Genomic DNA, 132,994 nt, shown 5'->3' with positions numbered 1-132,994 from the left:
CAGTGAGGTTTGGGAGCCGTCGCGGAGCGTGAGGAAATCCTTGTCTGTATCTGAAGACTAAATCTGTGCACAAACCACAATGGAAATTATGAATATGATCCAAATATTTGCAAATCTGTCCACATGACTATTATTATTATTATGAATATGTTTATTAGCTGTCTCCAGCGTTCGTAACCCTCACCTGAATGACATTATTAAAATGACCAGAACAGCATTTTTGTAACACAAAAAATCAAAGATATTCACCAAGTAAAAAAAATAAAAAACCAAGAATGAAATGGAATTGATAAAAACTAAGATATGCAGATGTCATATGTGAAAAATGGCTATGACTCTAGGGCATCTTGAGTGGTGGAGTTTGACATTTTACATTGACTGTTAACTCATTCACTGCCAGACAATGTGCAAATATGTATCCACTCCAAATTGCAGGACATTGCCAGAGGTCTGAACAAATTCGGCAATGCTGCTCCGCGTCATGCTTTTCAATTCTCGAATAAATTAGAGAATGGCAGTGAATGAGCTAAAGCAGAGGGACTTAACAATTGACGTAAAATATCTAATGCTTTCCTGGCCCTCGTCTTGCACAAGCCCAAATTTGAACTTCAAATTGAATCAAATGTTCACTCCCCTTCCCTACAAAGCAAAATGTGACTGCCCTCGTGTGTTTACAGGATACACCCCCCCCCAATCAGAACACCTTAGGTGGATCTTTTATATTTTATGTAAATTAGCTTTTAAAGCAATGGTCGAGAATGAATGACTTGACATTGATTGATCCTGAAAGTCCGTGATGGATCGAGGCCGAGAGCGACATGAGCCAAAGTACACGAGTAGTGAGTGAACACTAGCGTCTTGGTTGAAGGATGTTTTTTCAAGTCTTCCTTTGATGGTGGTTACGAGTTGACTTTTTAACAAGGAAAACGACTAACGGTCAAGGAACAGTATGTTTAATCTGCACCTTTTGACACAGCATGCACTGTGCTGTTGTTAGCTCTTATATGATCGTTCAGACAACTTTGCCAAATTGGAATGTGTTGTTTTTCAACCTTCAAAACCAATCGACCAACCAGTGTTTAACCGCAGTTGGTGGTGGAAATAAAATGCTCCCACTGCGCCTGAGTCATTCGTCGAAACCTAATTCACATAAACAGTCATGAGTAAAAGACAACTACTGGCCTGACGTATTGTTCTCAAAACAGTATTTCAGACATTTTAAATTGTGAAGCACTTGACCTAAACTTGTTTCAAATGCACTTTTTCTGACACATGATGGATGAAATTAGAATTTGGCACCTTATTGTATCATGCAAAGGCTCTAAGAGTCCGTATTTGTTTTATGACAAAACCAGTATTTTACTGTTTTCTTTTCTAATTAGTCATATTGTGCATTTCCCTGAGGTGAAACCTTACCTGTTTATCCACTTTTCTAATAATATGTAAATTCTGTTGGATGTTGATATGGCTCTGTTGAATGAACTGCCACTTTCTTTTGCTTTATTGCACACTTTGAGCCACATTTTCAATATTTTTGGGGGGAGAACAATGCTTGGAAACCGTTGTGTATTGTTTCAAATCACGTGTCGCTTCACTTTTTCATGGATTTTGGAGGACATGTTTGCATCGTCTTTAGGATTTGTCTTCTGACAGCAAACGAACAGATAGTAGATGACACTATACATGTTCAATGGTGTGTGTTCGTAGCCCCTTGCTTCACAGAAATGAACAACTACCAGCTGCCATTGCCACAGCAAGGACAATCCCACCACCACCACCTCCTTACCATGTTGACTGTTGTTAACTTATACAGACATACCATACCTACATGTGCCTACCGTGGACTTGTTGCAAGAGGATCTCCCCATGTTGTCACAAAGCACTTAACGGTAGCCTTTCTCAAAACAAATGGGAATGCGTGAGCAAGATGTGCTTTCAGCCGATATTACAAATGCCCGTCTGAAGTTATACATTGTACACTGACTTTGTCCGTGACTTTGTTTAAAGTTTGGGCTTTTGATTTACTTTCTGGTATTTTGCCACTCTGTACTTGTAATCCATGTTCCATGCTAGCACCTTTTAGCTATCTTGAAAGCATTTTCAGCCTGCCGGGTTTGAAACTCACAAAGCTTAGTTCGCTGATGGCAACTGAATGAGCAGAAATCTTTGACACCATAATTGTTGTAATGTGAATAGTAAGTGCCTGGGCATGAAAAAAAATAAGATGGTGTACTTTATATACATATGTTCAGAGCGTTTATACAATTTTGTCATTACTGCATGCAATAAGTATGTTGGAACAACTGCTCATTTTGTACAGACTCGCGTTGGTTTGTTTAGGTTGATATTGTTGGCAGAGTGGTTTGCTAATCTCAATTTAAGCAAGTGGTATGATTTCAAGTCTAATTATATGTCCCAAATCATTCACAGTTTAAACAGTTGTATGTGTCCGTGAAGAACCTTTCATGACGGATCCCGTGTCCCTTTTCTCACCATGTTGTCATTACAAGCATTTTTTTGGTGAGGTGTGAGGAAGCGTTCTTTCTGTTGCGCATTCTGCTGCTTATTTTAGTCCACAGACGAGGTCTAAGCCTTCCCCAAAGTATTTTACTGGCCTGCTTGGATAGCTTTTCTATGTTTTGAATCAATGACAAGTGTCTTTACAACCAAATAGGTTTGTTTACTACGCACACAAAACCACGTTCGAAAGTCAAAGTGAAGTCAAAATCATTTTGAGCTTGGAGGGTTTTGCGTGAGTTTCTTTTGGGTACTTAGGTTGCAAGGAAGATAAAAATCATAACTCATTTGAAAAGATGAGCACTTTGCTCAAGGTAACACTTGAAAGAATAGGAGTGACACATTGTCATTTACACCTACTCCTGGTATAATAAGGCTCAAGTAAACTATATGCACAAAGAACCGTGTTTGCAACATGTATGTGTTTTTGGACCTGCGCTGTGGGTATGCTGATAAAGTGCTGTCTCTTGTCAGTGGGTTTTGATTTCATATCATGTATCATATATCCGACTTGCAGTAGAGCTAGTATTGCGAGTAGTTTAGCTGCTGTTATATTATGAAAATCCATCACTACACTCTCTTTGTCCTCTTTGTTTATACCTGTGCTTTCAATATTTTGCAAATAATTTCACCACAGCTTTTTCAATGAAATACAATTTGTCACAATAATCGGTTTCATTTTCTTTGAAGCTCTTTCTTCTTGAAAATCAAACATTTCCCTGTTTCAGGTTCAGTCACTTAAACTGAGGTGTTTCACTTTGCAGCGATGGATTAACTCACAATAGATGTACCGGTAGACGTTTCTTTCTAATTGGTGTTAGCAAAAGGAACTAGAGTCACTCCAAAACTACCAATAAATATTTTCTTTAACGTTTTTCTTGACATCACTGGCTTTCAGCGATGACTTATTGATTACTGAGTGAACAGTCAGTTATTTAAAAAAAGAAAAAAAAAAGTTCTGCCAAGAAAACTGAATGTGAATTACACTATTTACAATGAAATGAAAGGGAGGGTATTTTCAGTACAGGGATATTTATACCTGTTGTTAAATCACCCACTGTGTAGTTTGAATGGGTGTGTACAAATTCAAAATCTCTGGCCAGTGGTGTTCGTTCACCCCATGACAAAAACAGCATTTTGGGTTAGATTCATATGAAGACTCTGTCAATGTGGTTGTGAATGGTATGTGTCCCTTTTTTGTGTCCAATCGAATGGAAGGGTGTAGCCCACGATTCCCAAACTTAACGTGGAAAAGTGAGTGAAGAAGAGTGATTCCCAATCATGGGTGCCTTCTCACACTAAATTATCACAGTTCAAATTGGACAATTTCACTTAATTTGTCAAAAAAGATATTAATCCTCACATGCACCCTGTAACATGATAACACGAAAATCAAAATCAGAATCATATTTATTGCCAAGTATGTAGAACACACAAGGAATTTGTATAAGATGCCAATTGTAGTAACTGCTGTCCCTGAAAGGGTTAATTCTTTTTATTTCAGTTCAGTCAACATTTTAAAACATTCAAACCATACATAAAAAATCTGAAGGTCCGAAAAGCCTACTGTAAATATGCAAACAAAATCAAAAGGTAACTTTAAAAGATTCCCAAGATTCATATACAGTAAATGCAACCTAAAAAAATAAACAACAAAAACAGTGAAAAGATTTTTAAAAATCCATCTGTCCGTTTATCCATCCATCCATCCATCACCCAAACCACTTTATCATCACTTGGGTTGTGGGGGTGCTGGAGCCTGTCCCTGCTGTCTGGGCAGTAGGTGAGGGACACAGGATACACAGAGACTAACAATCATGAGCGCTCACATTCAATTCAACTCAACTTAATTTCTAAAGCACAGTCAAACAAACAATGCTGCATACAAAGTGCTGTACACAGAGCAACTATCATATACAAGTAACTATTATACAAATTTAATCAATCAATCACAAAGCACCAGGGAGTAACATTAAGACAATGTCCGAGTCATACTGAGTCAAATGCCAAAGAGTACAAGTGAGTTTTTAGGCGGGTTTTAAAGATGGGCAGCGAGGGCGATTGATGAATGTTAAGTGGCATTGTCGCTTTAAATGCCCAGGCACAAGCTGGAGTGTTCAATCAGCCTTCCGTGAATGTTTTTGGAATGTGGGAGGAAACATGCGTCCCAGAGAAAACCCAGGGAGAGCATGCAGACTCCACACAGAAAGGCTGGAATTGAACTCGGTATACCTTTGCACTGCGAGGTCAACGTGCTAACCACTCTGCTACTAGGCCGCCCCAAATTAAAGTAGTTTTGTTTCATTTTTTCTTAAGTTTGATTTGGTCACAATTAAACATGGACACCATAATATCATTTTGTATTCAATCTACTTTATCAATCTCACGGTTAGATTCTAACCCAAAAGAATCAATAGAACACTTCGATTTGTAATGATATGAGCAAATCGTATTTGCATGTTTGACTAGTGATGCCCAAAGGAGCATGCGCGCTGCTGCAAGTGAGTCTGATGAGAGCCTACGAGAGCCACACATGTCAATTTCCTCCTACCTCCAACCAACACAGCCGTCCTAATAAAGAACCTCAACTCTATCCAGAAGTTGTATCATTTACCGAACCCGCTTACACAAAGCAACACATGGTGTCAGAATTGGTCTGGAAGACAAGAGGACGATAAAAGGACTTGGAACGGAAGATTCCACGGAGGAAAGACATTGAGCACAACCCCCGGCAGAAAACAACAAAAATGGAAGATTTATGTCCACCCACAGCTCTGCAGCTAACAGGTAAAGTGGCTAAAAACTGGAAGAGACTAAGGCAATGTTTTGAACTGTATTTGTCTGCAATTGGAGCTGATGAAAGCCATGTGAGGATAAAAGCATCCATGTTTTTGCACGTTGTGGGAGAGGAAGCTCTAGAGGTCTCCAATAACTTCACATTTGATGCTGAGGATGACAAGATAAAGCTTTCAAAAATAATGGAAAAGTTTGAAGCTTACTGCATTCCGAAACGCAATGTGACGTTTGAAAGGCATAGATTCTTCACATGTGTACAGACAGTTGGAGAAACTATTGACCAATATGCGAATGAGCTCCGAAACAGATCAAAGACATGTGAGTTGGGTGGATTACCAGAATCCCTGATCAAAGACAGAATAGTGTGTGGCATTACAGATAATAAACTGAGAGAAAGGCTCCTCAGAGAATCAGATCTGGACCTGGAAAAAGCTTTAGCACTGTGGAGAGTCGCTGAGACTGTTAAATCACAGGCTAAAGAGTTGCTAAATGATGCTAGCTGCAATGTGGATGCAGTGGAAAGAAATGCACACAGATTCAACAAAAACAAGATTGTTGAGATGAAAGCAAGAGTGAGACAACCCAACAACAATAGGATATTCAAACAAAAATGTTGTACTCGTGGTACGCAACATCCCCCGAAGCAGTGTCCTGCTTATGGGAAAACATGTAAAAACTGCGACAAAGCATATCACTGTGCTCGTTGCTGCAGGAACCAAGAAATGAAAGGCAAGGTAGATGATCATTATGAAGTGGAGGAACTTTATGTGAATGCTGTAAAAGATGAAAGAGAAGAAAAAAGTGAATGACATTCATCTAAAATTCAAATTGGATACTGGAGCCAATGTGAATGTCATTTCAGAGACTAATTTCATGAATTTCAGACCGAGACCAAAAATACATAGAGCAAACATGAAAGTCACAGCTTATGCGGGTGCAGTCATACCAATTAAAGGAAAATGCATTGTGAATGTGACACATAAAGGCAAATTACATGCACTATATTTCATCATAGTTTCCAGGTATGTGCAGGGTCTACTAGGATTGTCGGCATGTGAGAGACTACACCTAGTGAAGAGAGTTTTTGTCGTGGACAGACATAATAGACAGTATATATCAACTGATGGAGCAGTACAAAGACTTGTTTCAAGGGTTAGGCTGCCTACCAGGAGAACACACAATCAGAGTGGACAAAAGTGTGCCTCCAGTCATACATCCATGCAGGAAAGTCCCATTTGCTCTACAAAAGCAGCTAAAATCAGAATTGGACAACATGGAAAACAGGCATGTGATAACGAAAATTAATGAGCCGACTGACTGGGTGAGTTCCCTCGTTGTCGTAGACAAAAATAATGGAAAACTCAGAATATGCCCGGATCCAAGAGATCTAAACAGTCATCAAGAGAGAACACTTCAAGCTACCTACTCGTGAAGAGATTATGGCACAGTTTTCAAAGGCATAGTATTTCAGCAAGCTAGATGCTTCTTCAGGATTGTGGCAAATGAAGCTGGATGAGCCAAGTTCCAAACTATGTACTTTCAACACTCCGTTTGGAAGATACAGATTCCTAACCTTTAACCTTTTGGAATTACTTCAGCTCCTGATGTTTATCACAAAACAACCAATATGATATATGAGCACTTGGAAGGAATTGATACCTCGATGGATGACATCATCATTTGGGGTGCCACCAGAGCTTAACATGACGAAAGACTGAAAGCTGTGCTAGAAGCAACAAGAAAGCAAACCTGAAGCTGAATATAGAGAAATGTCAGCTAGGTGCAACAGAATTGACATTTGTGGGAGATATCCTCAGCAGTAAAGGTATCAGACCAGACCCACGAAAAGTGTCTGCTATAGAAAGCATGCCAAGGCCACATTGCAAAAAAAGGTGCAACGGTTTAATGGGATGATCACATTCATGGGAAAATTCATACCCAACCTGTCAGAAAAGATGGCCCAACTGAGACAACTAACTGAGAAGAAGATAGAATGAATGGCAATGGAATCATGAGCATGAAAAGGCATTGAATGAACTGAGGAAGCTGCTCACAGAGGAACCAGTACTTAAATTCTATGACCCAGAAAACCAATCAAAATATCATCGGATGCTTCACAGAGTGGACTTGGTGCAGTACTTCTACAAAAACATTTAGACTGCAACCCGTAGCATATGCATCACGTTCGATGACGGATCCGGAAACACGTTATGCACAGATTGAAAAAGAACTGCTCAGCAGAAATCAGCGTGGAGACTGATCACAAGCCCTTAATAGCATTGTTTCAAAAGCCACTAAATGACTGTCAAGTCCATATACAGCGAATGATGATCAGGCTGCAACGCTACTCACTGAAGGTTGCATACGCCCCTGGAAAACTGATGTATACAGCAGACACGCTACCCAGAGCTGTTGACCCAAAAGAGCACTCGAAGGCTAAACTGGATGAAGAAGTCGAAGCTTACGTACACATGGTCACCAGTGCATTGCCAGTTGCAGATGCAAAGATGGAGATTATACGGATGGAAACAAACAAGGATGAGACACTGAAACAATTGAAACAAATCATCAAAAATGGATGGCCCGAAGTGAAACAAAATTGTTTACCAGACGCAGCAGAATATTGGAACTACAGGATGGAGTTATCTGTAGTGGACGACATCATATACAAAGGCAGTAAGATTGTCATTCCAAAGACTTTAAGAAGTGTTCAAAAATATTCATGAAGGACATCTGGGAATTGAAAAGTGCATGAAAAGAGCACGACAACTGATGTTCTGGCCTAGAATGAATCAAGACATCACAGATCAAGTGTTGAGATGTACAATTTTCCTCAAATATCAAGCAAAGAAAATCAACCGGCAGAACCACTACACCCACACTAAGCACCAGAAAGACCATACCAGAAGGTGGGTGCTGACCTGTTTTCGTGCCAAGGTAAAGATCATCTTTTGGTCACAGACTACTACTCCCTGTATCCAGAAGTTTGCAGACTGAAAGCTACAACAGCAGAAGCAGTGATAACATCCATGAAGGCCATATTTGCTAGAAACGGGATTGCAAACCAAGTGTTGTCTGATAACGGTCCACAATTCGCCAATGAGAACTTCAGAAAATTTGCGAAGGAGTGGGACTTTAAACACATAACCTCAAGTCCACATTTTCCACAATCCAATGGATTGGTGGAAAGTTCTGTCAAGACTGATACGGCTGATGTACAAGGCAGCAGACAGCGGAACGGATTTCTACCAGAGCTTGCTGGTGTATTGCACAACGCCGCTCGAACCCCTATAATTCCAGGACATGCTATCCGGAAATCCTCAAGGAAAGTGAAACCACCTGAGACGTCTGTGTAAGCTCTCAGTCGTACAGGAGTGGTCCATCGATGAGAAGGTTTCTTCAGCCGTCATCTGTACAAATTTGAAGGTTTCGGACGTTTCGCCTCCTATCCAAGGGGCTTCATCAGCGAACTAAAGTCTGACTGGTCGTATCGGCCCTATTTATATATCCCTAATGTCCAGACATTGCGGCGCCGGACACAGCTATGATAGGTCCCTACTCTCAGGTTGGGGGAGCAGAGGACCACTCCCTGTGGCCCCACTAATTGTTCCTACATTCCTGACTAACGACTGGCCTATTTCCCTCACTCCCACCGGTATCACCTCATCAGCATTACGAATGTTGCCTAACCTGTTTTGTCTAAGCAGGCTATTGTATGAACGATCCAAATTGAAACTCACCCCACCAGACCGGTTTAATGAAGGATTTTGTTGTTTTACCCCCCTTTCAAACCATCTATGTTCTTTCGCTAAGATTTTAACCTCATTGTCGTCAAATGAGTTGTTGCTAGCTTTTAGGTGCAAATGTACTGCCGATTGAGGCCCACTTGTATGATCCCTGCGATGTTGATAGTCTTTTTTTGAGAATTTGTTGAGTCTCCCCAATGTACTGCTCTTTACAATTTTCATTCTTACAATGTATGGAATAAACTACATTACTTTGTTTCGACCAGGCCTATCAGCAACGGGGAGGGGTTGGGAGAACATTGGACTGGAAATGAATACTATCTACTACGCTACATACATCCATTTAGACTAAACTAAACATGAAATAACATAGGATGTTTACGGATGTGTATAAAAACACTATCAATTAAATTCATTACATTTGGTAAAAGTAACAAATTCAATGAAGAAAGGGAGATGTACTGATATGAGCAAATCGTATTTGCATGTTTGACTAGTGATGCCTGGCTCTCGACTAAAGGAGCATGCCCGCTGCTGCAAGTGAGTCTAATGAGAGCCTACGAGAGCCACACATGTCAATTTCCTTCTACCTCCAACCAACACAGCCGTCCTAATAAAGAACCTCAACTCTATCCAGAAGTTGTATCATTTACCGAACCCGCTTACACAAAGCAACACAGATTAACATGACGTTGATAAACTGAGGTATGGCCAATACAACAGGAACAAATCTAAAGAGTTTGATGTTTCTCTTTAATTTGCAAGTAGGTTCGTTGTCAGATCTCCCAGGCAGGTGACACGCAGAGCTTGATCGTGGCGTGGAGTCGAGCAAGTCGTGCTGTGAAAATCCGTCCGATGCTGAGCGGGTCTCTGTGAGCTGTGTGTGTGTCTGGGTCTGAGTCTCTGTCCCGCGATGGCTACTTTTATACAATTTTCAAGCATGGGACATGCGTCAGGCTGAGACGCACATCAAAGAGATCAAGGGCTTGAAAGACATCAAAGCCGCGGTGCACACCGGTGACGTCACAGGGCTCCCCTCCTGGATCTGAAGTCGGGGAAGGCGACGCAGGAAAAAAGGAGCCGGATGCGCTCAGAAGAGCCGGTAGGAGCTGAGCCGTTCTGGGAAGTGCACACGTCTGCCGCTCCGATTCGTTCAGCCGTTCGGCCCTATATATATCCCTACTGTCCAGAAATGGCGGTGCCGGACTCTGCTATGATAGATCCCTGCTCTCAGGTTGGAGGGAGCAGAGGACTACCCACTGCAGCTGCTCCACTGATAGTTCCTGTCGTTCTGACTAACGACTGGCCTGATTGCCCCATTTCGACCGGTATCACCTCATCAGTATTACTAATCCTATGTTGCCTAAGCAGGCTATTGTACGAACGATCCAAATTGAACCTCACCCCACCAAACCGGTTTAATGGATTTAGTTGTTTTATGAAAATCGCTTATTTTACTCCCCTTTCAAACCACCCCTTTCATCCCCCTCAGACCTATTATTTGTAGCATTGACTCCTCTACTTACAATGTAGCCAATTATCTAAAAACTATCTTAGCTCCCATGGTTGGGAAGACAGAATATCACGTAGAGAACACCACAAGGTTTGTAGAGATTATCAAATACAGTAAAGTCTCGTTATATCGATATTCAAGGGAGTCCGAAAAAATATCGATATAACCGGGACTATCGATATATCCGACCCTGTTTGCATGTAATTTTCTCCGTGCGTGCATAGAAATAGTATCGATATAACCGGGACTATCGATATATCCGATATCGATATAACGAGACTTTACTGTACCTCATATTGGAACCTGAGGAAACATTGGCATCTTACGATGTGACTTCTCTCTTTACATCTGTCCCAACCCCAGCAGCAGTCTCAGTGGTGAGGACGAGTCAGACCAGACCCACGCCATGTCTGAACAGTAGGGATATATATATATATATAGGGCCTAAACTACCAGTAAGACTTTAGTTTGCTGACAAAGTTTCTTGGATAAGAAGCGAAACATCCGACACCTTCAAAAAAAGTACAGATGACGGCTGAAGAAACCTTTTCATCGATAAACCTTAATTAAAATGTTTCAAACAAACACTGATTACAGTAATTGATTCGTGGGTCAATTGGCCAGAATAAGATCAGCTCTTTGTATGTTATGTTTTCATCAATTATCTTAAAACACGTATTGTGTACTGTGTTTTAGAAACAGCACTCTTTGCATTTCCATTTTTTGATTGCGAATGAGGAATTTCAAAAGGAACCCTACGTCCCGGAACTAATGTCACTAGATGAGTTGTCCGTGCGGACTTATTTGAATTTGTGCCGGAGTCCCTCTGTAAAACATGTATCCTGCAACTACTTCCGCAAGAGGACGGTATTAGTGTTTCGGTAACTCAATATGGAGTTATTTGGAAGCAACTTTGATGACTCTGTATTTTCAGAGGCGAAAGACCGTAACTCCATGTGTGTGCTTACTTATAATGCGAAATGTTGCGAGCCGGAGGTAAGCGGTTTGATTTTGATTTGAATATGTGTGTACTCCTTCGGCAGTTCTCCCAGCTTGGAAGAACCCAAGAATTGCTGCGGTTGAAATTCAAATATATATCCTGACTTGACGGTCATTACACTTTATATCGAAGAATTACTGTCAATAAAGGTCACCGCGCAGCCTTACCTCGTTGCTGCGTTTGTTTATCGCGTTGTTTATAGTACGGGAGAAGGATGCATTACAGTAAACGATTTTCCTGCCCTGTGGTCGTGCAGTGGTTTTGTGAAAGTGCTGCTCTGGACACAGAAGATTCTATGGAGAAGCAAAAGGTTTATAAGTTTCGAGGTGACCTTGCTATGAGGCGTGGCGATTACCAGGTATTTATTCAGTCAATCTAGTAACAATCTGCACTTTTCTGAAGTAGCACTAAGAATAAATACAATCGGTCTTGCAGCAGTCGTGTCAGATCACTCGATCCGAGTTTCTAGTCATCTGTAAAAAAATGTTCCTCCTCTTTTCATAATGTGTTAGGCAGCTCTGGATTCTTACAGCAGTTGCCTACAGTGGATCGCTGACAACAACCTGTCAATCAAAAGAGATATCTTCGATGGAATGGCTCGATGTTACACTCGACTGGGCCAGAGAGAAAAAGCAATTGACCTTCTGGATCTCCTCGTACGTTTTTTGGAACACACACTGCTCATGTTTTCTTTGCAGCTCTTTGCAAACCATTAGTATTGTCCGGAACAATGTTCACCCCCATCTTTACAGGTCCGTTGTTGGAGAACCTATTTTCTATTCATTGTACTAAAACCAACTCATTTGTCGTTCTTATGCTCAGGCTAAAACGGCGTCAGGTATAAAAGTGTGCCTTTTTTTCTTGACATGTTGGTGTGCATCCATTTCTGGATCTGCATTTCCTCGCCAGGGTCATAACTGGAGAAGCCATTTGCAGCAGTCTTTGTGCTTTCGGCAGGAAACATATCAGAGCTATATTCAGGGCTGCAGACAGTCCCTTTGTCATGGTGGTTTTTCTCTTGAAATTTTAGGCCGAGCAAGAAAATGTTTAGTAATGTCGCTAAATTAGATGATTTGTTCATTTATTTTTCTAAAATTATGAGGTTATCGTTGACCAATTTCTGCGGTGGTGGAAATGTGAATATTGGAGACAATTCTCCTAAATGTATGCATAATAAATCAAGGATGGCACCAAACGCCTGAACAAAAACTCACATTAATAATAAATAATAATAATAATAATAATAATAATAATAATAATATATTTCATTTATAAGTGCCTTTCAAAACTCTCAAGGTCACTTTACAGTCACAGGCTTAGTTTTTCTGTGGGTGAGCAGCAGCAGCCACACACGCCAGCCTTCACTCAACCCGAAAGTAACTCAAATAAATAGAAAAATAGCTCGCTAGCTAGATAGCTAGCTAGCCAGCATTACGGGAATATTGCACATTTATTTATGTAATGATATACAATATATATATATATATATATATAATAAAGTATTTGAAAATGGTGATATCATTATTAAGTTCATCGAGTTGCTTGTTTTGTAGCCACAAGGGGACACAAGCCAGTGTCTTCTTGTGCCGGTCCCAAGCCCGGATAAATACAGAAGGTTGTGTCGGGAAGGGCATCCGACGTAAAAGTTGGCCAAAACAAACATGCGAATCAAACCTCTGAAGATGGAGGACACTGATTGGCTGTTGCGACCCCTGAAGGGAAAAGCTCAAAGGAAAAGAATATTGAGGTACTGTTCTGCATATCTTTCAAAATCCAGAACAAAAGATAAGGGCTTCTTATATTGTAAAATAGGGCACGGTAACACCCAGTGTAAGGGCATTAGTCATACCTGCCATCTAAATCATCTGGCGCGTTCACTGTATGCTGTCCTTTTGCATTTGACGTGTCCTTTTGTCCAGAGCAAAGAAGCCTCGAACACTTGTCACCTGACCAGCCTGCTGCTGCTCAAGGTAAACTTGTCCATTCTGTCCATACAGCAGCTCCCGTATTTTGTTTTTCTACCTTTTCTTCCTTTCATCACTTTGCTGCTGTGAAATGTAAATGTCTCCACTGTGAGCCTAATAAAGGCCAATCTAATCTGATCGAAAGCGCATCCATGGCTGCATTGAAGGTCAAGCCGTTCACTGTGCCCCACAGGTCACCGTCTACCAACATTTTGGAGATATGGGACCTCAGATGTCATCTTTGCAGGAGCTGTGTAGCCTCCTGCCTTTTAACCCCTGGAATTGGTACAGCCTCGGGAAGATGTGTCTGCAGCTATTGGAGAACTCCGCAAACTTGAGTAAAGTTCTCTATTAAATGTTTCTTTTTTTTTGTCCTTGGTTGCTTTACAACAAAGTTCTGAAATGGTGAACTCACACAAATTGATTTATATCAACGCAAAAGTTTATTTTTCCCAAAAATGACCTCAAGCTAAAATGAAAACCGAATGGCGTAAAATAAAAAGGTGTGTTTAAAAGTAAAGAAACTGAAACTATATTTCAGGGTGGGACAACTCATTATTTCCCTCTTTGTCAATTTCATACATAAGCTTTTGCAGTTTCTTTGAAATGTGTTCCTATTTTTATTTTTGTAGTTTGGATTCACAGTAGAGATGTCCAGAAAGAAGGTCCAACATTAAATACTTACACAGTTTAATGTCATCCCCCCACACACTTAACAATTATTCAATTAATTTAAAAAAAAAAACGTATATTAAAAGAGTGACACATTTGAACTGAACTGAATTTAAAAAAAAAACAAATACAGTGATACTATAATTTGACTCTAATTAAATTCTCTATATTTTTTTTAATTACTTGAGATTATTCGTTGGATCTCCACAGCCTTTTCATATCTCGGCTGTACTTTGAATGTCCATTTTATAACCTGGAGAAATCATTGGCTGGTTCCGTCACAAGTCAAATTTTATCTTAACGCAGAACTTCAAAGTCATGGCTTTACAAATTACGGTCTTTTGTTTCCTGACCTTGCAGAGGAGAAAAGCAAAGAAGCTGAAGAGCAAAATGATGAACTCTCTGTGGAGAGGCTCTGGCTCAAGGCCTGCGTGTGCTTCATCAGGACGAGGTAAAGTCACACCCAAAAAGCTTGCCCGCTCGTCACCTGCAGCAGTTTTCGTCATCCCTCTGCTTTCAGACTCCTGCTACGAATCCTGCAGCAACAACAGTCATCGTTTGTGCTGCGACACAACCGAGATGCCGTCCAATCATCTGAGGAAGCATTAGTGCGTCTTAATCCCAAACAAACAACTCTTCTCACCCTCACCGAGGTTAGTCACGATGTCTTGGAAGTTGGTAAATAAGGCACTCATCCTTAAAGCAGGGACATAATCACTGAATGAAATGTTCAACTTGTGCACCGTGTTACAGTCATCCTGCTTTGATGGCCACCATATTTTATGATAGCAGAGTAGATATGTACAGATCAGAACACATCTTTTTTGTTGCCAGCTAATTTCAGAAGACCTGAACCCAGAGAAGATGAGGGGCGAGAACCAGGATGGCCAAAGTCTGTCCAGTGTTTGTTTGCAGAACTTTGAGGAGCGGTGGTGGAATAAGGTCCTACTGAGTGGAGTTCAGGAAAATGATGCATGTCACAGGCTTGGTGACACCAAGTTGTGATGATAGTGGATAAAAAATACACACACACACACCTTCTTCTTTTCCTTTTGGGTTTTCCCCTCAGGAAAGAATCTAACCCGTTTTTGTGCATGCTCTTCTCTCACAGCAGCTACCTTCATGTCCTCTTTGACCACATCCATAAACCTCCTCTTCGGTCTTCCTCTCGGTCTCCTGCCTTGCAGTTCAAGGCTCAGCATCCTTCTCCCGATATAGTCAGTCTCTCTCCTCTGGACATGTCCAAACCATCTCAGTCTGGCCTCTCTGACTTTCTCTCCAAAGCCTCTAATATGAGTTGCCCCTTTGATATACTCATTCCTGATCCTATCCCACCTGGTCACTCCCAAAGAAATCCTCAACATCTTCAGCTCTGCGACCTCCAGCTCTGCTTCCTGTCTTTTCTTCAGCGGCACTGTCTCCAGTCCAAACATCATGGCTGGTTTTATACACTTTTCCTTTCATCCTAGCTGAAACCCTTCTATCACACATCACACCTGACATTTTTCTCCAGCCTGCCTGGACACGCTTCTTCACCTCTTTTCCACACTCTCCATTGCTCTGGACAGTTGACCCCAAGTACTTAAAATCCTCCACCTTCTTTATCACTTCTCCCTGTAGCATCACTCTTGCACTTGGATCCCTCTCATTCACACACATATATTCCATCTTGCTGCGACTGATCTTCATTCCTCTCCTTTCCAGGGCGTATCTCCACATCTCTTGTTTCTCCACCACCTGTTCCCTGTTCTCGCTACAGATCACAATGTCATCTGCAAACATCATGGTCCTAGGAGATTCTCGTCTAACATCGTCTGTCAGCCTGTCCATCACCAGAGCAAACAAGAAGGGGCTCAGAGCTGACCCCTGGTGGAGTCCCACCTCCACCTTGAATTCCTCAGTCACACCGACAGCACACCTCACAACTGTCTTACAGTTATGATACATATCTTGGGCCGCTTTGACATACTTTTCCGTCACTCCAGACTTCCTCATGCAATGCCACAGCTCTTCTCTGGGCACCCTGTCATACGCTTTCTCCAGATCTACAAAGACACAATGGAGTTCCTTCTGACCTTCTCTGTACTTCTCTATCAGCTTTGTTAAAGCAAACACTGCATCTGTCGTACTCTTTTTTTGGCATGAAGCCATACTGCTGCTCACAAATGTTCACTTCTGCTCTTAGTCTAGCTTTGACTACTCTTTCCCAGAGTTTCATTGTATGGCTCATCAACTTTATTCCTCTGTAGTTAGTACAACTCTGCACATCTCCTTTGTTCTTAAAAATGGGCACGAGTACACTTTGTCTCCATTCTTCAGGCATCTGTTCACCATCGAAGATCTTGTTGAAGAACCCAGTCAGGAACACCACCGCCGTAAAAAAAAAAAAAAAGACACACACAAGAGTGACTGCGCAAAAGCCCGAAAAATCATGTACACACCTTCCAATCCCGGGCTGGGCAACATCAGGAGCAGAGCGTGCCAGGCCAGCATTGCGCCACAGCTGCCGCCGCTTTTCAAATCCTCCCACAGCAATCAAGAAGTCGTCCACGTCTGCCACAGCCCTCCCAGTTCCTCCAGCTCTTGCACCGCTCCGGCGTTAACAGCCCAGAGCGCATATATATACAGTAAAGTCTCGTTATATCGATATTCAAGGGAGTCCGAAAAAATAGCGATATAACCGACCCTGTTTGCATGTAATTTTCTCAGTGCGTGCATAGAAATAGTATCGATATAACCGGGACTATCGATATATCTGATATCGATATAACGAGACTTTACTGTATATATATATATATTTTTTTTTTCACTGCCGCTTTTCCGTTCCTGACTTCCTTTGGTTTGGCTATGAAAAAGTTCAAACTTCTGTCTGTCAAGTTATATATATGAAGGGTGAAAAAAAATGTTTGTAATTTAATAGGCCATTGCCAAAATATGTGTTCCTTCATATTAAGTGTAAGTAATGAACTAAGATTTTATTTTGTATTTTTTTTGTCTACGTAAACATGTCTACTGATGTAATTGTGAACATGTTCAAAGAAACATTTTATTGCAGCAATAAATAAAATTGTCAATGTATCTTGTTCCTTTTCACATGCATGCAAAAAAACATTTCAGTAATATTCAGGGATGACTGACAGTAATTTCCAACTATCAAAGAAAATGTTATGACAAGCCACCATTCTTTATTGAAAGTGGCAATATATTGAACATTTGAAAAGTTCACAAGTGAAAATATACGTGTAAATTAAAACAAAACTATGTAAAACAGCTTTTAAAACATGTCCAATCAACATGATTCAATTAAAACAAATTTACATAAATTATTAGTGGTACATGAATGACAATAAGGTACAGTACAATGACAGGTTGAAAAGTTTCAAAAGGGCAGTCTTCCAATAGTGAGAGGCAGTGGTCAGTGGGAGGCAGCATATGGCGTGTAGAGAGACGGTGAGGAGGCAACGTTGTCCTCTTTGGCTCTTGCGACAAGCCTCTCTCTCAGACATCTAATTTGCTTCAACAGTTGCCTCTCCTTGCTGTCCAGATGTGCCCGGCCTCTGTCCAGTGAGACTGCCAAGTGGTAGAAGAATGGGAAGAAAGCGGTTCATCCATTAAATGACCCGTTTGAATGCTCCTATTAACTGCTCACAATGTTGACCTTATTGACTCACAGCTGGTGGCAGTGCTGTCTGCAGGGGAGCAGCTGTTCAAGCACACCATGGTGTTGCTTTCCACTTCTTTAAATGTGGCTGGTTTGGGGGCGGCCATCCTGACATTTGTGGTGTTGAAACCTGTTCCTGAATATCCTGGAAACATGATTGAGAATGTATTACAGATATGTGCACAAAACATCAATTCATTCATTCTTTTTTAAATTCCTTTGCCCGCGAAGAGTCACATGGCATTGACCATATCAATGACTCGGGTGAGAGGCATGCACAAATTGCTGATTCCCCTGAAGCCGTATTCGAAGCCATGTTAATGGCTTCAGTTCCATGGATTTTACATTTCTGAATCTGTCCTATTGTCAGGCTGCTTGCAGATGATTTGATAGTCGTTACCTTAAGGTGATTGTCTGCAGATTTCTAAATCGTCTTAGAGGGCGCTTTTGCTTTCTCTGTCTATGTTTAGTGGGGTACACTATGTCACCAAAAAGGACAGTGACTGCTTGTCATTCTATCATAGGTTGAGTGATTACAAATTTGAAGTCAAATGTGATGCAGCAGTGGTCTCCAACCCCCGGGTCATTTGGTACGAACCCGCACAGAAAGAATATATAACTTGATTCTTGGATCACTGGATCCTTTGTTTCATCCATCTACAGTATGTCACTCTTGACACGGGTCAAGGTGTGCATCATGGTCACATGATAGGTTACCGCTAAACCCAAGAGCTAACAGACGTCTTTGGTAAGTTTCTTTGGGAAGGGGTAACGGACAAGCCAGGAGACAGAAAAGGGAGCATATGACTTACAAGAAAAAGAAGCTGACTTTTAATCGACAGTACGGCTGACAGACGATGTTAGGCAGGTGGGGAAGAAACTAGAGAGGTGGAGGTATGCCCTGGAAAGGAGAGGAATGAAGATCAGTCGCAGCAAGACGGAATTTATGTGTGGGAATGAGAGGGATCCAAGTGCAAGAGTGATGCTACAGGGAGAAGAGATAAAGAAGGTGGAGGATTTTAAGTACTTGGGGTCAACAGTCGAGAGCAATGGAGAGTGTTGAAAAGAGGGGAAGAAGCGTGTCCAGGCAGGCTGGAGAAATTTTCAGGTGTGATGTGCGATAGAAGGGTTTCATAGGATGAAAGGAAAAGTGTATAAAACGGTGGTGAGACCAGCCATGATGTTTGGACTGGAGACAGTGCCACTGAAGAAAAGACAGGAAGCACAGCTGGAGGTAGCATAGATGAAGACATTGAGGTTTGCTTTGGGAGTGACCAGGTTGGATAGGAAACGGAATGAGTACATTCGAGGGACAACTCTTATTAGAGGCTTTGGAGAGAAAGTCAGAGAGGCCAGGCTGAGATGGTTTGGACATGTCCAGAGGAGAGAGAGTGACTATATCGGGAGAAGGATGCTGAGCCTTGAACTGCCCGGCAGGAGACCGAAGAGGAGCTTTGTGGATGTTGTCAAAGAGGACATGAAGGTAGCTGGTGTGAGAGAAGAGGATGTACAAAACCGGGTTAGATGGAGGACAATGATTCACTGTGGCGACCCCTGAAAGGAAAAGCCGAAAGATAAAATCAGAAGACAGTCTCAGGAGCCCTACTTGAAAAACAGATTTATCTCAACGGGTGATCCCCACTCACCAAGCCCACTCCGCATAATATGCGTTGATGGTGATTCATATCCTTCATGTACTTTGGATTGCATTGTATCTTATTTTGAAGGTACATTTAAACTATAGTGACCAGACTGTGGCGACAAGATAGGACACTCCTCGTGACACAATGTGGTCAAAGGTCTGTGCTGAGGAGCTCACAATTTAAGTGTTTCACAACCAACCCTATTGATCACGATGGTTTTTATTTGACATATTCTACCCAAATAGTTTAGTTTCACCATCATCACTGATGATCAATGATGATGGGGGGACACACAGATGCAGGGATTCTAATAGCCAGCTGTGAAGCTTGGGTAAAGTCCGTGCCAAGGGGATTCAACTCGTGCTGGATAATAATGGCTTCAAAAAGTAATGGCACTTTGAGCACAATTTGGACATGATCACATATGCGTGTACTCAAATCTGTGGCCAGCAGTTTCTGCATGATGAGCTGCAAAGGCCCTTCACTCCTGCTCAAGCAATCAAGACCATCACATGTTCGAGAAAGTGGGAGGTGCCAGTCAGCAGTGAGGGGGCTTACAGGAAGCACCAAGAAACCGCAAGTGGTGTCGCCTGGGGACGCTTGGGTCACAGAAGTTGCAGGAGAGAGTTCGAAGAGGGCATGTGGTGCGCAGTCCTTGAAAGCCGTGGAGGGGGACAGCCAGGTGAAGGCGATCAGACTCGCCTCGCAATCCACCATACTGGACGCAGCTGTGGCAAATTGACCAACGTAGGTCAAGTTTTCTGTTGCAAGCCCTGACAGATGTGCGCCATTTAAAGACCTGGCGCCAGGAGAAGAATCCATTCTGCAACCAGATGTGCACAGTGAAGCACATCCTAACTAAGTTGACCAAAGGCACTGGCGGCAGGTCCCTTACAAAATGGAGGCACGACAAGGTCCTCACGGAATATTGCAAACTCGGGAGACTAGCAGTGAGTCAAAGCCAACAACAAGCGGGCGCAACAGCCTAATGCTCTTGTCTTGTTGAGGGAGGGCGCCAAAGACCCCTCACTCCAAAAGAGTGACTCCAATCTTTGCTTTCATCTTGCAACATGCTTTGATTTGAGAGATGCGGGTGGAATTGAATAGAAAGCTGATTTACCCCACTGGACGTGGCAGTTATCCAAAGGGACCAAAATTCATAAATACAGTAAAGTGCATAGAAATAGTATCGATATAACCGGGACTATCGATATATCCGATATCGATATAACGAGACTTTACTGTACATTAAAAAAGCAACACAGTCCCATGTGATAAGAGGGGGATATTTACAATCAACTGAAAAAAGCCAAATACCAACATTTGACTGACAAACCTGCTTTTATGGGCCTTCGTGTGACCGTGATCGCATAATTTTCAATGATTGGAAATGAGAAGGGAAATCAGGTGTTTAACCATTTTTTCAAAGGCTGCAAAACCACAAAATAATCCAGAGGTGCACAGATATCACCCTCACCAATTAAAAAAAAGAAGAAAAGGTTTTACTTGGAAGCAGCACAGTCGACCAGTGTGTCCACTTCATAGTGCAGAGGTATCAGTCAGGTTCAATACCTGCTCCGACCTCCCTGTGTGGAGTTTGCATGCTCTCTCTGAGCTTGCGTGGATTTTCTCCAGGTACTCTGGTTTCCTCCCACATTGCAAAAATAAGCACGAGAAGCTGATTGAACACTCTAAATTGTCCCTAGTTGTGAGTGTGAATCATTGTTTGTCTCTATGTGGGCTGCAATTGGCTGGCAACCGATTCAAGGTGTCCCCTGGAAGGAAGTTGTACTTGGTTTAAAACCACTACACTTCTATCCATATCATTTTGGCATAGTCTTGTTCAAAACAAGCAAAAAAAAGTGGTTGTGACATCCATCATGTTTGATCCTCCTGCATCACAAACATCCTCTTAATGAGACTGACTGCATGCATGTGTGTATGAATGCACCTGTGTCTGCTGCGGGTTTGGACTGCGGTCGCTCCATCAAGTGCCCTCTCTGATTCAATTCACCCCACTGCAGGCCACACAGAGCAAACATTTTTCAGTTTTGAATCTCAAGCAAATTATCTGAGCTATTTCCTGTGCATTGGCACGTGACTATATTCTTCTTGTTCTCACCTTATTTTCCACCAGGTCTTTCGGGCTATGCGTCAACCGATCACCTTCCGCCAGTGTTCGCCTTCTCTTCTCTAGCTCAGCGTCCATCTGATGGTGGCGCTCGACCTCGATTTCCCATTGTCCGTTGCGATTGGAGCCTGGGTGGTGCACCTCTGCCGAGAAGCCCTCCATCAACTGTGTGAGTGTAGCAAAAGGACGGGAAAATGAGCCAATGAAGGCAACTGGAATGTGGATTTGATAGCTTTCTTGTTGATAAATATACAGATTGGTAACATATGTCATGACTCGAACAACCCCGCAAGGGCAAAAGTATCCACTCGATAGCAAACCACGTATGCACTCAGAGAAAGGGGGTGTGGAAAAGTAGACCGGCAGCCACTGAGGCGCTGTTCGGCCGTGTGGTTTGGTGTTCTTCCACCAAAAACTAGTCTGCCAACCATTGTGGCGTTCTGTGTGTTTCCCGAAAACTAGTTCGTATGCCAAGATTATATTCTCGCAAATTTAATGTTCGTAAGGCGAAAAGTTCGTGAGCTCAAGCGTTCGTAAGACGAGGTGTTAAGCGCTTTGTTACGGCTTCAGTTGTTGTTAAAGCGCTATATAAATCAATATGTATTGTATCGTAAATAATTTTGCCCATGTGAAAAGTCTGTGGCTTCAAGCAAAAGTTGTTTCTTCCTGAGTTGCTTAAGACGTGTAAATGTAAATATCCTGAAATAAAAGTTGCAGTTGTGAAAATTCGTATCCAATTCATCTTTTGATCAACACCCAGAGACCTTCAAATATCCATCAAATACAATACTATGCCATTCCAATAGTTTTTGGGAGGCAACAACCTGACATATAGTCATAATCATAAATAACAGCTAATGTAGAGTTGAATAATTGGCTCAAAGCGCTGTGAAAGTGGGCAAAACAATTTCAAAAAAAAAAAAAAAATGAAACACCAAATGTATTTTTTCACGTCTATTTTCCCTCAAAACATCTAAAAAAAATCAAATTCGTGGCAGTGTAGACTCAATTGCTCAGGTTTGCTAAGTAGGTGCTTAGATGGCTGATAGAACAGCACATCATTCCAACACCTTCGCTTTCCCCACTCTTCAAACAACAGCGTTGCTCATTTCAGACTTTACCCGCGTGTTTGTTTTCTCTCTTTCTGCGTTTTTCATCCTCATGTCGGCAACCTGTCGTTCTATGCGAAGCTGCTCCTTGCACAGTTCCTTGAATAAAAAAAAGATGTCAAGAAGAATGCGGTGAAATGCTTGCCAATGGCATTTAAAACCAACAGCTATTGTGTTAAAAATAGGGGAAAATGAAAACAGAGTAGCAATATGGAAAATCTCTTGTGTTCATCATTGTCATTCGGCAGCATTCCACAAACCTGAAAACGATTACCATTGATGCTGAAGGGAAAAAACTACACTAAATACTACATTTTGAAATGTAAATTTCTCCACTGTGAGACTAATAAAGGCAAATCCAATCCAATCCATTTAATACTGTTCCTCACTCACATTGTTCAAAGGAGTGAAGAGAGCAGGAGAGAGAGGACAGAAAAGACTGTAAAAGAGGATGAAAGAAGACAGAAATGTTTTCACCTGTTCAAGCTGCTTCCGCTGCACTTCCAGTTCCATTTGCCTGAAGTCCAGATCTTGGAAGGCCGCTGTCGTTTCCTCCTCACGGAGTTCCATCTGCAGCCAAACAGATACAGTCACTTCTCATTGGCCAAAAGGCAAAGAAAACCACCAATATGGGAAATATGGAGTGCTTGGATGCAACTTGAGGTACAGCAGTGCCATTCATGAGCAACAATGCTCATCATCGTTGACAACAGTAGTTTTTAAAGTTTTTGAAGCATGAGCCATTTATGAAAACCCCAGATTCAGAGAGCAGCATAACAGGCCCAAGGGTTAATCAAGAAGGGGCGTTGAATTTAGCAGTGCACTTAAATACAGGAGGGAGGCCCTCCCCCTACCACCCAAAAAAAATGTATTGACACAACTACTTTAACTTGTGATGAAAAGTTCAATACGTTTACCCCAATCATTTTTTTACAATTAAAGGACAACCGACGCCTCCAGACAAGCTGTGTCCATAATTTGTAAAATGGCTTCAAATGACTTCTACTGAGCGTATTTTACAAAGATTCCAACGCATCTCGATATATTTTACGTTTTAAGACTCGCGCTGAATATTCCGGAAGTCTTGTTTTTGAGTTGGTGACGAGTCCTGACGTCACGTCACTGAAGGAACACCCCTGAACGAGAAAGGACACATTGCAGCAGTCCTTTCATCACGTCAATGCATTTTACGGTACTTTGTTTGGTCTGAAAACTTTGTGTTGATCCGTGTTGATGGCGAAATTAGAAGGAAAACACATAAATAAAGCGATGGTGAATCGTTGTGTGTTGCACCGAGCATCTATTTGATATTCGCTGACAAAAATTCTAAGGAAACAAATCAGCCGGTTTCCATGGAGCTTTGTCGCCATCTTCTGACTCTTTATGGTGCTACATTTCCCGCCCCCAGATACCTCATAATGACACGGAATAAATTATTTAATCGATTGCAAACATGTACGCTTTCCTCTTCAGAACTATTTGAATCATATTTATAACTGGATGAGTAACAAGAAAGCATGTTCTCTAAATCTGAAGCCAATGTTTTGATTCTCGAGCAAGGCAAGACGTCTTGGCGTGACACCACGAACAAGGCGGCGGTACCTTCTGAAACTGGCCACTTCCAGTTTCAAATTGAAGTACTTTTTACACTTTAAGTCATTTTCCTTGGTGTTTTGCATTTGACTAAAAACATCATTTTGGGGTATTTTAGATGCTATAAAACATTTTTCTAATGTCAGTTAGGAAACAAAAAAGTGATGTCGGTTGTCCTTTAAAGGTTCTTTTGGATTGAATAAAAACATTGTGAACTTTATAACTACTTAGCACAACAGGACTGACTGTCGTAATTCATTCAGACGAGGGACGGTTTTGATATCCGTTTTTTAACTATGTTTCGCATACTAAACTCTTCATATGCTTTCTATCCATCTATTTGTTATCAATATATTGTCAATTAAAATGCTGAAATAAATAATGTTCATAAATAATGCTCAAAGATCCTTTAGAATCCTTCAAGTCCCATCTCAAAACCCACCTATTCAAAATTGTATTTTCTGTGTATCTCTCTCTTGTTTCTATTTATAATTGTATTTTATTTATTGCATTCTATTTGTGATTGTATTTTATTTATTATAGTACCTATGCTTGTCTGTGACTGTAAAGTGTCCTTGAGAGCTTTGAAAGGCGCGTAAAATGAAATGTATTATTATTATTATTATTATTATTATTTACAATTGTGCTTCCATCATCATGTCCAATTGAAGTCCTGAATGTAATAAAATGTGGAACGTCCTCCTCACCTTCCTCATGATCTCCCTGTCCAGTCTGTGTATTTGCGACATTTGGAGGTCCTGCTGGTGTTTCAGAAGCCGGCTTTTATTTTCATCTAGCTGCTGTAACTCCTTCACTTTTAGTTCTCTCTTCATGGCTGCCAAACTGTGAAAGGACAGTGACCACTGAAAACCACTTTCCCAACTTGGAATTGCAAACATGCACATAGAGGAAACGGCGGACGTTTACTTTTTCCTTTGCTGTGTGAGCTTCTCTTCCTCTTGTGCTAGGATATTTCTGCGCTGCTCTTCAGCCTTGCGCAACAGCTCCTGTTCAAGTCAAAGGAGTTGAGTCAGAACTTTTTTTAAAGTGCAGGTTTTTTTCTTCCTGACACACGATTGCTCTTTGAATCTCTACCTGTTGTACAAAAAAGGCATCCTCTTCCGCTTGGCGGCGCACCAAGTCTTTATGCTGCGACATTATCTCCTGCCTGATGATACCAAGTGTGTACATTTTTACAGCTTTTCTTCCTCAACTAAAAATGACGGTTGTCAAGTGCAATATCACCTTTCCTGGAGATACACCATCTCTTGCTGTCGTATCTTTTCCCTCTCCTGGTTCTGATATTCCACGATAAACTCAGGGTAGTGGTTAAACACAGGGTACTGGCCTTTAGTCAGCGGTGTGAAGTCGGAGAGCATCCTCTTTGGATGAATGTCAGCAGGTGTGGCACTCATCAGCCGGTAGGCATCTTTGATCATGGCTTCCATGTCCAAGTTATTCCGATGATGAAAAAAATACTAGCAGATAGGAAAACAGGGCATGTTATTTTACTTCATGCAGGTTTACATTTTCACTTCAATTTTCTGAGGGAAAAACAAAGATTCCTCAACAGTAAACAACACAGGAGGTCACATCACACCGCACGTTGCAGCAGATTATTGCTCACTGACTGATAAAAGCTAGCTTTGCTCCACATGTGTTTTTCTTTTCCTTAGCTTTTTTAAGCAACATGAAGTGACAACAACCAGGAGTGGCTCATCAATAGTTCGTCATCCTTAACCTTGTCGATAAATTGAAATTACATTTTGTTGACTTTCCGTGGTAGATCTGTGTAAGCTCTCAGTCGTACAGGAGTGGTCCATTGATGAAAATGTTTCTTCAGCCGTCACCTGTACTTTTGTTAAGGTGTTGGATGTTTCGCTTCTTATCCAAGATGCTTCTTCAGCGAACTAAAGTCTTACTGGTAGTATCGGCCCTAAATATGTATCGCGAATGTCCAGACATGGCGGCGCCGGACACTGCTATGATACCGGAGGGAGTGGGGCAATCAGGCCAGTCGTTAGTCAGCAATGTAGGAACAATCGGTGGGGCTGCAGGGAGTGGTCCTCTGCTCCCCCCAACCTGAGAGTAGGGACCTATCACAGCAGTGTCCGGCGCCGCCATGTCTGGACATTAGGGATATATATTTAGGGCCGATACTACCAGTAAGACTTTAGTTCGCTGAAGAAGCATCTTGGATAAGAAGCGAAACGTCCGACACCTTCAAAAAAAAAGTACAGATGACGGCTTTTCATCGATTTCCGTGGTAGGTGACTTCTGCTCGCACTGTACGATAAAGGAGTTTTACTTGAAAAAGTTGTTTGACAGATCATTGGAGCAATGCAAAATAATTTGCATAGGATACATTAAAATACCATAGGTGACAAACAATTGCATTAATCATGATTAATTAATTACCACCTCTTCAATGTTATCTTCTTTAATGGAGATTAAACACCATGATAATCTTAAAAACATCTAATAATGTATTCACACTAAGGAAAGTCCTTTGGTATGGTCCTGGTTTTTAAGGTTTGTATTCACACTGTACTTTATGAAATTGAATTGTTTTCTGGAAACACATTAACACGTGTGACAGGTGCCGTTCCCATTGGAAAGAGCATACATATTACTACTACAACGGTGCGAAAAGTTTGCAATGAAGTGAAACTGGACCAACTGCATTGACTCTTAATTGTACGGATGAATGAGTTTATGTAAAGATGTGCACTTTCTTTGTTTCATTTTGTGCTTGTGTCCATTTATTTTTAAGGTTCAATGTGTTTTTTTAAGAGGAAACATACCTCATTTAATATGAGAGAGTGAGCAGAGGGGAAAAAAAACAACATGAAAGTGAGAGAGACATCACCTCAAAGTCCTGTTTCTGAGAGCAGAGCAAAAGAGGCTCGCGGCAGCGTGTCAGGTAGGCCACGCAGGCCATCAGCAGGAAGGACGGGTGGTTGGAGAAGACGTTATCAAAGAGTCTGAGCCATTCGTCACGAGTCAAAACCTCAGAGAAGAAAGACTCCAAAAGGGGCCACACGTAGAGCTACCACAAACACACACAGTTAATGAACAAAAAAACAAACATGGGGTCGTCGGTATAGTCGTTGGCGGGCTGGGGCCTGCACCTATTCCATGTTGTGTGTCATCATGTGGAATTACCTGGGAGGTGATTCCACAGTCCACCAGGTGTTGCAGCAGCTCTTTGTCATGATGCGCCACAATGTTCTCTGCCATGTTCAGGATGTTCAAAGGCGGGTTAGGGAAGTACTCAAACCAGTGTTGACACCAGTTCACTGCCACACAGCATAACCAAATCAACTTAAATCCTGAGTAGCGTGCAACAAAGCGCTGTGTCCTGTCAAGGCTTACCTATGACAGTGGCCACCATCTCAAAACACAGGAGAGGATTGTTCTGAAAGAGTTTGACAAACGGAAAGGCCAACAGCGGAACATACTCTGCCTCTCCAAAGATGGAAGCCCAATGAGACAGTGCTGATAAAACCCTACGAGTGGAGAGTGGTTTTGAACACAAAATGTCAAAAGAATCCTTCTGAGGGTTTGACAATTGAGGATGTCAAATCAATGAGTGTGTACCTTTGCAGCCCTCTCCCAAGCTTTTGACTTTTGATGGGATACTTCTCCTGAAGGGTGAGGTAGGCTGAGTGGAGGCCTTTTTCAGTCAGACTGCTGTAGGCTGTGTAGTTTTCAGGCAAGCATAGCAAGGACCGCCACACAAATGTCCTAAAAAGTTACGCAATATTCTGCTACATTCAGATATGTTTTATGCTCAAGCCCCAAACTGAAGGGATAATTTAGAGCACCTGTATTTTGCAGGGTATTCGCCAAACGTTTTCAGAAGTCCCACCAGTCTTATCTTGTTCAGACCACCGGGAAGTTGATTCTGTTGGAATGTTAATATAAAACGCAATTAAAGGACAACCGACATCACTTTTTTGTTTCTGAACCGACATCAGAAAAACGTTTTATAGCATCTAAAATACCCAAAAAACACAGTATAATATTTTTAGTCAAATGCAAAACACCAATAAAAATGACTTAGTGTCCAAAATCTGCAAAAAAATGAACCCGGAAGTGGCCAGTTTCAGAAGGTCCCACCCCCTTGTTCGTGGCGTCACCCCAAGACGTCTTGCCTTGCTATGCTAAGAATATGCTTTCTTGTTACTCATCCAATTATGAATATGATTCAAATAGTTCTGAAGAGGAAAGCATACATGTTTGCAATCGATTAAAGAATTTATTCCGTGCCATTTTGAGGCAATAGGGGGGGAAATGTCGCACTAAAAAGAAGCAGAAAACGGCGACAAAGCTCTGTGTAAGGAATTAATCAGCCCATTTCCACAGGCTGATTAATTCCTTACACAGAGCTTTGTCGTCCTCCTCTGCCTCTTTTTGGTGCAACACGAAGTTTTCAGACCAAACAAGTACAGCGAAATGCATTGACGTGATGGAAGGACTGCTACAATGTGTCCTTTTTTCGGTCAGGGGTGTTCCTTCAGTGACGTAGGGTGAGGACTTGTCACCAACTCAAAAACAAGACTTCCGGAATATTCAGCACGAGTCTTAAAACGTAAAATATAGCTAGATGCGGTGGAATCTTTCTAAAATACGCTCAGTAGAAGTCATTTGAAGCCATTTAACAAATTATGGACACAACTTGTCCGAGGACATCGGTTGTCCTTTAAGGCTTTATTCAAACAAAAGCATTATCAGGTGATGGCAGGCAATTTATGTTTATAGCAGATTGATTTTACAAGTGTATAGGCAACGAGATAACTTTTTAAGCCATTTGATTTTGTACATTGGCTCAGAGCTGAAAATGGATTTACTGAAAATTCCGAGGGGATAAAATAAATATATATATATATATATATATATATATATATATATATATATATATATATATATATATATATATATATATATATATATATATATTAAAGTCTCATTATATCGATATCGGTTATATCGATAGTACTGCTTATTACGATACTATTTCTATGAACGCAAGGAGAAAATTTACATGCCGCAGGATCGGAATTATCGATAGTCCGGTTATATCGATATTTTTTTCCGACTCCCGAGAATATCGATATAACGAGACTTTACTGTATAAATATAAGCAAATTTGGACAAAAGGTGTAGCATACAGTTTAGCAGAAATCTCGAGCATCGTGTCGTCTTTGCTTGCTTAGCTGTTGTCATAGTTCAAAGGTCCTATGATTCGTGGTGTTGGTTGTTTAGGCACTGATTGGTTGAAACCAAAAGACACGCGTGTGCGTGCGTACATGCTGTGATTGACGCATGCAGAGCGGAGAGCAGCAGACTCTAGAGTGCTGAGGTGAGCTTTGCTCAAGTGTTGTCACGACAAGCAAAACTACCAAATCATACACGATTGTTTAATGTTGTTAACTAATATCTCAAATTTCCAGAGGGACTTTCATACAAAAATTGAAATGTTTTATCGTTGATTCTTTCATCAACACTACCTATACTTTGTCTCGCTGTTACTATTGTGTGTTGACGTGGTGGCATAGGTTTGTTATTCATTTATTTTGTTCTTTTATCCTATTGTATATCAACATATTGTGCATGGCATTAAAATTAAAAAAAAAAAAACTAACAAGAAATTCTAAATAAATTAGATTACCATTTCGTAGTTTAACTGATTTAAGACTTTTTTTTTCTCTCCCCCACCGCTCACACCACAGAGTATGGCAGCATAGCCCACAGCTAAAAAATATTGTTCTTGACTATATTCCTCCTACCTCTTTATCCTCTGTTGCAGACCCAAAAGCAGGGGCGCGGCTCTTTACCCGTTTTGATTCAACTGCGCGATCGGCTGGTCTTTGTATTGTGTCAGATTTGACCTTTAAGTTTGATAATGCCTGAGTTGATGCATCATCAGAGACTATTGCAATTTGTGGAACAGGAATCTGTGGAGAGAAATGGGTTATAAACAATAATCCCACAAAGCATGTTCATTTCAAAACAGACATTTATCAGACGCATGTTACTTGGTTTAAATCGGCCGTGAGACTTTGAACACTGTAGATGCTAATGCTTCCATCATCTAAAATGGCCACCACATGACGACCAGTGGGGCTAAAGGTCACTGTGTTGATGGCGTTCTTGTGGGATCCCAGATGGAAGAGCACCTTGGAGGTGTGAATGTTAATAAAATGCATAATTCCATCTTGGCCCAACACACCCAATGTCTGTAAAAAAAGCAGAGAAAAGTGTGAATACACAATTTGAGTCCAGATGTATCCCGGCACTCCCATTTACTCATTTTGGTCAGCAAAAACAAAACAATTGCCAAATGACAACAGCAATCCATCACGGCAAGTGTACCTGACTGGATCCTCCATCAAAGGTGTCAGGAAGGAATTCCAGCTGTCTGACAGTCCGCACCTGAGAGGGCATCTGGATCACCTTGACCAGCTTTTTGCTTTCCAAACACCACAGGTGCAAAAGATTGGAACGGCCCCCAGCCGCCAGACTCTTACCATCTCTGTCAACACCAGACATTTGCATCACCGTGGATGCAGACAGTGATGATAATTAACTTTTAAACTCCAAAAAACAACAACAAATAACTGACTATCAAGGGAAAATTATAAATACAGTGGGACATTGGCTTACGAACTTAATTGGTTCCCAGACAGAGTGTGTAAGGCGAAAAGTGTGTATCCCAAAAATTAATTTCCCATAGGAAACCATTAAAATGAGAATAATGCGTTCCCTGGTCCACATCAAACATACTTTTCTACTTTCCTATTTTCTAAGCCTTAAAACTACACAAAATATACATTATTTTATGTACAGTGGAACCTCAGTTTTCGAACGACTCACAGTTCGAACAAATCGGAGTCCGAACAAAATATTCGAGAAATTCTTGCTTCGTAGTTCGAACAACAATCGGTGTTCAAACGCCGGTACGACGCGTGAGTGCGTACGCGAGGGTGGGGTGCTGAGCGGCGTACGGGTGTATCGCTCTCTCCATGACCAACTGTTGGCGCTTGCGGACGTGCTGCGTTTTGCTCTAGCGTTTAATATAGGTGTACGAAGAGTTTTAGCCCTTAATCATGCCTCGAAGGAAAGTAAGTGATTTTTTATGTTTTTTCTTTTATTTTTCACTTTTGATTTTTGGTTGAAAACTCTGACATCTCACTTTCGTGTGTGTGTGTTTTCTCTTACTCTCTCACTGTCGGCTGCCTGTCTCTTTAATATTTAACCCCCCCACCCCCCTGCTGCGTTCTTGACCAATCACGTGGCTTTAACCGAAGACTGGGGGCGGGGAATAGATAAATAAATGCAGTCGGCTGCCATTTTGTTGTTAGAAGAATGGGCTCGTTCGCGAACGACACATCACTCATTGTGGCAGCTCCGTGCGTATCCCGAAAAATAGTTCGTATAGTAAAATTTTCATAAAGGTAACGTTTGTAAACCGAAGTTCGTAAGCCAAGGGGTTCGTAAACTGAGGTCGCACTGTATACGCGCAGGCACGCACACACTCGCACATGCGCGCGCACACACACACACACACACACACACACACACACACACACACACACACACACACACACACACACACACACACACACACACACACACACACACACACACACACACACACACACACACACTACAGTAAAGTGTCGTTATATCGATATTCAAGGGAGTCCGAAAAAATATCGATATAACCGGGACTATCGATATATCCGACCCTGTTTGCATGTAATTTTCTTCGTGCGTGCATAGAAATAGTATCGATATAACCTGGACTATCGATATATCCGATATCGATATAACGAGACTTTACTGTATATATAATATATATTTTCAGATGTATAAGGCGCACCTTCAACGAATGCTTTTCCAAATATAATATATAAATACATAAAAGTTTTCCAAATATGAGGCACACCACATTATAAGATGCTACAGTAGGCTTTTGGGTGCGCCTTGTACAGCGGGAAATACGGTATACATATATACATATACACACGTATCCATACACACAGATAGACATATACATATACACAGATACACGCACAGATACACGCACATGCACGCAAGCACGCACGCACACACACACACATGCCGACAATGTGTGGCTGGGAGGAAAGAAACTCACTGCGTTACGGCAAAGGTCTTGTAGAAGAAGCGGAGTCCACGATCTGGTACTGGAAGCTGGTATTTGCACACCAGTGTGTTGCTCTCCCAAGCAAAGATGGAGTTGTCACTAAAACAACTGAGAATGGTGTTGCTGAAAGGGAGGAAGAAAACCTGAAACAAGGACAACCATTACATTAATTATAAAACTTAAGATGCGTCTGGTACTGTTTATTATATTTTTATTTCACTTCATGAAAAAAATGACTTGCAATTATGACGATCATTATTTTTTAGAATGTTTTCAATATAGTACTATGTGTAATCATTTTTACTTTTCACATAATCAGTGTGCCCACTTTTCATGAATTTGTGTTCCACAAGTTTCCAAGGGTTTCTAAAAACATTTATTTGCAATTAAAGTCCTAGATAATTCGATATAGTTCCTACAAAAATGCTCTTTTCACGCTCATTCATTTTCCAAACTTAAGTTAATTTGAAAATGCTTTTCCATTTTTTTCAGTCTTTTGAAAAAAAACTTTTGAAATTCCTCTCTTAAAAAGCCATCTTTGTACACATATACTTCTGAAATCTAACATTGTAATTACAGTAAAGTCTCGTTATATCGATATTCTCGGGAGTGGAAAAAAATATCAATATAACCAGACTATCGATATATCCGATCCTGCGGCATGTAAATTTTCTCCTTGCGTTCATAGAAATAGTATCGTAATAAGCAGTACTATGATATAACCGATATCGATATAACGAGACTTTACTGTAATGCAATTAACATGATCAGAACGGTGCTCCAAAATGTGAAATACATTTGACTGTTTTTATTTTCCCCTCACCTACAAGTAATCATACTGTGCGACAATGAACACTCATGTAACTGTTGTTGTGAAAAGTTCAGTTTTATTATTTAGAAGTGTGAAGTAAGAATAAGTCGATTCTTTCTTAGCTTAGCAAATATGACAGTTCGAGCAACTTTTACAAAATCTCAGATTGAAAGACTGGCTAAATGCTTTTGAAATAAATGATTCCAAATTCAATAATCTCGAACAGCGCCAAATCACTTTCAACGTTCACCTCCAGAATTGTTCAAAAGAATGATTCGTATGCGTGAGTCACGACACTGATATCTCATTTGAATGTTGACATCTAAATAACCTTCAGTGTAAAGTGCTGTCGTGCACATTGAGACACAGCTTTTTCCTCATTCACTTAGTTTCATTTTCTGACATTTAACAATGGAGGAAGTATGAAATTCTGAGTGAAATGTGGCCCAGGAAGACGACCTGCTGCTCACAATAGCTCTTAGTCACTCAATAAATTAGAGAAGTAGACAGAGTGAGTGAGAAAGAGAGAGAGAGAGAGAGAGAGAGAGAGAGAGAGAGAGAGAGAGAGAGAGAGAGAGAGAGAGAGAGAGAGAGAGAGAGAGAGAGAGAGAGAGAGAGAGAGAGAGAGAGAGAGAGAGAGAGAGAGAGAGAGAGAGAGAGAGAGAGAGAGAGAGAGAGAGAGAGAGAGAGAGAGAGAGAGAGAGAGAGAGACCTCGCTCAATATAACAATGTTGCAGAAATCGCTGGAACTGAAAGGTGCGAGTACAGGCTTTGGCACTTGTTTGCACCAAATAATTCACTGCATGGGTATGATACGTCAATAAATGGACAAAGGACGGATCTCCCCCGCCCGCCTTCTTTTGTCGCGCCATTCCGGGTCCGTGGAATCATTGGACTCGCGCCTTTTGTTGTAATAAAACCTCTGCCAGCACCTACGGGACTTGAAGTGGATGCAGATGACATGGAGGAGCTTGTTGCTGACCATAATGAGGTCCTCAACACAGAGGATTTGATTTGCCTTCAAGAGGACAAGCAGAAGCAAGCCATTCAGGATTTCAGTCATCTGAGGGCGAGGCGAAGGAGATGGCTGCTAAGTGGAACGATGTGCAGGCTGTTATTGAACAGTTTCATCCAGAAAAGACTGTGGCTACGAGAACCATCAACATGATGAATGATAATGTGATGCCTCAGTTTCGTAAGACCTTACAAGTCAGAAAGCAACAGGTGTCAATTAAGAGCCACCAACGACCATCACAAATGTAAATAAAGTGACTTTATTATACAGTGCAGTGTATTTCTTTCATTACAATACAATAGCACATTAATTATACATAGAATAAGGTATATTGTGTGTAGTTTTAAGGCTTATTTAGTTGAAAATTATATTTCATGGAGACCTGGTAACGGATTATTCTCATTTTAATTGTTTCCTATGGGAAATTAATTTTTGGGATACACACTTTTCACCTTAAACACTCAGTCTGGGAACCAATTAAGTTCGTAAGCCAAGGCCCCACTGTTTCCCCAAAAATAATTTCCCATAGGAAACCATTAAAATGAGAATAATCCATTCCCAGGTCCCATAAAACATAATTTTCTACTTTTTAATTTTCTAAGCCTTCAAGCTACACAAAATATGACTTATTTTATGTATAATAAATGTGCTATGGTATTATAATTAAAGAAAAAAAACTGTATTCTATAATAAAGTTGTCTTATTTACCTGTGTGATGGTCCTTGATGGCTTGATGGAATGGAGTGGCCGGTTTCATCAGCATTAAACACCTGATGAGGAACGTAGCCTTCTTCTTTGACCATCTTGAGGAATGATCCCTTATACGTGCTTTCTCTGCGATAATTTTACCTAGTTCCTCATCAATTGTGTTCTGTTTAGCTGGGTTGATGCTTTTTGCATCACTGCTGCGTTCTTGACCAATCACGTGCGGCTTTAAGACTGGGGGCGGGGAAACGTGGACAAAAAAAAGTCTGCTCCCATTTCCTTGTTAGGAGAACGGGGTCATTCGCGACCAACACATCACTCATTGTGGCACTCCGTGTGTATCCAAAAAAATAGTTCATATGCCATGGTTAAATTTTCATAAATTTAACGTTCGTAAACCAAAACGTTCATCAGCCAAGGGGTTTGTAAACCGAGGTATCACTGTACTAGGTTAGACAAATCACACAATTCTACTGAATAACACAGCCAAGTGGTGTGGCAAATGGTTGTTTACCTTCTTTATGCCAACTGACTGATGGATGTTAAGCTTCCTCTTCCTCTGGAATGTATCCAGGTCCCACAGCTGAGCAGTGTCTGAGGATGTGGTGAGGGCGTAACGGCCTGAGCTATGAATGGAGATGGATGAAACGGTACCTTCATGACCCCGCATCGAGCTGACCATCTGCTTTGTGTCTGTGCAAAAAAAAATATATAATTTCTGGTGAGCCGAATGGCTCACAAAACAGACAACGACATATCAATGAATGACAGATAAATCAGCTTCTTGAGAAAGCAGGAAGCTGGCATCAAAAATACAAACGGACTCAATGGTGACACTGTATGTGTATGTCTGACAAACCTTGGTCAAAACACTTGATGGTATAGTCAACAAGAGCCACCAGGAACTCGGTGCTCCGATGTAAGCTTAGTGCCAGGGCAGTGCAGGCCTGTCCCGTCTTCTGCACTAGACGAAATCTATGCATAGATGTGGACAAAAACAAATTCAGTATAAAACAATGACTTAATTCAAGGAAGATTTTCAAAGAAAAAAATGTGTTGCATATAATTACACAGCAAACATGTCATGTACCGTAAACACATGAAGAATGTGTCAAACATGTTGGCAAGTGTAATGCTTCTTGGAATGGGCTGGGTTTCAGAACAAAGAAATGACTCACCTGTTTTTACTTATGTCAAATGCATATATATTGCCATGGTGATCACCAGCCAGGAAGGAATCTCCTGTGGTGTTAAATGCTGCATGGAGGAAACGCACTTTAACATGCTGAGTGGTACGTACCACTGTCAACAACACCCTGTGAAAATACAAACACCACACTCAGAAATCAAAACACAAAAGAGGAAAAGAAAAACAAACAAAAAACAAACAAACAAAAAAGGGAATTCATGGCGACCATCATTTTACATAAACTGTCAAAATCTCACATGCTGTTCTCTGCCTTTTTGAACACAGTTGTAGTTTGTAACAGACACCAATTGCCAGGATATTACATTAATACAATTTAGACAGTCATAGCGGTGAGTACCTTCCAAAACCTTCCTGGATTCAAAATTGCCACATAGTGTGTAGGAGAAGTCAAACGTCCTATTAAAGACCACCACTTGGCACTGCCGACAGGAACGGGTTTGTAAATATCCGCCACTTTCACCAACTTCTTTTTATGGCCTCTCCACAGAGAGGTTGCATAAAATAAAAACATTTTTAGACGGTATTTCTAAATTCATATATTCAGTGCATTTAAGACCCAGCAGCAACGCTGCATGCTGCTTTTTTCTCGAAAACAGTGGTCCTTAAACTGGGCTCGATCGAACCCGAGAGGTTCGGCGAGTCGGTCTCAGGGGTGCAATGGATCCTCCGCTGCAGAAGTCCAGCCCTCAGTCTAGTCTGCAGTTAGTGGTCACAGTCATTGAAAGAATGGTTCGATGAATGAGCACATGAAACTGGTGGGGTAAGGTGCCTCCAACAAAATTAAGAACCACTGCTCTTGAACTAGCCTGTCAAACATTTTTTTTTTTTGTCGCTTACCATTTTGAAGCCAAGTCTTCCCTCGGATAGTAAAAACAAATCAATGTTGAATCGTCTCATCACATCATTAGTTCGACACAGCAAATTGATGACTGACTGGTTTTGAAATCACTCAAGTCAACTACACAATATGGTTTGTTTAAATATGTTTAAAGATTTCAATGTTATGTATTATACATGCCAATTTGACATTTGAAGACAGATTTTAGCAAAAATCGTGGAAGTTGACAGGCATAATTTGCTTTCATGGGTCACATAAAATGATGAGGCTGGCCGGATCTGGCCCCCGGTCCTTGAGATTGACACCATCTGGTAGGAGAAAATGTTCATGCTGTTTTGGTTGTCAAGCCACACAGACTTTTGAGAGAATGTCCAATGGGCAGGCCAGCCAAAACGGGAAGTTTTTGTCGACAAGGCGTTTGGATTTTCACCTGTACTAATTTGATAGTCTGGAGATTCATTCTACCCTGAATAGATTTAAGACACCCTGTGACAGAAGAAGCAAGGTATCCCCAGAATACAACAGAGCCTCAGGTTTTGCTGGAGATAGTGTTCTCTTCTTGGCATGCTTCATTTTTGCATCTGTATAGAACTTACTATATGTGTCTTGACAAAAACTTCCCGTTTTGGCTGGCCTGCCCATTGGACATTCTCTCAAAAGTCTGTGTGGCTTGACAACCAAAACAGCATGAACATTTTCTCCTACCAGATCGACGTGTATACGAAATACAATATATTAAGGTTTAATTTGGCTTCAAATTTAAATATTCTACAATGATATATCAATGAATATTCTTTGGTAAAATCATAGACTTGAATTATAAACAAGTAACATGATAATTTGTCTTTCTCTGTGAATCTAAAATATATAAATCACGGTGTGTCAAAACAATAAATAGCATTCTTTCAAATATAGTTATTAAACTCGTTCGGTAGTTCGCTGTTTTAGGTTAAGCAACAAAACAAATAGTTTGTCGTGACTTAATTTAAACAATAATGGATGACTGGTTAGTCATTGCGGACTTCGGTTAACCGCACGCTATAGTAGATTTAATGGAAAATACAGTAAGCGTTTAACGTTTCTCATCTTAATATAATGCCAATGTGAAATGTTCCCATTTTAGACAATTACAGTACAATGAATGTGCAAAGAGCGGGAGCGATTTACCCTTTCCCAGAAGCTGTTTTTCGAAGCTTCAGCTTCCCCTCTTCTCTGTTTCCGATGTCTGTCACGTCCATTTTAATTGATATGGTCCGTGAAACGTTAAATTATAAATGAAGCTCTGTTTGGAGCAACATGTCAAACTGCAACGCCAAACGGTTGATCTAATCTCTGCTAGCGGGGCGGGCAGCGGGAAATGTTTGGACAGAAAACCAACTGTTTGGATTCTGTCAAAAGAAACAAGGCCAAAATCGATTTCAGTAAAAGCACTGACTTTAAGATAGATTTAAATGTCTTCCTCCACGTATTAAATCGTCAATTAACTAATTTCCCGTAATTTATATTCCCTTGGTTGGGAATTAATCTGTGTCGCCCAGAGTAGACGTAATACATAAACAGAGAGGTGCAAGGTGGGAGATGTCGTTTTTATGGGCCAGCCCATCACCCGGTATTTCCTTAATCGTCACGACGATGGTAATTATTTTCATAAATATGTTTAAATAATTCTTTGGGAACAATGTTTATGTTTCCTAAACATCGAATACACGAACCTTCTTTTCATTGAAAATATATAACTAAAAGCAAAAGCACAAGCGTTTGTTCATTAGCATTTTTTCAAAATAAAAGCATTGATGGACGGGGCAAGTGGTGCATTTCCTATTCAATAGCAAACACGCTGTATAAATCTCATCTCATCTCATTTTCCGTACGGCTTACTCCTCATTAGGGTCGCGGGTTGCTGGAGCCTATCTCAGCTGTCTTCGGGCACGAGGCGGGGGACACCCTGAATTGGTTGCCAGCCAATCGCAGGGCACACAAAGACATACAACAGTCACTCTCACACTCACACTCACACCTCGGGACAATTTGGAGTGGTCAATCTGCCTGCCATGCATGTTTTTGGAGTGTGGGAGGAAACCGGAGGACCCGGAGAAAAACCACGCGAGAACATGCAAACTCCACACAGGGAGGCCAGACCGGGACGCGAACCGGCGACCTCTGCACTGTTAGCCGGTGTGCTAACCACTCGACTACCGGGCCCGGTGTATAAATCAAAATGATAATCAATGCATTTGGTGTAACCAGGGCAGGCATACATTTCACAGAAATGTCTTTAAATTTGTGCATTGCAGTCACGTTGCATATTTAAATGGATATGAAATGTGGTGTCCATTAAATGCCATGTTATTTTAAATATAGTTGAAGGAAGATTAAATAATTTAGTTTTGTTTTTGGCAGCCTGGTATTGGAGTCGATTGCACATCGACTTCACAGTGCAGAGTTCACAGTTCAGGGTTCAACCCCCGCTCCAGCCTCCCTGTGTGTCCATCCCTGGGCCTGTGTGAGTTTTTTCCAGATCCTCTGTTTTCCTCCCACATTCCAAGAATATGTATGGCAGGCTGATTTAATCCTCCAAAATGACCCTGGGTGTGAGTGTGAGCGTGAATGGTTGTATGTTTACGTGTGTCCTGCGATTGGCTGATTACTGTACATTTCTCCACTGCGAGACTAATAAAGGCAAATCCAATCCAATCCAATTACTGGTTCAGGGTGTCCCCAGCCTACTACCTGAAAACAGAGAATAAAGGTTCAGAATCCCCGCAACCCGAGTGAGGAATAAGTGTGGAACATGCACGAATGATGAATGGTGGAAGTCCAATCATCACAGATAATTTTGAAAATCTTGACCGGATGAGGATACCGTGATCACTCTGGTTACCGACAGAGCTAGCCGCTTCTGATTAGCCACGTCATGTTAACTTTTGAAGTGACACTCACAAAAGACTTGTGGTCGCTGGCGCAATCTCAATAATTCACTAAACTTCTAATTGGGCTTTGAACTGTATGCCTAATACGCCGAAATAATTATATGAAAGATGTCAGACATCGGGGACTGGTTCAAAAGCATTCCCCTCATTACCAGGGGCTGGTTTGCTGCCTCGGTTGCTGTTCCGCTCATCGGGAAACTAGGGTTGATTAATCCCGGAAACCTTCAACTAAGGCCAGATTTGTTCCTAAAGAGATTTCATGTAAGTGTTTGATGGGGTTATTCAAGCGAATGTTGTGTTTCCGAAATTTGTTGGGGGTGGGGGTTATTAGCAGGTGGCTAGCGTCAGTTACTCAACAGGCCGAACCAAAAGCTAGCCAATCGTCGCTCGCAACACAGGAGCTAATTTAAGACTTCCTGGTTCACTGAAAGAGACATAACACAAAATGTGAACATTTAAGACTTAAATGTTAAGTTTTTCCTGTATATGCATTGTATGTACAAAATATGTTTCAGTTTCAAGTCAAAACAGCCTTGTACTGAAAATCATACTTCGTTTATTTGGATTGGATTGGATTGGATATGCCTTTATTAGTCTCACAGTGGAGAAATTTACATTTCAACAGATAAACGTGTTTCTCAGAGCTCAGTAATATATTCTCCAATGGGATGAATAACATTTTGACCATCAATCAAAGATGTCACTGAAAGTGAATTCTCTAGCTAATATCAAATTTATTGGTCAGGTTACCCTACCTTCCTCCAGCACCTCCACCCCCCCCGCAACCTTAATGAGGAATAAGTGGTATGGAAAATGGATGGATGGATAGTCTTGCAGTGAAGACATTTACATTTCACAGCAGTAAAGTTATGAAAGGAAGATGAAAGGATAGAAATAAATAGAATTATCCCAGCAGATGAATTTTAGACATGCTTAGTTCTGCAAATTGTAACCATCTTGTGTTGTTTCTTTTCACTGGGCTTAAGGTCTTCAATTGTGGCGTTGTGCTGCAATTAATACAACCTTTGTGGCTAATTATAGACTAAATAATATTTCAAGATTGTGGGCTATATTACGGCTCACCATTGTTTGGTGTGTTTGCAGTACAACTTGTACAGGGGATATGATGATGTGGGGAGTACTTTCTTTGAGTTAGTGTACTATCAAAGCAGTTTATTTGTTGTCAGATTGTGTTTGTATTAGATTCACCTGCTCTGTTTTTAGCTGTGGAGACCAGTCACAGCCACCCTATATTTCCCAGTGTACCCCAACACCGGCTTTCTGTTCCTTGTCAACTTATATTTCCTCTACAATTACTCAACTCGGTTAGAGACAGGTAAGATGGCTTACCTCCAAGCACCCACATATGCTGTAGATTTTTTGTGTCTCATGCTTCTTTTTTCATTGGGTTTTTAAGGAGCGTTCGATGGGCGACCTGCTGACTATGTTTTTATGCTCCTCTTCAACTGGATCTGCATTGTTGTATCCTTTTCTTTAATCATGTTTTTTTTACTTCACATGGAGTGAAAGTTCTTCAAACCTCAATGATGTCATACTAGTATTTTTTTCTTTATAAACATTGGATGTGTGTTGATTGTTTCCAAGAGGTAAGATACGGTAACTTTTATAATGTAGGATTCAGCTACTTTGACAAATGAGAATTAGAGGTACAGCCGCATGTGAAAGTGAGCTGTTGTGATAGGTTAGCAATTAACATCCCCCTTCCCACATGTCTTCAGCTGTGATAAAAGCAAACCTTGTGGTTCGTGTCCTTGACTCTGGTTGTAGATAACTGGGCTGCTTATGAACATGCAGGTAAGCATTTTAATGGGCTGATTATTAAACCTGAATTTGTGAGCATGTCGGAAGGCAGTGTGTCACTATCCTACACAAATGGGTTAATAAAGCATTAAAATATTTATATTGAGCGGTAAAATTAACTATTTCTTATTCATCCATACAAACTAGCTCCAAGTGAGCCAATCCTAACCTTTAATATCCTAACGGTCATATATTTGGAGAATGAAAAATCACATCTGGCTGCCCGATAGTCGAGGATTTAGCATAGCGACTTCACAGTGCAGAGGTTGTGAGTTCAAATCTGGCCTTCCTGTGTAGAGTTTGCATGTTCTCTGCCTGGGTTTTCTCTGTCTCTTTTCATGATATAGTGATCACTTTTGTTCTTATCCTGTGACTGTAAAGTGCCCTTGAGAGTTTTGAAAGGTGCTTATAAATGAAATGTATGATTATTTATTTCATATCTGCATGAACCCGTACTGTACAATACAAGTACAATATGCCACGCCGCCGAGCCTAAAACAAAAATCCTATTTCCACTCATTATGGAAGTACTCACGCGTGCACCCCCTCCCCCCCCACACACACAGACACACCTGTTGTTTTCACCGATGCTTACAGAGTGTTTTTGTGTATAGCTCCTGATGATCCCATTGATCATGTCCGTACTATACATCTGGGCTCAATTCAATAAAGACATGATTGTGTCTTTCTGGTTTGGAACAAGATTCAAGGTAACATGTTATATCACCAACATCAGTGTATGTATTTATGAATAGCCTTGTTCATAGCATTTGGCCTCTCCATATCTAAGGTATTCATTATCACTTATCTCTCTGTCTAGGCACATTACCTGCCTTGGGTCATCTTGATCTTCAACTTCATCATTGGAGGATCGTAAGTAATCTCTTTGTTCTCATTTCTGTCCTTGAGTTGTTTTTTTTTCTGCAACAAACACACCGACATGCCTCTGCTCATTTTGCCGCAGGTTTGTGAATGAGCTAATTGGGAACCTGGTGGGTCACCTCTACTTCTTTCTCATGTTCAAATATCCCATGGACCTCGGAGGACGCTCCTTCCTTTCTACGCCACAGTTCTTGTGAGTGCTGCTATTAGAACATTGGAAGCGCGGCGCTGCCTGTGTTGGAATCAACATTTTTACCCGACAAATATCTTTGAATGCATTTACAAGTTTGAATCCCCATACTGCCACCGGGTACTAACTTCCACAAGTTAAAAATAATATTAAAACAACGTAATGCTACGGTGTGTGCGCGCAAGTCAGTATGCATTGTTGTGGAAAGCATGCATTGCAGACATAATCAAACCAGATTTTTTTAAAATTAACATTAACTTTCAAACGTACTGGTATAATGTAGGCCCGGTGCTAACTGATTGATTTTGTTTGTTATTTGGAGGTATGAGCAAGTTATTACCTTTTGGAATTTTTGGGGTGTTGTGAGTCGGACGTTTTGAGCATTTTACCAACAAGTACAGTAAAGTCTCGTTATATCGATATTCAAGGGAGTCCGAAAAAATATCGATATAACCGGGACTATCGATATATCCGACCCTGTTTGCATGTAATTTTCTCCGTGCGTGCATAGAAATAGTATCGATATAACCGGGACTATCGATATATCCGATATCGATATAACAACACTTTACTGTATATTTGAATGGGTTTGCTCTACAATGCTCAAACACGGTGCATTCATGTGCTTTCACAATGTAGGAAATTGCAAACACCCACTGTGCCGTTCCACATACAGTACAGTATTACACATTTTGCAATTGTGTTTTTATCGAATTGAGATGCCAAAATTAAAATTGGGATTAATTTCCCACTCCTAGAAATATGTTTTAATATTGTAATTTTGCTTTCATGTACCGGGACTGTAGTGCGGTGATATAGAAATACACTGCAACAGAATGAGTATTGAATGTTTTGGTTGACAGCAGTCTTTACAACAGAAAGAAACGTGTGTATTTTCGGAGTCAGCTCTCAGAATACAATATTCTAGTTATACACAACTGCAACCACAATAATTTACACAAGTTTAATTTCCTTTTGACTAAACTGAAGATTGTTTGGAAATAACGATTTGATTGTGATCCTGTATTAGCCATGTTTATATTTTGACAGAAGCCAAAATCGTATGGTCCGTATATCAATGGTATTATTGTACTGTACTTCTTAAACTTTTTTATCATTGCTATCATGCTTGACAGGTATCAGCTCTTCCCGACCAGGAGAGGAGGTGTGTCAGGCTTTGGCGCCCCTCCCGCTAGGAGACCAGCGCCCCAGGAGCAGGCAGGAGGCGGACGCCACAACTGGGGCCAAGGCTTCCGTTTGGAGGATTAATGAGCGACAAACATCTCCTCCTTTCAGCATCTGCACTTGGGTCAAAATGTTTGCTTTGCTGTTTAGATAACTTTCAATGATGAACATGATTTTTTTTGTAAGTGATTTCCCCTTCTTTTACTATGTTATTTCACCCTTTGACAGCAGATGGTCGGGTTGAGAGATGCAAAACATCCCAGTTGCTTGATTTTATTCTTCATGATGTATTCTCCAGCCTCACAGCTAGCATATCACACAACTTTGGAATTGTCAAAATGCTGGTGGGTAAATGCTTGAGATGAACCAGAATTGTTGTGGTATTAGTAGTACATACTTTTTATCATCGCAAGTCATTTTTGTTTTTGTAAATAAAACAGTTCCCCCAAAAAATCTAGTCTACAATGTGTCACTTTAGGGCAGGCTACCGTACCTCAGGCGCATGACAGCCCTTGGCCAAATGTAATTCTGAATATTTCCAACTCGCATCTTTTTAAAAATATGCTGAAAAGTGAATGGTTAGCAAGGATAACTGAGAATTAAGAAAAACGTTGAACACGGGCACTCTGTTTTAATGCATAGAGAAAGTTGCTGTGCTGAAAAATTGGGCAATAATCAACCACTGATGCAGAGATGTGAAATGTTAGAGACCTTATCTTGTGCAGGTCCTGAAGAACCAGTATAAATGAAGATTGGAATGACTGGGCAATTTGCATTTTTTTGGAGTGCATCAACCTCTTGTTGAATAGTTGATTACGGCCCAGGCTGTCCAGCAACCCCCACACAAATTTGAGGTTAAGATCCCTGCTTTCAACATAGTGGCTACTGACCTCAGAAGAGAAGATTCAATTTGTAGCCTTACGCTAGCAAGGTACTGCCCATCAAATGTTGGGGGGGGTCAGACTGTATGTCAAAATGTGAACAGCCTGATGAAGACAACTGTACACATTCTAATCAACCCATCAAATATCGTGGCATAAAGGTCTCCCAAGAATTGCGGCATTAAAGCTCCTACTGTACTTGTAGAGAATTGCAAGTTATGCAACAAGTAGTGAAATGTTTTACCATGCAAGATCAAAATACTGTACTAGGGATGGTGAAATTATGTTTCCCTGTATAGTGCATGGCGTGTGTTATGAGTTCATACTAGAATATCACCCGGAAGCCAAATATCCTTGAATGCATTGCGAGTTAGAGACAGATAAACACTTAACTATCAATGAATCAAATATGTAATATTTTGAATGTGAGAGGGTGGAAGAAAACGCACACAGGGCCCAAGCTCAGATTCATACCCAGAAACAATAATGTGTCAGCAATCTCATTAAATTGTTCTGGAACCAGACATGGAAATCAATCTCTTGAGTTTTAATGCATTTAGTTCAAGACCAGTACATGTATTTCATATTTATTCAGTTAGAGCAGTAAAAAGTGAAAATGCAGGCAGTATTTCTTTGAAGCCAACCAGAAGCCAGAATATGCTTGGACGCTTGAACATGAAACTGAAAGCAGCGGAAAACATGTTCATTCTGCTTTTCAAACCAGCGTTATACAGAAGTGACAGGTGAATCTCTAGCAGTGCTTGCGGAAATGATGCGTGAGGATGCAATAAGACAATACTTCATCCCTTTCAAACGTGCGTACAAATAAAAAAAAGATTGATTGTAAGGCAGTCAATACAGATTTGTTCTTACATTTATAAGAAAATGCTATTTGTACTTGTTAGAACTGACTTTACACAAACAAGCACATTTAGCAACGCCCCACTCCCCCCGCCCACTATCAGTTGAGAAGACAAAACACGCAAAGGCAAAAGCGGATGAAATATGTTCACAATTCACAGCTGAACAATATTCAAACTTGAAATGGTTTAAGTTGTTTCATCGCCATTCATGAATCTCCCCGACGTACGTTCAGTCAAAAATAGTCCCACGTTTTGTATTTCCATCAAAATGAACCATCAGTTGATGTGGAAAGACCTGAAAAGGCAGCATGGTGTGATCAGACAGACTATATTTTTTCAACATTAATAGGACAGAAAGAACATTCTGCGCTGTTATTGCCTCAGGTACTGATGCAAGAGCACACCAGCTGATTCAAAAAGATACAAGTGCGTTCTATCATTCATTGGCCTACTGCAGTTTGTCTTGGTGTGTCTTGCATGTGGCTCTTTGTGGCAAGAGAGTGGCTGCATTGCCAGCAGTGAGGCCAGAATTGCACTCCTGCAATCCAATCCCTCTCACTTCTCTTCAAGAACATTGTCGGTGACTCATTTTAGAAAGTGTCCGAGCACAAGAAAGCCTGATGGTAATACAAGTTTCATTAAAAAAAGTCTGACTCATTTTAGAAAGTATCCTAGCACAAGAAAGCCTTATGGTAATACAAGTTCCATAAAAAAAGTTGTACTGAGCAGAAAGCAGGTTCATTTTTTTCTCCAAAATAGGATTGATTTTCAGCAAATAAACAGCTGTTTTACATCTCGAGCTTTGCAGAACACAAACATTCTGCGTCCTGGGCGGAAATCTAAGAAAAAAAGTGAAACATGCCCTTCCAAGAAAACTGTAGTCTTTTTTTAGCAAGACAGAAAATTATTTACAAGAAAAAAAGTCCAGCTTTGGCACTCCTATACATGAGCGTCTGCACCACAGGTCGAGTGACACGCATGACAGATAACAGACATCCAATCTGCTTCGTTACCACACTATCTGCAGGGCGAGACAACCTTGCTTCCGCTTTTGGCATCGTGTATGTGACAACCTTTGTGACACTTGACTGTGGATTCACATCATCTAGAACAGCAATGAGACGAAAAAGAAAGTGAGCATGTGAGCCTGTGTGCCAACAACGAAATGTATGTAATTATTGTTCAAAGACTTGCTGTATAATAACTTGGAAGTTATTATTCATCTTAAAGTCAAATTAGGCCAAGTAACTTCCCATATCCCACTCATAGCAATTACAGCTATTGTTTGATTAATATAATTTCATCAAGACAGTTGTGAGGTGTGCTGTTGGTGTGACTGAGGAATTCAAGGTGGAGGTGGGACTCCACCAGGGGTCAGCTCTGAGCCCCTTCTTATTCGCTATGGTGATGGACAGGCTGACAGACGATGTTAGGCAAGAATCTCCTAGGACCATGATGTTTGCAGATGACATTGTGATCTGTAGCGAGAGCAGGGAACAGGTGGGGAAGAAACTAGAGCGGTGGAGAGAGAGAGAGAGAGAGAGAGGTAGAGAGGTTGTCATCGAATCCATCCTGTGTTCTTCCATCACCGTTTGGTTCGGGGCTGCCACAAAAATGGACAAAATCCGACTTCAACGGACAGTTAGGACGGCGGAAAAAATCATTGGCACCGCCCTACCCACTCTCGCGGACTTGCACACTGCAAGAATCCGAACAAGGGCGCGGAAAATCCTACTGGACCCTCCGCACCCTGCCCACCACCTTTTCCAACTACTCCCCTCAGGCAGGCGCTACCGATCCATGCGCACCAAATCCAGCAGACATTTAAACAGCTTCTTCCCCCAAGCCATTAACTCTTCAACAGTAGCCAAAATGGAACTGTATAGTGCCACTTAGCAGTTTTTTTGACGACGATACTAGTGCAGCGTGTTCTACCGGAAACAAATTCCTTGTATGTTCTACATACTTGGCAATAAAGATGATTCTGATTCTGATTCTGGAGGTATGCCCTGGAAAGGAGAAGAATGAAGATCAGTCGCAGCAAGATGGAATATATGTGTGTGAATGAGAGGGATCCAAGTACAGTACAAGAGTGATGCTACTGGGAGAAGAGATAAAGAAGGTAGAGGATTTTAAGTACTTGGTGTCAACTGTCCAGAGCAATGGAGAGTGTGAAAAAGAGGTGAAGAAGCGTGTCCAGGCAGGCTGCAACGGCTGGAGAAAAATGTCAGGTGTGATGTGCGATAGAAGGGTTTCAGCTAGGATGAAAGGCAAGGTGGATAAAACGGTGGTGAGACCAGCCATGATGTTTGGCCTGGAGACAGTGCCGCTGAAGAAAAGACAGGAAGCAGAGCTGGAGGGAGCGGAGCTGAAGATGTTGAGGTTTTCTTTGGAAGTGACCAGGTTGGATAGGATCAGGAATGAGTATATCAAAGGGGCAACTCATATTAGAGGCTTTGTAGAAAAAGTCAGAGAGGCCAGAATGAGAGTTTGGACATGTCCAGAAGAGAGAGAGTGACGATATCGGGAGAAGGACGCTGAGCCTTGAAATGACAGGCAGGAGACCGAGAGGAAGACCGAAGAGGAGGTTTATGGATGTGGTCAAAGAGGACATGAAGGTAGCTGGTGTGAGAGAAGAGGATGCACAAAACCGGGTTAGATGGAGGACGCTGATTCGCTGTGGCGACCCCTGAAGGGAAAAGCCGAAAGGAAAAGAAGGAAGGAAAATAAGGTTTATTAACATCATTATCCACAGTCAACAGTCAGTCACCTTGATATTTTCACACTAATAACATTTGAGGCATGAAGTCAAAGAACCAAATGTCGCAGATTGATCAGTGAATTGCCAGTAAAAATATGTATGTACTGGTCAAACAAATGTCCTCTTCAAAAGAGATTGTCACTGACACACAATCATTAGCTGAAATGGCAATGCCGACTGCCTCCAATAATTGCATAGTGTGCGTGTGTCTGTGTGTGCATGCTAATGATGGCATTGTGCTACTCTCATCCCACCATGCCATCAAACTGTAAATTTAAAGGACAACCGACACTAACTGACATCAGAAAAACATTTTATAGCATCTAAAATACCCAAAACACGCAGGATGATATTTTTAGTCAAATGCAAAACACCAATAAAAATGACTTAAAGTGTCTACAAAGAACTTCAATTTGAAACCGGAAGTGGCCAGTTTCAGAAGGTCCCGCCCCCATGTTCATGACGTCACGCCAAGACGTCTTGCCTTGCTCGAGAATCAAAACAATGGTTTCAGATTTGGAGAACATGCTTTCTTGTTACTCATCCAGTTATGAATATGATTCAAATAGTTCTGAAGAGAAAAGCATACATGTTTGCAATTGATTAAATAATTTATTCAGTGTCATTTTGAGGCATCAGGGGGGGGGGGGAAATGTCGCACCCAAAAAAAGGCAGAAGATGGCGACAAAGCTCCGTGTTCAAATGGGCTCAAAAATTTTGTCACAATAAACAAGGATTCACCATTGCGTTATTTATGTGTTCCTTCTAATTTCGCCATCAACACGGATCAATGCAAAGTTTTCAGATCAAACAAAGTACCGCAAAATGCATTGATGTGATGAAAGGACTGCTACAGTGTGTTCTTTCTCCGTCAGAGGCGTTCCTTCCGTGACGTGACGACTCGTCACCAACTCAAAAACAAGACTCCGGACAAGTTTTGTCCATAATTTGTAAAATGGCTTCAAATGACTCCTACTGGACGTATTTTAATAAGATTCCACCGCATATAGCTATATTTTACGTTTTAAGACTCGCGCTGAACATTCAGGAAGTCTTGTTTTTGAGTTGGTGACGAGTCCGTACGTGACGTCAGGAAAGGACCGCCTCCTTACCGTAAAAAAAGACGCATTGTAGCGTCTTTCCATCATGTCAATGTATTTTGCTGTACTGTTTTTTTTAAAAAGCATGTCTTACACCCAAAAGCCGCCAGCAGAGGGAGGCAAACTCCATGGAAGGAATGTATCAGCCTGTGGAAACGGGTTGATTCATTCCTCACTGGAGCTGGTCGCCATTTTTCTGCCTCTTCTTGGGTGAGACATTCCCACCCGCCCGTTTGCCTCAAAATGGCCCAAATAAATTCTTTAATCGATTGCAAACATGTATGCTTTGCTCATCAGGACTATTTGAATTTTATTCATAACTGGATGTGTAACAAGAAAGCATATTCTCCGAATCTGAAGCCATTGTTTTGATTCACTAGCAATGTAAGACGTCTTGGCGTGACGTCACGAAATGGGGGCGGGACTTTCTGAAAATGCCCAATTCGCAGCTAATTTTTTTGCAGATTTTGGACACTAAGTCATTTTTATTGGTGTTTTGCATTTGACTAAAAATATCATACTGCATGTTTTGGGTATTTTAGATGCTATAAAACGTTTTTCTGGTGTCAGTTAAAAAAAAGTGACGTCGGTTGTCCTTTAAAGCACCAATCACAGTTAATTTGACACAAACATGTTCCTGGGTGGATGAGAGCGCAGCTGCGGCATTTTAAAGACTCAGTCCACCATTCAAGGCCAGAGCCAATCACAAGCAGTTATTTCTGCTGCGGGTCATCTGAGGATGAAGTTCTCTGTGTGAAATCTGGTGACAAGTGGGCAAAAACTGCAGCCAAGATGGCAGCAGTCACTTTTTGTTTATTTTTTTTATGTTTTTTTTTCCAATTTAAAGTTTATTATGATTTCACAGGTCCATACAGTCAATGAAAAGAAAAAGCATACAAGTCACTTCTACATCCATTAGTATTCTGGAGTATTTCCATCTTAAAATAACCAAAACTAGGTGAGTAATACAAAACATATAAGGACTAGTAATGTACTCAATAAGTCAACAGTGTAACCATTTTTATAATATAATAAAATGAAAACAAAGAAAGAAAACGCCGTGAAACAGCACCACAAAGTGCACAAAGTTGTGTGCATTTGAACAAGTACATATAAAGTGACTTAAAGGACAACCGACGTCTCCAGACAAGTTGTGTCCATAATTTGTAAAATGGCTTCAAATGACCGGGTCTGTCGGAAAGTCGAGCCTCAGATTGAGGAGGAACAGTGTGGTTTTCGTCCCAGCCGCGGAACAGTGGACCAGCTCTACACCCTTAGCAGGGTCCTCGAGGGCGCATGAGAATTCGCCCAACCACTCTACATGTGTTTTGTAGACTTGGAGAAAGCGTTTGACCGTGTCCCTCGTGGAGTTCTGTGGAGGGTACTTCGGGAGTATGGGGTACAGGAGCGGCTGATACGGGCCGTTCGGTCCCTATATGACCGATGTCAGAGTCTGGTTCGCATTGCCGGCAGTAAGTCGGAATCGTTTCCAGTGAGGGTTGGGCTCCGCCAAGGCTGCCCTTTGTCACCGATTCTGTTCATAACCTTTATGGACAGAATTTCTAGGCGCAGCCGAAGCGTTGAAGGTTTCCGTTTTGGTGGCCTCAGTATAGCATCTCTGCTTTTTGCAGATGATGTTGTACTGTTGGGGCCTTCAAGTGGAGCTCTCCAACTCTCGCTGGAGCGTTTCGCAGCCGAATGTGAAGCGGCTGGGATGAGAATCAGCACCTCCAAATCTGAGACAATGGTTCTCAGTCGGAAAAGGGTGGAGTGCCCTCTCCGGGTCGGGGAGGAGATTTTGCCTCAAGTGGAGGAGTTTAAGTATCTGGGTGTCTTGTTCACGAGTGAGGGTGAAAGGGATCGACAGGCGGATCGGTGCGGCGTCTGCCGTGATGCGAACTTTGTACCGATCTGTCGTGGTGAAGAAGGAGCTGAGCCACAAAGCAAAGCTCTCAATCTACCGATCGATCTACGTCCCAACCCTCATCTATGGTCACGAGCTATGGGTTGTGTCCGAAAGAACGAGATCCTGGATGCAAGCGGCCGAAATGAGCTTTCTCCGTCGGGTGTCCGGGCTCTCCCTTAGAGATAAGGTGAGAAGCTCGGTCATCCGGGAGGGGCTCAAAGTCGAGCCGCTTCTCCTCCACACCGAGAGGAGCCAGATGAGGTGGCTCGGGCATCTGATTAGGATGCCCCCGGGACGTCTCCCTCGCGAGGTGTTCCGGGCATGTCCCACTGGCAGGAGACCCCGGGGACGACCCAGAACACGCTGGAGAGATTGTCTCCCAGCTGGCATGGGAACGCCTCGGGATACGCCAGGACGAGCTGGAAGAAGTGGCTGGGGAGAGGGAAGTCTGGGCTTCCCTACTGAAGCTGCTGCCCCCGCGACCCGACCCCGGATAAGCGGCAGAAGATGGATAGATGGATGGATGGATGGATGGCTTCAAATGACTTCTACTGAGCGTATTTTACAAAGATTCCATGACATATAACTATATTTTACGTTTTAAGACTCGCGCTGAACATTCAGGAAGTCTTGTTTTTGAGTTGGTGACGAGTCCTCACGTGACGTCAGAAAAGGACCGCCTGCTGACCGAAAAAAGACACATTGTAGCAGTCCTTCCATCACATCAATGTATTTTGCTCTACTTTGGTCTGAAAAAGTCCTGTAGGACTACAAAGAGGCAGAAGAGGGCGACAAAGCTCCATAGAAGGAATTAATCAGCCTATGGAAACGGGCTGATTAATTCCTTACACGGCTTTGTCGCCATGTTCTGCCTTTTTTGGGTGCGACATTTCCCACCGCTGATGCCTCAAAATGACACGAAATAAATTATTTAATCGATTGCAAACATGTATGCTTTCTTCTTCAGAACTACAGTAAAGTCTCGTTATATCGATATCGGATATATCGATAGTCCCGGTTATATCGATACTATTTCTATGCACGCACGGAGAAAATTACATGCAAACAGGGTCAGATATATCGATAGTCCCGGTTATATCGATATTTTTTCGGACTCCCTTGAATATCGATATAACGAGACTTTACTGTATTTGAATCATATTCATAACTGGATGAGTAACAAGAAAGCAGATTCTCCGAATCTGAAGCCATTGTTTTGATTCTCGAGCAAGGCAAGACGTCTTGCCGTGACACCACAAACATGGGGGAGGGACCTTCTGAAACGGGCCACTTCCGGTTTCAAATTTAAGTACTTTTTAGACACTTTAAGTCATTTTTATTGGTGTTTTGCATTTGACAAAAATATCATACTGCGTGCTTTGGGTATTTTAGATGCTATAAAACGTTTTTCTGATGTCGGTTCAGAAACAAAAAAGTGACGTCGGTTGTCCTTTAAGAAGCCCAACCCCCATCTCCTCCTCGGGTTACTCAAATATCTTTTTTTCCCTGTTCATCCAACAAATATAATTTTGCTGCTATGAAATGTAAATGTCTTCACTGCGAGACTAATAAAGGTAAATCCAATCGAAATGTATGTTCTTTACACATGAAAGGGAACCAAACTAGTTATTTATCATTTCATTACAACTTATCATTCATCTTTTTGTCAATGGATGCTACAGCTCCATGTTTGCTTTCAAAACTTTCCACCATGTCTCTGATCCACTGATGAGAAGGAGGCTTTCATCCTCTCCTCTTTCATCTAGAACTGCTTCATGTGTTTGTTTTTTACTCAAACATCATAGAGTACATGGGGAAAGTCGTTAAGATTGCACAACTGTCCATGTTTTTATGTTCCTGTTTATTATTTTGCTTTGTGTTGACTATTATGTGAGGTGCTTTGTTACATCTACAGCTGTTGTGAAAGCGCTATATGAATTAGGATCTATTGTATTGTACTGGGGCAGCCCGGTAGTCGAGTGGTTAGCATGCTGCCTTCACAGTGCAGAGGTCGCTGGTTCGCATCCTGCTCCGGCCTCCCTATGTTATGAGTTTGCATGTTTTCCCCGGGCCGGCGTGGGTTTCTCCGGTTTCCTCCCACAAGTCTGTCTATATACACACACTCACATTCGTGGCGTGAGTTTGTGTTACTTCCGGGTTGAGTGAACTCTGGCGCGAATGGCTGCCGCTGCTCACCCGCAGAAAAATAAGGTCCTTATCCCGAGACAGTAAAGTGTCCTTGAGAGTTTTGAAAGGCGCTTAGAAATAATATGTAATATTAATATTTATTGGAAGAAAGACACTACCCAACACAAATTTTTCAAACTTTTGTTTTGTCAATTCAGTTTAGAAATGTATAACAAAGTCAATGTACTGTAGTTACCATCAGCCAGTGACTCTCCCAGGTTTCTCCATGGTCAAAACATCAGTATCTGCCGCCAGCCGCTGTCTTTGTAATCCTCCCTCACTGTCTTTGTCCACGGCAACAGTCACTTCAATCCAGCTACCAAAACACATAAGGCATCATTTTCAACACAGCCCAACGCAAGCATGATGCTTTGTCAGGTGTGGGATATTTTATGTGCATGAAACTTAGATTAGACAATAATAAAATACTCCATAACCTCGTACAGTACATCAATGGACAGAACTTCGGACACACATCACGGTAAATAAAACAGAGCATTATTATTGTGTAAGAAGAAATATTAATACATGCAAGTGTGGGTAATTTGAAACATATACATTTAGAGACAACTTTGGGCATTCAGGATGTAAGTACTATACAGTGATACCTCGGTTTACAAACGCTTTAGCTAACAAAGCTTTCGCCTTACGGAAATTAAATTTGCGAGAATATAATCTTGGCATACAAACTAGTTTTCGGGAAACACACGGAGCGCCACAATGGCTGTCGGAAGAACACCAGACCACACGGCCGAACAGCGCCACCGTGGCTGCTGGACTACTTTTCCACTCCCCCTTTCTCTGAGTGCATACATGGTTTGCTACCAAGTAGATACTTTTGCTTTTTTGGGACCGAAAAAGACTCCACCGCAGGCTAGTGTTCAGCCAAAGAGGACGCAAAACAAAATTAGGGATGAGCAGAAGAAGGAGATCAAAACACGAACAAGGTGTGTGTTTGTGTGACTTAGCGTCCCAGTACCGGTATGCTAAGTCAACCATTGCTACGTGTGGCTAAGGGTGTTTCTGTGTTGTCTAAGCAACGGTCTCAGGCAATAGAGGTTGAAAAACGGGGTTGATTTGGATTAACGAAAAGCAGCTCGCAGGGGACAGTGTTCGCGAGGGTATCATCGTCGAGAAAGCACGGCAAATTCACACGGATATCATCAAGAGGCAATTACATCAACGACCATCACAAAGGTAAATAAAAAACTTTATTTTACAGTACAGTTTATTTCTTTAATTACAATACAACAGCACATTTATTACACATAAAATAAGGTATATTCTGTATAGTTTTAAAGGACAACCGACGTCTCCGGACAAGTTGTGTCCATAATTTGTAAAATGGCTTCGAATGACTTCTACTGAGCGTATTTTAATAAGATTCCACCGCATATAGCTATATTTTACGTTTTAAGACTTGCACTGAATAGTCAGGAAGTCTTGTTTTTGAGTTGGTGACGAGTCCGTACGTGCCGTTACTAAAGGAACGCCCCAGACTGAAAAAAAGACACATTGTAGCAGTCCTTCCATCACGTCAATGTATTTTGCTGTACAGTGGTACCTCGGTTCTCGACCATAATTCATTCCAGGACCCTGTTCGAACACCGAAACCATATCTTTGCTCCTGTCACTTGCCAGTTGACAGCGGGGGGGGGGGGGGGGGGTGGGCGGGTTTGCGATGAACTCGCCACCGTACCTGGACTCTTCCTTCGATGCGCGAGTGTATCCGGTCCGAGGTATTTTCCCTGCGTCCCGTAAATTTATGTCATCTTCCGGGATTGCGTCATATTGCACCCTCGTGTGCCATTTGCTTTTTGCCGTAGTAAGCGTGCCTTCTTACTCGCTGTGTTTTCTTTGATTTGTGAATGAACATCCTGCTGGGTTAGTACGTCTCTGCCACCTGCTTTGGGATCCCAAACATTTCACTACGTTCCTGTAATGATATGAGCAAATTGTATTTGCATGTTCTACTAGTGATGCCTGGCTTTAGATCAAAGGAGCATGCGCGCTGCTGCAAGTCAGTCTGATGAGAGCCTACGAGAGCCACACATGTCAATTGCCTTCTCCCTCCAACCAACACAGCCGTCCTAATAAAGAACCTCAACTCTATCCAGAAGTTGTATCATTTACCGAACCCGCTTACATAAAGCAACACAGTTCCGACGAGCTGCCGTCACTCTTGCTCGGAACGTGACAGCTTCGGATGACTCGGCTACAGGATTTTCTTTTCTCTTAAAATATCTATCCAATGACACTTGCTCTCACTCCCACGGTCACATCACTACATTTCACAGCCTCCTTCACAGCCTTATTCTTTAATATCGTACTGATCGTAGATTTCGCCATGCTGTATTCCCTCGCCAGATCAGACACTCGCACACCTCCTTCATATTTTGCGATTATTTCTTTTTTAAATGCAATAGTTGTACGTGCTACTTTTCTTTTGTCACTTTAAGCAGCACTTACTTTCTTTGGAGGCATGATTATGAGATAAAACTCTTCGTACACCTATATTAAACGCTACAGCAAAACGCAGCACGTCCGCAAGCGACAACAGTTGGTCACGGAGAGAGCGATACACCTGTGCGCCGCTCAGCTCCCCACCCTCGCATACGCACTCGCGCGTCGTATTGGCGTTCGAACACCGATTGATGTTCGAACGCCGAAGCAAGAATATCTCGAACACCGATTTGTTCAAACTGTGAGGCGTTCGAGAATCGAGGTACCACTGTACTTGTTTGGTCTGACAACCTCATGTTGCACCCAAAAGCTACCAGAAGAGGGCGGCCAAGCTCCATATAAGGAATTTATCAGCCTGTGGAAACGGAGGTGGCCACAGGAGGTCGCTATTTTCTGCCTCTTTTTTGGTGATACATTTCCCCTCAATGTTGCCTCAAAATGGCACGGATTAATTATTTAATCGATTGCAAACATATATGCTTTCCTCTTCAGAACTATTTGAATCATATTCATAACTGGATGTGTAACAAGAAAGCATATTCTCCGAATCTGAAGCCATTGTTTTGATTCTCCAGCAATGCAAGACATCTTGGCATGACGTCACGAACTGGGGGCGGGACTTTCTGAAAATGCCCAATTCGCAGCTCAATTTTTTGCAGATTTTGGACACTTTAAGTCATTTTTAGGGGCGGCCCGGTAGTCGAGTGGTTAGCACACCGGCTTCACAGTGCAGAGGTCGCTGGTTCGCGTCCCGGTCTGGCCTCCCTGTGTGGAGTTTGCATGTTCTCCCCGGACCCGCGTGGGTTTTCTCCGGGTCCTCCGGTTTCCTCCCACACTCCAAAAACATGCATGGCAGCCAGATTGACCACTCCAAATTGTCCCGAGGTGTGAGTGTGAGAGTGACTGTTGTATGTCTTTGTGTGCCCTGAGATTGGCTGGCAACCAATTCAGGGTGTCCCCCGCCTCGTGCCCGAAGACAGCTGAGATAGGCTCCAGCAACCCCCGCGACCCTAATGAGGAATAAGCGGTACGGAAAATGAGATGAGATGAGAAGTCATTTTTAATGGTGTTTTGCATTTGAATAAAAATATCATACTGCATGTTTTGGTTATTTTAGATGCTATAAAACGTTTTTCTGATGTCACTTAAAAACAAAAAAGTGACGTCGCTTGTCCTTTTAGGCTTATTTAGTAGAAAATTCTGTTTTATTGGGACCTAGAAACGGATTATTCTCATTTTTAATGGTTTCCTATGGGAAATTAATGTTTGGAAGACACACTTTTCACCTTACACACACTTTCTGGAAACCAATTACGTTCGTGAGCTGATGTATCACTGTATTTATTTATTTTAAACAGAAGACACCCACCTCCCCTTTTCAGTGATGCTAGAGTTGGTCTGGTCCAGCTGAGCTGGGCTCAGGTCAGACACACTGTGAGTGAGTTTTTCAGTCAACCACTGTACTGTGTCTGAATTATGCAGCTTGGAGTTCTCCATAGATGCTGCAGCAGTTTTCTTCTCGCCAACTTCCTCAACTACAGCAACGTCGATGGGGTTAGATGTGAAAACTCAACAAAGCATGACAGAATGATCAGAGTTGCATACCTTTTCCTTCCAGTGATACACTATGGTTTTGTTTGTTAAAATTCTCTCCGTTTATCTGTTGTCCAGATTTCTGCTGATCTTTTTGGCTCTGGTAAGCTTCCAACCACGCCAGGATTTCACCATTCTTCAAGGCCGAGCGATGTTCCTTAAACCAGCGGACAATGTCAGTGCGCCCCATGATTGTTTGCGCTTCCAGCTGACTGTACTCCTCAGGCGTTGGCCACTGGGTCCGACAGAACATCTACCAAAATAAGTCAGAGGAGCAAAAGCAAAATATTACATAGAAGACAGCTTTATAATTTGCATTATTACTCAAAAACATATTAATGAGTAGAGTTAAATTACCATCTAATTAGTCACCCATAACCTGTTAAAAATAACGTTAATTTCTTGTCACAGGCTATAAAACCCGGTCATCCTTAGCAGTTATTGTAAAAAAGGAAATGTTTTCTCTTCGTGACAGCTCAGGGCATGATATTTTGACAAGGTTAGTGTTTCAAATGTTACCTCTCGCAAGAGAGTGAGTGAGCCACTTGGGATGGGAGCAGGGCTTGTCGACAGAGAGAGGATCGGAGGATGTGGAGAAGAGGCGGAATTAAGAATGGGAGGTGATGGAGAGGCAGACAATGTTGGAGGATGAGGGGAGGAGGCTGCAAGTACAGGAGGGGAGCATGAAGAGGATGAAGAAGAGAGAAATGGTGGGAGAGCTGATGATTGGAGCATTTTTCCATCCTGCTCGCGATGTGAGGAACCATTGAGCAACACTCCTGGCCTGTCGCCTTTGTCTTCCGTGTTCTTGGACGTCACGCTGAGCAAGGCCTTCTCCATATTCTCCCTCAGCGCCTTGCGCTCAGAAAACCAGCAGTCCACTTCATTTTTGGACAGCCTTGTCTCCTGGGCCAGTTGCTCTAGAGCAGAAACAAGTTCAAGATGTTAGGTGAGCTGCTTCCACAAAAAAAACAGCACAATTATCTCAACAAACTCTTTGTATGTTGGGAGCAAGCGAATCACTTTGAGGGGAAAAAACATAACAAAACAAAATGCCATTATATTGAATGAACATTCATCTACACAGAATTACTGTGTAGATGACATCACTGATACATCATGTATCAGTGATGTCATCCCGATATGATCAGATCATCCCTATAATGCTATCTAGTACTATACCCGGCGCATAAGTCTTTCATGAAATTCTGGTCGTGAAAAGTATGAAATAATGTTCCCCAAATTCACAACGGCCACCCCGTCCCTACTTCCCTGTGGGGAAAATAAATCTCTAAAGTCTTGTTTGTTTGGAAAAGGTCTTGGGATTTTTAAATTTAAACTCTATTCTGTATTTTCCATTGTATTAATTGCATCCAAAGGCTTCATTTTCTTCAAAAGATGACCCTGAGCTTCTACGCAAGGGCTCCTTTTATGTGAAGTAATATTGAGCCACAAGAGGTCTCGCAACTTCTGTCAGCAGCCACCGACTCCATTTCCTCCTGTAGAAATAGCGCGCGATCCATACTGGGATATATAAAACGGCATTTCATTTAAATAATCTCTTAAAATGTCTTTGCAAGGTGGAATTTTTTTCACGATTTCCCCATAATTTTCCATTTTTGGCAAAATTATTACAAATGGAAAATTCGCCGTTGATTGTGCTTGTTTTGATATTTATTATCTCATGAAAAAAAAGACATTTGCTTATTTCTGAAAATTCTAAGGCCAAAATATTCCATGATTGGTAGATTGGTAATCTCTGAATATTCTATTTATTTTTGTGTTGTGATAAACTCTAATTAAACCGTGGAATATTCAGCATCTGACTATCTGACTGTTTTGTTGATGTTCCCTTTATTCCGCCACTGTCTAATGGGTGAATAACATATCTTCAGCGTCACCTGTAGTGCCTTCTAATGTACATGCCTTATACATGGTATGCGACCATATGTCGCATACCAGTGCGACATATGGTCCGGAAAATACAGTACTTTATTTTCAACCCCTCATCAGAGGTTTTGTTCCTGAGCTAAATCATTGTGCTTATTCAATCGTTTACCATCTTCCCCTGTTCCATAAAAAAAGTCTGACAGCAAAGTTGTACCAATCTCAACATCTGTTGGAGTGCTGCTTCTCTGGAAACTCTCCTCAAGTGTCTTCAGTTGCTCAGAAGATTTCCCCTTCACTCGCTCCAGCAGGGGGAAGTGGCTCGGGACTGCTTTCCTAACGGGTCCATCTTTAGGTACTGGTGTCACCTCAGCTTTCACCAACAGAGGGGGTGGATGAACACCTTAAATGTGACAGAGAGAGAAATGTAATTATATTACCCAGAAATTCAAATGTAAAACAACACAAGAAATGCAAGTAACCGATGATCTCAATGGGTTCCACTTTTTATCCCGACGAAATTACACATGAATCGCAAACATAAGTAGAAGTAGAGCTGACGTTGCAAACGGTTCCTCAAGGTGTTTTTTTGGATAAACCATGACCTGCGTTCGTCATATTTGCATGTACACGGATTTAATTCCAAATGTAATTAGTTTTGAGTAATATTCAATTTAGAAAGTAAACAAATGATTAAAAAAGGCATTGGAATCTAATTCATCGTTTTTGACTGTTAAATTCAAAGGAGTGTTTGTTAACTGTACTTTTTCAAAATGTCAAACGAATAGTGTAATATTTGTGAATTTTGAGGCTAGTGAAATTATTATGCGTTTACTGTTCATCGCAGTCAGACAGCCGCAGGGCCTATATGAGACGTTGTAGAGTTCACATGACACTTTTTTTTGTTTGTTTGAATGTTTGATCTCCTTCCATCAGATTTGCAACATAATTTGGGTTGGAAATGGCCAGTTTGCCCATTTTCAAGCTATACTCATGGATCAAAAAATCAATTCACCCTGAATATTCAAACTATAAATCAGCTTTGCTCCAGGTGGATAGCTGTCCTCCCAGGCCCTCCTCCCACAGAGCCCGCTGCCTCATTGGGAGGACTCGCCTGAAGTCACATCGATGCCAGCCTTCTACGCAGCTATAATTTCTCAATTCTTAATGGCTGCACAAGGAATGTACACATTGTAGAAATATGAGCTTTTGTGTGCTACATGTACCGGAGAGGAAGTGGAGCTTCCCCACTTATATGACAACACAATTTCTTTCATTTCGAAACAAAGGCTGAGTGTGATTGAGTAAGTGATTTAACGCAAGACCGAGCGAATGTGTATAAAAGTGGGACTAATGCTATTACTAGCTTGGTTCAAACTAAAATTGGCTCCAAGCAACCGCTGTTAACAAGTAGTATTTATCAAGTACGCCAATATCCTGATGTCTGGATATCGGTCGCAGACCATGACAAAGGGTTTCTGAACCATAAACAGCAACTATCAGTCCTCTGTTACTGTTGTGTGTTGTGAGAGGAACAGTATAGTACTGTGTACACCCTTAGCCACACGTAGCTGTATACATAATTTTGATCGCATTTAGGAAATATTCACGAATATAGGAGTTTAATATGTATGGCATGTGTGTGAAATTCTCATCATACACATTTGAGATTGTCAAAATAGGCAAATATTATATACGTCTAAACAGCCAGCCATCCATCCATCCATCTTCATCCACTTATCCAGGATTTCCTATTGTTTAGATTGCATCATCAAATCCTTGCCTGAAATCTGTGTGTCCAGGCTGGCCCATAAACATGATAGTCCTTTAAAAAGAGATGGTGTTCCCATGGCAACAACATAGACAATATTCTTCTCGTCCCCAACCCGTGGATCAAAATTATTACAAAGCTGTTATTTGCGGACTGCGCATTGCTGTTTCAAACATGGCATTTGAAAAAAAAGGAGAGGGGGTCAGCAATGTTGTCCCCGCAGGCATCAAGCCCGCCCTTCCCTCATCTCACAGGAACACATTGCTGCTACCTCCCAAAATATATCAAATAAAATTGCAATTACCAGCATTGGGACATTGTTTTTTTCTAGAAATTGTGTTGGTGTGATCTTTTGAGAAACTAAACACTGGCAGGGATCTATAGAAATATCATGTTGCATATTGATAATGATGCATTTTCTCGAATGAGAGGTAGAATGTGATCAGTATCTTCTCATAAATCTCAAAATTCTGAATAATAACTCTTAACATGTGATTCAAGGTATTTTGAGAACATTTCAGAAGTGCATATCGAACTGGTAGCCTTTTGCATTAATCAATAGCTGAGAAGTAGCTCTCCTGTTTCAAAAAGGATTGTGACCCCAGCTTTAGGGTTAGATAAAAACCCATTGGTCGAGTAGGTCACAATGATCAGATGTGGGATACCAAATACCTTTGAGATTAAGGAGCCTCTGTTCACTGAACCACTTCTTAATCTCGCCTCTGGACAACCCGGTGGTCTCTATCAGTCTGTAGATCTGTCACGTGACAAGATGCATAAGATTATCACCGTCTAATTTCATAGCAGTTTACAGTGGTTATTGCATTATTCCAACCTCTTCTTCCTCTGGGAAAGGACACTGCATGTAACTGGACCGCAGCACCGATAGCTGCTCTGCTGTTTTGTTGGGGTCTGCAGTGAAATTTAACACTTTGGGCAAGGAGAGCTTGGATGTGGCAATAGGCGTAGATATGGCTTGAATGATGGAGGGCCGTTTACTCTCGGAGGCGGTTGAGGGTGAGGGCAAGGGTCGTTTGAGCGACTGAGCAACCTGTGTCAGGGTGGCGGGTGAAAAAAATAGAGGCAAAGACCTCATGTTATTTATTTGATCATTTTGACATTTAGAATTATATAGGTTGTCATTTTTTTTGTTATTCTATTTTCTGCACTATAAGGATTAACCAGATTATAAAGTGCACCTTCAATGAATGCCATACAGTGATACCTCGACTAACGAAAGCTTTAAAATTGTTCACTTTACGAACATTAAATTTGCGAGAATATAATCTTGGCATACAAACTAGTTTTGGGCGGCCGAATCAAACCACACAGCGTCACGGTGGCTGGAAGACTAGTTTTCCACACCAACTTTCTTTGAGTGCAGACATGGTTTGTTATCAAGTGGAGTACTTTTGCTATTATGGGACCAAAAAAGACCCCACCACAGGCTAATGTTAAGCCAAAGAGGACACAAAAGGAAATTATGGTCGAGCAGAAGAAGATCAGCGAAAAACACAAATGCCGTGTGCGTTTGTGTGACTTAGCGTCCCAGTACCAGTACGCTAAGTCGACCATTGCTGGTGTGGCCAAGGGTGTTTCCGTGTTGTCGAAGCAATGGTCTCAGGCAATAGAAGAGGTTGAAAAATGTCTGTTGATTTCGATTAACGAAAAGCTGCAAGCAGGGGACCGTGTGAGTGACGGTATTATCACCAAGAAAGTACGGCAACTTCACTCGGATATCATCAAGAGGCAACTACATCAACGACCATCACAAAGGTAAATAAAACGACTTTATTATATAGTACAGTTGATTTATTTAATTACAATAGAATAGCACATTTAGTATACATAAAATAAGGCATATTTTGTGTAGTTTTAAGGCTTATTTAGTAGAAACATATTTTTTATTGGGACCTGGAATGGATTGTTCTCATTTTTAATGGTTTCTTATGGGAAATAAATGTGTGGCAGACAAACTTTTCGCCTTACACACACTTTCTGGGAACCAATTAAGTTCGTAAGCTGAGGTATCACTGTATTTTAAAACTGATTTCACCATCATTTTTCTTATTTAATGTCAAACACAAAAATGGGAATTGCAGAATAGTATGTGTGGTATCTTCTGCATTTTTGAACTAAAAATATTCCAGTTTCATCAGAGTTTAACACAGTACAATAAAAAATATAATTTTCAGACATTACATATTTTCCTTCTTTAAACCCTTTATGTTCCTTAGGTGTTTTCATGGAATGTTTTGTCCTTAAAGTATCTGAATTAAAGGAATTTTGTTTTGTTTTCCATTTCTAATCATTGTGCCAAAAACGGGAAATATTGGGGAAATCAAGAAAACAAATTTCGCATGGCGATGTCATTTTAAGGGATTAAATGAAACTCAGTTTTATATTCCAACATGGACCGCACACTACTTCTTCAACAGGGGGAAATGGAGTCGGTGGCTGCTGACAGTAGTAGCCAAAAGGGTTGCGGTTTAATTTTACTTCACATGTAAGGTGCACCAGATTATGAAGCGCAGGCTCATCTTTTGAAGAAAATGAAGGATTTTCAGGTGCGCGTTATAGTGCAGAAAATACGGTAATATTTTTTTCTGTGTACCTGGTTTGCCAATGTGAGTGCCAGTGGTGCACATGTAACAGTCGAGCCGTTGGCAACAGGAGTCAGTACCAGACTGGTCTGTCCCAGCAGCTGACAAGGGACGGATTGAAGGACTGAAGCCGCAGGCTGCATGCATTTGGAGACTGTACTAGTTACTGGTGGCGTGTTGGCGGATGACTGAGTAGTGAGATGGGGGGTTACAACTGTGAAAGTCTGCGGCACAGATGCGATTGTACCATTGAACATCTTCTTTCTTGCTTCCTCTACCTGGGACGGGAAAAATGTATTCCTGTTTCATTCATTATAATTACCTCCCATAAAAACGTCTTTGAAAAAAAAATGTTTGTGTGTGAAGATGGGGTATAGATCAATAATGATTTGCTCATTTGTACCTCCTCCGGTGACCAGCTAATGCCCTGTTTGAGCCGCTGAGTTGTAAACCAGACTTTAATTTGCTCCTCCGGGTGTTTGGAGACAGCAGTAAGGCAAGAGAGCTCAGCTTGCGTTGGGTATGGGAAATTGTTGAACGAAGCGATGAGGGTGAGGTTGTCATCCAGCGATGGATTGTATTTGGTTGTGTTGAGGGGAATCGCAATCTTCGGTACCTAGAATCATAACAAGTCATCCTGCTAATTGCAATTCTGTCAAATATAATTTTCTGAAATTGACGTGTTATACTTCTTAAATGTCCAAAATTGGCCCCTTGAGTATGAGAGGTTGGCAATCCCCAAAATTGGAGGTTTTGGCCATGGTTATGTTGCATCCTACCTGGGTGTAGTTTACAGGTCGCTGAAGGGAAGGCATGATGTGAGAAAGGCCGTCTGCTTTGAGAAGAGTCGAGTCTGGGATGATGACAGTCCCATTGACATTGAGCGCTGTGATTGCTTTCTTTGTCAAGTCGGCGTTCAGCTTACACAACTGAGGCTCCGTCCGTTTATTATCTGAAGACGCAACTTTTTGTTTCCCCAACTTGGCTGCAGTGGTTTTGCCAAGGGCCACAGTGCTAAGCCCTTCTGCTTTACCAGATATGACACTGGAACTATTGTAAATGACTGCATTGCTGCTGTTGCTGCCCTCGATTGTTTGTTCCAAAACAGTCTGATTGTTCATTTTGATGCATTTGAACTTGAATTTGTTCTCCCCGGGATGATTCCTATCGTTGTGTTCTGCCAGAGAGTCATACTTTTTCGCGTTGAAGTTACATACAGCGCAGAGGTACAGTGGGTTGAGGATGACATTAGGGTGGTTGGCATCCACATGTTCTTTAAATGTGTTCAGGTTCTGAGTGGAGAAGGTACAGTATTTGCACTCATAGCCCCTTTGCTGTTTCAGTGTAGACTTGGAAATGTCGAATGACTCAGATGCTGGGATTTCAGGTGCAGCTGGGGAGTCAGAGGTCTTCCCAATCAGGTCTTGGTCACCTGATGGATCTGTTTGCATTGCATCCTCCTCATTGTGATTCTCTGTTGTCTGGAAGAAGAAAACACCCAATTACAAATGACATTGCAAAACATCAGTACATCATGGAAAACAAATGCATCAGAATCAGAAAACCTTTATTCGTCCCACAATGGGGAAATTTGCATCAGTTAATGCAAAACATTTTTCTCTCTCACACACACACAAGAAATGTATAAAAGTCGGTCGCAGCAAAGCAATATCAAGACCAGAAAATAATAGGGTACCTCCTCCTCTTCATCCATTGCCACTATGGTCTCCTGTGGTCTGATCATACAGGGAGTGGAAGCCTTCCGTCGGCTTGACATGATGATGAATAATGAGAGATGGCTCACTCCAATTTTGCTTGGCTAGATATGCTGTAAAAGAAACTACGACTGGGAAATCAGAGATGCTGGACGACAACCCAGAGGAGGTTTCCTGGCTTGTTCTGGGACAGGTCCGTTTTTGAGAACAAGAGTGCGGCTGCAGCTTTCTGGGGTGCAATGTGTAGCAGAGAATCGAGTAATAAAGGGTGAAGTTCCAGGCTTGTCCCACTGCCTCTGTCAGCTCCGCAGCAGTAAGGCCTCATGAAACTGCATGACAGGACAGCACCTAGACAAATTAAATAAATATCACCTTTTACCATCAAAAGGACATCAAATTGCCAAATTAATTGATACCTGACACAAGTCAAGAGACACTCGTGTATTTATATGTTACAACCAAGCAAGAGAGTTCTGTTCATCATAACATTACGCTTTTGGAATGAAAATCAACCACCTGAATAGCATTTCTTTCGGTACACATAAAGCCAGCATGAAAATGGCTGAATCTGTGTCACAAATAATGTAACATGTACAACATGTACAAGCTTCATGTACAACATTAAAAGACAACCGACATCACTTTTTTGTTTCCTAACTGACATCAGAAAAACGTTTTATAGCATCTAAAATACCCAAAACACGCAGAATGATATTTTTAGTCAAATGCCAATAAAAATGACTTAAAGTGTCCAAAATCTGCAAAAAATTGAGCTGCGAATTGGGCATTTTCAGAAAGTCCCCGCCCCCCCCCAGTTCGTGACGTCATGCCAAGACGTTTTGCATTGCTCGAGAAACAAAACAATGGCTTCAGATTCAGAGAATATGCTTTCTTGTTACACATCCAGTTATGAATATGATTCAAATAATTCTGAAGAGGAAAGTATACATGTTTGCAATCGATTAAATAATTTATTCCGTGCCATTTTGAGGCAACATTGGGGGTAAATATATCACCAAAAAAGAGGCAGAAAATGGCGACCAAGCTCCGTGTGAGGAATTAATCAGCCCGTTTCCACAGGCTGATAAATTCCTTACATGGAGCTTTGTCGCCGTCTTCTGCCTCTTTTTGATGCAACACAACATTTTCAGACCAAACAAGTACAGCAAAATGCATTGACGTGATGGAAGGACTGCTACAATGTGTCCTTTTTTCGGTCAGGGGCGTTCCTTCAGTGACATAGGGTGAGGACTCGTCACCAACTAAAAAACAAGACTTTCGGAATATTAAGCGCAAGTCTTAAAACGTAAAATATAGCTGTATGCGGTGGAATCTTTGTAAAATACGCTTAGTAGAAGTCATTTGAAGCCATTTTACAAATTATGGAGACAACTTTTCCGGAGACGTCGGTTGTCCTTTAATGAATTAAAGACGAGGACATCATTTACAAAAGTGAGGAATCAAGCATTTTCATCATTGACCTTGGAATTGCGACTCGTTGTTTGAGACTGGAGAGTGTTTGCCATTGACGAATTAAGTAACTTATCACTGTGGCTTGTACCCGAAAGGAAAAGTGGAAATGTTACGTTGGTTAACACCTTTATCGCTTAGGCAACAGGGATTCCATTGGTGTTCATATTGATAAAAAATGGATCCAACCTTTTCACGACATTTCTCAATCTTTCACCAATTACCCCGAACATAATTTTAGTACAGTGCAAAGGTCAACGTGAACACAAGGCACAATAATTATCAGCCTGATAATTATCGTGCATCCCTACTCTTTGAGTGTGTTACATTCACCTAAGCTTTGGTGCGGGAAGCTTGGGTTCAGTTCCCGCTCAATCATGGTGTGAATTTGTGTTGTGTGTGTTTATATGTGCCCTGCAATAGTCTGCCTTTCACATGATGCAGCAGAGATAGCCTCCAGTTTGCTGCACCCAACGTGAACAGTATACATTTTTATTTTTGTAGGATTATTCGAGGATATTTTATTTAATCTCTGCTCTTGGAAAAACAAAAATCAGTTGTCTCTTCGTAAAGAAACAGACACTGAGGCTCAAGCTAAACATCTTCATATTCAAAGCATACCATGTCACACAGACTAGCTGTCAAGGCACATCCTACAGGGAAAATACCTGCTCCACATGTGCAAATGCAGTGATTCACACACTAAACTGGAGGAGCCCGAGGAATCCCACTCCAGTAAAGCTCCCATCCGTGACTGTTTTGTCTGAATTTCTGTATTTGAAATAAACTTTTTAGCCTTCAAACAGTGACCGTGTTTTTACCCTAACATTTTTAAATGGTCCCACAGCAAATTGCATTCATTGTTTCCTTCATACCTAGTTTCAAAATATATCAATGGTAAGACCACAAACTAATTAAACCGTAATTAATTAGAGGTTGTCACTACATTCTGAAATCATGTATTCTTATATTGCTGTAATAACAGAACAAATCAGCAAAATCTCAACTGACATTAAATATTGTCCTGGCGTTGGCCCCAAACAATTGCATGTCTAAATTTGGTTAATTCCATGTTATTCAGTCCCCACGTGGCTATCTCTATTTTTGAAAATAGACATACACTCTTTGATGATACAGTTATAGGCTCAGCAAACATGCTTTTGTTTTCCTGAAAAGTGATGCTTCGGAGATTGAATTTTTCCGCCTGATTGCAGGGACACGTCTTTTAAAACTTTTTCACCAAAAAATTATGAATGAATCATGGGATGGAAGAGAAGAAAAGACTGCATTAGGCTGGAGCTGAACATACAGCCAACCGCCTGCCGGTGTGCTTAGCCCACACATAAAGAGATCAGATGGGGAAATTGAATTTATGCCTCATAAACTTTTTAGCCTTCAAACAGTGACCGTGTTTTTACCCTAACATTTTTAAATGGTCCCACAGCAAATTGCATTCATTGTTTCCTTCATACCTAGTTTCAAAATATATCAATGGTAAGACCACAAACTAATTAAACCGTAATTAATTAGAGGTTGTCACTACATTCTGAAATCATGTATTCTTATATTGCTGTAATAACAGAACAAATCAGCAAAATCTCAACTGACATTAAATATTGTCCTGGCGTTGGCCCCAAACAATTGCATGTCTAAATTTGGTTAATTCCATGTTATTCAGTCCCCACGTGGCTATCTCTATTTTTGAAAATAGACATACACTCTTTGATGATACAGTTATAGGCTCAGCAAACATGCTTTTGTTTTCCTGAAAAGTGATGCTTCGGAGATTGAATTTTTCCGCCTGATTGCAGGGACACGTCTTTTAAAACTTTTTCACCAAAAAATTATGAATGAATCATGGGATGGAAGAGAAGAAAAGACTGCATTAGGCTGGAGCTGAACATACAGCCAACCGCCTGCCGGTGTGCTTAGCCCACACATAAAGAGATCAGATGGGGAAATTGAATTTATGCCTCATCCATATTAGTAAACTGATCACAACTGCTACAGATATTGATATTCAGTGTTACCTTACTAATGAGTCGCTGGGTAATGTCAGATACAGCATATTATCTGAGAACCCACTGGTTCCTTTTGAAACCTGTGTGTAATGGTCATTTTTTGTTTTGTTTTTGGACAGAGAGACTCGAAATAATATAACATTCAGTATGTATCATATTGAACCATTGAAAACACTTGCCATCTAAAAGAAAAAGTAAGAAACGCGACCTTTCTTAAAATAAAACTCTAGCTGCCACAAACACAAACAGAAAATCCTGTGGACACACTGGCAAAAACATCCTCTTCCACTCCGCTTGACCATTTTCAGCTGTAGAGGGATCGGCTAATCCAGTGCTATGTTGGTTTCTTACAGGCAATGACATGACATTTCTGTTTAAGTTATTCATGTTTGCGTTTCAACCGTGATCATTGAGTTGGTTTCTGTGTACAAAGCCAATTCAACACCGTCTGGATTCTCAATACACTTGTATGCAGCCTGGAAGCCCCTTGCTAGACTTTTTCTTCTGTGCCTTTAATGAAGCTGGATGTGACAATGGGACATTATAAGAGTGGAGCTGTCCCGTTGAGGGAGTCAGAAGATGGCAGCAAAAGCACTGACGTAGCCTGGATAACCTGGACATCACAGCTTGTATTGGGGGAAGAAAAGAATTACAGGGGAAATCCCCAGAGAGATTGTCTAATGTTTGAAAGCCTAAATAATTTGATGGGATTGGATTTGCCTTTATTAGTCTAACAGTGGAGAAAATGCAGCCACAAGGGTGCACAAGCCAGTGTCTTATTGTGCCGGTCCCAAGCCCGGATAAATACAGAGGGTTGTGTCAGGAAGGGCATCAGACGTAAAAAATTTTGCCAAAACAAATATGTGAATCAAACCTATGAATCCCATCCCGGATCGGTCGAGGCCCGGGTTAACAACGGCCGCCATTGGTACTGCTGACCTTCAGGTTGCCAGTGGAAAATGGACTACTGTTGGTCGAAGAAGGAGAGGAGGGAGGTGTGCCCGGAGGAAAAGAGAGAGATGGAACGCCGAGAGTATAGACTAAGAGTAGAAACTTTGAATGTAGGAACAATGACAGGTAAAGGTAGAGAGCTGGTTGACATGATGCAGAGAAGGGAGACATACTGTGTGTCCAGGAGACCAGGTGAGTGTGAGTCCAGAGACAGACCATGTCTTTGGTTTTACACATGACCCTGGTTAACACAGGTCACGTTTTCCGGCGGCATCTGTGATTGTTTTTCCTTTTTTTTTTCATTCCACGACTCATTTCACTGAGTGGGACGTGTTGCTGTGACTCACCCACAGTGCATTTATCATCTTGCTGCTCCTCTAACAGTTATATTCCAAATGTAGTTGTTTTCATTGAAGTTATCCGCGATAAGAAGCAGCGTCAGCGCAGAGCACCGATGCGTATGTGGAACTTTCGTGGCTTGGAATTGAAGCGGATTTATGTGACAATCTCTTTCAATGGATGCTACAGCTGCGTGTTTGCTATCAACATTTAGCTTGTAGTCGACGTGCACGTTCCACCATGATGTCCCTGATCCACTGGTGGAAAGACGCTTGGATTCTCTCCTCTTTCATCTAGAACTGCTTCATGTAACAAAGAGGGTACAGAAAGTGCTTAAGAATGAATGACTCTGTGTGTTTGTCCTGTCATACTGTTTTTTTTTTAATTCTTTTGACTTCAAGACAGCGCTGTGAGAGTGGCTGCTTTTCCAGCAGCTCATGTATTTTGTTTTTCTACTTTCATTCCTTTCATCACTTTGCTGCTGTGAAATGTAAATTTCTCCACGGTTAGACTCCTCCTTTCTTTTCCTTTCGGCTTTTCCCCTCAGGGGTCGCCACAGCGAATCAATGTCCTCCATCTATCCCGGTTTTGTGCATCCTCTTCTCTCACACCAGCTACATTCATAAACCTCCTCTTCGGTCTTCCTTTCGGTCTCCTGCCTGGCAGTTCAAGACTCAGCATCCTTCTCCCGATATAGTCACTCTCTCTCCTCTGGACATGTCCAAACCATCTCAGTCTGGCCTCTCTGACTTCCTCTCCAAAGCCTCTAATATGAGTAGTCCCTCTAATGTACTCATTCCTGATCCTATCACACCTGGTCACTCCCAAAGAAAACCTCAACATCTTCAGCTCTGCTTCCTGTCTTTTCTTCAGTGGCACCGTCTCCAGTCCAAACATCATGGCTGGTCTCACCACGGTTTTATACACTTTTCCTTTCATCCTAGCTGAAACCCTTCTATCGCACATCACACCTGACATTTTTCTCCAGCCGTTGCAGCCTGCCTGGACACGCTTCTTCACCTCTTTTCCACACTCTCCATTGCTCTGGACAATTGACCCTAAGTACTTAAAATCCTCCACCTTCTTTATCTCTTCTCCCTGTAGCATCACTCTTGCACTTGGATCACTCTCATTCACACACATATATTCCGTCTTGCTGCGACTGATCTTCATTCCTCTCCTTTCCAGGGCATATCTCCACAGCTCTAGTTTCTCCGCCACCTGTTCCCTGTTCTCGCTACAGATCACAATGTCATCCGCAAACATCCTGGTCCAAGGAGATTCTTGTCTAATATCGTCTGTCAGCCTGTCCATCGCCATAGCAAACAAGAAGGGGCTCAGAGCTGAACCCTGGTGGAGTCCCATCTCCACCTTGAATTCCTCAGTCATACCGACAGCACACCTCACAACTGTCTTACAGTCATGATACATGTCTTGTACCGCTCGAACATACTTTTCCGTCACTCCAGACTTCCTCATGCAATGCCACAGCTCTTCTCTGGGCACCCTGTCATACGATTTCTCCAGATCTAGAAAGACACAATGCAATTCCTTCTGACCCTCTCTGTACTTCTCTATCAGCATTCTTAAAGCAAACATTGCATCTGTCGTACTCTTTTTTTTTTGCATGAAGCCATACTGCTGCTCACAAATGTTCACTTCTGCTCTTAGTCTCGCTTCAACTACTCTTTCCCAGAGTTTCATTGTATGGCTCATCAACTTTATTCCTCTGTAATTAGTACAACTCTGCACATCTCCTTTGCACGAGTACACTTTGTCTCCATTCTTCAGGTATCTGTTCACCATCTAAGATCTTGTTGAATAACCCAGTCAGGAACACCACCGCCACCTCTCCAAGACACTTCCATACCGCGATTGGTAAATCATTAGGCCCGAGTGCCTTTCACCCCTTCATCCTCTTCAGCGCCCTCCTCACTTCATCCTTGCTAATGCTTGCTACGTCTTGGTCCACAACAGTCACGTCTTCTACTCTTTGTTCCATCTCATTTTCCTCATTCATCAATACTTCAAAGTACTCTTTCCATCTTGCCATTACACTACTGGCATCTGTTAATACATTGCCATCTCTATCCTTAATCACCCGAACCTGCTGCAGGTCCTTACCATCTTTGTCTCTCTGTCTCGCCAGCCTGTAAAGATCCGTCTCACCTTCCTTGCTGTCCAGCCGAGCATATAAGTCATCATAGGCCTCTTGTTTGGCCTTTGCCATCTTTACTTTAACCGTGCGCTGCATCTCCTTGTACTGCTGTCTACTCTCGACCGTCCTCTCAGTGTCCCACTTCTTCTTTGCTAACCTCTTTCTCTGTATACACTCCTGCACCTCCCCATTCCACCACCAAGTCTCCTTATCCACCTTTCTTCCACTCGATACACCAAGTACTTTCCGACCTGTGTCTCTGATTATGTTCGCTGTAGTTTGCCAGTCATCTGGAAGGACCTCTTGCCCACCCAGTGCTTGTCGTACCTCCTTCCTAAATGTCATGCAACACTCTTCCTTTTTCAACTTCCACCATTTTGTCCTCACTTCAGCCTTTGGTTTCTTCATCTTCCTCACTGCCAGCGTCATCCTACACACCACCAACCTATGCTGTCTGGCTACACTCTCACCACTACTTTGCAGTCACTGATTTACTTTAGATGGCGCCGTTGACACAAAATGTAGTCTACGTGTGTACTTCTGCCTCCACTCTTATAGGTCACCCTATGTTCCTGTCTCTTCTGAAAGAAAGTATTCACAATAGCCATTTGCATTCTCTTAGCAAAGTCAACCACCATCTGTCCTTCAGCGTTCCTCATCTGGAGTCCAAACCTACCCATCACCTTGTCATCATCTTTGTTTCCTGCGCCAACATGTCCATTGAAGTCTGCACCAATTACAACCCTCTCACTTCTCGGGATGTTCTGTATGACTTCATCAAAGTCCAACCAAAATGTCTCCTTCTCCGCCAGCTCACATCCTACTTGTGGGGCATACCCACAAACAACATTGAACATCACACCTTCAATTTCTAGCTTCAGACTCATCATTCTATCTGATACTCTTTTTACTTCTAAGACAGGGGTCGGGAACCTTTTTGACTAAGAGAGCCATAAAAGTAAAATATTTAGAAATGTTTTTCAGCGAGAGCCACACGCACGTGCGCGCGCACATACAAACGCTCGCGTGCGCGCGCACACGCGCGGACACTTTTCAACAAAATATCAGAATGCATTATTTAAAATAACTCTGTGATAGTACTCACCGTTAACATGAATGGTTTTCCGTTCCTCGTGTTTGGTAAAATTCCAGGAAAACGATCGGAATGAAATTCAATTTGCCGGTCCACAGGCGAAGTTACTGCTAGTTAGCCTGCACACGGCTCATAAGCTTCCACACCTGCTATCTGCAATCTACTTCTCGGAGAAGTATGTCGATGCTAACGTTAACATGGGGCTTGTTAAAATGTCTGACATTCGATGTCTGTGTCTGACATTCGACTGTTTCATCGATGGTATTGTTTCATTGCAAATTAGAATCAGAACATTTTCTCTCCTCGCCGACTTGCAGGAGCTCAAACACTTTGAAAATACATGTATTTCAAAAGGAACAGGCCGAGATTCCCCGGTGCACGCCCGTATTCGGTGATCGAAAGCCGGCTTGAAGACTTCCGCAGACGCCCGCTGTCACACTTCCAGGAAGGCTGCGTCACCCCCCAGCTCACTCTCACCCGATGCGGTTCCCCGCACACACACCGGTGCATTCACGCTGAAGTGCACTCGCTGGGCTCATTTAAAGGGGCGTTTACCTGTTTCAACATGATGGCCACTATCATCCAATTAACATGGCCTTTCGGCCATTTTAGGTCAGTGTCATCCAATCAAAATTGCACTTTCCGCGAACTGCAGCGCCAACAGGAAATGAACGGCGAAAAAAACGACGTAACGAAAAAGTAAATATATTTTAGTTTTATCGGCGAGCCATATGCAATCATCAAAAGAGCCATATATGGCTCGCGAGCCATAGGTTCCCGACCCCTGTTCTAAGACATTCCTAACAAACTCCTCTTTTAAGATAACCCCAACTCCATTTCTCTTTCTGTCTTCACAATGATAGAACAACTTAAACCCTGACCCTAAGCTTCTAGCCTTGCTCCCTTTCCACCTAGTCTCCTGGACACACAGTATGTCTACCTTCCTTCTCTGCATCATGTCAACCAGCTCTCTACCTTTACATGTCATTGTTCCTACATTCAAAGTTCCTACTCTTAGTTCTATACTCTTGGCGTTCCATTTCTCTCTTTTCCTCCGGGCACACCTCCCTCCTCTCCTTCTTCGACATTGTGCACATGAATGAATTCTTAAAATAATTCAGAAACAGATAAACAGCCACATGCAATGCCACACTAGTTTTATAATTATCCGCTTACATTGCCATTTTAATAAAGATGACTTCTACAACATGATGAGAATCTTGTTCCATCACTGATGAGCTATTTTTAGAACAGACTAGTAGGCTACCCAAGTGGTAACACGGCAGAGGTGTACAAACTACAGCCCCGGCCTGTTAGTCTTTTTGATCCGGCCGGCCAAAGGTTGGTACACAATTGAGGTTTGATATATGAATGCATTCATTTCATTCATGAGGATTCATAATGACAGGCCTTCAACATTAAGTGTTGTTGTTCTCCAAATTGCATAGCACATGGATGGAGGCAAAGAGAGATTGAGGAAGAACTCCTATTTACCACTTGCGAACCTCTGTCAAACAGGAATTCCCAGACCCGGTATAAAAATAAAACAAAATTATGTATTCAATGTTCAACCGCAATATTACATGAACGGTCAGTTCATAATGAAAGTTCGATACGGAGGTAACGCCTAATCAAGCAACTACCCCTCGATACGACAGAATAAGTGTGTTAGTGTGTTGTTAACTTTGCGTTGTTTGAGCACGCACAGTGTACCTAATAATGAGATGTCATCTGATTGGTTGTCCGGTGTGTCAATCAAGTGAAGAGATGGTTGATTGGCTAACGTCGAGTTTTTCCCCCAAAACAACTCAACTTTATTTGTATAGCGTCAGTTCATGACAAATGCCACGCGATCTACCAATAGTACCTTGGAGATCGATTGGTCGATCGCGATCGACGTAATGAGCACCCCTGCTCTACATTATATACACCAGCTAAACTGTAGAAATGTAGTTCAAATACTAAAAGTGTTTTAACACTTTAATAGCGATATGCAGAGGGACAGCAATGCGATCTCACCGCAGAGCAAGCCACAACGGTTAGCAGTCATTGCGCAATCCATGAGGCTGAGCCGGCTGCTGCCTCACGGCTCGTCTCTACTTGGTATTTGAACGGCAGATGTGAAAATTCAGCGATTTAGAAAAAAAATCAAAAAATGGAAAAAGTTAAATGGAAAAGAACTTTAAAGTACAAATCACTAAATAAATATAACTCTTCTTCTTTTCCTTTCGGCTTTTCCCTTCAAGGGGCAGCAAATCAGTGTCCTCCATCTTTAGAGGTTTGATCCGCATGTTTGTTTTGGCCAAGCTTTTACGTTGTATGCCCTTCCTGACACAACCCTCTGTATTTATTCTGGCTTGGGACCGACACAAGAAGACATATGTCCCTCTGTGGCTACAGAACAAGCAACTCGCTCAGCAACATTCAAAAAAGCAAAAACGATACTCATCATTTGATGATGATGATGCTCTGATCTTACCATGAAATGGGCATCTCTTTCCTTACATTACATCACAAACATAACTTCAGTCCTTTAAGATGCTTTATCTTCAAGTCAAAGTATTTGAGAATGTGAAATGCACATACGGTAGTGGGGACTATTTTGTCCACTAGGTGGCAGCAAAACCTTACATGGCACAAGTGGAAATGCAACCTATTACGTTATTCAAAAATATCATTTCTACTTTTTCTGATTACAAATTCTTTCTCTCAGATGATTTTAGTTGACATGCCAATCTTATGTCTTCAGAAGTAATTCTACTGTCTTTGATTTGCCCCAAATAAAATATACACTTTTAGCTTTTCCTGTCATTTTTTTCACATAAACTTGTAACTGTTGTACTTGCTCCTAGCATGTTTCACGTTCTTTTGGAAATAGGAAGTGTTAAATTTGTACCAGACATTATGATGAAAATGTTTAAGTTTTCTAATTTCTGTTTAGGAGATACAAAAAAAACATATGGACCTCCGTTTCAATAATCATATTGAGAATGCAAAGCTATGAGGTACAGCTATTAGTGGAAAACGCACCATTCACTTACAATTATTCGCATCGGGTAGGTCAGGATCAACAATATCATCATGAAAATAGCGTCAGCGCGCCGAATGTTCCAAATTCGGGACACTACTTATATTTGATATTTCTCGGTAAATAAACAAATATAACTGTTTAATTTATTTTTTACATTTGATATTTCAATGAGGTGGCACGGCCTCACCTGCCTCCCCTGACTGCACATCACTGTTCGGCGTTCGTACAAGCTATATACCAGGGGTCGGGAACCTTTTTGATTAAGAGAGCCATAAAAGTAAAATATTTAGAAATGTTTTTCAGTGAGAGCCACACGGACGCGCGTGCGCACACACACACACGCAAACATGCACGCACGCCGGGCCACTTTTCAACAAAATATCAGAATGTATTATTTAAAATAACTGTGATAGTACTCACCGTTAACATGAATGGTTTTCCGTTCATCGTGATTGGTAAAAATCCAGGCAAACGATCGGAATGAAATTCAACTTGCCGGTCCAGAGGCGAAGTTACTGCTAGCTAGCCTGCACACGGCTCATAAGCTTCCACACTTGCTATCTGCAATATACTTCTCCCAGAAGTATGTTGATGCTAACGTTAACATGTGGCTGGTTAAAATGTCACTGACATTCGACTGTTTCATCGATGGTATTGTTTCATTGCAAATTAGAATCAGAACATTTTCTCCTCTCAAAGGCTAATGCTCCGGTGCATTCAAGCTGAAGTGCACTCGTTGGGCTCATTTAAAGGGCCGTTTACCCGTTTCAACATGACGGCCAGTATCATCCAATCAAAATGGCACTTTCGGCCAACCTAGGTCAGTGTCATCCAATCAAAATTGCGCTTTCTGCCAACTGCAGCCCCAACGGGAAATGAACTGCGAAAAAAACGAGAATTTGTATTTAGTTTTATCGGCCAGCCATATGCAATCATCAAAAGAGCCATAGGTTCCCGACCCCTGATATATACTGTACCATAACATAAGAAAACCCTTATTTGTCTCACAATTGAGTACTTTGCAATAACCATTGTTGTTTCACTGTTCTCATGAATAAAACGATGTTAATACTCTCATGGTTTTGTTTTGTTGATGTTTGGTATGGACCATTAACATGCAGTTTTTTTTATATGTATTTTTATAATGTACCATATCTTGTGCTGACCTGGCCCGCCTGTCAAATTTTAAACATCAACGTGGCCAGTTTATCATGTTATGAAGTTACAGGCTAGCACAACTGGTCCATGAACGGGTTAATGCAAAATAAAAATGCGTCTAACTATTTGATTCAGAATAATCAATACAAAAATCGATAATAAAACTATTTGGGCGCGACAGCTTTACTCAAAGCAAATAGTATCTACACAGATGCCTGACTAATGGAAATTGTATAAAGATTGTCGGTTACATTATCACTGGTTATCAACATACATGAAAAAGAAGTACGTTGACAGCTGAACACAAGACAAGGGTAGACACATCCTGGATATATCGGTAGCGTCTGACGCAGCCCAGTCACAGCCTCCACTGGGCTTCCACAACATAGCTACCAGTGCAGTGCGAGGAAAGAAAATTCTGATTCACCCATCACTATTACATCATCTTGGTTAAACATAACAGCCTCTTTTCAGAGGCGGAGAAGCCACAAAAGAAGATTAGAAATAAGGAATGTTTCTTATCGACAGGTAAAATTATCACCTCTTTTAGAATTGTAATAGACTGTAAAGTCCCAAAAAAATACATTCATATTTAGTGTTTTGCAAGACTCCATCATGAATAAGTCATGCTGGCAATGCAGAAACTGTGGCTGAGATCACCCCGGCACGTGCATACGATGCACATCTCATACACTGAGACATTAATAACGGATGTGGCTTTTGTCAGTGATACGGAGAGGAGGGATGAGGCTACATTCAAAAACTGCCAAAGCGCTCTTCAAGTAAATGAACTCACTTTTTGACATGTACACACCAAACCACTAAAATAGCTGGCCAGGAGAGACCTCAAAGACACTTTATTTACAAAACACTTAACAACCAAAACAAAGTGCTGAACATGAGAGCAAAAATGTTGTGGCACTACTGACTGTGCACAGGGCATATTCAAGAACCACGAAATTTCAAACTCAGAAAAAAAACACTGCCAAGAAGCAAAAACACTACAGCACGTTTCCGCATGATGGTTCCAATGTAATGTTTTTTGTTTTGGTTGGGGCACAAACCCTAATTGGCAACATTTTCAGCAAATCAAGTTTCCCAGACACATTTTTTTAAATATGGGGATGCCAAACCTGGAATACGGCACTTGACAAAACCTGAAGCAGTATCTTCAGGTTTGAAGGTTACAAGGGAACAATTCCCTTGAGAAGGAGCAAGAAGTTACGGTCATTTGAAGAAATGTTTTGGAAGAACTTCCTTCAAATACAATTGGTGTCAAATGGCAAGACATAGCTGGATTAATCACATGTGCAAAGGAGAAACGACCACAGCTGAGCACCTTGCAAGATTAGCCCAATGTTGTTTGCTCTAGTTAAAAAAGTAGGGAAACGTGTGCCGTCAGTGACAGTCAGTCAATCGCAGTGAGTCTTCGGCATGCAGTTGCCACAGGAGTGTCTACATTTTATGAACATTTTATGAACACCACACTCAATATTAAACATCTGTCGATGAAACTGAGGCTCCAACATCAAGAATAAAATGACATGACCAAATGACTTGAAAACAACTTAAATCCCTATCAATAATTTCTACCAGTGTATTTGCGGGGGAAATTGCAAATCCACACAACTTGGTTCAACTTGTTGATCAGTGCAGAGCAAAGGTGAATGCAAGTGTGTGAGTGACGAAAGGCTACCACTTCCACACTGCATTCCAGCAGGAGAGTATGAGGCGGCATTTTGGACTGCCACAGAATTAATTCAAACCTCATCACGTGGGTCCTCTAGGGCAAAGCAAAGTGCTTCACTGGGCTCTCAAGTGCCATGCTATGTTCTGCACAGCAAAACAGCAGGTTTTCACTTGGACGATCATGTTAAATGAACAAATTATGAAAATAGACAGAGAGCCAGAAGGCGGAAAGACATGAACTTACTGTAAGTCAAACCATATTTAACATCAATTGCAAAAGTAAAAGCAGGAGGCAGCAGCCCCAATGAAGTCACACATCTATGTTGCATAAGAGTCTGGTCAAGCCCCCATTGACGTGGTGAGGTTGCAAACACTGTCAGATGGATAAATCATAATGCATTGTTTCTTCTGTGGAGAATTTATGCCACCTAATACTGTGTACAGGTCCCAATTTAAGATAAAAAAAAGACACTGGCTGATCTTTTTGCAATAGCACATTGCTTCAGTCTTCATGTTAGTAAGAACATTGTGGATGACTAGAATTAGTTTTGACTTTGTTGTGTCTGTTCTTGTTGTAGGAGCCATGGTAGATAATAGAAAACTCACAAGTTTCAAAAATAAAGTTGAATCAAATCAATTCCATGCTAGCTGGTATACACAATCCTTGAAGACATGTCAACTAACTCAGCATGCAACTGATTCATAATGGTTATTCTGAATGTACAACCCCCAAGCCCCCACTCAAAAAAAAAAAAAAAAAAAATAAGACAACCAACTTAGAAATGGACAAAACTTGGTTTATAACAGCAAACCATCCGGGAAAAAGTCCTGGAAAATAATTTCAAAAGTGGGATGATCGATCCATCCATCTATCCCTGTCTGTCTGTTTCTCTCTATCCACACACACACACACACACACACACACACACACACACACACACACACACACACACACACACACACACACACACACACACACACACACACACACACACACACACACACACACACACACACACACACACACACACACACACACACACACGGCGGCAGGTTAATGGAAAACTCTAAATCAGCAATGTATGTACAGTGGGACCTTGGCTTACGAACTTAATTGGTTCCCAGACAGAGTGTGTAAGGCGAAAAGTGTGTATCCCGAAAATTAATTTCCCATAGGAAACCATTAAAATGAGAATAATCCATTCCAAGGTCCCCATAAAACATAATTTTCTACTTTCTAATTTTCTAAGCCTTAAAACGACACAAAAGGACAAACACGGTGGCCACCATTTTCTTGTGAGGAGAACGGGCTCGTTCGCGAACGAAACACCACTCATTGTGGCAGCTCCGTGTGTATCCCGAAAAATAGTTCGTTGTAAACCGAAAAGTTCGTAAGCCAAGGGGTTCGTAAACCGTGGTCTCACTGTATATATACATATACATATACATATACATATACACACGCACACACACACGTATCTAGCTACATAAGAGACACATTCAAAAAACTATAGGTAACATAAAAGCACACAGTTACTGTATGACAAGGATTGATGTCCTCCTAAATTCACAAATTCAATGCGTTGTACCGTGGAAAGCATTCTGGGACTGGTCACTCACCTGCCTTGACTCACATGAATATTAAGAGACACGCTATTCCTAATTGACAACCTTCAATGTGACATAGGTCCACCCTTTGCAGCTATAACAGCTTCAAATTTTACAGAAAGACTGTCCAGGGATTTGCGGTGCGCAAATCATAATGTTTTCCTCTTTTTACAGAAGCACATTTATGAGGTCACACATTAATGCAGGGCAGGAAAGCCGAGCTTTTGATCTCTGCTCGAATTCATGCCAAAGTTGTTCTGTTGCACAGGTGTCAAACTAAAGGCAAACAACTGCATTGTTTTAATTGCTATTTAGATGCACATTCCACCAAAGGCAAAAGAAAGGTAGCTCAAAGATTTTGACTACCCCAAAAGGTGCTAGGTGTAGATGCAACTAACTTGTGGTGAATGCTGATATTACAAATTAAAAGTCCTTACTTATTTGCCTCAATGTCTCATGAGACTGAAAACTTACTTCAAAGGACAAGTTCCAGTCACACTGTTGATGTCTCCGCCCACTCTGAACCATGTGAAATCAGTTTTGGATTTAGCAAATGGCATTTTTTTCATATTCCGATTACATTGTAAATGCACTCAATTCTTGAGCCCTATCAGAAACCTTCCCTCTGGTTCTGACCAATTTCTTCTGCTTCCAACTGTGCACACTCCTCTGAGCTGCTTAAAACAGATGATGACACCTCACTCCTTCGGTAGCATTAGTCACAAAACAACACATCTGAAAACCTGAAAAAAAAAAAACACCGCATCATTGTTGGTGATGTCATCACAATGCAGTGATGAGAACATCTATCCTTAAAATGTACGCTGACTTATGTTTAAAAAAAAACAAATGGCAGCTCAAAACTTGATTTGAATGCTTATTGGAACAACAAGCAACAAGTCAGCCAATGGAATGGACTGTACCCCATGGAATAAATAAGCATGACCACACAGAAAATAACGGCAACACCACAAATGATTAAAAATGTCAAGTGACTGGGGCACTAGAAGACAAAAATAAAAACTCAAAAAAAACCTTTAAGCTAGACACGCTACTGACGTTTTCAGGCTCATCCAAGTGCGCTCTTCTATATTACATTTAGCAAAGGTACATAAATATTGGGACACTTGGTAATAACATTTACAGGAACTGAAAATGGTTGATGATGTGGAGTTGGTCGCCCTCCCTTGCAGGTATAATCGCTTTGGGGAATACTTTCAACAGGATGTCGGCGTGCCGGTGAGTTTTTGTCCAAGCGCTCTGAGGAACATTTGAACATGGTCAGCGCTTGCTGATATTAGCTTACTATTTTTGTTGGAGTGCATTTGAGGGGTGTTGTGAAAGAGGACATGAAGGTAGCTGGTGTGAGAGAAGAAGATGCACCAAACACGATTACATGGAGGACACTGATTCACTGTGGCGACCCCTGAAGGGAAAAGCCGAAAGGAAAAGAAGACCACAAAGGGACATAAGTCTTCTTGTGCCGGTCCCAAGCCCGGATAAATACAGAGGGTTGTGGGCATCCGACGTAAAAGCTTGGCCAAAACAAACAGGCGTATCATACCTCTGAAGATGGAGGTTACTGATTCGCTGTGGCGACCCCTTGAAGGGAAAAGCCAAACGGAAAAGAAGAAGAAGAAAAGAAGAAGAAACATTTCAGGGGTGTTTGATGGAGCTCGGGCCAATGGTTATCTAACAGGAATGAATTTTTTTACACCGAACTGCTCCATGCACATAGTAATGCTGGATGTGTGGCCATGACATTCTTAGAGGTCGCAGCACACAAACTACGGTTTTGTGAGTTAAGCTCAAACCTCAAAAACAAAATTCAATACAATCCATGTCTGTGCCCACCCATCCATTTACATACGATTTTATCCGGTTCCATAGCCGGTACCACCTATCCCGATAGACTTTGAACGAGAGGTGATCTATGAAGAATTTAATCGAGAAAAAAAATGCATTTGAATATCAGATATACAAAAGCATTCGTATGATCCGCAACCATCATGCAAACCAAATAACATCATTTGAACTTGAAGTGAAATGCAGCAATGACATGGCGACATCTGTACGCTTGTGAGTAATCCATGAAACATTTTTGTCATCACTCCACCCCCTCTTCCACAAGACACATCTGTCATCATCATTATCTTTTTGAATGACTTTTGTATTTCACTTACAACGGATACAGCTGCATTAAAAGGTGCCAAATTCGTCTCTTCATGCTGAATGCATCAAAAAAGAATGTATAGGAATATACAGTAGCGCTGTACTATTATCGCAACAAGAGCATTGAGTCCACTGTCGCTCTGAATTACACTTTATCTCATATTAGGCACATCACATGTAGGTAACATGCGAACAAAGATAATTCAAATAGATCTTCACAATAAAAGAAGTAGAGTGTGAGGCTACAAATTTATACCCTGAGGAATTGCAGGTACGAGAAAATATGACAGGAGGGTTAAGTGCACGGTGATCAAAGACGCGTCGGTCTGAGGCTGATTAGGTGCTGCAGCAGAATAGCATGTGCTAAAAAAGGGCAATGTTGGGTCATCTTGGTGTGACGGGGCTATTGTCACATGAACACCAAACGTCTTCAAAATGGAATCATGTCATCTCAGATAGCACTCCGGGCAACTGCACAAACCTCCTTTATAGTGTGTACATTTGGTTAAATAAGTACCACAATGAATACATTCAATTACTGTAAATGATCTAAAAAAAATAATAATTACAAAAAGCGACAAATAGCCAGTGAAGAGAAAATAAACATCAAAATGATTTTAATAAAGCTTGCATTGAATATACAGTACATTCACTAACAGAAGGCCAAAAGGATAAATCATCTTATTGCTATTATGTACACTCGCTTGATTACTTTTTTTTCTCCAATATTCGTCACTTCCAATTTTTTGCCAATTCAAGTGTGCTTTTGAATGGTGCTTGCTGGTAAGTGACACCATTTTTTTCAAAGAAAAGTAACATGAAAATAAATTGGCACATCACACCTGTGATCGTGTGATGTGATTCAAACCCCAGGGAGACAATAAACGGAAAAAAACATTGCATAATGTATGAATCCCTTGAATTGGTCGTAATTACAATACGATCATCAATCTGGAGGGGTATCCCACTATCTATGACCCCTTTCCAAGGTTTAATTTACTCTTGATGGGTTTTCTGATAGGTTCCCTTTCCCAGAAAAGGGTTAGACCTGGAGATTGTGTAAATCTTGGTGAACTGTGGGCTTGTGAAGTCCTCAGGGACTCTTTTGTGATATATATACCTAGATAAATGTGACTTTAGTGAAAATGTGACAATGTGTTCATGTGTTCATGACTGTGGTTATGGTATTGCAGTGGTGAACGCCATACTTGAGAGTTCTGTTACAGTCATACCTTGGTTTTCAACCATAATCCAAAGGCTGTTCGAAAAGTGATTCATACCTGAAATTATTTTATGAGCCCATGATTAAGATGAAATACATTTGATGAAGCGTCCCCGAGTTTTGAAAGGTGCTTATAAATGAAATATATTATTCTTATTATTATTATATTTTTTTTCCCACAATGACAGACTGAACAAGACTTTTTATCAAACAAACAAAATAACTGAGTTACAGTTGTTTTGCAATGTGCTTGCCTGGTTTCTGTCCGCGATTTTACTCGTAATTGGGATTCTGAGAGTATAGCGTCCAATAAAGAATCACAGTGTGCTACAACGTGCAGTCTCAAGTGGGACGCAATCGACCCGTTCCAAAGTTGACATTGGGAACAGAAAGAACCGCGCCTGGCATCTTGCAGGGGCCCACACCACTGCAGTGAAAGTGAACCCCAGTCAGCGAGACTTGCACGCAGCCTCAGTCTCAGCCTGCGCCCGGGAGGGAGGAGGCGTCACCGACTGGCCGCGTTCCGCCGCCTGCATCACAAATCCAAGTAGATAAACAGGGGACTGCTAAAGTTGCACTCAGACCCTTGTTCGGATGCAGCGGCGGAGGAACCGTGCCGAACACTCTCCTCCAGTCGGAGGCGTGACCTAGCGGCGCGGGGAAATCGCTGTCCGCTCCGCAAACGTTCCCCTCCTTCTCGCCAGCTACGTAACAACATGTCGGCAGAGGACGGCCATGTTTAGCTGGTTATGTCGACACACAGAGGAGGAAAAGTCGACCCGACGTTTCACGTTCACTGGCTTCCTTCTTCCTGTCGACTCGGTCACAGCGTTTCAGAGTAGAACTCGAACATAGAAGGGACACTGAAAATGCCCGAAAACTTGATGGGGACAGGTGGTGGGTGACATGCGAACGGGGAAGCAAAGTTCACGAGGCGAGACAAGTTAAATATTTAGATGCAGAGGTTGAACAGCAAGAGATGAAAAGAGAGATTGGTTCCACCGACAAATGCGCTTCCATTCACTTTTGACTTGCTGTACTTAGGAGCAAAATGAAAACTATAATTATTTCTTACCTGTCCACTGTTGTGTCGCGATGCTCAGAGGGCGTGCGTTACAATCCCAAAGCAGAATGCGCGAAAGCCGTTTCAAACGCCGAGGCCTCAGTAGCTAGGCAGACAAGAGGCGACAGGAGAGAGAAAAATTGGCGATCTCTAGGAGGATCTACGCCAAAAGCCACATGATCGCCGACGTCAGAGTACGTATTTGCATGCCGCACCGGGGCGCCGGTATTTATCCATGGCGGCTGCGTGCTGACGTCGCCTTCGAAAGTTCACAGAAGGGCGGCGGAAAGTGCGCCAACTCTCCTGTGCGGGTGACAGGGACATACCGACGCATCCATCAAGCATGACGACCGGTGTTTCGGTGAATCAAGTCCGTGTTGTTAGTTTGCTGATGTCTACCCTCATCTGTTCTGACTTCATTGAATATGAAATCATCATGAGAAGGCGTGTCTTTTGCAACCAAGCCACGCCCCGTTACTCCCAAATCTTGTCCTCTGTGTGCGTGACGCATGCACACGTTGAACTGATTCTTGGCGCCTGGAAATCGATCATGCAACAGTGACCTCCTCTGGACTTAATGTTGAACAGATGGTGACCTTACGTCTGTGTAGCAACCACTCATTTGACGACAATGAGGTTAAAATGTTAGCGAAAAAACATAGATGGTTTGAAAGGGGAGTAAAAGAAGCGATTTTCATAAAACAACTAAATCCTTCATTAAACCGGTTTGGTGGGGTGAGGTTCAATTTGGATCGTTCATACAATAGCCTGCTTAAGCAACATAGGATTAGTAATACTGATGAGGTGATACCGGTCGAAGTGGGGCAATCAGGCCAGTCGTTAGTCAGAACGATAGGAACAGGTTCAGGCTAGTGAGGCACTGACGTCATCACAGTCAGATTTACAAACATATGAACTCCACAGAGTAGCGTATTCACCATTTGATTGGTAACAGTTAACATGTTTTGTTTAAACTGTCATGTCAGCATTCTTTATCTACTGTATACAAATTGTAGCATAGAAAAAAACAATTAAAAAACGTTATTATCATGTTACCTTTACTTATGAATGAAGTCCAAGTCTCTATGTCTCAATGGAGATCACTGCCAGTGAAAAAAGTCGTCCTTGATCAGTCCTTTTCCGACTGTATGTTTTCAGTCTTTTCAGTGCTGAGAATGACCGCTGCACTGATGCTGTAGTAGCTGTAACAGTGAGCACGAGCTGGAGCAACTTCGTCACTTCAGGAATAGTTTCAATGAGATTCTTCTTGGCCAAAAAGCTAAGAAGCTGTGTTAAGAAAGTTAGATTGTTTCCTCATTTTGTGTAATGGTGTAATATTTAGCAGATCTGGCAACCCAGGCACAACGCGACATCACGTGATTTGACAGCGATCAAAGCCAGTTTATGTGTTTGGACTTCTCGTACGACGATGAGCGCAGCGGTTGCTCTCTGTGCTCCAGAAAATAAATTTCCTACTTGTATGATCTAAACAAGAGGACCATCTCGACTCTTTATTCTCCCAAATGCATCGCAAAAGCGCTGGACATCTCAACAGGTTATGGGCCCAGGAGACGTTTGGGAGATAAAGTGAAGCCAGAAGTGTATCCAGACTTGAGAGAGCGGTGAGCAAACGAGGCTATCGCTAACCGGCTAAAACAGCGGTCAAGATGGATCAAGGAAGGGCAAGCAGGCACCTTCCTTCCACTGGCATTCGACGGAGATAAAGATAAGTACGAGATATGGGAAACAATAATGCCTCACACAACAAAGTGACACAAATGATGAACCTGAAAATAGAAGGTATCCTACTCGGGAAAGAAAGACCGAGTCACTTTGATGATTTTGTGATTGAGTATAGCGATAACGATGGGGCACACGCCACAGTACACTACTGTTACAGAGCGGTGTGTCATGTTCCGCAAACATATGCAGAGGCTATGAGATCAACTTATTCACAAGAATGGGCAAAAGCCATGGATGAGGAAATTCAGTCATTAAATGACAACAACACATTTACTGTGACAACCCTACCTGCGGGCAAGAAAACAGTGGGGGGTAAATGGGTATATGCTATCAAACGTGATGCAGATGTCAGAGACAAATATAAAGCACGATTTGTAGCAAAGGGCAGGTATCAAACAGGTATATGAGTAGGGCTTCAAAAAGCAGCTCTGGAAAATGAAGAAAAGGATGATGGTCTAGTTTACAATCGAGAAAAACTTTACGATCTCAAACAATCTGGCCGAAACGGGAACAAGGTCTTACATGATGATTTAACAAATATGAATACAAGCAAAACCCAGGTGATTATTGTATGCCAAAGACTCAAGAAGTGACAAGGTGATCAAAATCATATGGGACGGTGATTTCATTATTGATGACTACCAATACGAAAAAACAATTGTATTTGAGAGTTTACACCCATTGTTTTTGGAAGCTGAAATGTGTAAGACAGAGGTCACGTTGTTCTATTTATCTTGGTTTACATTACAGCAAACTGAGTATAAGTGGGGGTGTTAAGAAAGTTAGATTGTATCCTCATTTTGTGTAATGCTGTAATATTGAGCAGATCTGGCAACCCAGCCACAACGCGACATCATGTGATTTGACAGCGATCAAAGCCAGTTTATGTGTTTGGACTTCTCGTACGATGATGAGCGCAGCGGTTGCTCTCTGTGCTCCGGTAAATAAATATCCTACTTGTATGATCTAAACAAGAGGACCATCTCGACTCTTTATTCTACAGAGATGCATCGCGAAAGCGCTGAAGAGCTCAACAAGCTGTCCAGGAGATTTACATTCATCCCTCACCGTTTGTGAGCTATACAGTCCGGTGTTGATCTTCCTTTAATTATTATCTCCTGCTTTGATTGAAAGTCCAGTTTAGAAAATTCTTTCAATTTAGACATATAATCCTCCATTCTGAAAATAAGGCCAAGCAACACGAGAAAATGACTGGATGGATGCACTTTACTTGCTAACTGTTTACTGTAACTTGCTGTCACTAATTGGATTGGATTGGATTGGATTTGCCTTTATTAGTCTCGCAGTGGAGAAATTTACATTTCACAGCAGCAAAGTTATGAAAGAAATGAAAGTAGAAAAGCAAAACATAGGAGCTGCTGGAAAGGCAGCCACTCACGCAGCGCCGTCTTGAAGTCAAAAGAACAAAAAAGACAAAATAACAAATAACATGACAAAACAAAGACAGAGAGACATTCATTCTTAAGCACTTTCTGTACCCTCTTTGTTACATAAAGCAGTTCCAGATGAAAGAGGAGATAATTCTATTATTCTGCAGCCGAGGAGTCGCAAGAAGAATCTGTAATCACCAGCGCCCCATGTCATGAGGCAGGAGAACTGTGTGCCTCACCTATGCACACGATTTTGATAAAAATAAAATAAAATAAAATAAACACTGTAGTACAGTGTTTATAATGTTCAGTGACTGTACATTATATACACCAGCCAAACTGTAGAAATTTAGTTCATATACTAAAAGCTTTTGAACACTTTAATTGTGATATGCAGATGGACAGCAATGCGGTCTCACTGCAGAGCAAGCCAGCACAGTTAGCATAGTGATTGCGCAATACATGGTCAGGCTCAGCCGGCTGGTGCCTCACCGCTTGTCTCTACTTTGTATCTGAACGGTAAATGTGAAATTTCAGCGATTTTGAAAAAAAATCCAAAAATGGTGTTAACGTTTAATGGAAAAGAACGTTAAAGTACAAATTACTAAATAAATATAACCGTTTAATTTATTTTGTCATTTGATATTTCCATGATGACAGGTGAGGCACAGCCTCACCTGCCTCCCCTGATTGTCATCTGTCATGATCTGGTTGGCGACCAACGGGTGGCGCTGTCGGCGCCGCCTGCTCCTGCACGGGTGCCGGTCGTTTCCAATCAGTCACACTCAAAAGGACACCTGGCACGACCATTCGGTGTCGGGTAATTGTTAAATGTCATTGAATGCTGTTGAACACATTGTATGCTGTTGGATGCAATTGTATGCACTGTGTGCAGTGCATGTGTTTGTTTAATCTTGGCGGACTTTTAATCTTGGTTTTCTTTTGATACTTTGCTACAATGTGTCCTTTTTTTCGGTCAGGGGCGTTCCTTGAAACCTTGATTTTGATGTTTTACATGTTGTTCCTGCTGACTTTATTTTAATACAATTTCTCAAATACAACATCCTGCTCTCTCCTGCCTGCTTTTTGGGATCCGCACCCGCCATCACCACCTTGCAAACCGTGACAACATCACTGGATAGGAACTATCAGTGGAACAGCTGCAGGGAGTAGTCCTCTGCTCCCCCTCAACCTGAGAGCAGCGACCTATCATAGCAGAGTTCGGCACTGCCATGTCGGGACAGTAGGGGTATATATATAGGGCCTAAACTACCAGTAAGACTTTAGTTCGCTGACGAAGTTTCTTGGATAAGAAGCAAAACGTCCGACACCTTCAAAGAAGTACAGATGATGGCTGAAGAAACCTTTTCATCAATGATGGTGACCTTGGCACACCGGAGCGTCTCCAGGCCTCACGCGTGCATCTCCATTAAAAACGACGGCCTGCTATTGTTGTTCCCCACCTGCACTTGGGGGTTGTTTTAATCTTATATTAAATAAATTACACAAAAAGGCAGACATTCCTGACTGACAATACTATAGTTTGGTGGCATGTAACATTATTTACATTATTTACATTTTTTTTATTTATCAGTAATGAAAAGGTTTATTCAGCTGTCATCCATTTAAAATTGCCACCTATTTAAAATTGCATTTTCTGTGTAGCTCTATATATATCTATTGTTTCTATTTATAATTGTATTTTATTTATTGTATTGTATACATAATTGTATTTTATTTATTATTGTATCTATGCTTGTCTGTGACTGTAAAGTGTCCTTGAGTGCTTTGAAAGGCACTTGAAATAAAATTATATTAATTGTATGTATGTATGTATGTATGTATGTATGTATGTATGTATGTATGTATGTATGTATGTATGTATGTATGTATGTATTATTATTATTATTATCATCATCTGTGCTTCTGTGAAGACGTTTCGCTTCTCATCCAAGAAGCTTCATCAGGGAACTAAAATTTGCTGGTAGCTCTGGCCCAATATTAGTATCCCTAATGTCCAGGGGTGGCGGTGCAAGACGTCTGCTTTGATAGGTCCCTGCCTTAAAAGACAACCAACGTCACTTTTTTGTTTCCTAACTGACATCAGAAAATCTTTTATAGCATCTCAAATACCCAAAACACGCAGTATGATATTTTTAGTCAAATGCTAAACACCAATAAAAATGACCTAAAGTGTCTAAAAAGTACTTCAATTTGAAACCGGAAGTGGCCAGTTTCAGAAGGTCCCGCCCCCATGTCCGTGGTGTAACGGCAAGACGTCTTGCCTTGCTCGAGAATCAAAACAATGGCTTCAGATTCGGAGAATATGCTTTCTTGTTACTCATCCAGTTATGAATATGATTCAAATAGTTCTGAAGAAGAAAGCATACATGTTTGCAATCGATTAAAGAATTTATACCGTGTCATTTGGAGGCATCAGGGGTGGGAAATGTCGCACCCAAAAAATGGCTGAACATGGCGACAAAGCCGTGTAAGGAATTAATCAGCCCGTTTCCACAGGCTGATTAATTCCTTACATGGAGCTTTGTCGACCTCTTCTGCCTCTTTTTGGTCCTACATGACGTTTTCAGACCAAAGTACAGCAAAATGCATTGACGTGATGGAAGGACTGTACAATGTGTCCTTTTTTTCGGTCAGGGGCGTTCCTTCAGTGACGCAACGTACGGACTCGTCACCAACTCAAAAACAAGACTTCCGGAATATTCAGTGCGAGTCTTAAAACGTAAAATATAGCTATATGCGGTAGGATCTTTGTAAAATACGCTCAGTTGAAGTCATTTGAAGCCATTTTACAAATTATGGACACAACTTGTCCGGAGACGTCGGTTGTCCTTTAAGGTTGAGGTGAGCAGAGGGATATTCCCTGGGGCTACACTGATTACTTCTACTGTCCTGACTGATTATGGACTACAACTGGCCTGATTGCCCCATTTGCACCGGTATCACCTCATCAGCATAACTAAGCCTATGTGTTAAGGATCTCAGAAGTGTGTTGTAAGCGCGATCCAAATTAAACCTCTTGTCAGTAAATATTGTTTTTTTTTTCTGTGAATACAAGTAAAAACTGCAAACCACAAATTTATCGCAGAACATGTTTGTTGTCCTCTTGTCCCACTATGTTGTGCATTTTCAATTGCCTTTTTCAGAATCAGAATCAGAATCAGAATCATCTTCATTGCCAAGTATGTAGAACACACAAGGAATTTGTTTCCGGTAGAACATGCTGCACTAGTATCGTCGTCAAAAAAAACTGCTAATTGGCACTATACAGTTCCATTTTGGCTACTTTTTTCTCAATTAATTTTACAACAACCAAGCAAAGAGTAGCGGACTAATGAGGCTCGCTTCACTCGAATGCTGTCAATACATGGTGAAGATGGAGGGGAATCAGTTGGTCATATGCTTTGATAGTTGTGCAGTTGGGTGGCTTCAACAATAAAATGAAATAAACTTTAAACTCAGCGGCATGTGAGAGGTGCCACATTTTTTTTCCTTGTCCTCTCAAGGGGGTGCAGGATCCTATCTTAGCTGTCCAGGACACCTTGAACCGGTTGCCAATCAATCGCTGGGTACACAGCGCTGAACAACCATCCGCACTAACACTCACACCTAGGGACGATTTGTAGTGTTCAATCAACCAGCCATGCATCTTTTTGGAATGTGGGAGAACATGCAAACTCCACATAGGCAGGTCAGAGCGGGAAGTGAACACTGTACCTCGGCATGCACCGTGAGGCCGACATGCCAACCACTGGTCCATCGTGCCACCCTTTTTATTATTATTATTATTATTATTATTATTATTATTATTATTATTATTATTATTATTATTATTAATATTACTGTTTTTAGTCAGTGTTTGCTTCTTGTACAATTCGCATATGTCACTCGCAAAACATTTTAAAATGGTAGTGAGCTCCAGTAATTAACAGGCTGCAAAATTGTGCATCCGAGTCTGGCGAGGTAGGCCGAAATCCTATTCACCAATTCTTAAACTCTTGTGGCCACTTTTCTATTTCGTTCATTTTAGGGGCAGTTATGCTCATTATGGCATGCATGTGCGAGTGCGGGTTGTTCGCGAGAGGCTGATCAAAAAGTAGATCAAAAATGTTCGAGCGCCTCTTCTCTAATGTCTAAATTGTCCCTCTTGTTGTGAGTGTGAGCGTGGTTGTTCATTTCTGTGTGCCCTGCAATCGGCTGGCTACCAGTTTAGAGTGTCCCTTGCCTGCTGCCCAAAGATGGATGCGATCGTCTCCAGCACACCCCCCGACCCTTGTAACGATAATGGGAACAGGCAACGAAAGGATGGACGGGTAGGTAAGTTGATTGCTTTAAAAAAATGGTTGTAATTATTTGCAATGTAAGTGATCTGTCGCTAGGTGGCGATAGACGGTTGCTTTATAAAATGGTTAGAGAGCAAGCCTTGATTGCGGGATTTGTCCGTGCCAAAAATACAGTCTCCAACATTAATGTTATTCAGACCTTGACTATTGAAAAGTTTGAATTAATTGATTGATATTCCTGTACTATACTTACTGTTTTATATTTTCATTAACAATACTCAAATCAAGAGAGGATTATTCCAACGTTAATGTATGTTGTACATTAAAGGACAACCGACGTCACTTTTTTGTTTCTTAACTGACATTAGAAAAACGTTTTATAGCATTTAAAATACCCAAAACACGCAGTATGATATTTTTATTCAAATGCAAAACACCAATAAAAATGACTTAGTGTCCAAAATCTGCAAAAAAAATTGAGCTGCGAATTGGGCATTTTCAGAAAGTCCCGCCCCCAGTTCGTGACGTCATGCCAAGAAGTCTTGCATTGCCGGAGAATCAAAACAATGGCTTCAGATTCGGAGAATATGCTTTCTTGTTACACATCCAGTTATGAATATGATTCAAATAGTTCTGAAGAGGAAAGCATACATATTTGCAATTGATTAAAGAATGTATTCCGTGCCATTATGAGGCAACATTGAGGGGAAATGTCTCATCGAAAAAGAGGCACAAAATGGCGACCTCCTGTGGCCACCTCCGTTTCCACAGGCTGATAAATTCCTTATATGGAGCTTGGATGCCCTCATCTGGCAGCTTTTGGGTGCAACACGAGGTCCCTAGACCAAACAAGTACAGCAAAATACATTGACATGATGGAAGGACCGCTACAATGTGTCTTTTTTTCGGTCAGGGGCGTTCCTTTGGTGACGTCACGTACGGATTCGTCACCAACTCAAAAACAAGACTTCCTGAATATTCAGCGCGAGTCTTAAAACGTAAAATATAGCTATATGCGGTGGAATCTTATTAAAATACGCTCAGTAGAAGTCATTTGGAGCCATTTTACAAATTATGGACATAACTTGTCCGGAGACGTCGGTTGTCCTTTAACAGAGTATATAGAATATGAAAATATTTGTAAACACCAAGGCCTCTTGGGAGTTTTATGCAGCTTGCTGTGCTAGACTTGCTGTCTGATTCAGATTATGATTCTTGCACTGGTCACGATAATAGAGAAATATTACTTCTCATTCATGAGTTTCCGAAATATACTGGTTCAATGCAATGATGAGCATTATGTCTCACAACGGGCTGTCATCCAGTTTAGCAATTTTGGACAGCTCAAGGGTTATTTTAATGTGACCAGAGAGGAATTTTCCACTTCTAGGAAATGAATGTAAAAACATTATTTTCGTGTTTGGTCCTGCACCCTTGGAATGTATGCACAATGATATATTGCAGTGTAAACATCTGAGAGAAAGAAGAAAAACACAAATCTCTTTAGGGATTTGTGTCTGTCTGCTCTAACTACATTGATTTTCTTCAAAACAAAACCAAGTTCTTTCCAAAACTGACCATGAATGTTGAAATAAACACTGGATTTAGCGATAATACTCAAGAAGTATAATGCTTTGCGAACGTATCTGTCAAAGAATAACATCCTTTTACACGAATAATGTTTTTTTGGTTAGTTTTAATACAACTTTGATAATTGCTTGTTGATGCCTGAGTTACTGAGACTGAACACTGGTGTCAATGTGTGTGTGTGCGTGTGCGTGCGTGTGTGCGTGTGTGTGTGCGCGTGTGCGTGCGTTTGTGTGTGTGTGTGTGTGTGTGTGTGTGTGTGTGTGTGTGTGTGTGTGTGTGTGTGCGCGCGCGCGCGTGTTCGCTCGCGTGTGCGTCCACGCTTCCCCAGTGAGTTGTTTCGCTAAATCAAATTGCAGAGGGTTGGACAGAAGTCAATAAACTATTTGGTAGAGATGCATTCAAAGACAGCGTATTCATCTGGGATTAAAGAAAAATCTCTCACAAACTCAACCCAACTTCCATTCCCACGTTCAGGTTCAAACATAAGGGAGTATGTGATAAGGAAAGAAGAAAAAAACAAAGTACTGAGAGAAGAGATGGTTAAGAGAAAATTCATTCATTCATTCAGCCATCTTCTGGACTGCTTCATCCTCACGAGGGTCGGTTGGGGTGGTGCGGGTCTCGTGCCCAGGTTTGGTATTTCATATTCTTGTTGTTGTCCTTGTTGTTCTTGTACCTCTCTGTCCATTGTATTTATGATTCCGATTCTTGTTATTCACCATCCTGTGCATTTGTGAATTGGGTAAGTCAAATTTTGTTTTATTTACCCTTGATTGTTTTTTCTCATCACCTCTGTGATAATGCTTTTTGTTTTCGCGACGTTTGTATTTCCTGGTCCTTATTTGACCAGCGCTTTGAGTTGATTTTTGTCTGCCCGGATATACGTACCAAATTAAATTTTAGTGTTCGGTACACCTGTCTCCATCTGATATTTTTGGGATCCAGCTACTTGCTTAACTTCCAAACAAAGCAAGACTTCTCTTTTCTTTGTTTGGACGTGACAATATGGGGTCAGAAGTTGCTCTTTCACACCGCAGAAAAGATTATTGGTGAAGCATCAATATTAACCGAATAAAATTAAAATATTATTTGCTATTTTTGCTCGCTTGCGAGCTGTCCGACCTTTCCTAATGATGTCCACCTTTTCTTGAAAAGTCCTTCTTGAAAATGGCTTTAAAAGTAAATCTGCAACCAAATCCATTTCTTCTTCTCCTTCAGCTCTTGTGACTTGACAAAAAACGCTATGAAATCAACATAACATTATATTTGCTTATGCAGTTTGCCACTGATACAGTGTGCTTGCTTTGGCCACTATGCTCTTGTCACTTGCGGCGAGTGATAAGAGCATTTTTCACTAGGCAATCATTCATTCATCCGTCCACCTTCCGTACCGCTTATTCCTCATTAGGGTTGCGGGGGGTGCTGGAACCTATCTCAGCTGTCTTCGGGCACGAGGCGGGGGACACCCTGAATTGGTTGTCAGCCAATCGCAGGGCACACAAAGACAAACAAACAGTCACTCTCACACTCACACCGAATGGCCATTTGGAGTGTTCAATCTACCTGCCATGCATGCTTTTGGAATGTGGGAGGAAACCCGAGAACCTGGAGAAAACCCACACGAGCCCAGGGAGAACATGCAAACTCCACACAGGGAGGACAGAGCGGGACGGCAAACGGCGAGCTCTGCACTGTGAAGCCGGCGTGCTAACCACTCGACTACCGGGCCTTCACTAGCCAGGCGTATTTTGCGAAAATTATGATGTTTACCAGCGCCTGCAAAAAGGCGCTGGTACTTCTTTTGGGTTGATAACTTGAAATCTGGTTGGTTAAAATTTGATCAAGACTGATCTTATGTTCCAGGGCCCGCAGAACTTATTGTGAAGGCGTACAGGTAGATTTCTAACCCTGGTAACAGATGACTGAAATGTGATTCATTAAATGCTTAAATACGAAAACACATCTGGAAGCAGCACAATAGGGGAACATTGATGAAAGGAAGCTGAAAGACCATTTGGAATTATTTAATCAGAATTCATGGACAAAATATAACATCAGTCTGTGATTCAGATATTTTTAGGGCAGGCCCTTATGGTCCACCACTGTCAAGAGCTAATTCACTGCCATTCCCAAATGTATTTGGGAATTAAAAATATGACGTGGAGCGCCATTCCCGGATTTGTTTGGGTTTTGTTTTTTCTTGCGGCGGGTGCCTATAACGCACTGGTGAGACCTCTGGCAATGTTTGTTGCCTTACACGAGGGAACAACATTTGCCTTTGTACAGCAGGCCCAAATAACAGACCCATATAACCTCAGAATTATTTTTTGTTTTTGATGAAAGAATTAATAGAGTCTATGGTTTCTCTAACGTTGTATTGAATGTTTATGTTGTTCTAAAACTCAATATTCTGTGGGTCCTGGAATTTGAGTGACAATGACAAAAATCCTGGCACTGGAGCGAACACATATTTGCACATGTCCGGCAGTGAATGAGTTATGGGCCCCGTTATTGTCCACAGCAGAAGTCAAGCACAAAGTGATTTTATCTATATCCTTGGGTTGACTTTTCTTTCTTTTCGTATTTTTCAGTACAGCGTTTGACTGGTTAGCATGCCTCAAAGTACAGAGGTGCAGGCTTTAATTTTGACTCCGGCCTTCTTGTGTGGAGTTTGCACGTTCTCCCTGTGCCTGCGTGTGTTTTCTCCAGGTACTACGATTTCCGACCACATACACAAAACAATATGTATTGGCTGGTCAATGGAAGACTTAATTTTCCCTCGGTGTGATTGCAAGCGCCAATACCCTGGCAACCAGTTCAGGCATACATTTTAGGGCAACATAAATGATCACCAGCCGCTTCCGTGTCATGTGTTTCGATGTACGAGAGTAATCGCTAGAGAGAGACAGAACAAGAGTAACTTCGAGTGGGACAGAATGAGAGTAACTGCTAGAGAGAGAGAACAACAGTCTAAAGTCTACGTAAAAGTTTATCTACTTTTGGTTAATAAGGTGCACACGGTACGGTATTAATTTGCTTATTTACTGTATGTATTGTCGAACTTATGGTAATGTTAATTGTGGTTTTTAAATGTCCTTTATAGTTTTCACGGTGTTCCAAGTGTTCCACAACAAACGTTGTGACATCAGTACGAAGTGTCATCCTTAACCAGGGTAGATACACCCGCGCTGCAAGAAGTAGAGGTACCACTCGTTCCTACCGACTGCTGTCAGGCTTCTTAATAATTACATGTGAATGAAAAAAAAAAACTGTACTGTACTCACCTGTACTGTAAATAGCACATCCACCTTATGTTGATTTAATAAAGTTACAAACATAAAATATGCTTCTTTATACTTGCACTATGTAGTTTTTTTATGAAACATTTTTGCAGTTACATTATACATCTCAGTCTTCAGACATTTTTATTATGCTTAGAATATTTTTTTTACCCCCCACCCCCTTTCAAATTGCTGGGTCCCGCTGCTCACCTGCAGAAAAAAACCTTATCCTGTGATTAAACCAGTGACGTGCGGTGAGGTTCATGGCTGGTGAGGCACTTACGTCATCAATGACGTCACCGCTCGTCTCTACTTAGTATTTGAACGGTAAATGTGAAAATTCAGCGATTTTGAAAAAAATCCTAAAACGGTGAAGTTAAATGGACAAGAACTTTAAAGTACAAATCACTAAATACATCTAACTGTTTAATTTATTTTTTCATTTGATATTTCCATGACAGCTTTCCATGATGACAGGTGAGGCACTGCCTCACCTACCTCCACTGACTGCACGTCACTGGATTAAACTGACCTTGAGAGTTTTGAAAGGCGCGTATAACTGAAACGTATTATTATTATTATTATTATTATTATTATTATTATTATTATTATTATTATTATTATTACAGTAAAGTCTCGTTATATTATTACTATTTCTATGCACGCACTGAGAAAATTACATGCAAACAGGGTCGGATATATCGATAGTCCCGGTTATATCGATATTTTTTCGGACTCCCTTGAATATCGATATAACGAGACTTTACTGTATTATTATTATTATTATTATTATTATTATTATTATTATTATTATTATTATTATTATTATTATTGTAAGTATTCATATTCATGGCCCTTTTATTCTTTCCGCCATTTGTTTTTGACATTAATGTGGCTGAAGTGGCTCTGACAGATAAATGGTGAACAACCACAGCAAGATTGAAAACATTGCCTATTTCTGTGGGATAAAGACCTAGTGCCTCCCTCCTTTCCTTACCCATTCCTCCTGATGGTAGTTGAACTTTCCCTCTCATCACTCCGAGTTTTCTTGTCATTGTTCCTTCTTGTTTTCTTATCCCACATTCTGATTGAGAATCACATTTGCACTACAGTACAAAGAGAACTAGTTTGAACCATCATCACACCTTTGAATAGCGGATGAGTGAAATTAATAACAGTCTCTTTTAAATGTAAGATGAAAGGATAAAGGCAGTTGAAATGTCTCCCACTTTCCATACAGCATTGATTTTCTAATTTCTTGGGCAAAAAAACAAAAACAAAACAAATAACAAAAGAAAACATTAGCTCTCCAGATGGGACTGTTGCGTGTAAAGGAAAAGTAATTGGTCGAAAATGGCTTAGCGACCCTTTTGACTAATGGTGTCCTTTTACAGCCAAGTGAATCAAACCCGGCAAAGGAGTGAATGGAGGCACTGCTGTGACCACAGTCTGAGCTGGTCAACTTGAATTCAACTCACCTGGAAAGCAGGATTGTTTCCAGCTTGATTCACTCACATTTACTGGTTTAATTGAAAGACTGACCCTTGTTCACAGACATGGGTTAATTAAACTGCTTTGACAAATAATCGGACAAGATGTGGAATTAATGTAGGTATGATCACTGAAGGGGAAAATTTGTTTGAACTCTAAAAACATTGTTTGATGTTTAGTGTGTCATGTGCTCTGTTATTTGATTTCATGCTGCGTCTTCTCTCTTTTGTAGTCATTCAGGGTGGTTGTTGATGAAGTGAACAATTTGAAACGGTTGTGATAAGACTGATTTTTTTAAACAACTACAAACGTGATGTACTGAATTTTTATTTTTATGATAATCCTTTGCATTTGCTGTTATCATTCAATAATTTTACTACTTTTTTTAGGTAGCATTGTGAAGTCGTGTTGAACACACTAGCCTCACAAAAGAGGGATTCTGGGTTTGAATCTAAGTTAAACGTGTTTGGCCAACTTTACATTCAAGGTTAACACGGCATTGCAACCTCTGTGTGTGTGTGTGTGTGTGTGTGTGTGTGTGTGTGTGTGTGTGTGTGTGTGTGTGTGTGTGTGTGCGGAGGGTCCCATCTAAAGGAAGTAAAAGTGGCATTCTGGCATCCTTTCCTAACCAGGGGGACATTTTTCATGTGCCAGTTGGTCATGTCCTTTCACTTCTCTAACTTGAAATTAAAACACTAGGACTTCTGCATCAGTGTTGATTGTAAACCACACTTCATCACCCTTCACAGTATGAAGTTGAAACATTTTAACAGAGTTTTCAAAATATCAAGACAATTTGTTGTACTTGAACACTTGAGAATATGAACTAAACACCATTTCTTGAACGACAAACAACATGATTCAAACTGATAATTTGGAGAACCTTATACTCACCATTCTGGATATATCACTGTCAATTTAACAGCATTTGTCATTGCGGTTTTCAGAAGTCCGGATGTGACTTGCATTTTACTGTCTGCATCATTACATTGAGTCACCACAGCTATCCCACCGAGCACCAAGCAAATCTTGAATTTTGTTCAAGGACTGTTCATCTTAGTTTTGACACTGGTGAACTCTTTAACTTCCTTGCCAGATGGTCTTTCCCAAACAAGAGATAAAATTGACACACATCCTATAACCACGGACACACACACACACACACACACACACACACACACACACACACACACACACACACACACACACACACACACACACACACACACACACACACACACACACACACACACACACACACACACACACACACACACACACACACACACACACGTGTCTGCCCAAGTTTATTTTTGTCTACTCCCAAAAGGCTGAGACAACCTTGCCATTATCTAGAAAACAAACCTACAGTATACAGCAGAAAATGATGCAATATGTCTGAATTATTTCCTGTGTGTATTTGCCAGAGACATCGTCTGATCACTTTTTTTCTGTGAGCATATCTGTAAAAATTCTGAAAACAAATATTTGAATTACACGAATGTGTCACAAATGATTCTGGGAGCGTTTTGATAAGGAATTATCACAAGCTTACGGATAAACCTAATAAAGACCCAATAAATGTTTGGACTCAATGCCTAGTAAACTAATAGCTGTCCCATTACTCAATCCTGAAAGTTAAGAAAATGGACGAAAATAGCATGTGCAAAAACTTACTGACACAGGAAAAATGGAATATCAGGGATGCTAGCCACTGATAGAACAACGATACTAGTGCAGCGTGTTCTACCGGAAACAAATTCCTTGTGTGTTCTACATAATTGGCAATAAAGATGATTCTGATTCTGATTCTGATTGCCCAGCCACTGGATGTCATGATATCAAAACATCACAATACAGTATTATCATGACGCTCACAATATGATCATTGATGTTATACAAAATAAAATGTAATTGATATTTCCTTTGGTTTCTTCCCACATTCCAAAAATATGCATGGCAGGCTGATTGAACACTCTAAAAAAATTACCCTTGTGAGTGTTAGAGCGAATGGTTATTCCTTTCTGTGAGCCTTGCGATTTACTGGCAAGCGATTCAGGGTGTTTCCCCACTTACAGTCCGAAGAAAGCTGGGATAGGCTTCAGTACCCCCCTTCTCCCACGACGCTGATGAGGAATCAGTGTTCCGGAACATGAATCAATTTTTGAATGAATAATAGAAATAAGCTGGGAAAGGAATTTTATTATTATTTATTTTAGTATTATATTATGAAAGGGTTTCAGATTCTGATTCTATTGTCATGTGCTGCTGCATACAAGGTCATGGGCCAAGGGGTTCACAATGATGTGATCATCTAAAGTGGGTGAAAAGTAATATTTTTAATGGAAATATTGGAAAATATTTGTAGGCATGACGACTTTAAGGGAGTCATAAACACTGCAGTATTTTAGGTTGATACCAGTTTATATATAGTCTCGTTATATCGATATCGGTTATATCGATAGTCCCGCTTATTACGATACTATTTCTATGCACGCACGGAGAAAATTACATGCGCGCAGGGTCGGATATATCGATAGTCCCGGTTATATCGATATTTTTCGGACTCCCTAGAATATCGATATAACGAGACTTTACTGTATATATATATATATATGTAACGGAGTTGTGCGCTTAGATTATTAAATTATGAAGGAAGTGACGCAACGGCGCACAGTGTGGCACTATGTCCCGCCCATAGTTTCCAGAACAGGGAGACTGTACACAAGCCGTAAGGAAGGAGGCCGGGGACTAGTGAGTGTGAGAGCCACTGTCCAGGATGAAACATCCAAGCTCCATGAATACATCAAAGAGAAGGCTCCAACGGATGATGTACTCAGAGAATGTCTCAGACAATGGGGAACAGAGGATAAGGTGCTGGAAGACGGACAATCATGGGAGGAAAAGCCCCTACACGGGATGTACCACCGAACCATAACAGAAGTGGCTGATCTCAAGAAGTCCTATCAGTGGCTAGAGAGGGCTGGCCTAAAGGACAGCACAGAGGCACTCATCCTGGCTGCCCAAGAGCAGGCCCTGAACACCAGAGCCATAGAGGCAGGGATATACCACACCAGACAAGACCCAAGGTGTAGGTTGTGCAAAGAGGCACCTGAGACAATCCAACACATAACTGCAGGGTGTAAGATGCTGGCAGGGAAAGCCTACATGGAGCGCCATAACCAGGTGGCTGGCATAGTCTACCGAAACATCTGTGCGGGGTATGGACTGGAAACCCCAAGGTCAAAATGGGAAACACCTCCCAAGGTGGTGGAGAATGACCGAGCAAAGATCCTGTGGGACTTCCAGATACAGACCGACAAGATGGTAATGGCCAACCAACCAGATATCGTGGTCATAGATAAAGGGGAAAGGAAAGCCGTTGTCATGGATGTAGCGGTCCCGAGTGATGGAAACATCAGAAAGAAGGAACATGAGAAAATCGAGAAATACCAAGGCTGTGGCGACCCCTGAGACGAAAAGCCGAAAGGAAAAGAGAAGTTCTTACCATTGGGATAAATGTTGATTTCATCCAAATTCTTGCCCTTAAACTGGGACAAACTTCCCGTTTCCAGAGCGATGCATACCTTGCTCATTTTTGCAAGCTGCAATGACCCCTCCGGCAGCCGATAAAATTGACGGTGCACTCTCATATCATGGCTTAGGAAGTCTGCCAGCTCGTCCATTTCATTGTCTTTTAAATTGAGAACTTTGGACATTGTGGTCATGTGCTTTCTCAATTTTGTTGAAGACAATGCTTCCGGATTTTTTGCCCCGCAGTTTAGGGCTATCTGACAAATTACATCAGAAGTGACTGGGAGCTTGTGGTCTTGCAAAAAAGAATGTGTTTTCATCCAGTATCCCACATTCATGACGAGTATTGGCAAGTAACATCATGGATGTCTGCACTTCAGGTGTAAGGAGAATGGGAATCTTTTGCCCTCGTTTACCTTGTATTTCAATTCTTTGGAAGTGCCGACACAGTTTCCGCTCAGGGTCAGACAAAGCCAGCTCCACATCCGGATGTGTCGACGATGTATCTCTCAAAGTAAACGCACTAAGTGGCATCTTAGAAACTTCCCCTTCTCTTCTCCGGTTAAAAATGATAATTTCGGAATACGAATCATGAAACACTGGACATGATGTTATTCTGTCCGTTTGTGCCAATGGATGGTCCGCACATGAGATTTAGCCTTGATGTTGAGAGTGGTGTGGGTCGAGGAGATTCAGGGTGAGTCGCAATTTTCTGTTGGTCTTGATTAACGCGCATTTTCATGACAATATCTTATTTTGTTTCCCCTTTTGTACTGTCTAGTGTTATCTAATTAGTTCCCTTATTCATTTCGAGTCCAGATTACTTTTTGTGTCATTATTTACTTCACGTTTTGTCGAGTGGAACTTTGGAGCACATGTGCTTTTCTATTGCGCAGTTAATCACAAGACGAAACCCATGCGACTTCACCCATCCCTTCTGCCATACTGTGTGGTGAGACCAGCCATGATGTTTGGACTGGAGAGAGTGCCACTGAAGAAAAGACAGGAAGCAGAGCTGGAGGTAGCACAGCTGAAAATGTAGATGTCTTTGGGAGTGACCAGGTTGGAAAGGATCAGGAATGAGTACATTAGAGGGACTACTCATATTAGAGGCTTTGGACGATGTATCTCTCAAAGTAAACGCACTAAGTGGCATCTTAGAAACTTCCCCTTCTCTTCTCCGGTTGAAAATGATAATTTCGGAATACGAATCATGAAACACTGGTCATGATGTTATTCTGTCCGTTTGTGCCAATGGATGGTCCGCACATGAGATTTAGCCTTGATGTTGAGAGTGGTGTGGGAGCTGTGCCTCAGGGATGGGAAAGTTGTGAATTTGGGACACATCATCAGTAGTGCTCCAAAGAATCATTGGGTGTTTCGGCCTTTCATCACTAGACACCCTCATCGATGGTGGCCAGCGACAGGTTGATCACGCCCGCGCTTGTGTCCCATGCCCAATCAGATGTTCAGAAGCTGGTGGGGGGGGGGGTCTTAGGTTGCTGACCTATGAGCCCAACAAGGGTCCTTCCTCTTCATCCACATCCAGTGGCTGCTTCTTTCTGCCGCTTCAGAGACTGACCTAACCGTGTGCCGCAGAGCCAGTCCATGGATGCCCAGGTACAGTAAAGTATCGTTATATCGATATTCAAGGGAGTCCGAAAAAATATCGATATAACCGGGACTATCGATATATCCGACCCTGTTTGCATGTAATTTTCTCCGTGCGTGCATAGAAATAGTATCGATATAACCGGGACTATCGATATATCCGATATCGATATAACGAGACTTTACTGTATATTGCATTTTCTGTGTAGCTCTCTCTCTTGTTTCACGCTGAATATTCAGGAAGTCTTGTTTTTGAGTTGGTGACGATACCTACCGTGACGTCACGTCTGGAACGCCCCTAATCAAGAAAGCGACACACAATGCATTTTGGGTACTTTGTTTGGTCTGAAAACTTTGTGTTGATTCGTGTTGATTGGGAAATTAGAAGGATAACAGAAATTACACGATGCTGAATCGTTGTGTGTTGCACCAAGAGTACTATTTGATACTAGCTGACACAAATTCCCAGCAGACAAATCAGCCCATTTCAGACAGAGCTTGGGCGTCATCTTGTACATTTTCTGGGACGCTACATTGCAGTCCAGACGCCTCAAAATGACATGGAAGGACTTCTTTAATCGATTGCAAACATTAATGCTTTCCTCTTCAGAACTATTTGAATCATATTCATAACTGGATGAGTAACATGAAAGCATCTTCTCTGAATCTGAAGCCATTGTTTTGATTCTCGAGCAAGGCAAGACGTCTTGGCGTGACGTCACGAACAAAGGGGCAGGACCTTCTGAAACTCACCATCCCGAGGTCATTTTGAAGTAGTTTTGGGACACTTTAAGTGATTTTTATTGGTGCTTTTCATTTGACAAAAAATATCAGCCTGCGTGTTTTGGGTATTTTAGATGCTATAAAACGTTTTTCTGATGTCAGTTAGGAAACACAAAAATGGTGTCGGTTGTCCTTTAAGCTCTACTTGATACTTTGCACATTGACTCATAGTTGTCAATGGGAGGTACCACCGATGGTTCACTTTCATAACCGAATGCCCTAATTCGTCACGTTCTTGTTTGTGATGATACTTGTGCAGCATATCCTTCCATACTAATTTTTCATGCCTTTTTTATGATGATACTAGTGCAGCGTGTTCTACCGGAACATCTTTATGTGTTCTACATACTTGGCCAATAAAGTTCATTCTGATTCAGAATCTAAATGTAAATTCAGCTGCCACTCCTGAAAGTCCAAGTGTGAGTGTGGTAAGTTGTCTGTCTATATTGTATATTGCCCTGTTAGTGACTGGTAACCACTCGGGTGTCGAGTTCAGCTTTTAACCCAAAGTCAGCTGGGATAGGCTTCTATTTCCCATGAGGCTGAACTGGAATGGGAGTAGGAAAGAATGGAAACCATTCAATCCATACATTGACAAGGTTACTTGAGTTAATGGAACAATTTTCTTGAACTTAAGTGGTCCACATTGGAACCACATGGTGTTTCAAAATTACCTGACATGTTTCAACAGAGTGGCACAATTTATGTATGGGCACGATTTGATTATTGGTTCCTTTCTGTGTGGAGTTGTAAACTTTCCCTGTGCTTCCAATGGTTTTCTCCAGGGACTCTGACTTCCTCCCACATTCTAAAAAACATGCTTCTTTGGTTGATTGAATAATCTATATAACACAATTATATTGTGAATGGTTGCTTCCTATCATGGTTGTGTGATTGTCTGGCTACCAGTTCAGGATATACTCCTCATGATCCTTCAACGTCCACTCACCCAAGGACCGAGAAGACAGCGGTCGATATTTCAAATTCCATTCAAATAACACTCCACTGGTCAAACAACAAACAGTTCATAGAATGTAAGGTGATGAGATGTGATTCTGATTGATAACAAGTTCAGGAAACAGTCAAAAACAGAAGGCCCGATGTTTGAGACAAAATAAATAAATAAATAAATAAATAAATACACACACAAATAAATAGATAAATAAATATATATACAGTAAAGTCTCGTTATATCGATATTCAAGGGAGTCCGAAAAAATATCGATATAACCGGGACTATCGATATATCCGACCCTGTTTGCATGTAATTTTCTCCGTGCGTGCATAGAAATAGTATCGATATAACCGGGACTATCAATATATCCGATATCGATATAACGAGACTTTACTGTATATATATATATATATATATATATATATATATATATATATATATATATATATATATATATATATATATATATATATATATATATATATATATATATATATATATATATATATATAAATAAAGTTCCAGTACAACTTGAACAACACAGAGAATTGAAAGAGAATGATGTACAATGTTAGCTGAACTTTATTCAGGCTTTTTAAATGCCGCTGTAAAAGACATTTCAATAAATAGCTACGTATATTCAGTCTTTAAGCAGAAGCAGGCTGTATTTATTTTGCTATTGTGTGTTTTTGCATCTCAATGCCTACAGAGGCTAACTTGGTGGTGGCGTGCTCAACTAACATGGAATGGGAGGAAAATTACTATGCACACACACACGCTCACACACGCACACACACACACACACACACACACACACACACACACACACACACACACACACACACACACACACACACACACACACACACACACACACACACACACACCACACACACACACACACACACACACACACACACACACACACACACACACACACACACACACACACACACACACGTGCATCAAATTGACTGAATTATACATGTGCAATCATTCATGCTTGCACTTTGTTTTTGCTCTTGATCGCAAAAGCTACTTGGGGTAATTGTGTCAGTTTCTGTGGTGTAGAAAGCTGTGTGTGGGGAAGGGGTGGGGAGTGGTTGGAAGGAAGAACATAAGAGGAAAAAGGACAAAGCTGAAAAGGGAATCTTGCTAATTGGAGCCAAATGGGCCGCAGATGAAGGGAAGACGTTTGCTATGCTGCCTAAATACGAGTTCTCTCACACGCACTCCGCCTGCTGGTACAATAGAACAATACAATGATATTGTTCTTCTGGTTCTCAGGTGCTTCTTCTTCAAATGAAGCGTGGCATGCAATGGAAGCAACAACATTCACTGTCGGCCAAAGTCGGCGTTTTGCTACACATTGTGTGCAAGAAATACCTGCGTTGTTTGGAGCATACAGGAATAATAAAAGTTGGACACTTGAGATATCATCAAGGAAGGAAATAGTCTAGCAGTGGTATAGACCCAATATAATCGCTGTTTTGCTCACCAGGTAGCCACTATTATTCCCAACACTTGCAAAGTGTGTCTTAAAAAGATTCGTACATAAAAATGGTGTTGGGCAGAGATGGAGAATCTTGTCCAAACGTTTCAACTGTGGTTGCCAAAATAAACCAAATGTTTTTTTTTCAAGACTGGGGCTATCATGAGATATTTTAAGAGATGGGAATCCGAGCAAAGTAATAGACATAAAATGTTCAAAGTAAGGTCATGGCTAAAAGTACAAAATAAATGACCAATGGTGGGGTGGCTGTTACACTTGGCTCTTACTCTTGATTCTTTCTTTACAGTTCAGCCTGCAATACAAAACCTTGTCAGTAATCTTTAGTTTCAATACAGGAGCAGTGTAAATGGTTTTAGGCGTGATTCAGTTGATGCGTTTTCATGACTCATCAAATTCTGCTACCACTAAACCCACCCCAAAACATTGGCATGGTAGGAATGCGTTAAATCCTGTTGATCCAATTAGTTGCTGGCCTGCCGTGTCACAGCCTCTCAGGACAGAGGGTACCGTAGGGATGGCAGAGTCATAAACTACATACACAGGTCATACACTAATTGCCCACTTGCTTTTAGTTGTAGTCGACTGCAAAAGTGTGATGAGAAATAACAAGAATCACAGTTAGTGGGCATGAAGTCAAACAACATCACAGACACCCTTCCAGGATACCATTTGAAGCAACAAGTGTAAACACAGTAAGCCATGCGGTTGATTCCAAACTGTTGAGGCTTGACTGAATGATTGAGCATTACTCCACGCCATGCCGAGGCCGATTTACACCCCACAGTGACACAGTGAAAAATGCATTTTTTTAATGCTCAATGACAACTCACAAAAATTAGGGTCAAGCAAGCATGTGCTTCCTTAGTTGATTTTAATGACCACTTGTTAGCAGTAATGTGTGGTGAGGATCATAACTAGTGAGCAACCAATTCGTCAGGAGCCGAATCTAAAAATATGAACAAAAACATGAGCCTATATTTCAATTTCGACCTTAATTGAAACACACGTTACAATCAAGATCACAATTTCTGGAATCAGACATTTTGACATTGTTGAAACTCATGCAGAAGCTGAAAGAGCGCAAACTATGTTTATGAAGCAGACTTAAATGGGTGGATAATGTAAAGTTGTCCAAGCAATCACAGATCGCCGTTGCGAAGTGGGTACTTGGAGACCCCTTTTATTCATGTTCACGTGACCTAATTTTCGATGGCAGATTGTTCAAACTTTGTGGACTGAAGATCGACTATTCAAGAAACCAACTTCCCGCGATTGACTTGTTATCACGCATGCACATGCACATAAGCACATCATGATGAGAAACAGCCTGAAATGGAGGGATGCGACGCACATTTGCAGCCTACTAATTATTGGAGCTCACATGTACCGTTTTAAAGGGGTTCATTTGCGATTTAGATTGCTTTGCGGGTCAGACGAGAGTTCTGCTTAGCTGCTCTCGCAATGCTCTTCAAACTCTTTTGGTAGGACATGGTGCAAACACCATAAACACTGTGTTGCACTCATACTCACACCGAGGTACAATTATAGAGTGACCCATTAACCTGCCACACATATTTTCAGAATGTGGGAGGAAACCCAATTATCGGATAATTTCTATCATGCCGGAGATGGAATTGAACCTTGACGGCAGTCTTATGACAGTTTAAGTCATTGGATGGACACAGTTTTAATTAGAGGATTTTGTGAAGAGCAAAATAGAGGGAAAGGTTTTTGGCTCTTAATGATGAAATCAAGATAAGCTATTTCATTCAACTCTTTAATTTGTATTTAATTTGACTTTTTTATCAATGAGAACCCACTGTTGACCACAATTTTGTTTTGAAGAATTAATGAGTAAACCTCATTGTTTGGGAGAATCCTTTGATTCACAAATGTAATTCATCAGTCGATGTGTGGCGTCACACGTGCACACCTGGTGCTGACATGTGTACGCCTTTGAAGTGCGCCTTTCAAAGGGACCTTTCGAGTCTGCACCTTTGATGTCTTTCAAGTGCATCTCAGCCTGACGCATTCGCACGCATGCAAATGCGTATATAAGTAGCCTTCGCAGGACAGACTCAGACAGAATCACACTGAATTACACAGACTCACAGATACTGGCAGAGACTTGCTCGACTCCACGTCACGATCAAGCTCTTGGACACAGTACATCTACGTGTCACTTGCCTGGGATATCTGACAACTAACCAACTTACGAATAAAGAGAAACATCAAACTCTTTAGATACATGAGGCACGTCACCATTTGAAACATGTTTATTGCTAAAATCAGAATTGGACAACATGGAAAACAGGCATGTGATAAGGGAAATTGATGAGCCGACTCTCTTGATGAGCCGACTCTCAGTGACTGGGTGAGTTCCCTCGTTGTCGTAGGGAAAAATAATGGAAAACTATGGAAGAATATGCCTGGATCCAAGAGATCTAAACAGAGCCATCCAGAGAGAACACTTCATGCTACCTGCTCGTGAAGGGATTATGGCACAATTTTCAAAGGCAAAGTATTTCAGCAAGCTAGATGCTTCTTCAGGATTTTGGCAAATGAAGCTGGATGAGCCAAGTTCCACACTATGTACTTTCAACACTCCGTTTGGAAGATACAGATTCCTAACCTTTAACCTTTTGGCATTGCTTCAGCTCCTGAAGTTTATCACAAAACTATCAACATGATATATGAGCACTTGGAAGGAGTTGATACCTCGATAGATGACATCATCATTTGGGGTGCCACCTGAGCTCAACATGACGAAAGACTGAAAGCTGTGCTAGAAGCAACAAGAAAAGCAAACCTGAAGCTGAATAAAGAAAAATGTCAGCTGGGTGCAACAGAATTGACATTTGTGGGAGATATGCTAAGTAGTGAAGGTATCAGACCAGACCAACAAAAAGTGTCTGCTCTAGAAAACATGCCAAGGCCACAATGCAAAAAAGATGTGCAACGGTTTAATGGGATGATCACTTTCATGAGAAAATTCATACCCAACCTGTCAGAAAAGATGGCCCCACTGAGACAACTAACTGAGAAGAAGATAGAATGGCAATGAAATCATGAGCATGAAAAGGCATGGAATGAACTGAGGAAGCTGCTCACAGAGGAACCAGTACTGAAATTCTATGATCCAGAAAAATCAATCAAAATATCATTGGATGCATCACAGAGTGGGTTTGGTGCAGTACTTCTACAAAAACATGAAGACTGGCATATGCATCACGTTCAATGACGGATCTGGAAACACGTTATGCACAGATTGAAAAAGAACTGCTCAGCATTACGTATGCCTGTGAGAGATTTCATCAATTTGTGTCAGGACAAGAAATCAGCGTGGAGACTGATCACAAGCCCTTAATAGCATTGTTTCAAAAGCCACTAAATGACTGTCCACTCCGTATACAGCGAATGATGATCAGGCTGCAACGTTACTCACTGAAGGTTGCATACGCCCCTGGAAAACCGATGTATACAGCTGACACGCTATCCAGAGCTGTTGACCCGAAAGAGCACTCGAAGGCTAAACTGGATGAAGAAGTCGAAACTTACGTACACATGATCACCAGTGCATTGCCAGTTGCAGATGCAAAGATGGAGATTATACGGATGGAAACAAACAAAGATGAGACACTGAATCAATTGAAACAAATCATCAAAAATGGATGGCCGAAGTGAAACAAAATTGTTCACCAGAATATTGGACCTTCAGGATGGAGTTATCTGTAGTAGACGACATTATATACAAAGGCAGTAAGATTGTCATTCCAAAGACTTTGAGAAGTGAAATGCTCAAAAAGATCCATGAAGGACATCTTGGAATTGAAAAGTGCAAGAAAAGAGCACAACAACTGATGTTCTGGCCTAAATGAATCAAGACATCACAGAAAGTGTCGAGATGTATAATTTGCCTCAAATATCAAGCAAATCAACCGGCAGAACCACTACACCCACAACAAGCACAAGAAAGACCATACTAGAAGGTGGGTGCTGACCTGTTTTCGTGTCATGGTAAAAATGATCTTTTGGTCACAGACGACTACTCCCTGTATCCAGAAGTTTGCAGACTGCAAGCTACAACAGCAGATGCAGTGATAACATGCATGAAGGCCATATTTGCTAGAAACAGGATTGCAAACCAAGTGTTTTCTGATAACGGTCCACAATTCGCCAGTGAGAAGTTCAGAAAGTTTGCGAAGGGGTGGGACTTTAAACACATAACCTCAAGTCCACATTTTCCACAATCCAATTGCTTGGTGGAAAGTTCTGTCAAGACTGTGAAACGGCTGATGTACAAGGCAACAGACAGTTGAACGGATTTCTACCAGAGCTTGCTGGTGTATCGCATAACGCCGCTCGAGTGTGGTATGTCCCCGGTCCAGCTAATCATGGGACGTGTGCTGAGATCCAACTTACCCATCCCGGGAAACCTGCTAAAGACGAAGGAAGGGGAGAAAGTGAGGAAGATCAAAGAACAACAGAAACTAAAACAGAAGTTCTACCATGACAGAGGAACACAGAACCTACCTGAACTACACACCGGTGACCAAGTACGGTACAAAGACAAAACAGACACATGGTCACAGAAAGGGACTGTTCTGCGTCAGGTCCAACCAAAGTCACACAACATTCAGACAGAGAAAGGCGCTGTTTTAAGAAGAAACCTCCGAGATCTTTTCAAAGAACCAACCATAGCGCGTCAACAAACAGAGACTGTAACATGGACTGTTATAACTCCTCTAAATCTAGGACATGCTATCTGCAAATCCTCAAGGAAAGTGAAACCACCTGAGAGACTGATTGAAACCATTTAACATGTTTTCTAAGTGATCATGTGGTGAAAAAAATGATGTGAATGTTTCATTTACTGTTGAAAAATTTGGAAAGGCTGTATTCAAGTTTAAATGTGCTAATTACTGAAATAATTAAATTCATTACATTTGTTAAAAGTAAATAATTCAATTAAGAAAGGGAGATGTAATGATATGAGCAAATCGTATTTGCATGTTCCACTAGTGATGCCTGGCTATAGACCAAAGGAGCATGCGCGCTGCTGCAAGTGAGTCTGATGAGACCCTACGAGAGCCACACATGTCAATTGCCGTCTCCCTCCAACCAACACAGCCGTCCTAATAAAGAACCTCAACTCTATCCAAAGTTGTATCATTTACCGAACCCGCTTACACAAAGTAACACACCCAACATACTGTTTATGCCCCAAAACACTTTCAGATGGATTTAATTTTCTCAGCTCTATTCAAATTATGTATCATGTTTAGACCGTTTTTGATCGTGATCCTTAATTGCTCAGGTAAAGGAATTTAATGGGGTTTTCTGCAAAGTCCTGCGACTACTGTTCAGCATGAAGTATACAGGTTCAAAATTCTAGTAGTGGCATAATTTTAAAAGGATGCAGTCTATAGGGGAGGAACAGAGGATGGCTGGTTCGTACGTGCAAGGTTCACTTATGTGTGGATTTAGCATGTTCTCTCCATACCAGCGTGGAATTTCTATGGGTCCTCCAGTTTCCTCCCACATTCCAAAAACATGCATGGTCAGGTAATAAACACTGAAAATTGTCATTTGCTGTGAGTGCGAGTGTGAATGGTTGTTTGTCTCTGTTTGCCCAGCAATTGCCCGGCATCCAGTTCAGGTTGTATCCTTCCTACTGCGTGATGACAGCTGGAGAGGCTACACCACGGCCGCAAACCTTATGGGGATAAATGGATTAGAAAATGCGTCTGGAGAGAAAGTATGCTGGCTATTTACCACACAGAAGTACATAGAATGTATGGTTTACCTCAATAAGTTGAACTTTTAGGCATTGGCATCAGTTGGTTCTTGTGCTTGTCAAATAAAGCACTTGGAGAAGTTTGGCCTGCCGCAGACCAACCATTTTCAAATAGAATATGACACAAATCATGGGATTACAGGAATTTAAATTAAAACCAGACAAAAACTGATATCAAATTGAAACACAAAACTTTTATGGGCTATTACTGACTCTTTATCTTAACATTATTTATAGCTGTCAGGTGCACACATTTCATTCTTGACATAATAATGGATCCAACACACAAAAATTGTTACATTGCCCCAAAATATGCCCCTTGCTTGCTTTGAGAAAGTTTGAAGATTGTCACTGGATTCTGACAAGTTTCGGATGGACTGCTATTTTTCTCAAATTATAGTATTTATTTATTTATTTATTTATTTATTCGTTTGTTTGTTTATTTATTTAAAATTACATTTCAAGCAATGTTTTCAACCACAAAAAAATATTTGTTCAGAAACGTACATACATTTATTACCCAATTCAGATCATTAATACTGTATATCGTGACAAAAACCACAGACAATATTTTTTTGTGATCAAATAAATGCTAAATTGTAATATGGAAAATTTGGTAAAATCCTAATGTTTAAAAGAAAGGTACTGTGAGATTTCCATGATTAAACGTCCCGAGGAATTGTCTTAATAAATACAATGTAGAGTAAATACATGAATGTCAACAAACGTATTTTTTTGCAACAGGGTGCGCCCACACCTCCTAGCCAAAGGCGACTGGGATAGGCTGCGGCACCTTCACTGTGGGGATGAAGCGGATAAAAAAATTGGATGGATAGATTTTTTTAAACACAACTACGTGAGACTTAAAAACAACCAGTTGTTGACATTCATCATTTGTTCTCATCTTTTGTCCGACAAAGTTCCTCCTTGTACTCTACTTTTCATTTTTCAGTCTAAAGCTACAAGCTACAAGGCTGTACGATAAAGCTGAATGATCAACAGCGCTCTGACAATTCTCACAGGATAATCACGAAACTTGACACTTGAACTTGGTGGAGAAACTGATACAATTTTCACATGGGCTTTCATTCTTGGATGGAAGCAATGGGGCCAAATTGCAAGCATACCACCCCTAACATGTTTCAGCAACATTGAATTGACAAGTGGTCTTATGATTATACTGTTACCGAACATAGGTTTCACTGAGGGTGTCTTTCATTTGCAGAGGGAACTTTCCAATCGATTGCCCTTCATCAGCGTTGATGGAAGGTCTTTTGATGTTAGCCCAGGGCGATTTTGACAGTGGACGTAAGCCTCTTGGATAGGAGGCGAAATGTCAGCCTCTTGGATAGGAGGCGAAATGTCCGACACCTTCAAATAAGTACAGATGACGGCTGAAGTAACCTTCTCATCGATGGACCACTCCTGTACAACTGAGAGCATACACAGACGATTTGCCAGTGAGGTAAATGTAGTTCCCTCATCACTGCTCAGAAGGAGGAAGTCCGTCAAACGGTGTACAAACTTTTTGGACCAAAGTTGTACTTTTAGCCCAACCAACCATCCTCCTGCGATCGACCCATTTTGCGCACGCCCACATTTACACACTGCACGCCATGATGAGCAATGTCCATTATGGTCCTTGATGTTGAAAGAACAATTAAGTAGACTTGGAGTATGTTAAATGGAAATCATTGCTTCCCTTTGTGGGAGACTAGGTGAGGTGCCATGCGACACCCCTTTGCTGCCTATTAACTATCGTAGCTCAGGCGTACCATTTTAACATGCTTCTCTCGGTCTCCCAGATTGCCATTCTTTACCAGTATCATCGGCGAATTGCATGCAAAACTCACTTGACTGATAATTACAAAATATAAAAGCTATATCGCGATAGCCCTAATTCCAAGGTTCCATTGCAAACAGCTGAACGCTAACGATTTCCAAGAATGCAAGCAATTTAAAGGTGACATATTTTTTAAAATACTATTTGTGAAAGTGAGACGGACAGGATGATTTGGGTGAAGTGTGCATTAACACAAATATATATCTTACTAATAAGCACAGATAGACTTTTTTTTAAACGACACCCTTTGCAATCCACTTTGGACCTGGAAGCGACCTACCAGTCACTCGCGAGCGATGTAAAAGGGACGTCTGGTGTACATAAATTGCACACCACCACATGTAGCATTTTCCCACAGTCGATAAAAAGTTTTGTTGCAGAAAAAAAACTAGAGAACAGGCACCATTGTGGTAAGACAAAGATGCTCAATGTAAGACAGATGTTTGAGGCTTTTCGAAAATGCCATTGAGACCAGTAACTGAACATAACCGAGGGGGGTCAGTTTTTGGTAAAAGTATTACGAAATTCATGTGAAATGGCCTGAAATCCAAATTCTCATACATCAAATGCAATAGTTTTTTCATCGGAAGGCGCTAAACATTTGTTGTGTTATGTCTGTGTAAGCTCTCAGTCGTACAGGAGTGGTCCATCGATGAAAAGGTTTCTTCAGCCATCATCTGTACTTCTTTGAAGGTGTCGGACGTTTCGCTTCTTTTCCAAGAAACTTAGTCGTCAGCAAACTAAAGTCTAATTGGTAGTTTAGTCCCTATATAAATATCCCTATTGATCAGGGGTCGGGAACCTATGGCTCGCGAGCCATATATGGCTCTTTTGATGATTGCATATGGCTCGCCGATAAAACTAAAATATGTATTTACTTTTTCGTTTCGTCGTTTTTTTTCGCCGTTCATTTCCCGTTGGCCCTGCAGTTGGCAGAAAGCGCAATTTTGATTGGTTGACACTGACCTAGAATGGCCGAAAGCGCCATGTTGATTGGATGATAGTGGCCGTCATGTTGAAACAGGGAAACAGCCCTTTAAATGAGCGCAACGAGTGCACTTCGGCGTGAATGCACCGGTCTGTGTGCGGCGGGCGTCTGCGGAAGTCTTCAAGTCGGCTTTTCAATCACCGAATGCGGGCGTGCACGGGGGAATCTCGGCCTGTTCGTTTTGAAATATTTTCAAAGTGTTTGAGCTCCAGCAAGACGGCGAGGAGAGAAAATGTTCTGATTCTAATTTGCAATGAAACAATACCATCGATGAAACAGTCGAATGTCAGTGACATTTTAACAAGCCCCATGTTAACGTTAGCATCGACATACTTCTGCGAGAAGTAGATTGCAGATACCAAGTGTGGAAGCTTATGAGCAGTGTGCAGGCTAACTAGCAGTAACTTCGCCTCTGGACCCGCAAAATGAATTTCATTCCGATCGTTTTCCTGCAATTTTACCAAACACGAGGAACGGAAAACCATTCATGTTAACGGTGAGTATTGTCACAAAGTTATTTTAAATAATGCATTCTGATATTTTGTTGAAAAGTGTCCGCGCGCGCACGCGAGCGTTTGTATGTGCGCGCGCGTACGCGAGCGTTTGTATGTGCGCGCGCGCGTGCGTGTGGCTCTTGCTGAAAAAAAATTCTAAATATTTTACTTTTATGGCTCTCTTAGTCAAAAAGGTTCCCGACCCCTGCTATAGATGTATTGCTGCCAACTTTGGGAGAGACTGTTGCGTCACACGCGTGTATGATTTTGAAGTGCGCCTTTCAACACTTTCATGTCTTTCAATTCCTTGATCTCCTTGATGTGCGTATCACCCTGACGCATAGCACACGCTTGCAAATTGTATTAAAGGAGCTGTCGCGGGACAGAGAGATTGGGCGAACCACGGGGCAGATTCATCTCAGACTCACGCCGGGCGTCGGACGGACATCACGGCACGACTTGCTCAACTCCACGCCACGATCAAGCTCTGCACGTCACCTGCCTGCGAGATCTGACAACGAACCTACTTACAAATAAAGAGAACCATCAAACTCTTTAAGACATCCTTCTGCTGGTACGTAACTTAGAAAAGGCAACTTTGAAATTAGTTGAATTAAAGAACCACCTCAGATTCTATCCTAGATGTGGACAGAGCTGGTTAATTCTTAAATGCTTGAAGCAAGCACCCCTGGAACTCGGATACTTAGCCAATAAAATGCAACAAAATTACACTAGGTAAATACTAAATTTGCGAATTAGGAGACTTAACATAGAGATAAAAAACAAATAGTCAGAAATAGAATTTCACATTCCGCCGGCGACAGTGGCAGCTGACGAGTTGGAACGTGGTAATTGGGGGTGGATCGCTATGCAGGTGACAGAGGCGTTGGTGCTGGCAGATGATTTATTAACAAAAAGCGCGGTTCCGATACAACGCGGACCCGGAAAAAACTTGTTGAACAAAAAGTGACAAAACTGCAAAGCTAGTGGGTGAGCGAGGGCAGTCCGCCTAACTTCACTAGCGAGGAGAAAACAATAAAAAGACACACGAGGGTGCAAAACAGCATAAGATACCGGGCGTACGAACCGACACGATCGTAACTAATAATTCCTCAGGCGAAGCAACTCACGTACTGAATACACGTTCAAAGTACGGGCAAGGCGCAAGGCGTAGTATATTCCGACGCTGGGTAAGTGTCAGCGTCGGGTTTAAATGTCCAACAGTCAGTGATGAGGGAATTGACAGCAGCTGGCGGACGTCGGGAGCGGAGGCCCCACCCAGCTGTTAACTCGCTCATGACAGTACCCCTCCCCCCCTCAACATACGCCTCCTGGCGGCCCACCCGGTTTGGATGGATAAGCCTCATGGAATGCCCTCAGGAGCGACGGGTCCAGGATCAAGGCTCGGGGGACCCATTGACGATCCTCCGGTCCGTAGCCCTCCCAGTCCACCAGGTACTGGATACCCTTGCCCCTGCACCGCGAATCCAGGATCTCCCGCACTGTGTAGGTCGGGTGGATCTTCATGAGGGCGGGCAGCCAGAGTCGCACTGCGGCTGGGTTGATGATGGCCTCCACGGCGAAGGGGCCCGTGAATCGCGGCCCCAAATTGGGAGGAGTCCCGGCCAGCCGTAGGTCCCTTGTGGACAGCCAGACCTTCTGGCCACCTGGTAAGCCGGCGCGGGACGGCGACGGCGATCCGCAACCTTCTGGTTCCGGGCCGCCGTGCGAAATAGGGCTGCCCTGGTCTCCCTCCATACACTATGGGCCCACCGAAGATGGTGTTGTATCGACGGGACCCCCACCTCCCCCTCCTGTGTGGGAAAGACCGGCGGCTGGTAGCCATAGGCCGACATGAACGGTGACCGACCTGTGGCTGAGGAGACCAGGGTGTTGTGGGCACCGCCGCCTCTTCCGTCCACCTAAACGGGGTCTTAGTGGAGGTGAGTTGGGTGAGAGGGAGGGCCTTCCAGCTGTAGTCACGGATGAAGCGGCGGTAGAAATTGGCGAAGCCCAGGAAACGCTGTAGCTGTTTGCGAGAGGTGGACGTGAGCCATTCTACCACCGCTTCGGTATTGGCGAGGTCAGCCCGGATCTGCCCAGGAAGCATAAGGAGGGAGTGTGGAATTCTCATTTCTCTGCCTTGATATATAGTCGGTTACCGCTGCAGAACCAGCCGGACGTGCTGACAATGTGCCTCGAGGGATTCTGAAAAAATTAAAATGTCATCCAGATATACAAAACAGAAAATATTCAGAAAATCCCTCAAGATGCCATTAATAAGATTCTGGAACACTGCGGGTGCATTGGTTAGGCCAAATGGCATCACCAAGTACTCGAAGTGTCCCAGTGGCGTCTTAAATGCGGTCTTCCACTCGTCCCCCTCTTTAACCCGAATGAGATGGTACGCGCTCCGGAGGTCCAGTCTCTTGAATACGGTCGGGGCCTGAAGGGACGCGAAGGCGGAATCAATCAATGGGAGCGGGTATTTGTACTTGATTGTTATTTCGTTGAGTCCACGATAGTCCACGCACGGACACAGCGATTTGTCCTAAATCCTTCATTAAACCGGTTTGGTGAGGTTCAATTTGGATCATTCATACAATAGCCTGCTTCGGCAACATAGGATTAGTAATACTGATGAGGTGGTCGAAGTGGGGCAATCAGGCCAGTCGTTAGTCAAAACAATAGGAACAATCAGTGGAACTGCAAGGAGTAGTCCTCTGCTCCCCCCAACCTAAGAGCAGGGACCTATCATAGCAGAGTCCGGGACCGCCATGTCTGGACAGTAGGGATATATATATAGGTCCTAAACTACCAGTTAGACTTCAGTTTGCTGACGAAGTTTCTTGGATAAGAAGCGAAACGTCCGACACCTTCAAAGAAGTAAAGATGACGTCTGAAGAAACCTTTTCATCGATTTGTTGTGTTATATTATTTTGTCATTTTATGTTAACTATTCTGTTTACGGCGGTACATGCACTCGCAGAGACTCCTCTCTCTCTCATGTGGTTGAGAGGAAAGAAATTTTATCACTGCTTTTTCTAGATGGTGGATTTAGCATATCGGTACTTGACTGTTAAATCAGACAAACGCACACCTCGTTTGTGTTTTTCGATGATCTCCTTCTTCTCCTCGACTGTAATTTTGTTTTGTATCTTCTTCGGCTGAACACGGGCCTACTGTGGGGTCTTTTTCGGTCCCATAACAGCAAAAATATCTGTAAAAAATCCTTGAAGACGATCGACGTGTGCACTCAAGAGAAAGGGGGTGTGGAAAGTTAGGCCGGCTGGGGCACTGTTCAGTCGTGTGCTTTGGTGTTCTTCCACCGAAGATTACTCCACCAGCCGTGGTGGGGCGGCGCTGCATGTGTATCCCGAAAAGTAGTGTGTATGTTTAATTTTCATAAATTTAACGTTCGTAAACCAAAACATTCGTAAGGCAAGGTGTTCGTAAACCAAGGCCCCACTGTACAAGAACACCACAGGCAATAATATCATCACCATTTCTTCCTCCAAGTCATTTTTTTAATGCTGTCATCCATTTTCACACAATGAAATTTGTCTTTGTACTGTTACTGTGCTGAAGAGCGCTCGCGGTTTGAACTTGATCCGTTTTAAGATTTCATCACCCAAACATTTCTACACCACATGAAACTAGGTCAAAAGACCTACTTTTTGAAAAGACCTACTTTTTGAAAGCAATGACCTGACAGTTGGACAATAAATACAACATGAATGAGTGGCTAGTGCACTTGAGAGTCTCATTTCTTGGCAAGACAGCATGTGTAACTGCAGCTTTTACATTTGTTTATGACTGCTATCCCATAGTTTACCAGCAGATGGCTGTGCTTTATTTTCTTGACATTATGTTGGGTTGTTGTCACTTTCGGTACAGATTTACTTTCTGCTCTTCGTTATTTAAATTTCATTTTACTGAGAAGACGGCGAGAATGGACATCTCTCTCTCTCTCTCTCTCTCTCTCTCTCTCTCTCTCTCTCTCTCTCTCTCTCTCTCTCTCTCTCTCTCTCTCTTTGTCTCTCTCTCTCTCTCTCTCTCTCTCTCTCTCTCTCTCTCTCTCTCTCTCTCTCTCTCTCTCTCTCTCTCTCTCTCTCTCTCTCTCTCTCTCTCTCTCTCTCTCTCTCTCTCTCTCTCTCTCTCTCTCTTTCTTTCAGTCTCTGATTCTGCACCTAGAATCCATCCATCCATCCATCCATCCATCCATCCATCCATCCATCCATCCATCAATCCATCCATCCATCCAGCCATCCATCCATCCATCCATCTGTCATGTTCAGATTTGGCAGCAGGTGACAAGTTTGTGCCTCCCTGCTTGTAACACACCTGCTGCCAATCTCCTCATTATTCACCGGGTAGTTAAGTGTCATTCGGATATTGGATTGCCAGTGAATTGTTTGTCTCACCATTACTTGTGCCTAGGTCTGGTATCCTTGTTCTTGCCAATGTGATTTTGTGTCGCATACAGTCCTTTGTCCGTGATTTTGAATCTTGTAATATTAATTGATCGGTGGTTTCTATTTCATTTGTAGTCGTGTCTTTAGTTTTCTCCGTGCCTTTTGTGCAAGCGCCTGTTGTAAATGTCTATTTTGTATTTCTTGCTCCATATTGACCAGCGAGTTTTTCGTGGGTGCGCTGTTACACAGACAAATAAACACTTTATTTTACAGTATGCATGGTAATTACTTCGCTCTAAACGAAGTGAAACTTCTCCTCGCATCATTTTGGCATGACACCATCATCCATCCTTCCATTCATCCATCCATTGACCCACCCACCCATCCATCCATAAAACCAAAACTGATAAGTGTCTTTAAATCTGTCTTTCCATGTGTCTGCTGCAGCAAATGACAAACTCAAAGCTGCCCATCAGCTGGCCGAAGAAGCTGTGAGATGGCTGGGCGGAGTCACCTGTGATCCGGATGGCTCGGCGGGTCAAACGAGAGTTGTCAAAGACCATGAGTGGGGGGAAAGAGATACCAATGACCTGCTTAGCTGCATAGTCCTTTGGCAGGACACAGTGCACGCTGCAGCTGGCAAAGATGCTCTCAATGGTGCCTGTATGAAATATCTGCATGATTGTCTTCTTCTGGTCAAAAATATATCTACAAGTATGAAACTTTATACAGTGATACCTTAGCTTACAAACTTAATTCGTTCCCAGACAGAGTGTGTAAGGTGAAAAGTGTGTATCCCAAAAATTAATTTCCCATCGGAAACCATTAAAATGAGAATAATCCATTCCCAGGTCCCCATCAAACATAATTTTCGACTTTCTAATTTTCTAAGCCTTAAAGCTACACAAAATATACCTTATTTTCTGTATAATAAACATGATACGGTATTATAATTAAAGAAATAAACTGTACCCTATACTTCTGACCTGACCAAATGTGTTGGTGTGTAGACAGGGAGCTTAACAATCTTCCAATAAAAATACAAAGATGAGAATCCACCGTATTTTTCTGGAAGTCTTTCTTGTAAAACTGCATACAAACAGAAAAAGAATACGAATGTTGTACAGCATCCAATTATACATATAAAATTACATTAATGTAACAGGACTATTCTCTAGCTCATTCAACGATTCTATGGAAAGCATGTGAAATGCTTAACTGACGAAATATTGATGTAGGCTTATAAATAACTTGCACAACAAACAGTAAAATTTATAATAGTGAAAATGTACTGGCAGATTGTGCCTGAACTAGTCAAAAGAAAGAGGATGGACATGGATGTAATCACACCTCTCCACTGTTAGATTTCAAAATGGCTACTCCACAACGTTTTTGAGTTGTTTTAGTTATTTCCACCACTAGGGGGGCACTGTACTGCATAGTAACGCAATTACTGGGAGCTGAACACCTATGATAAAGTCGTTTTATTTACCTTTGTGATGGTCGTTGATGGCTTGATGAAATGGAGTGGTCGGTTTCCTCAGCATTAAAACCTTGATGAGGAACGTAACCTTCTTCTTTCACTATCTTGAGGAATGATTCCTTGTAGGTGCTTTCTCTGCGATAATTTTATCTAGTTCCTCATTAATTGTGTTCTGTTTAGCTGGGTTGATAGCTTTCTGCATCAAGTGTACAGATGGCTTGTGCGGCTTGTTTGTGGAGCCTGATTGATGGGATATTTTAACCTTGCAGTCTGCACTCTACCTTTGAACTTCAAAGTTGAAACTATCTCACTGTGATCTGCCTGTCTCTTTAATGTTTAACTGCTGCGTTCTTGACCAATCAATCACGTGGCTTTATCTGAAGACTGGGAGTGGGGAATACAGGACAAAAAAGTCGGCAGCCATTTTGTTTTTGGAGAACGGCTTCACTCTCTCTTTCTGTAAACCACACCCCCCCCTCACTGCTGCGTTCTTGGCTTTAACCGAAGACTGGGGCGGGGAATAGAGGACCAAAACAGTCGGCTGCCATTTTCTTATTAGGCGAGTGGGCTCGTTTGCGAACGACACATCACTCATTGTGGCAGCTCCGTGTGTATCCCCAAAAATAGTTCGTATGCCAAGGTAAAATTTTCATAAATTTAATGTTCGTAAGCCAAGGGGTTCGCAAACCGAGGTATCACTGTACTATTATAATTCCACATTAAATTAACCCGATGCTGCGATTGTTCTCTTAATGACAACTGCATGTAAGAGTGAAAAATTCCACCAAAAGCCTTGGATATTCTTTTTCCCCAAAAATATCTGCTGGTCTCAATGGTCTGGCAGCAAGATGCTTTTTTGGTTTGAAATAGATAAGGCCACAACCGCTTCAAGTCACATTTTGGTTTCAACCTTGCATGGCTGCTGCGTCTGTTGAATCATGATGGTTTTTTTTTTGCTGTTTGTGAGGCCATGGCAATGGCCATAATACATCGATCCTGTTGTATTTCATTCAGCATTTGCAAATACAGTAAAGTCTCGTTATATCGATATTCAAGGGAGTCCGAAAAAATATAGATATAACCGGGACTATCGATATATCCGACCCTGTTTGCATGTAATTTTCTCCGTGAGTGCATAGAAATAGTATCGATATAACCGGGACTATCGATATATCCCATATCGATATAACGAGACTTTACTGTACTATACCCAGAAGATCGGGCGTTGCTTCTACTCCTCATGCAAGAGGACATTGGTCATTTTGAGCATAAAATTATTTAGTTAATTACACCGACTTTATCGACCAAGAACGATCATGTGTTAATGTAGGGTGATTATCAATGTGCGGCAGTCAGGTCGCGGCAATATATGTATACATCGGATTGAACAAATGTCATTCATTCATATTATGACCACGGAATGTGCTTGCCGCTCATGCGTAGAAGGTGTGCTAGGAAGATGTTTGTAACTATTTCTAAGACATTTTACTCTTGTGGTATCCACCCAACTGCCACTCCACTGCCACTACATGTCTGGTTTGGGGTGCATAGTGTTTAAGATGAGATGGGAAGGGAGATTTTGCTGACATATCACCCTACCTCCTTTTTTGTATTGAATACAATGTGAAATTGATTGATAGGGCATATTGTCTGTAGTAGAGACGATCACAAAATATCCAATAATAATGATAAATTGCACATAATCAACGAGAAGGGGACTCCTGATCTAGATTTAAAGTAAGATTGGTTCTATCTAACTTTCAAAAACTACCAAAATGGTTAGAGACATCTGTGTAAACTCTCAGTCGTACAGGGGTGGTCCATTGATGAAAAGGTTTCTTCATCTGTACTTAAGTACTTATGGTCTCTGTAAATTACAATAAAACACACTCCTATTCTCAGGGACCTGCACACAACCACAAGTGTCCCAGAGGAGTGACGTCAGAGCCCTCTGTTGATTCTAATACAAATGGTGGTGAGAAGTGAAACAAACTGAAGGGAGTTGAATTACTACAATGACTTTTACATTACATTATACTGTATTTCACGACTATTAGGGAAAGTATCCAACATTTTTTTTTCATTTCAAGGTGTCTATATACAATACAATACAATACGTATTGATTTACAGTATATAGTACTTGAAGCTGTAACAGAGCGCTAAACATGGAAAGCTATCATATACAGGAAGATAGAAATTATGTTTGATTGATTTGTTATTTGTACATTATTTTACAAGTCTGTCTTGAAAATGCCTTTAAAAGTAAATCTGCAACCAAATCAATGTCTTCTGCTCCTTCAGCCATTGTCGGTTGACAAAACCACGATTAAATCAACGCAACAAAACATTTGATTATGCAGCTTGCTACAAATAAAGTGTGCTAGCTCTGGCCAGTATGCTCTTGTCACTAGTGGTTAGTGATAACAGCAGTTTCAATGATTAGCTCGTGACTAGTCAATCATAGTTTGTGAAAATTGTGACATTTCCTTGCACCTGCGAGCAGGCCTTTTCGGTTGCCAACTCAAAATCTGATTGGTTAAAGCAAGAGTTTCATTGACACTTGTTTTATGCTACAGGGCCTGGAGAACGGATTGTAAAGGCGTCCAGTTAGATTTCTGACACTGGTACAAATAATGGCGCAAATGTGATTAGTTACATGTTTACTCCATTGATGAGAAGGTTTCTTCAGCCGTCATTTGTACTTTTTGAAGGTGTCGGACGTCCAACACCTTCAAAAAGTTCAGATGACGGCTGAAGAAACCTTCTCATCGATGGACCACTCCTATACGACTGAGAGCTTACACAGACTTACATGTTTACTGTAATATGAAAACACACATCTGGAAGCAGCACAACAAGGGAAAAGCTGAATGACAATTTGGAATTATTTAATTAGAATTCATGTACAAAATATAATTAACATTAGTCTGTGATTCAAATATTTTTAGGCCAGCAGTAAAGGCCTTGCAGGCCCTGACGGACCACCACTGCTGACTGCGTTTGAAATGTTTACGTTTGTTTAGACCCTTCAAAAACATTAATCGTTTGACGGGTTTATTTTGATCGTTCGTCCCTGGTTCATTGCTTCTACGGGCGTTAATGGCAGAGGATGGTTAAATCATCAGGAAGCCAGGTATAGAACAGAAAGTTGGTTTAATCTTGAAGAGAGCGGAGACATCGTCTGTCGGCTAAGGAGGAAGCATGGTGAGCGAGAGAGAGAGAGAGAGAGAGAGAGAGAGAGAGAGAGAGAGAGAGAGAGAGAGAGAGAGAGAGAGAGAGAGAGAGAGAGAGAGAGAGAGAGAGAGAAAGAGAGAGGAACGGACTGCGGGAGGATTTATGCGGCACAAAGTGTGTGACGTGACGCGTTAGGATGTGACGTAATGTAAATGCGACATCATGTAAGGGAAGGCAGGATATGACGTATCAGAAAGTCCAAAATGTAAACAAAGATTAGGAAGCGATGTTTAGAGATGTTTGTATGGCGAATTACCCCAACACGTTCAACTTGGTTGAATTTTTTTCACGATAATTTATGTTCGTTGGTTGATGAATTCCCCATCTGTAAGGTCAATAATCACTGATATATGAATAATTACTTTCTGACATTTGGTGTGCTGTGGTCATGTGACTGTAAATGCATCATCTGATTCGACAATTGTGGCTTGGTACAAAGTAAACACGCCCCCTAATGGCGTTCGTTGCTCGTGATGGTGAGAGGCAGTCACCAAATAAACAGGAGAGAGACTGTGATTGTACATCATAAATCTCTTTATTTATGGCACTTCTTCCTTGTGCACATTAAATTCAACTCAAAATGCTTAGTTTCACTCCTCTTCTGAAACAAGCGTGCACCGCTATGCATATCAATTTCACATTATACCCTTCAGGGAACCTCCTACTGTCATGATGTGGTTGGCGACCAACGGGGGGCGCTGTCGGCCCCGCCTGCACCTGTACAGGTGCTGGTCGTCCCGATCAGATTGGCGACCAACGGGTAGCGACGTCAGCCCTGCCAGCAGCCTCGCAGGTGCTGGTCGTTATAATCACTGTCACTTAAAAGGACACCCGGCACGATCATCCGTTGTCGGTTCATTGTTTGCTGCTTGTTTGCTGCATGCATTGTGTATGTGTTTGTTTAACCTTGGCGGACTTTTACCTTTGGTCTTCTTTTGCTACTTTGTATTTTTTTTCGTTCAGATCATTTTGATGTTTTACATTTTGTTCCTGCTGACCTTTATTTTAATACAATTTGTCAAACAACCTCCTGCTCCCTCCTGCCTGCTTTTTGGGATCCGCACCCGCCATCACCACCTCGCAAAACGTGACACCTACAGCCTCAAGCATGGGTAATCTACCCACAAATGACTGATAAATATTCAGTAAATTCAGCGGACTCTGATAATTATATTGGTTCACAGTGCTGCAATCTGTAATTTCATTGGTCAAATGTGATCAAACTACTGGTGTATCTATGGGCATCTTGAACCTCATCAGTAAAAATTCTTCAACGAAGTACAGTATCTCCCGTTAAAAGTCACCACATTCATAGAATGTATGGTTTGGAGCGAAAGAACAAACAAATGAACGAATAAAGGAATTAACGAATTTACATTCATTTAATTTAAACCCTTTGTGTCACAAAGATAGCTGATGTTGAACCGAAAGTAGATGTCAGAAAGAAAAAAATGATCTAAACAAAAAATAATGCATGACAAAGTAGACTAACTGGTGAACAAGCTAACCAAACGCAAACTACTCTTCCACAACAATGCCCTAGAACACTCTTCAACAACTGGCACCTCATTTCAGGAGTGATGCTTATATGAAACTAAAACCACGCAATGCAGGCACGTCAAGATTGATTTAGGCTAATATTTCAGTGTTGACCCCCTTTTCTGCTTTAAGCTTTCCCATAGAAAAAAAGTGCATATTATTGAAGTTCTGAATTATTTCCAGGAATCAGAATGTTTTCTATATCTTCTCAGAAGTTATGTTTCATTCAGCCTTCTCGTTTTTACTTTACCTATTTCCGAGTTTGTAGTATCCATATAAAGTTGGTTTATGTGCCTTGGAAGTTTACGGAGGCAAAGTATTTGACTGACAATGCACTGTTGTTATTGTAGCAGTTACCACTGTTGGCTCTGGATCTCCTGCAGAGCCACTCTTGGTGTTGATGGAAACCACATTGTGGGATCCATTATGTTCAACAAAGACTTCAAAGCCACTTTAACGTGCGAGCCCTGAGATCTACTATATGTAATTACACACACATACTGGACGAGCAGGCAAAACCCCAAATTTTGCTTTGTAACAACATCAACATCATCACATCAACAGCAGTCGGTGGTTATCAAACAAGGATGGCAGAGGCGCTCCAGTAAGATTCAGAGTCTCCGGGTGAGTCGCCATAAATTCCGGTTGCACACTTCACCACAAACCAAAAATTAATGTGTGTTTACAGTCCAATGTGAAAGGGTTTATTAGTTTCAAATGAGATACTGGTTCAGATTTATTTGGAAGACTGTTTATCAGACTTCTGCAGACCCAGATGATTCATTATGCCCGGATCCCAAACAAACGCAAACACTCACGACGGATCACTATCAGCTTTCCGATGGCTCATGCAGACAGGTCAAGCAACAAGTTAGTAAGTAAAACGAGCCCGATTTGGTATTTCGATGTGGTCTCACCATTGATTCATGTCAACACTTAAACATCACAACAACCATTCCCCAACAGTTCTTATGAAGCACTTTTTTTTTAAGGAGACACTTTTTTTCACAATTAAAAACAGTTGCCCGGTGTCTTAATAACCTGTTTGTGGCATGTTTTTCCCCATATTGGGTGTTTGTTTGCACTCGCAGAATTGTGCAACTGTACAAATGAGACAATGAATGCATGTTGACTCAAAAATGCAATAGCCACTCCTGTGTATGTGATGCATAGATATGTCACCAAACACACACAGAATAAAGCTGTATTTGCTTGTTTGAAACAACATTGACATCAAACACTATTCTGTGATCTCATGAAAACTCAACGCATCTCTGCTTCCTTTGCCTGGGGTCAACACGAGCTACTAAAACCTTTCGCTGACTGATTGAGTGACTGTTATCACTAACCAGTGAAACACAGTTTGTGTGAGGCGCATGACATGTCCAAACACAAATACCCTTTATTCCCACAAAGACAACTGAACATTAATCACCCCTTCATGCATCCCGTACCCTGATAACATGGTCAGCTGTCCACTGTTGTAAAGGGTTAAAATTATGACCACAAAACTGCTAACGTGGTTAGCAATGCCCAATACGGAAACACTGCTTTGTCATTGACATAATTATGGTTCATTAGCCCAGGAAAAGTGATTCCTTTGTTATGCAACTTTGGCTGGACATGCTACCAAGTCATTGGCTGAGCAATTTGTTGTGGAGAATGTTATAATGTCCAATAGCTCCAACTGTTTTAAAACAGAAGGGCAAAACGGCGCAATCACAGACACATTTTCAGAAACAGACTAAAAAATATACATTTACTGTATATGTGCAATTTCACACCTGATAGATTAGCAGGTCCTTCAGAGAGAGATCCAACTCTTTGCATCAACGTTGACACTCAGCATTTTATAAACAAGTCACTGAAATACACAGTTGGTGTGAACCTTGTGATACAGTATGTCTAAACACAAATACACCCTTCTTCCCACATCAACAAGAGGATATGATTAAAATTATTTTAATCACTAACTCAAACCTGGCGTCAGGTTTGGTATAAAATGTGCTCGTCACAGTTTAAAATGGGGGTTTTGCACTATTGTGGGTATAAAAAAAAGCCAACTTCATTCACCATCAATAGAACTGCCGCCCTACATTCCTTGGCGCACGAGAGGTGCACAAGCTAATTGTGGTAGAAAAAAAATGTGATTTGATTGAATCCATGCAGCAAACACTAGCGCACCTCCAGAGTGATGTTAAATTGGCAAGGCAAATATGTGACGTACGCAATAAGATTCTGCCTGCCATCCGGTTGTGAGTCCGCATGTGTCTATAAATATAGATTCCTTTTAATACGAACAATAAAAAGTAATGGTTCAGCCCCCCATGCCTTGTATTATATGATGCCTTTTCAACCCTGCATCAACTGAACAAATGTAGGAAGTTGAGACTTCATAAAAAAAAACAATAACAGTGTAAACATTGCTAAGAGAAAAGACAAAAAATGATGAATAACAATAGCCACCACATACACTATGTCATGGTCATATGTAAACATCCAAACCATGAGGAATGCAGACTATATTAAAAAAAAGTCCAACATTACTGATGGCTTCATGCCATGACAGTTGGAGAAACAGTTCAGTAATTAATAATACCTCGATGGATGACATAGCATATGTTGGCCCTGTGAATCTCTCAAAACATGCACAGTTGACCTCTGGCATAAGTCTAAGTACTACCAAATAGAGTGGAGATGCAGGAAAAAAAATACACCTCCTGCCCATGATAATAATAATAATGCATTTCATTAATAAGAGCCTTTCAAAACTCTCAAGGACACTTTACAGTGCCCCCTCCACTTATAATATAACGTGAAAGATAACCCCCCTGAGTCTTGACAACTGTTCGTCGATCATTGGTGTGCTCATTAAATATATAATGACACTCTTAAAAGATGTGAGTTCATTTCAGTTGAATTTAGTTCCTAATAGAATCATGTTTGTAGATTGGAATTAAGTCAGGATCCTTCAGCGTGTGACAGTTCATACAAAAAAAAAAAAAAATAATAATAAAATAAAAAAAGACATCCTACTCACCCGTCTGCCATTTGAATATATAAACGTTTTAGAATTATTAACCAGTGAATTGTCCTTATGGTGTTACATCTCAGACTGGATCTGATTTGCAGGTGTTTTGACGCATGTGATTTAAGGTGTGGCAGCGTCGTATACTTGCACTTTGATTTGACTCATCTGTTTAACCAAGTCAGGATGTTCTTCATCAGATGCTTGTAGCATGTCAGATTTGTATTTATTTATTTTTCAAACAGCCTCTAATGATTCATCCCTTCTATAGCTCCACCCTGGCCAATGACAACATCACGCAAACATTTGACCTCGAAGGATTGGAACACAGAGAGAGCGAGAGAGAGAGAGAGAGAGAGAGAGAGAGAGAGAGAGAGAGAGAGAGAGAGAGAGAGAGAGAGAGAGAGAGAGAGAGAGAGAGAGAGAGAGACAGACTGTCAGATAGAGGCAGAAAGAGAGACAGAGAGAGAAAACATAAAACTTGGTTCACCTGAGGATAGGCACTCATTGAAAAGTTAATAAGTACTGTACGTTATTAAATTGACTTTTTCTGTTCTGACATTCTGAACATACTGGCAGCACAGCAAATAAGACAACCCCAAGTGCAGCGGTGGAGTGGCTAACACGCCGACTTTTCAGTGCAGAGGGAGAGAGAGACCCTTACAGGAACAAATAGAATAGAGCTATAAAATGATCTACCATTTTTTTAAATGTCACAGTTCAATAATAATGATGTTTTTGAGAATTAATGATTAAATAAAAGCAATTGCATGAAGTCATTTAAATTTGGGGTTGGATAAACATGGATCAAAGGGGGTTTGTTCTGACATGATAAATACAACATTAAATTTGATGGAAAAAGCAGAGTTGTACAGTGTTTCATTGCATATTAATAATTCACTACTCATAAATTCACCCATGTGCACATAATTTTGGAACATACCCTCCACTTTTGCTGAAATTGTATTGTTTTTATTTTGTGCTCAAATCCATGTCTAAAAAATGCTTTTCGTGGTGTGTTCGTGGCAAGAAACTATGTTGAAATTTCTGCATTTAATCATCTAATCTGTTGTGTAGCACATACATATTTCCGTATTTGCTGTATTAATCATCAAAGTCCAAAGGGATACACTCAAACTAGTTATATTTGTGGTCCTGTTGCTATAGTATATACCGGTATTTGTTTTGCATCTTACACATCATTGTTGGGCAAAGTCTCCCGTGTCACACATGCTGTAAATTGCAATCAACGTGTTTAGGAGAGCAACAGTGCCAGAAAAGAAACTGAAATATGACATAACTGAGTCAAATATTTGTTTTTGTTGTGTTTTGGATATCAATTATTTCTTGCTACCTGGGTTGTCGCTCTTGTGTTTCCTGGTTATCTGTTTCGAGCAAGTATTTTTTGTTTATTTTGTATAGTAATTCTTTTTTTTTCTGTCGAGTCAATTTTGTCATTGCATGGTCTTGTTATTCCTCAATGGTGTCTGCTTCTACCATTTCTCTGTCCACATACTTTCGTCATGGTGATAATGAATATTCACGATAAGAATATTTGGTAGCTTTTTTCTTTATGTTTCCTCTGTATTGTATTACTTGTGTGGTTCGCATTTCATACTCTTTGTCTGTGAATAACCAATCCCATTTTGGTCATATCAAGATATTGGTCATTATTGAATCCTTGAGTCTGCTATCACTGAGGCTGATGGAAGTACCAGTAGATGTAGTCAGCCGTGGTCAGTCAGTGTGCAGCAATTGAGTCGTCTATTCAGAACCCCCATTTCCCTCATATGCCCGCCATTACCAGAAACTACCGTGCCCTACAGATCCACGAACTGCACGTGAGACGGCTCTTCAAGCAGCAGATCAAGAAAGCTGCGGGACCTGACAGAGTGTCCCCCTCCTGCCTGAAAGTCTGCGGTGACCATCTGGCTCTAGTCTTCACACGAATCTTCAACAGATCCCTGGAGCAGTGTGAAGTCCCATCCTGCTTCAAACAGTTTACTATCGTCCCAGTTCCAAAGAAACCAGCACCCTCGGGATTGAACGACTACAGACCTGTTGCTCTGACGTCTGTGGTCATGAAGTCCTTTGAACGCCTCGTGCTGAACCACCTAAAGAACATCACCGGACCTCTGCTAGATCCTCTTCAGTTTGCCTACCGGG

The 132,994-nt window shown here is 41.5% G+C and overlaps 5 protein-coding genes and 1 long non-coding RNA gene across 16 annotated transcripts in view; 4 read left to right on the top strand and 2 right to left on the bottom strand.

Moving 5' to 3' along the window:
- LOC148896245 (zinc fingers and homeoboxes protein 1-like) overlaps positions 1–3,724 on the top strand; it is a 17,679-nt gene extending 13,955 nt beyond the window's left edge. Inside the window, exon 5 of the mRNA XM_088998422.1 lies at positions 1–3,724. This exon is cut by the window's left edge and continues 212 nt beyond it. Coding sequence (XP_088854548.1) covers positions 1–61 — 61 coding nt within the window. The 3' untranslated portion in view covers positions 62–3,724.
- A 7,668-nt stretch (positions 3,725–11,392) lies between these two features.
- Positions 11,393–17,072, top strand: lg06h8orf76 (linkage group 06 C8orf76 homolog). Its single transcript, XM_088999706.1, has 8 exons — positions 11,393–11,568; positions 11,829–11,930; positions 12,085–12,228; positions 13,492–13,542; positions 13,730–13,874; positions 14,569–14,659; positions 14,729–14,861; positions 15,043–17,072. The coding sequence occupies exons 1-8, from the start codon at positions 11,464–11,466 to the stop codon at positions 15,211–15,213; spliced, it is 942 nt and encodes a 313-aa protein (XP_088855832.1). The 5' UTR covers positions 11,393–11,463; the 3' UTR covers positions 15,214–17,072.
- A 154-nt stretch (positions 17,073–17,226) lies between these two features.
- tbc1d31 (TBC1 domain family, member 31) lies at positions 17,227–38,649 on the bottom strand. Its single transcript, XM_088999703.1, has 23 exons — positions 38,265–38,649; positions 36,228–36,365; positions 35,909–36,024; positions 35,564–35,742; positions 32,510–32,661; positions 30,724–30,883; positions 30,387–30,587; positions 30,138–30,305; positions 28,173–28,252; positions 27,946–28,092; positions 27,721–27,854; positions 27,511–27,644; positions 27,215–27,394; positions 25,591–25,823; positions 25,441–25,513; positions 25,273–25,352; positions 25,053–25,188; positions 23,230–23,322; positions 22,765–22,851; positions 21,635–21,808; positions 21,464–21,530; positions 17,880–18,014; positions 17,227–17,778 (listed from the first exon to the last, which is right to left on the bottom strand). Exons 1-23 carry the CDS (start codon positions 38,333–38,335, stop codon positions 17,624–17,626), a joined length of 3,093 nt encoding a protein of 1,030 aa, XP_088855829.1. The 5' UTR covers positions 38,336–38,649; the 3' UTR covers positions 17,227–17,623.
- A 1,319-nt stretch (positions 38,650–39,968) lies between these two features.
- Positions 39,969–45,373, top strand: derl1 (derlin 1). The gene is made up of 8 exons (XM_088997978.1): positions 39,969–40,288; positions 41,252–41,363; positions 41,445–41,509; positions 41,816–41,842; positions 42,463–42,558; positions 42,669–42,721; positions 42,813–42,923; positions 44,057–45,373. The coding sequence occupies exons 1-8, from the start codon at positions 40,136–40,138 to the stop codon at positions 44,187–44,189; spliced, it is 750 nt and encodes a 249-aa protein (XP_088854104.1). The 5' UTR covers positions 39,969–40,135; the 3' UTR covers positions 44,190–45,373.
- Positions 45,374–45,512: 139 nt separating this feature from the next.
- Positions 45,513–86,223, bottom strand: zhx2a (zinc fingers and homeoboxes 2a). 11 transcript variants are annotated; one of them, XR_016115210.1, is made up of 15 exons: positions 85,823–86,223; positions 65,817–66,183; positions 64,900–65,601; positions 64,524–64,736; positions 64,132–64,398; positions 62,353–62,568; positions 62,190–62,274; positions 59,964–60,149; positions 58,379–58,779; positions 57,872–58,112; positions 57,636–57,801; positions 56,984–57,276; positions 54,000–54,119; positions 47,816–47,858; positions 45,513–46,954 (listed from the first exon to the last, which is right to left on the bottom strand). XR_016115210.1 is itself a non-coding variant. In XM_088997974.1 (14 exons), the coding sequence occupies exons 2-12, from the start codon at positions 65,895–65,897 to the stop codon at positions 54,002–54,004; spliced, it is 2,676 nt and encodes an 891-aa protein (XP_088854100.1). In that variant the 5' UTR covers positions 65,898–66,183; positions 85,823–86,220; the 3' UTR covers positions 45,513–46,954; positions 47,816–47,858; positions 54,000–54,001. The 11 variants fall into 11 exon arrangements, 6 of the variants coding, with proteins under 6 accessions (XP_088854100.1, XP_088854099.1, XP_088854101.1 ...); XR_016115208.1 differs by lacking the exon at positions 47,816–47,858 and having other exon boundaries at positions 85,823–85,916; positions 86,026–86,223; XR_016115209.1 differs by lacking the exon at positions 47,816–47,858 and having other exon boundaries at positions 45,513–47,361.
- A 9,105-nt stretch (positions 86,224–95,328) lies between these two features.
- LOC148896240 (uncharacterized) lies at positions 95,329–99,638 on the top strand. The gene is made up of 3 exons (XR_016115250.1): positions 95,329–95,469; positions 97,942–98,041; positions 99,514–99,638. It is a non-coding gene; the product is annotated as an uncharacterized LOC148896240 (long non-coding RNA).
- The last annotated feature ends 33,356 nt before the right edge of the window (positions 99,639–132,994 follow it).

The sequence above is a fragment of the Hippocampus bargibanti genome, linkage group LG06 (genome assembly GCF_051943395.1).
Source record: "Hippocampus bargibanti isolate YZ-2025 linkage group LG06, ASM5194339v1, whole genome shotgun sequence".
NCBI classification, from domain to species: domain Eukaryota; kingdom Metazoa; phylum Chordata; class Actinopteri; order Syngnathiformes; family Syngnathidae; genus Hippocampus; species Hippocampus bargibanti.
Note: the sequence above shows the minus strand (reverse complement) of the source record. Positions and strands in the feature narration are given on the sequence as shown.

Coding starts and splice junctions, on each gene's coding strand:
- derl1 (XM_088997978.1), top strand. CDS start 40,136: ATGTCAGACATCGGGGACTGGTTCAAAAGCATTCCCCTCATTACCAGG. Junction 40,289..41,251: donor TGTTCCTAAAGAGATTTCAT/GTAAGTGTTTGA, acceptor CTCTGTTTTTAG/CTGTGGAGACCAGTCACAGC. Junction 41,510..41,815: donor TCAACTGGATCTGCATTGTT/GTATCCTTTTCT, acceptor CTCTGGTTGTAG/ATAACTGGGCTGCTTATGAA.
- lg06h8orf76 (XM_088999706.1), top strand. CDS start 11,464: ATGGAGTTATTTGGAAGCAACTTTGATGACTCTGTATTTTCAGAGGCG. Junction 11,569..11,828: donor CGAAATGTTGCGAGCCGGAG/GTAAGCGGTTTG, acceptor GTGGTCGTGCAG/TGGTTTTGTGAAAGTGCTGC. Junction 13,875..14,568: donor GGAGAACTCCGCAAACTTGA/GTAAAGTTCTCT, acceptor CTGACCTTGCAG/AGGAGAAAAGCAAAGAAGCT.
- tbc1d31 (XM_088999703.1), bottom strand. CDS start 38,335: ATGGACGTGACAGACATCGGAAACAGAGAAGAGGGGAAGCTGAAGCTT. Junction 30,588..30,723: donor TTGATGGAGGATCCAGTCAG/GTACACTTGCCG, acceptor CTTTTTTTACAG/ACATTGGGTGTGTTGGGCCA. Junction 22,852..23,229: donor AGCGGAAGCAGCTTGAACAG/GTGAAAACATTT, acceptor TTTTTATTCAAG/GAACTGTGCAAGGAGCAGCT.
- zhx2a (XM_088997974.1), bottom strand. CDS start 65,897: ATGTCAAGCCGACGGAAGGCTTCCACTCCCTGTATGATCAGACCACAG. Junction 64,737..64,899: donor GACCTGTAAACTACACCCAG/GTAGGATGCAAC, acceptor TTATGATTCTAG/GTACCGAAGATTGCGATTCC. Junction 62,275..62,352: donor CTTTCCCAGAGGAAGAAGAG/GTTGGAATAATG, acceptor GTCACGTGACAG/ATCTACAGACTGATAGAGAC.